This window comes from Drosophila subpulchrella, unplaced genomic scaffold (genome assembly GCF_014743375.2).
Source record: "Drosophila subpulchrella strain 33 F10 #4 breed RU33 unplaced genomic scaffold, RU_Dsub_v1.1 Primary Assembly Seq354, whole genome shotgun sequence".
Lineage (NCBI taxonomy): Eukaryota > Metazoa > Arthropoda > Insecta > Diptera > Drosophilidae > Drosophila > Drosophila subpulchrella.
This window is the reverse complement of record NW_023665577.1, coordinates 8875927-9013509: the sequence shown is the minus strand read 5'-3', so window position 1 is coordinate 9013509 and position 137583 is coordinate 8875927. Positions and strand designations below refer to the sequence as shown.

The following is a 137583-nucleotide window of genomic DNA, read 5'->3' as shown; positions in this document are numbered from 1 at the left end:
CCTAAAGATTTTGACCGATAAATTGTGTTTTAATTTTCACTGAAATACAATCTTTAAAGATGTGGGCGCCAGACCGACATAAGCGTTACTCTTAATACCAACTTTCAAGCTTTTATAGTTTTCGAGATCTCAGCAATTATGCGGAGGGGCAGACTGGCGGACAAATGGACATTGTAGCTGGATCGACTCGGCTAGTGATCCTTGTCAAGAACATATGTATATACTTAATGGAGTCCGAAACGCTTTCTCTTACCTGTTACAAACTTTTACGCGAATCTTATTATCATTATCTCATTAAGTTGGTGGAAACTGCTGCATAGTATATGAGTACAATTAAAGCTTCTTATTCATTACATAATTTTAATGAACTACAGGCTATTTACTTCAAGCGCAGGGTCAAAAAATCATTAAGCAGGCCAAAAAATCCACGCATCCCTCTCTTTAAGCCCCTACTGCAAACTGGTTCCCCAATCCACATGTATACCGTTTATAACTGGTTTGGATTTTGTAAAAGCAGGCTGCCTTGCTATATGTAACATTCCACGTTAAGCTTGATACAAAATTTTGGATCAAATGTGAAAAAAAATCGAAATATTTTTTAGACATATGTGAAATACAACAAACCTTATATGTCAAGATGTCAAGTACGTGGGGTCCATCGTTTTAAGCCCTTTAAATAAATTATGGATTACGGGTTGTTGTGTTCTTTCGATTTTTTCTTATTTCGAATTTGTCTGAGACTTTACCCCGAATTCTGTGTCATATATGACGTGGAATAGTCCCAGGCTATGTTTTAAAATGTTTCAAATTGATGTCCAAATAAATTAAACTTTTAAACTTAGACTCTATTCAAAAATGTGGTTTCTAATAATATGTATTATTAGAAAATTTAAGATCCGAAACTTAAAATTCATCTGAATTTTGTTTAAATACGGATGCCGACAGAACATGAATATTGATCTCACCACACTTTATGACAACAGGAATCTTTGCCTATCTGAATTACCTGACGCCCAAGTCACGCCAGGAGGTGCTTGATCTGCTGGTCACGGGCTTGAAGAGATTGGAGTACCGTGGCTACGACTCGACCGGAGTGGCAATCGACTCACCGGATAATAAAAACATCGTGATGGTCAAGCGAACGGGCAAAGTCAAAGTTCTTGAAGAGGCGATTCAGGAGCGTAAGTACTGACATAGACACAAAAGTATTTTTAAAAAAAATAGTTCTTAAGTTATGACATTTTTTTTAAGACTCCAAATCTTGAGTTGCTGCGACGGAATTAACTTAATTTATTATATTTATAATAATATATTAATATATAATATAGTCGTCCGATTTTGATAAAATTAAATTTAAAATAATGAGCTAATTAAAAAATGTTATTTCCAAGCGTAGGAGAAAGAAAGATATAATTAAAATAAAATTTTTTCCGATTATTCCTATGGGAGCTATAAGATATAGTTGTCCGATCCGGCTGGTTCCGACTTATATACTACCTGCAAAAGAAAGAAGTCTTTTGGGAAAGTTCAAGCCCGATAGCTTAAAAACTGAGAGACTTGCTTGCGTAGAAACGGACGGACAGTTGGACTCGGCTAGTGATCCTTATCAAGAATATATATTCATTGTAAGGTCGGAAACGCTCCCTTCTGCTTGTTAAATACATTCCGACGAATCTAGTATACCCTTTTAATCTACGAGTAACGGGTATATTAATGTGGGGGCACCTAACGACCATAGGTTTTATTCCTCGATGTTCCTCATATAAAGTTTCATACTGAAGAAGATAAGTTAATATAAAATTATTATTTACCATTTGTTCATAAATAAAAAGTAGAAAGGTTCCTTTAATTGGAGTTCAATAGCTTAAGAAAAGATTATTTCCAAATGAGAAAGTCACTCGAATTGGCTAAGCCGGAACAGTATCCTAAATGCAATACAGTAAATCGATCGAAACTGGAAACCCGAATATGCCTATTTCTAATTCTTACTAAAAATAGTGTCTGAATATAAAAAATGTTTTAAGAAAGAATGGCTTACGATAAAATACTATATACATATATTCGAAGATCTGGACTTACAGATAATAATAATTTTATAATCGTTTTTTGAAAGCTTTCTATTTCTCTCTATTTCGGTGTGCAATAGAATAAACCATATTATAAGAAAACCGTTTTTGTTTTTGTTTTTGGAATAGATTTCAGCGGAGGCGAATACAGCGAACCCGTTTTGACCCATATTGGCATCGCCCACACTCGATGGGCTACCCATGGAGTTCCATGCGAAAGGAACTCCCACCCACATCGTTCGGACGAGGGAAACGGATTCGTGGTGGTACACAACGGCATTATTACTAACTACAACGATGTGAAGACCTTTCTGTCGAAGCGTGGGTATGAGTTCGAGTCGGACACGGACACAGAGGTATTCGCCAAGCTGGTACATCACCTGTGGAAAACCCATCCCACCTACTCGTTTCGCGAGCTGGTCGAGCAGGCCATCCTTCAAGTGGAAGGCGCCTTTGCCATTGCCGTGAAGTCCAAGCATTTTCCCGGAGAGTGTGTGGCCTCGCGGCGTAGTTCACCCTTGCTGGTAGGAATCAAGACAAAGACACGCCTTGCCACGGATCACATTCCCATTCTTTACGGAAAAGGTATGTTGACCAGTGAGTCGTCAGCTTTCTCTGTACTCGCAAATGCAGTTTCTTCACCAGCCATATCCTTTGTCTTCTATCTATATGTAAATAACTGTCCGTGTGTCGGTTTGTTCCATATGGCAACCACCACATTGAACTCTCTTCCCATCCTGCCTGCTGCAACTGTGCCGCTTTTGGCGTCGATGTCGAAAAGCAGATGACAAGAAGCTAAATCCCGATCAAGGTAGTCACCTGACTAACCCGTATGCTTTTCAAATCTATAATATGGTGCAATGGGACTTTCTAAGCACTAACACAAACTTGCTTAAGATTTTTCCACTACTGTCTTTTTAACATATTCTTTGCCTATATTGGTTCCACAAATTATTAACTTAATATATTTTGTTTTATCCTCTTTCATTTGTTTAGATGCCGACTCTGGCAAACAGCAAGGTAACTACAGCATAATGTTTTTTAAGCTAATTAATGTAGCTCTTTCATGCTTGGTTTGGTCGGCTTGTTGTGCTGGGAATCCTTTTTAAGCTCTGGTTGCAATCACATGTACAATTCAAATAGAGGGCGAAAGGAATAAAGCTTCACACCATTTGAGCTCTAAGTATTTTCTGCTTTTAGTATATGTAATTAGGGAGTTTTCGGAAAAATTTTGAATTTAAAGTACACAACAACTAAATTCTTGGTAAAATGATCAAATTCTATGTATGTTCTTTTTACAATTTTTTCAAATCTGTTTATTTTGTTTTGATCTAATAGGATCTTATAAATTAGTATATGCATTCTGTGTTGTGCAGTACGGCTGCAGGGCAATGTTTCGCCCAGCCGAAGCATATTGCGGATCCAGTCCTTGCCTCTCTTTTTTTGCTTTGTTGGCCCCTTAGTACATGGCGTACCATAGTACCTTAGAATAAGAATCTATATAGAGACACCATCTTCTATGCCCGAGCATCTGCACAATCTCCATTATGTGCGAAACAGCAGCAATAGTGGTGAGGTTCAAAATGTTGTTCAAAGAGGTACTTGGCGATGAATACCGATAGTTGAAAAACAACAGAAGCAAAAGATTCATTAGGTGTGAGCACTGGACCTTGCACAAATTACAACATTTTTTTAGCCACAGCTTACCGATATGATCCTTTTTTTTTATTGTAATATTAAAATATTACCCAAAGCACTAATTCAAAAACTCACACATTAGCTTTAAGTACTTCGTAATGTACTGATATAACCCACTTGTTTTTAAAGATAAATATGCTAGTAAAATGAATTACATCAAATTGATATTTATTTCATTGAATTTATTTTTTTCATTCCACTCTTCGCCGAAATTTTTACTTTGATGCTGGAAATAACTCAATATACATTAACCCCACTCACAAACACGCTCCTGCTCTTGCTCACAACGGGTGCCATTGCAATGCGCTTTTCGGTTTCCATTGCCTTGGTGGAAACATCGGCACGGCATCAATGCCACTGCTAAAATTGACCTTGTATATGCAACTGTACATCAAATGCAACGAAACATCATACCACTCAATTATAATGCAAAATTAACTAGAAATTCGTCCGCATGGACAATCCCGTGAACTGCCAGTGCTTCCGCGATCGGAGAGCACTTCGGAATTTATGCCTTTGGAAGAGAAGGAAGTTGAATACTTCTTCGCGTCGGACGCCTCAGCAGTTATCGAACACACTAACCGGGTGATCTATTTGGAGGTAAGATTCAAGATTATTTCCCATATGCATAAATTTATTCGGACCCATTAATTTAATTTGAGTTGGCTTTTACAAATATGTAATTTTTTCAATCTCTTGATCTCTGGTGAATTGAACAATACAATTTTAAGCAGAGATATATAATGCAAACTCTTGGCTTTGCTACTTGTATATCTCCCTCGCTCACCCCGAGTGCTCCCATTACACTTGTCTTAACGGTCGTCTGACAGTCGTCGGCAGTAAAAGGGCATACTAGATTCGTCGGAAAGTATGTAACAGGCAGAAGGAAGCGTTTCCGACCCCATAAAGTATATATATTCTTGATCAGGATCACTAGCAGTCGATCTAGCCATGTCTGTCCGTCTGTCCGTCTGTCTGTCCGTCCGGATGAACGCTGAGATCACGGAAACTATAAGAGCTAGACTATTGAGATTAGGCGTGCAGATTCCTGAGCTTCTTACGCAGTGCAAGTTTGTTTCAGCAGAGTGCCACGCCCACTCTAACGCCCACAAGCCGCCCAATAAAAATAAACTGAAAAAAAAAAAAAAAATTTTAACTGAAATATATCCACAAACTTCAAAAAATCGTAAATATGAACGCGTATATCTCGGAAAATATCAAAGATAGAGAAATGGGATTTCAGATTTAGATTCCGTAGGCTTGAGCGCAGCGCAAATTTGTTACGAGAATATGCCACGCCCACTCTAACGCCCACAAACCGCCCAAGCCTGTGGCGCCCACAATTTTCATGCTAGATACAAAATTTTAACTGAAATGTATTGGTCTCGTCAATACCTATCGATTGATAAAAAAAAAATGTTGCCACGCCCACTCTTACGCCCACAACGCTGAAATCTGTCTACCGCCGGTAGGTGGCGTATTTCAATCTCGCTTTGCTGCTTGCATATCTCCATTTCCCTTTGTTCCCTTTAGCTGAGTAACGGGTATCTGATAGTCGAGGTACTCAACTATAGCGTTCTTCCTTGTTTCTTTATCATTTTGATGTTTATTGAACACTATTATAAAAAAAATTAAATACCATTTGCGCTTCTACGAAAAGCTATGTGATAAAGATGTCCGATCTACACAATTTCGACTTATTATTATCTGCAATACAAATAAGACTTTTTGACAAGATTCATACAGTTGGCGTTAAGACTAAGAGACGAATTGGTGAAAAAATATATATTCTTAGTCGTCGAAAATGCAGTTTCCCTGCTTTGCGAATGTCTGACTGAAAATAAAATACTGCCTGGAATGGTATTAAAAGTTTATATTCTTGGCCTGCGCCCTGTGTCTTGTGCCAACCATATACATATGTAAGATTTTAGCTAGCTGTTTTCACTGTTTGCATAAATACATTTTTTTAGGACGACGACGTTGCCGCAGTTCGTGATGGTACTCTGAGCATCCATCGGCTAAAGAAGAGCCTGGATGACCCACACGCACGAGAAATCACTACCTTAAAGATGGAAATCCAACAAATCATGAAAGGAAATTATGACTACTTCATGCAGAAGGAGATTTTTGAGCAGCCCGACTCCGTGGTCAACACGATGCGCGGACGAGTTCGCTTCGATGGAAACGCAATTGTACTCGGCGGCATCAAGGACTATATTCCGGAGATCAAACGCTGTCGCCGCCTGATGTTGATCGGGTGTGGAACCTCTTACCACAGTGCGGTAGCCACTAGGCAACTGCTTGAGGAGCTTACTGAGCTGCCCGTTATGGTCGAGCTGGCTTCCGACTTCCTGGATCGCAACACACCTATCTTCCGCGACGACGTCTGCTTCTTTATATCGCAGTCCGGAGAGACTGCAGACACCTTGATGGCCTTGCGTTACTGTAAGCAGCGAGGAGCGCTGATTGTGGGCATTACGAACACCGTAGGCAGCAGCATCTGCCGCGAGTCGCACTGTGGAGTACATATTAACGCCGGCCCGGAGATTGGAGTAGCATCTACTAAGGCCTACACCTCGCAGTTCATTTCCCTGGTGATGTTCGCGTTGGTTATGTCCGAGGATCGTCTTTCCCTGCAGCAGAGACGGCTGGAGATTTTACAGGCGCTGTCCAAGCTTGCGGACCAGATCCGAGCCGTTCTCAAGCTGGACTCCAAAGTTCAAGAGCTGGCCAAGGATCTTTACCAACACAAGTCGCTCCTGATAATGGGTCGTGGGTATAATTTCGCCACCTGCTTAGAAGGCGCCTTGGTAAGAAACCACCTTAGTCTTCTAAAATTCTCTTTAATCCAGTCGAAACGCTTTTCAGAAAGTCAAGGAGCTTACCTATATGCACAGTGAGGGCATCATGGCTGGTGAACTGAAGCACGGCCCATTGGCCCTCGTGGACGACTCCATGCCAGTCCTGATGATAGTACTTCGCGATCCTGTCTATGTCAAGTGCATGAACGCCTTGCAGCAGGTTACATCTCGCAAGGGCTGTCCGATTATAATCTGCGAGGAAGGAGACGAGGAGACCCAGGCATTTTCCTCCCGCCACCTAGAGATTCCACGCACCGTTGACTGTCTGCAGGGAATTCTCACCGTAATTCCAATGCAACTTCTGTCCTACCATATTGCAGTGTTACGCGGATGCGACGTTGACTGCCCCAGAAACCTAGCCAAGTCCGTTACAGTTGAATAGATCAACTGGAATTTCGGAACCTTAAGTAGTTAAGTACTACTTTGAATTTTTGTTTGATAATCTCCGCGTGTCCTCGGTAAACACATTACATACATATTAAAGCAGTTACATGTTCACATTACCATCATTATGAAACACTCCCAAGGAACACAACATTAATTAAAAAATTTATTAACTGAATTGATAATAATTTTGAGATCTCGGAAGCAATAGAAGCTAGCAAGTTGGAATTAATCATGTAGACTTTAGAGATTCTTACGCAGCGCGAGTTTAATTCAGCATGGTGCAACGCCCACTATAACGCCCACATGCCGCGGAAAACTGTGACTCCCAAAAGTTTGCCACGTCCACTCTAACGCCCACAAGCCGCCCAAATCTGTGGGGCCCACAATTTTCATGCGCTGAAATCTGTCTACCGCCCACAGAACCATATATTGAGATCAAGGGTAGGTGGCGCATATCAATCTCGCTTTGCTGCTTGCATATCTCCATTTCCCTTTGGTCCCCTTAGCTGAGTAACGGGTATCTGATAGTCGAGGTACTCGACTATAGCGTTCTTCCTTGTTAAATCAAAATCTATGCTATTTTTATCGTATCTAATTTTTTTGTTTTATTTTGTTATTATCTAGAATTAGTCTAGTTTTTTTATGTGCTAGTTCTAGTCTAAACTTAGATTCTTTAGCATAATCATCTAAGTTATATGGCGGATCTACAGTATCTACGCCATTATATTTTATTGGTTTGCTGTTCTACCAAATACCAGCTCATATGGACAATAATCGTGTGCAATAAAGGGTGTAGTGTTAAAACAGTAAGTGAAGTATGGTAAGTAACGTCCCAATCAGATTTGTTGAGTGATATGTAGGACCGGATGAATTCATAGAATGTTCCATGACTTCTTTCTACGGTTCTTACTGTCTGATAGTGGTGTGTGGTGGATGATACGTTTTCGATTTCTAAATTTTTACAAAAATTCTCTATTATTGAATTTTTATATTCTTTCCTCATGTCCGTAATGAACTTCTTCATTAAACCGGACTTCGAAATTAAATTTTCTAATATAGCTTTGGCTACAGTTTTCGCACTATTGTCTGGTATAGGTATTGTGACAAGATATTTTGTAAGGTCGCAGTACGATGCGATGCCGGCTAGGAATTCTGGAGTCTTACTTCACGCAAGCAATAGCAGTTCATTCTGAGATTGAGACGTTGGATCCCAACGATAGCGGTCGCGGAGAATTGGAGGACAGTTATGTCGAGACGAGCAGCATTAGACGCAATCAAGGCGTTTTCAATATCCGACGAAAACTATCCTAAGGCTTTGCAGCGGCTTAATGAAAGAGCTCCAACCAGTCGATAAATCAAACGCAGCTTCAAGGCTTGGTGGACAAGGCGTCTGCTATGTATGGAGCACTGGAATCACCGGCTCAAAAATTGCCCAGGACATGTTGATCTACATCACACCCGCAATAAATGGAACGAGTCGTTGGATTTCGAAAATTTGACAAGCTGAAGGGATGGTTCGAAACTGCTGGAACGCCATTGTCATTATCTTCAATCAAGCAACCCCCCATCACAAGGACCAGTCCATCCAAGCAAGCCATCTCGAAATCTGTCGTATGGACTTAAATCATCGATCGCAATCACTCAATCTGCAGCTGGCCACAAACTTTGGATGCACAACATTCAAATCGGTTTCGGTTTGAAACAGTTAAAAAATTTAGCTAATGCCTCAATTTTCTCGGCAGTGGTCATCGAATCGCTCAGTGCTCATCAAGGAGTCGTTATCGCAGCTGCCATTAAGCTCATCACACAATGTTGCATCATGACAAGGACATTCCGGCCATAGAAGCGCGTCCTGACAGCCGCGCAGACTGTCTAGTACAGCGATAACGTTTTCTCATCTGCACTCTGAACCAGGACAAATTATCCTAGCCACGGCCGTGGTTCTGGTCGAAGTCGCATCAGGAACATACAGGCCTGGCAGAGCATTGCTTGATGCATGTTCTCAGGTGAATCTTATCAACGAGGAGTTCACCCAAAAACTTCGTCTTCGTCATGAAGAATTCAACATGGGAATCCGCAGCGTTGGAGACTCATTAACTAATATAAAGCAGTTGGCCACAACAACCATCCAATCGCGTATCACAGATTGTCACTTCTCGCTGGAGTTCTGTGTCATCGGTCACATCTCGTATCAGCCAGACTCTGAGATTGACATCTCTTCTTGGAATTTGCCCACCAACACACCTTTGGCAGATGATAGATATCATGAATGGCCCTAAAGTCATTTACCATTCGCTTGCCGTTGGGCAAATAAAGCTCACACCTCACTTGCCAATACTTCAAAAAACATTGTTCGGCTGGGTCATCGCCGGTCGATGTCAACAAAAGCAGCAGCAAGTTTCGGACATTTTTATGTCAAGCACAGTCTCCATTGATAACCACTTGCAGAAGCTTTGAGAGCTGGAATCCGTCGCTGTCCCACCTGAGAGTCTACAACCGCATTACAAAATCTGTGAGGCGCTCTATACAAGCACTACAGTTCAGGATTCCCACGGTCGCATAGTAGTCAACCTTCCCCTTAAGGATGATCCCTCTCGTCTTGGAAACTCCGCTGAAGTGGCCCGTCGACGATCCTACGCAATGGAACGCCGCATGCTGAAATGCCCTGAGTTCAAATCCCAATATGTCTAATTCATGCAGGAATATCAGGCACTGGTCACATTGGTGACCAATCCAGCCCTTCACGAGTCGCATTACTATACACTCCACCAATAGTTTTGAAGCCATCGAGCACGTCTACCAAATTGCGAGTGGTTTTCGACGCTTCGTGCACAACAACTTCGCAACTGCCGCTTGATGACCTACTGCTTGTGGGTCTCACTGTGCAACCGGATCTTTATCTGCAGCTTCTCAAATTCAGACTGTTTCAATATGCCATGACAGCTGACGTGACAAAAATGTACAGGCAAGTCCTCGTCGATCAAAGCTTTCGAAAATATCAAAACATATTTTGACGAGGTTCCCCAGATGCAGAACTGCAGACGTTCCAGTTGAGTACCGTCACTTACGGAACCGCCGCTGCAACGTATCTAGCAATGCGCAGTTCACACTATTTGGCTGACAAGTAAAAGGAGGAATTCCCGACCTGCGCATCGGTTATCAAATCATCGTTACGTGGACGACCTGCTTTGCAGAGCAGACGACATACACACCTTGCAACTCATCAAACAATAAGTCATCGATGTTCTTCAAAAGGGGAACTTTCCGTTGACCAAGTGGCACTCAAGCCGCCCTGAGTTCACTGATTGCAAGCCCACGAAGAGACTCAACACATGTGAGGACAATGGTTCAAGCGCACCCGGTGTCATTTGGAATCAACTCGATGATGCGTTTCTGTTCACCTTTGCTTCAAAACAACCAACCTTGCCAGCTACAAAGAGATCCATCTTATCCATCGCATCATCACTCTTTGACCCCCTTGGCCTTTTATCACCGATAATCATCGTGGCGAAAATGATTCTTCAGGAACTGTGGATACTCAACCTTAATTGGGACGAAACGGTTCCGCAATCCCAACATGATGCATGGACCGACTACTTAGAATCCTTGAACATGTTGCCAACACTTAAAGTACCTCGGTATTGCCTGCAAAATGCCAATAGCAACATTCAACTGCATGGATTTTGCGATGCGTCCATCAGGGCATACGGATGTTGTGTGTACGTGCGAACCGAAGTACCAAGTAACATCACCGTTCGGCATCAAAGCCTGAAGTAGCCCCTGTCAAGAAACAATCGCTTCCGAAACTGAAACTGTGCGCCGCACACTTACTCGTTCAACTACTCAACAAGGTCAAAGGATTGTTCGGCGAAAGACTCATACCGTCTTACTTCTGGTCAGACTCACAAATAGTACTCCATTGGCTCCAGCAGCACTCCGTTACGCTCTCAACCATCGTAAGAAATCGCGTGTCAGAAATCTAGAGTTTTACATCTGCCGCCAAGTGGAGATTCGTGCCCACCCAAAGCAACCCAGCACTGTCACGGAAACACATATTTTTAAGCACAACTAAAAACAACTGTCTGCTGGAGTCACTCGAAATGCACAGCTCATACACCGTTTGTCTACGCATTGTCGCATGGATGTTTCGATTCATACACGTCGTTTGGAAATCATCTAAGTTCAACCCTAAGTCCTCTAAAGTTTATTTCTCTTTTCGGAGGCACCGCTACTCCGATCTTCCTGAGAGTGAGAAGCACCCACTACTACTTCCCAGCAAATCATCAAAGGCAGTTAAATATGTCCGCCACCTTCACACTCGAAACTTCCATGCCGGACAAAAGGCGTTGGCGCTACTTCGTCTGAAATTCTGGAACATGAATTTTTTCCATTACCTTTACCTTTGCGCCTGCGTCGAGGCATTTTAGCAATCCTGTACACCACCACCTGTCTTTATTGTAGGTAACCAACATGACTCTGAGGTTATGGTATGGTTAGCAATGGGTGGTTTGCTTAATGGGACTTAAATTATCGGTGACAAATTTGTAAGTGAAAGTCACTCACATTTTGGACAAAGGATACAATTGGTAATTTAGGTGTGGGTATACACATTTATTATGGTGATAGAAAATGGGATATTCACAGTGTTTTTTGGTTTAACTGTATTACGCCGGAGCGATTTCAATTACTTTCCCAATTATAGTTAGTTTGAAATCGTTTTTTGACATTCTTATACTTTGTTTTTTCTAGACATTTTATTGTAGCTAATAACTATAGTTATGGGGTGTACGGCTAGCTATTGTAGTTAAGGATACACATATTATTATAGCAAATACATTGAAAATCAGAGTGTAAGTTTTTACTTTACATGGAAAGTCGTCTAGTGATCAAGAATTTTTGATCATTCTTAACAAAAGACTATAACAGCTCGTAGAAGTTAACAACAACTAGTAACCAGCTAACTAGTAAACAACTTGTATACATTTACTAAACATATAGAAACCAGATACTAAACAGCTAGTAACCAGCTAATAACATCTAGTAAACAACTTGCATACACCCTCAGTTCCAAAAAAAAAGTTTCACTTGTGAATCACCTTGGGAATCACGTGGGACATGTCCTCTTGCACAAGTGAAGAACAAGTGATGCTCCATATAGAAAATTGTATGGGATGTCCGCATTTTCACAAGTGAAAATTCAAATGAAAATTTTTCGAAGTCCCACGGGATTTCACTTGTTCCTTATACTCATTTTTCGTATGGCCTGTCACGTGCCGGTGACACATCCCAAGTGAATCACTTGTGAAAATCAGAATTTTTCCATGAGTTTTCACTTATGAAATCACTGGCAAGTGACATGTCCCAAGTGAAATCACTTGTGAAAATCAGAAATTTTCCATCAGTTTCACTTGAGAAATCACTTGCATGTGACACGTCCCAAGTGAAATCACTTGTGAAAATCAGAATTTTTCCCATGAGTTTTCAATTATGAAAATATTGAATTTAAAGTAAATATATATTTAAATACATTTTAATTCATTTTAATTAAATGGTATTATTCAAATTTTCAACTAATGGACAATTATTGTTTCGGTTTTTTTGTAAGCTTATTTTTAACATTTGTCATCGCCGTTCTTAAACCTTTGTCCGGGTCCTCTGAATCCTTGGCCAACGCTCCTGAAAAAATATATTTTTAAAAAATTGTATTTGACATGGACATGGCTAGATCGACTCGGCTAGTGATCCTGATCAAGAATATATATACTATATGGGGTCGGAAACGCTTCCTTCTGCCTGTTACATACTTTCCGACGAATCTAGTATACCCTTTTACTCTACGAGTAACGGGTATAATACAATACGAATATTTTAAAAATGTTAATACTAATACTATTAATGTTTTAAATATTGAAATCAATTTTAACGGACTAATTTTCTATAACTACACTTAAAAATTATATTGTAATAAAAATGTATAATAAGTAAACATAACATTATAAGTAAATCCAAATTACTTAATCTTACTATAATCAAATAATTTACTTTTATAAAACAATATAAGTTGTTTAAGTTCGATACACAATAATGTTCCTAAAATATTAGGGCATTCACATGTCGCAAAAAAAAATAACGGACCGGCCGAAATTTGTCTCTGCGAGCGCGAAGTGCAGGCAGATTATAAGACAAGAAAGAGAGGGAAATATCCGAATATCTGCCTCTCTTTGTTGCACGATCGTTTTCGTGGGCAGTCTTCAACGCTGTGCCGACTGCTCTGCTGACGTCAGCAGCGGCACAGCGTTTTAGGCACAAAAAAAAAACAAATAAAGCTTTTTGCCTTGAGCCATGTCACCGCGTCCCTACTGCAGAACTAAAGGGCATCTACTAAACATATTGAAACCAGATGCTAAACAGCTAGTAACCAGCTAATAACATCTAGTAAACAACTTGTATACATCTACTAAACATATAGTAACCAGCTAATAACAACTAGTAAGCAAGTAGTAGACATCTACTAAACAGATAGTAACCATCAGCTCATAACAGTTAACAGCAGCTATTAATCAAAGTTCAAGCAGCTTAACCGCCAACATGAATCACGAAAACCAGATGAGTATTGTAATTATTATTATTCAAAATCTTAGACAATGATGCCTAACTCAAGCAAATAGTATACAAATAGAATAGAACTAGAAAAATAGTTGGCAACAAAAAACAGATATTATGAGATCACAACACCTCTATCATAAACTTGAATTAGAAATTAAATTAAATGACGCTCCTATGTTAGGTAATGATGCCTTCAAAATATGTTATAATTGAGCGACGCGCTTGCATGCTGGAGACGATAAGCGCTCAACCTACAGCAACACTCCGCTATCAGTCAGTTCACAACGAAGAGAGCTGTAAGATTTGTCACCTAGGACCACATCATCTTAGAACATGCAGCAGTCTCCAGGAAATGGACCCCAAACCACGGCGCCAAGCCATTATTCAAGAAGGAGCACGCACAAATTGTTTGTCTACAGCTCATAAGGTTGAAAACTGTGGATAACCAGCCACTTGTCGAGTCTGCCACCAACGGCATCATTCACTGTTACACCAAGGACCGACTAGCAATCCAGTGGCCGGAGCAGCAACTATTGCAGGCTACAACCACGTGGGAGGATATACTCTGCTCGCGACCGCCAAGGTATCATTACAAGAGCCAAACGGTCAACTACAAACATGTCGCGCTGTTATAGATGGTGGATCAAAGGTGAATCTTATCTCAAGGAGGATGGCAGATCTGCTATCACTTAAGGAAATGTCACCGATTGAAATATCTGGAATCGGAGGGAATATATCAACACCAATCAGATCAACACTAAAACTCTCATTAGTTACATCAGGGTTTGAAACACTTATAGAGGTATTTATTATTCCCACAGTCATTACAGACCAACCGTCAGTACCGATTAATACCGATCTTAATATTCCCGAGGGACTGCCGTTAGCAGATCCTGATTTCGGCAACCTAAACCCATTGACCTAACCTTAGGGGTTGAGGTATATTCTCGTGTACTAACCGGTGAACTTCTTGAACTAGGACCTAATAAACCTTTGGCACAGGGCACAAGGCTTGGTTAAGTAATCACAGGTTATCTCAATAAGGAAACCTCATCTGATACGGAAATCAACCCTATTCTGGTAGAAGACAAAGATGATCTTGCAGGACCGAACGCTGCTTATGAGCCAACGAAAGATAAAAATCCGATAAATAATAATCAATTTGATTAGAAGAAAACAAACGGCAAAATGAGATTTTACTCGATGAAGATGGGATTCATTTAACGAACGTAGCATTGATGGATCATAAAATAAAGGAGACTGAAGATATATGTAGCCAATCATGAACTAGCGACACTGACTCGTCCGATCGAGAATCAACCTATATATATAATGGTTCATTGCAGCTTACTGAACTTTATCTGCAAGAGAAAACCCAATTAATATAGAACCGACTTCACATCAATTTAAAACCTACAAGAAGTTTTACTTTTGTTTAACATTTCTAAACTTAATGAAGAAATATCGTAGTTTTGTTGCAGAAGGTCCACATACCATAGACGTGCCAAATGATCAAGTTCTACGAGGGCACAATTTCAGTCCACACGGTAATGTCAATTTTATCGCAAAGGGGAGTGTTAAGCAGCATCAAGAAGATGTGAAGGACCTGAATCCAAAACATGAACCGCTGCAGTTGAAGGGAAGATCCTCCTCGGACAATGATTTGTTAGGTGCTTTCTATACAATTCGGCCAAGGGTTGACCGACATCACGCCTTAATTGAGGGTACCCCTCAATGGGGGGGAGAATGTTCGTACCCAAAGGTGCTCAAAATGACCACACCCAACAAATCAAGCAGTAGCCAAGTTGGAAACAGTACCAGGCGCTCGTAGCACTCACTGCAGATGAGAATTGCTGATCAGCATATGAAATGTCTCACCAACTCACCGTCTCACCGACTCAACGGCACACTGACCCGCCAATGCAGTCAGCACATTTTGCAGTGTCAGCCGAGCCAACTACGCAAACTGCTACCATAATCATAATTCCCTGACCTACTTTAGAATATAGCTTATTTCACTAATCATTACACCAAACTTCAGCGTTCCAAGTAGTATATAAGCATGTATCAAATGAAGAATAAATCAGTTATCAACGCACCTCATAGCTCCGCGGTTCTACTTCCTACCTCTGGGAATAGAGCTCGTAATACACTATCTCAACTAGCAGCTAACCACGTTAGCTCAACCTCAGCGCAGCTCAGCATCGCCTGTGGTCCGGCATCGCAGTAACCATCGTTACCATTGCCGCGACGCGATCGTCCTACCAGCAAGGCGTCCCCGTGCCAGCGACAAGTGCTCATTACCCCCTTGTCCCGCGGTGTGACCCAGAAGTGTCTACTTCGGTTTGGCACAAACCATAATAATAATAATAATAATAATAATTTAAGCTCATCTGGAAATAACAGAAACTAAGACTTGCTTATATTATTTATAAATAAAACAAGAGAAATCGCTATAGTCGATGGTCTTGACTATTATATACCCGTTACTCGGCTTAAGAGAGTGCGAGAGGGACGGAGATATGCTTAAAGCAACTCTGTTTTTTTACAAACATACCTAGCCTATAGCGACACCTACCTATCTTCTTCTTCTAAACCGCCATCTAGCCTATAGCGCCAACTAGCCTATAGCACCCCTAGCCGCTTGGCGGCGTATTAGTGGTTTGTAATATTTATTGAATTGCAAAATATTGATAATCATTTGGCAATACCTTTTTACAAAATATTAAAAAAGAGGTCGCTAGACGGGACTCAGTATTATAGTCGTATATAGGGGTTAGAGTAAGCGTAACACCCTGCTGAAACATACTTGCTAATTCTGCGGTTATATATAGCAGTCGCCTTCGCACACTCTCCTGTCGCACTTCGTCACTACGTGGACTGCTGTCCACAGTGATTTTATTAAAGTTGTCAAAGTCGGTCTATTAGTTAATTAAATTGATTTGTTGTTTCGTTCTAAAATATTTATTTTCGGCACCCATTAAAATTTTAACGCGATCTTATATATTTACTTAAAGTAACGTATATCAGCTGCAAATGAATTGGCTTTTTTTCAATACTGTTTAGAAACTTATGTGTATATATATATACAAACATATGTACATATATATGTATTTTCAAAGCTTTTGAAAAAATCAGTAGTAAGGAACCACAGTAAACTTGTAGAAATTAACGCCTTCCGGGTTAACTCGCGTAATAAATGTATCCTTTGGCTTGAATAATCCCAAATTGTTCGTGCCGTTAAACAAGTCCTGTACAGACTTATATAAGCTACCAATGCTTTTCAAAAATAAATCCTACTTACTATTACATAATAGCCCATGCGGCTCTTCAAGCCTATTCTCTGCAAGGGTACCTCAAATGTTTGAGGACACAAGGGACATGTACCAAAGCCTCCTTGATTGACGAAGGCCACTGCAAAAGAGTTCTTTCCAAGGTCACTTACCGGAGTTACAGGCCGAACCCAAACCTAGGCGTCAAACTTTATTCAATGAACAAGTCGTATAATAATGATTACCTGAAAGTTTCGCACCGCAAGAACGAGCCTTCCAGGCTGGCCCAGCGGGTCCTGATCTATTGCTATTACATCAGGGTTCTGTAGGAGTTCTTTTATTTCCGGACGTACGGTATCCAAATCGTTGGTCATAATCAAAGGGGCAGCGATCACTGCCCATATAGCTAGCTGCAAACGGCTGGCATCGTAGCTTAATCTAAAGTTTCCCAGGACAAGCTAGAGGATGTCGATTTATAACATAAACGCTATCACAGCTTTTAGATATCACCATATCTGGATCATTCCAGCGACCAGGGCCAGAATGTGCTGTCAGAATATCCTGTTTGCTGGAGTATCGCGACATTATGTTCGTCACCGATGTAAACGAGTCTTGTATGTCAACAGCAAACCTCCAGAGATTGCAATGTTTCGCTATCAACGAGTAGTTTGGCTGAAGAAAAGTGCGGATTGGTACCCTGCACGACTTAAAACAGCAAAACAAACCTTTGACTTATAAAAAGGCCAACTGCAGGAGTACACCATGTGCCGACCGGTTTGGTTCATAGCCGCTCCAAAGGCTGGGTATCCCCAGTCTATATCTTCTTCACTAGCGTAGCAGCCGTCCATCTTGACGTAGTCAACGCCCCATTTAGCGAAGGTTTGAGCATCTAGATTAAAGTGCCCAGCAGCTCCAGGGCCACGGAACATGCATGTTTTCTCTCCCACATCATGGTAAATTCCAAACTTCAGTCCTAGGTTATGAATCTGTTCGAAAAAACAAATCAGCTCTTTTAAGGGATACGAATCGCCTACTCACGTGATTGCCGAGAGCCATCATTCCACTGGGGAATCGATCGAAGCTGGGCAGAAGCTCGTGAGTCGCTTCGTCGCGAGACGCTTCCATCCAACAGTCATCGATAATCAAGTATTGATACCCTGCAGCAGCATAGCCCTCTGATAACAAGAGGTCCGCCGTACGTCTCATAAGCGATTCACTATGATCAGAATAACACTTTAAAGAATATATTAAGGAACGCAAAAGTAATCAACCTGATGCAGTCCTTGGGGAAGCGGGCACAGTCCGTCATGCAGCGAAACCTCTCAAATGGCATCCAGCCCATCGGAGGTACGATCGCCAGCCCGTTATTCAGGCCATATACAAATCGAAGGGCATTGCAAATCACAATCAGAAGAAGAGTCATTGGCAACTGCCAGGTGTGAAACAACAATTCTAGTAAGAAACGAGAACCCGTATGAAATATGAGTGTGGGAAAGTCAACTTTATTACCAAAGGGCTGGCGAATCTAATTTAATTTAAGAGCGTGCAATACCAAACGATAAGAAAAGCATATTTAGGTTATGTACTTACGATCTGCGAAACTGCTGATGGAAGTACTCTTGTATTTTCTTTTATACATTATTGCCTGTGCCGTTAAGCATTTAGTATTTGAAGTGTAAGGCTTTTTAAAGTAAAATACAATGAAGCTATGACCAAAAATCGGTCTTGAAATGAAAAACATGTCTCGAATTCCAAATTCTAAACATTTTCAAAAAATCAGTTAATAAGAAAAGCAAAAAGATTTTTGTAAAGTTATTTTTACAGTTACTGTAAGTTTTATTTAGAGAAACTTTAGGCATCAAAAGATTATAGTTTTCAAGACTGGGAAAAAGGTTTAAAAAGTAGATTTTTACAAAAATTAAATTTTTATAAATTAAATTATTAAATTAAATGTTTTTATGTATGTAAATTAGAAGTTAAAGGCTTCCTTCTCGTCGCACGGATGCTCCGCCATCTTTCCCGCGCCATCTGTAGTCCAACTCCGAGCTGGCCAATAATGGCTGGTGATAGCTCCTCCAGCTGTCCCTTAGCGGGCGACCTTATTTCCTTCTCCCTATAGAAGCCGGCGCATCCTCTATCTCCGCTCCATCACCAGCTGCCAAGTAGCTGGTGAAGGAGGAGTCCTTAATGGAGCTCATCGGAGATCGTGCGATGTCCCATGTTTCTTCCCACTGGGATTATCTAGTGGATCTCCTCCAGCGCTTCAACTATTCTGCGGATTTGACCCGTTGTGGTACTGCTTCCTGTCGGTTAAGTCCCACAATAATGGGCAACAGCTTGGATTAGGCATCCTTTTTCATCTGCACTGACCTTTTGCCGTTTTGGGTGTTTTTCTTCCATTTTTATACCCGTTACTCGTAGAGTAAAAGGGTATACTAGATTCGTCGGAAAGTATGTAACAGGCAGAAGGAAGCGTTTCCGACCCCATAAAGTATATATATTCTTGATCAGGATCACTAGCCGATCTAGCCATGTCCGTCTGTCCGTCTGTCTGTCCGGATGAACGCTGAGATCTCGGAAACTATGAGAGCTAGGCTATTGAGATTTGGCGTGCAGATTCCTGAGCTTCTTACGCAGCGCAAGTTTGTTTCAGTATAGTGCCACGCCCACTCTAACGCCCACAAACCGCCCAAAACTGTGGCTCCTACAGTTTTCATGCTAGAGTAAAAATTTAAACTGGAATGAATTTTTCTCATCAATACCTATCGAGTGACCCAAAAAAAAGTTTGCCACGCCCACTTTTACGCCCACAAACCGCCCACAAACTTCAAAAAATCGTAAATATGAACGTGGGTATCTCCGAAACTATCAAGGATAGAGAATTGGGATCTCAGATTTAGATTCCGTAGCTTTGCACGCAGCGCAATTTTGCTACGCGAATATGCCACGCCCACTCTAACGCCCACAAACCGCCCAAACCTTTGGCGCCCACAATTTTCATACTAGATACAGAATTTTAACTGAACTGTATTGGTCTCGTCAATACCTATCGATTGATCCAAAAAAAAATTTGCCACGCCCACCCTAACGCCCATAACGCTTAAATCTGTCTACCGCCGGTAGGTGGCGCATTTCAGTCTTGCTTTGCTGCTTGCTTACCTCCATTTCCCTTTGGTCCCTTTAGCTGAGTAACGGGTATCTGATAGTCGAGGCACTCGACTATAGCATTCTTCCTTGTTTATTTTTCAAAAGTGATTGGCATTTTGAAAAACTGTTACTAATTGGGTTTTTTTTCAAAGAACTTAGTCACCGATTTCAAGCAATACTTTCGTTATCAGTATCCCTAAATAAATTCTTTCGGATTATTTTATCAGACATACATATACTTTTGTATACATTCATTCGTTTCTTTTTTTGCTTTAAATTTTGATTAAGCTGAGTAAATTTTTTCTAATTTTACTTTAACAAATGTTTGTAATATGATGAGTTTCCTATGTACATCAATCATGCCTTTTTATACCCGTTACTCGTAGAGTAAAAGGGTATACTAGATTCGTCGGAAATTATGTAACAGGCAGAAGGATGCGTTTCCGACCCCATAAAGTATGTATATTCTTGATCAGGATCACTAGCCGAGTCGATCTAGCCATGTCCGTCTGTCCGTCTGTCTGTCCGGATGAACGCTGAGATCTCGGAAACTATGAGAGCTAGGCTATTGAGATTTGGCGTGCAGATTCCTGAGCTTCTTACGCAGCGCAAGTATGTTTCAGTAGAGTGCCACATCCACTCTAACGCCCACAAATCGCCCAAAACTGTGGCTGCTACAGTTTTCATGCTAGAGTAAAAATTTAAACTGGAATGAATTTTTCTCATCAATACCTATCGAGTGACCCAAAAAAAGTTTGTCACGCCCACTTTTACGCCCACAAACCGCCCACAAACTTCAAAAAATCGTAAATATGAACGTGGGTATCTCCGAAACTATCAAGGATAGAGAATTGGGATCTCAGATTTAGATTCCGTAGCTTTGTACGCAGCGCAATTTTGCTACGCGAATATGCCACGCCCACTCTAACGCCCACAAACCGCCCAAGCCTGTGGCGCCCACAATTTTCATGCTAGATACAGAATTTTAAATATAGCATTCTTCCTTGTTTATTTTTCAAAAATGATTGGCATTTTGAAAAACTGTTACTAATTGGGTTTTTTTCAAAGAACTTAGTCACCGATTTCAAGCAAACTTTCGTTATCAGTATCCCTAAATAAATTCTTTCGGATTATTTTATCAGACATACATATACTTTTGTATACATTCATTCGTTTCTTTTTTTGCTTTAAATTTTGATTAAGCTGAGTAAATTTTTTCTAATTTTACTTTAACAAATGTTTGTAATATGATGAGTTTCCTATGTACATCAATCATGCCTTTTTATACCCGTTACTCGTAGAGTAAAAGGGTATACTAGATTCGTCGGAAATTATGTAACAGGCAGAAGGAAGCGTTTCCGACCCCATAAAGTATATATATTCTTGATCAGGATCACTAGCCGATCTAGCCATGTCCGTCTGTCCGTCTGTCTGTCCGGATGAACGCTGAGATCTCGGAAACTATGAGAGCTAGGCTATTGAGATTTGGCGTGCAGATTCCTGAGCTTCTTACGCAGCGCAAGTTTGTTTCAGTATAGTGCCACGCCCACTCTAACGCCCACAAACCGCCCAAAACTGTGGCTCCTACAGTTTTCATGCTAGAGTAAAAATTTAAACTGGAATGAATTTTTCTCATCAATACCTATCGAGTGACCCAAAAAAAGTTTGCCACGCCCACTTTTACGCCCACAAACCGCCCACAAACTTCAAAAAATCGTAAATATGAACGTGGGTATCTCCGAAACTATCAAGGATAGAGAATTGGGATCTCAGATTTAGATTCCGTAGCTTTGCACGCAGTGCAATTTTGCTACGCGAATATGCCACGCCCACTCTAACGCCCACAAACCGCCCAAACCTTAGGCGCCCACAATTTTCATACTAGATACAGAATTTTAACTGAACTGTATTGGTCTCGTCAATACCTATCGATTGACCCAAAAAAAAATTTGCCACGCCCACCCTAACGCCCATAACGCTTAAATCTGTCTACCGCCGGTAGGTGGCGCATTTCAGTCTTGCTTTGCTGCTTGCTTACCTCCATTTCCCTTTGGTCCCTTTAGCTGAGTAACGGGTATCTGATAGTCGAGGCACTCGACTATAGCATTCTTCCTTGTTTATTTTTCAAAAATGATTGGCATTTTGAAAAACTGTTACTAATTGGGTTTTTTTTCAAAGAACTTAGTCACCGATTTCAAGCAATACTTTCGTTATCAGTATCCCTAAATAAATTCTTTCGGATTATTTTATCAGACATACATATACTTTTGTATACATTCATTCGTTTCTTTTTTTGCTTTAAATTTTGATTAAGCTGAGTAAATTTTTTCTAATTTTACTTTAACAAATGTTTGTAATATGATGAGTTTCCTATGTACATCAATCATGCCTTTTTATACCCGTTACTCGTAGAGTAAAAGGGTATACTAGATTCGTCGGAAATTATGTAACAGGCAGAAGGATGCGTTTCCGACCCCATAAAGTATGTATATTCTTGATCAGGATCAATAGCCGAGTCGATCTAGCCATGTCCGTCTGTCCGTCTGTCTGTCCGGATGAACGCTGAGATCTCGGAAATATGAGAGCTAGGCTATTGAGATTTGGCGTGCAGATTCCTGAGCTTCTTACGCAGCACAAGTTTGTTTCAGTAGAGTGCCACATCCACTCTAACGCCCACAAATCGCCCAAAACTGTGGCTGCTACAGTTTTCATGCTAGAGTAAAAATTTAAACTGGAATGAATTTTTCTCATCAATACCTATCGAGTGACCCAAAAAAAGTTTGTCACGCCCACTTTTACGCCCACAAACCGCCCACAAACTTCAAAAAATCGTAAATATGAACGTGGGTATCTCCGAAACTATCAAGGATAGAGAATTGGGATCTCAGATTTAGATTCCGTAGCTTTGTACGCAGCGCAATTTTGCTACGCGAATATGCCACGCCCACTCTAACGCCCACAAACCGCCCAAGCCTGTGGCGCCCACAATTTTCATGCTAGATACAGAATTTTAACTGAACTGTATTGATCTCGTCAATACCTATCAATTGACCCAAAATAAAATTTGCCACGCCCACCCTAACGCCCATAACGCTTAAATCTGTCTACCGCCGGTAGGTGGCGCATTTCAGTCTTGCTTTGCTGCTTGCTTATCTCCATTTCCCTTTGGTCCCTTTAGCTGAGTAACGGGTATCTGATAGTCGACGCACTCGACTATAGCATTCTTCCTTGTTTATTTTTCAAAAATGATTGGCATTTTGAAAATCTGTTACTAATTGGGTTTTTTTCAAAGAACTTAGTCACCGATTTCAAGCAAACTTTCGTTATCAGTATCCCTAAATAAATTCTTTCGGATTATTTTGTCAGACATACATATACTTTTGTATACATTCATTCGTTTCTTTTTTTGCTTTAAATTTTGATTAAGCTGAGTAAATTTTTTCTAATTTTACTTTAACAAATGTTTGTAATATGATGAGTTTCCTATGTACATCAATCATGCCTTTTTATACCCGTTACTCGTAGAGTAAAAGGGTATACTAGATTCGTCGGAAATTATGTAACAGGCAGAAGGAAGCGTTTCCGACCCCATAAAGTATATATATTCTTGATCAGGATCACTAGCCGATCTAGCCATGTCCGTCTGTCCGTCTGTCTGTCCGGATGAACGCTGAGATCTCGGAAACTATGAGAGCTAGGCTATTGAGATTTGGCGTGCAGATTCCTGAGCTTCTTACGCAGCGCAAGTTTGTTTCAGTATAGTGCCACGCCCACTCTAACGCCCACAAACCGCCCAAAACTGTGGCTCCTACAGTTTTCATGCTAGAGTAAAAATTTAAACTGGAATGAATTTTTCTCATCAATACCTATCGAGTGACCCAAAAAAAAGTTTGCCACGCCCACTTTTACGCCCACAAACCGCCCACAAACTTAAAAAAATCGTAAATATGAACGTGGGTATCTCCGAAACTATCAAGGATAGAGAATTGGGATCTCAGATTTAGATTCCGTAGCTTTGCACGCAGCGCAATTTTGCTACGCGAATATGCCACGCCCACTCTAACGCCCACAAACCGCCCAAACCTTAGGCGCCCACAATTTTCATACTAGATACAGAATTTTAACTGAACTGTATTGGTCTCGTCAATACCTATCGATTGACCCAAAAAAAAATTTGCCACGCCCACCCTAACGCCCATAACGCTTAAATCTGTCTACCGCCGGTAGGTGGCGCATTTCAGTCTTGCTTTGCTGCTTGCTTACCTCCATTTCCCTTTGGTCCCTTTAGCTGAGTAACGGGTATCTGATAGTCGAGGCACTCGACTATAGCATTCTTCCTTGTTTATTTTTCAAAAATGATTGGCATTTTGAAAAACTGTTACTAATTGGGTTTTTTTTCAAAGAACTTAGTCACCGATTTCAAGCAAACTTTCGTTATCAGTATCCCTAAATAAATTCTTTCGGATTATTTTATCAGACATACATATACTTTTGTACACATTCTTTCTTTTCTTTTTTTGCTTTAAATTTTGTTTAAGCTGAGTAAATTTTTTCTAATTTTACTTTAACAAATGTTTGTAATATGATGAGTTTCCTATGTACATCAATCATGCCTTTTTATACCCGTTACTCGTAGAGTAAAAGGGTATACTAGATTCGTCGGAAATTGTGTAACAGGCAGAAGGAAGCGTTTCCGACCCCATAAAGTATATATATTCTTGATCAGGATCACTAGCCGATCTAGCCATGTCCGTCTGTCCGTCTGTCTGTCCGGATGAACGCTGAGATCTCGGAAACTATGAGAGCTAGGCTGTTGAGATTTGGCGTGCAGATTCCAGAGCTTCTTACGCAGCGCAAGTTTGTTTCAGTAGAGTGCCACGCCCACTCTAACGCCCACAAACCGCCCAAAACTGTGGCTCCTACAGTTTTCATGCTAGAGTAAAAATTTAAACTGGAATGAATTTTTCTTATCAATACCTATCGATTGACCCTAAAAAAAGTTTGCCACGCCCACTTTTACGCCCACAAACCACCCACAAACTTAAAAAAATCGTAAATATGAACGTGGGTATCTCCGAAACTATCAAGGATAGAGAATTGGGATCTCAAATTTAGATTCCGTAGTCTTGTGCGCAGCGCAAGTTTGTTACGCAAATATGCCACGCCCACTCTAACGCCCACAAACCGCCCAAGCCTGTGGCGCCCACAATTTTCATGCTAGATAAAAAATTTTAACTGAACTGTATTGGTCTCGTCAATACCTATCGATTGACCCAAAAAAAATTTCCATGCCCACTATAACGCCCATAACGCTTAAATCTGTCTACCGCCGATAGGTGGCGCATTTCAATCTCGCTTTGCTGCTTGCATATCTCCATTTCCCTTTGGTCCCTTTAGCTGAGTAACGGGTATCTGATAGTCGAGGTACTCGACTATAGCGTTCTTCCTTGTTAATTTTTGAATTCCCCACCGGTTCTGCACGAACACCGCCAAAGATTAAAATTCTTATTCTTTGGGCCGCGGCTAACGGCGTTCATCGAAAATGCACTCGCGAAATCTGGTATTTTTTCTGGTATTTCCTTAGCTCATCTGAGTACCGCGCTGAAAAACAGACCCGACGAAAACCTTTAGCCGCCTGTTTGCCTCTCGCTCACTCCTATGGTTAGCTCGCGGCTTTCGTCGATGTGAGTACTAGGCTTAAGTGTCGTAAAATTTAATTGTATACAGAGAGAAAACGGAGAACAAGAGAAAACGCTATAGTCGAGTGCCTCGACTATCAGATACCCGTTACTCAACTAAAGGGACCAAGTGGATATGCAATGCGCCATCAACCTGAAAACTATGGGCGCCACAGTTTTGGGCGGCTTGTGGGCGTTAGAGTGGGTGTGGCAAACTGACGAAACAAAATTGCGCTGCGCAGGAATCCGCATGCCTAATCACACAATTGCAGCTTTTAAAGTTTCCGAGATCAGCGTTCATACGGACAGTCGAACAGACGGACATGGCTAGATCGACTCGGCTGGTTATCCTGATGAAGAATATATACACTTTATGGGGTCGGAAACGCTTCCTTTTACCTGTTACATACTTTCCGACGAATCTAGTATACTCTTTTACGCTACGAGTAACGGGTATACAAATTGAAATACATATATGTATGTTGAAAAGCAAAATTATACATAATAACATGGGGTTAATGTCTTAGTGGATTAAACCATTCGGCGTGTAGAAGATTAACAATGTCCCTTTAGAGCCCAGTAGGTCGAAATATAACACACACTCCTACCTGCCTTAATTTGGTCGGACAAAGAGCGGGGAACAGGTACACAGGTGGCTGAGCGCAGAGAGCGACTTTCTGATCGCCGAGCCGACGACTCTTTTGCAACGAACGAAGTCCAAGTCCAAGTAGCCAGATTCATTTTCCAGTGAGACGTCGTCGTGAGACAAGCTTTAATCCGGAGCGGGCGCGATCTTTCAGTTGGTTCAGGAGTGTCGGATCAGCCCAGCTGTATTCTCTCCACGGAGCGTGCGCAGAATTATAGTGCTAAGGGGTTCGGGATCAGAGCCGCGCGCCGCCATATTTGTTTTTCAATCGCCAGTGTGTGTGTGTTTCAGCTCCGTTGCCTGAGTCTCCGGGTGTGTGTGTGAGTGCGAAAGACCATTGGGTGCATTCTCCAAGAATTCCGAATCGAGATTTTCTTGAATTTGAATAAGGCCTGCAACGGGAATTCAATTCCCAGCTCTATTGTGTGTGTGTGTGTGTATGCTGTCACCCCGCTATGTACGAGTGTGCGTGTGCCCATGTTGCTGTGAACCCGATTGAGAATGCGAACGTTGGTGTGAGTGCAAGTGGCTCTGAGTGCGCGGCGAAAAATATCCGCTTACCTAAGCCAAAAAGCTCTCTGGCAACGGTCTAAGAACGCACCTGGGTACAGACACAGTCACAGAAAACACAGCAACAGCCGCAGAAATACCTGTGGACACAAACGAGGCCAGCACACAAAGCGAAACCAGAAAGTCCACATTTTTGGACCTGCTCTCCGCCCTTCCCCTCTCTCCGCGCCGCGCACTCGAGTGGAACACCGCTCTTTAGCTACAGCTACCGCACTACGAGTTAGTAATTCCGCTACGTAGTCACAATGGGTGACTCCACGCCCATCTGTAGGTGCCGCGTGCTCTACCTGGGCAGCGCCGTGCCGCGCCAGAGCAAGGACGGTCTGCAGGGCATCCAGGAGCCGCTGCGCAGCCTCTATCCCTCGGAGGGGGCAGTGGGCGCCAAGGGAATCGACAGTTGGCTGAGCGTCTGGTCGAACGGCATTCTGCTGGAGAACGTGGACGAGAACCTTAAGCAGATCACGCGCTTCTTCCCGATTGAGTCGCTGCACTACTGCGCCGCCGTGCGGCAGGTTCTCATTCCAGAGCGTGGGAACGCCCATCCGGAGCCAAAATTCCTGCCGCTGGACTCACCCTTCGCGCGAATGCCGCGCGCCCAGCACCCACCCATCTTCGCCGCCATCTTGCGACGCACCACCGGCATCAAGGTGCTCGAGTGCCACGTCTTCATCTGCAAGCGGGAAGCGGCCGCGAACGCGCTAGTCAGGTGTTGCTTCCATGCCTACGCCGACAACTCGTACGCTCGCCAGCTGGAGACGGGCGGATCGGGCGGTAGCGTCTATGGCACCTTGAAGAGCGCTGCCGGAAGCAAGTCCAGTGCTGACGCGACCAACGGAGTCGGAAACGAAAGCGGATTCGGAGGCGGTAACCACCATCTAGCCCTTTCCAGCCAAGCTGACTGGCAGTCGCGGGCGGGCAGCACAACGACGTTGAATAGTCTGGGACGGGGCTCTAACGGCCACGCCAATGGATCAGCGATGGGCACAAATGGTGGTATCGCAGCCGAGGGTTACACATCCGTTAAAAACTGTAAGTAACCCTGCTACAGTCTTAATAAAAACCACAGTTATTTGCATAACAGGTAGACTTCGGACTATCTTGAAAACACATTTAAGCCAACTCGAAAAAAAGATTTTGCCATCAATAATTCGCGTAGTCTTGCGATGTTTTCTAAGAAAACTTAATATAAATACTTAATTTAACAATTATACTCGTTACTCGTAGAGTGAAAGGGTATACTAGATTCGTCGGAAAGTATGTAACAGGTAGAAGGAAGCGTTTCCGACCCCACGAAGTATATATATTCTTGATCAGGGTCACTAGCCGAGTCGATCTAGCCATGTCCGTCTGTCCGTATGAACGCTGAGATCTCGGAAACTATAAAAGCTAGAGTGCTGACACTTGGCTTCCAGCACAGCGCAAGTTTTTCAGCAGCGTGCCACGCCCACTCTAACGCCCACAAACGACTATAATACTAAAACGAGCCTAGCACCCATATTTTTTATATTTTTTAAAAATTTAAATGAGCGTTTTTCTTATTATAAATACCTACATGCCAACACTTATTGAAATCGGACTATTCCTTAAAAAGTTATAACCAAATATTTATCAATATTTTGCAATTCATTCGAGATTGTACATGCAAATAATATATTTTCACTAATGCGCCATCAAGCCGCTAGGAGCGCTGTAGAAGAAGAAGATAGGTGGCGCTATTGACTAGGTGTGTTAGTGAAAAAAACAGAGCCTCTTTATCTTTATCTTAACTTTATATCTCCATCCCTCTTGCACTCCCTTAAGCTAAGAAACGGGTATCTGATAGTCGAAACACTCGACTATAGCGTTATCTCTTGTTTTTTGAATTAATTGTTTAAAATAACTTATACAATTTTTCTTTTGGTACTAATCATCACTATGCTGCTTGTATATAGTATTTCTATCTCCCTCGCACTCCTCTTAGCTGAGTAACGGGTATTTGATAGTCGATGGCATCAACTACAGCGTTCTCCCTAGTTGTGGTTACACTATCAAAAAGGACAAAAAGTATGGCACTAAAATTAACTTTTCTGTGACTGATTTTCCAGAAAATGCCCCAAATATATTTTATAGCGTGTGAAACACTTTCTTCTACCAGTTACTTACTTTCCAACGGATACAATATATCTTTTTACTCTACAAGTATTAGAGTGTACCATCTATGACTTTTGGATACCCTATAATAATAAAAATTAAATGTCTTACGGCTAGCTACGTACTAATTAATAAGGCCCATGTGACCACGATTAGGTTATTAGATCTATACTGTTTTATGCATTCTTGGTTTTCACAGCCCTTCGACTTCGGGCCGTGCCACATTCGCCTTTATCCCACTCATGAACAAAACGCAAAGTCTCATCATCAACAGGTAGGCATGGTTAGTACAGAGATACCCCCAACACAGTTAACAAAAGTGAGGGGAACAATTCAAAAAAGCTGGTTCCGAGCTTAAACATTCATTAAAAACATGCAAGTGTGTTGAGTGAGTAAGTGAACCAAAATGAACACGTGAGAAAATTTCTGATTGTTTGCTAATTTTCATGTGACTGCGGTCGTGGCTTGGTGCTTTTGCTTATGGAACACGCCGATTCGCTGGAAAGTCAGTAGGGAAGTGTGAAATCGCTTCAAAACCGCGGTAGAGTGGTCAAAAAGAGAGTGTCGTTGAGAGGGTGGTCGGCGATGTGAGGGTGCTTCACTGAAACTCCGCCGAGAAGAGTTTAAACTTTTGTTAAGCAAGCTCACCTGCGGTTAATAAAAAATAAAAATTTTAAAAAACCAAACGACTTAGCCGTTTGAAATCAAAACAATTCAAAACGTACAACTGGAAAATATTAACAATGATTAAAATGCACTCTAAAGTTCGTTAAAAAGTTTGTTAAAAAGTTGTTTGTATACCCGTTAATCGTTGAGCAAATATATATTCTTCATCCGAAACACAGTCTCACTCGTGCTTGTTATCGGAAAAAAGCCCTCATACACTGAATTGATGCGAAGCTATCACTGAAAAGCCCTAGAGCTTCATTTACCTTTGGATTGCTCCTTGCACAACCGATGAGAGATTTTGTGTGGTTGGTCGTAAATACTCGTGAAAAGACCTTTTGTTGTTTTGGTCACTTACTGACTCTCAGTAGATGATCCGGAAACGGCTTTGTTGGTATCGAGCGGTCAGTAAGGCACCGGATTCGTATGTTACGGTAAAGAAAACCCGAGACTGAGAGCCTGATCGAATCGATAAATGAGGTGGTTGCTAAGACCTTGAGCGACTCAGTCTTATTTAAGATATTTTTACTGAGCAAACCGATTAGAATAATTTTGAATAAAATGTGTATTTCTATAAATTATATCAAACCAAAACACCTTTTAATGCGGTAAGGGGTCGGGACGATCGCACCTTCAACCAAAAAGTGGTTAAAAATAAAAACTTTTAGCTATAACTTTAAATTTATTGTATTATGAAAATTTAAGTAAAGGTGACGATTAGCAAATTGAATTGCCTTTTTAGCTATATATACCACTCTTCTGGTGCGCTTCGTCACTACGTGGACTACCGTCCACAGTAATTAAGCATATATGCATATATGTACACTAGACTAGTACACCTCTTTTGGTTACACCTTAAACTGTGATCACTCATAGTTTTACAGGTTGTACAGTGTGCAGTTCGAATTCAAACTCATTCAAGCCAAACCATTAATATTGCTGCTTAGGTAGGAAGAGATAGTTAACTATAAAATTATATAAATTCAATTATATTCAGTATTATAATTAAGCAATAAAATGTATAGCATTTTCATTTGTTGGCGGGTACAAGTGTATAGAACCCCTTATTTGCGCTTGTTTGAAGATCGTCTACCAGCGTGGCCAGCGCCCCACGACATTGAGGCCTCGAGGTCTTCTTCAAAGAACGGCTTTGGCTGAGGCTGCAGCCTTTTTCAAAGCACATTACGATCTTCTGAGTCCATTTTACAACTTCTTACTGCTGCCTCTGCAAAGAGGCTGGACGGCACTCGAATGGAGGAAGTAAATACTCGAGTGCAAAAACAAAAACGGGGCCCATTAACCGAAATCCACTTGCAGTTGAACGACTCCGTTGCATGCAACAACCGCATGACAGTTTGTTTTCACGGGCTGGAAATAACTTCACGATGGAATAATAGCAACGCGGAGCCCGATCGTAAAGCTATGAAATTAAGATTTGAGACTTAACTGGCATACCTCAGCATTTAATTTCCGACCTACATACCGATTTCCCTTCGAGATCTGTTTGCCGAATCGGAAGAGCTCACACTCCTTTTCCGCTGGAAATCAACGAACATATTTTTATGGCATGTGCAATTGTGCTCCGACAATAAGCTACTACGAGCAAGTTAGCATAATTACTTTAATTCAGATGCACAGACTAGCTTTCTTAGATTAAAAAAAAGATGGTTGTGGACATTTCTAATTTTCACATCTTATTAGATTTCGTATGTCGTAAAGCGACTTTCTATCTGAGTTCGCAATTCAGTTACAGAGTGTATAAACTTTTACCGGGTCGTTTTGGAATCCTTGCAAGACATCTTGTTTATTTGTGTGAGTTCTTAACTGCTGCATTAGTCAATCTTCTGACATTACGATCTGACTACCCAAATTCCAACTTGCAACTGTACCTGCGTCTCTCCAACGGAACACACCAAATCTCAAAGGCAATGATCCACAAGAGAAAACTCAATGGTCGATGCTCGACTATCGGGTATCTGATTACTCAGCTAAAGGGAGTGCTAGGGAGACGGAGATATGCAAGCAGCAATGCGACTGTTCGCGAAATTGCATACCAAGACACATAGAGTCGTTTCCCTTATTTGCTTATGTCTTTTTAATGAATGGTCCGATTTAAATATTAGAAATGTACTGATAACCAAAACAAAAATTAAAATTAATAATAACAAGAAAGGAAGTTAACTTCGGCAAGCCGAAGTTTGTATACCCTTGCAGCTATAATTATTAAATTTAAAAATACAAAAAATGATATTCCCAATAGTATAAGATAATATGTCAAAAAACACCGAAGCTATAATTTGTTTCACAGTCGTCCGATTTTGATAAAATTAAATTCAAAACTCAGAACTAATTGAAAAATGTTATTCCAAGCGTAGGAGGTTATATGTTAAAAAACACCGAAGCTATAATTTGTTTCATATTATTTTCCCACCAATTTTCCGATCGATCCCATGGCAGCTATATGATATAGTCGTCCGATTTTGATAAAATTTAATTCGAAACTCAAAACTAATTCAAAAATGTTATTTCCAAGCTTAGGAGGTTATATGCTAAAAAACACCAAAGATATAATTTTTTAAAATTTTTTTTTTTTTAGGGGTTGTAAACGATTCCTTCTACCTGCTACATATTTTTCGGCCAATCTAGGGTAATTAGATTACTCTACGAGTAACGGGTTTACAAAAACAGCGAAACAACTTCATACCCCGGTGCTGGCTTTAGTTTTTTAATCGTTTAGCATTAAATATGTTAGGTAAGGCAAGCAAATATAGAAAATGCTGGGCTGTTGCCGACTCATTTTCTACCACTCCTTTTCCTCCCGACTTGTTGGAATTCGTGTCGCACCAAACTTCAGTAAATGCCAGCGGAGTGCTTTGGCGAGCCTTGAATGCATTGTAGTTCAACTTATACTGACTGCATGGCACAGATTTTTATAGAGTCAACGGCCAAGCTTCCATCTTATCCGTCTCAATCCCCTTCCTGTTATATTTTCACGCACGCATGCGCGTCTCGCCGTCCGCGCAAAGTTAGTGAGAGTTTGAATTTTACTTTTGGTTTGATTCGCCTGATAATGACGTAAGTCCAAATATTTTTTACGGTGGTTCCGTGAAGCAGGGTACAGAAGCAGAGAAAATGTGATGCAATTAAATGTCGGTAAATGCCCAAGCATAATTAAAAAATTGTAATTGGAAATGTAATTTTACTTTCTGAAACTAATATCACTAGATAAAATTGGAGCCAGGTCAATTAAATGATCTGGAATCCGACGGACTTCCGCCGCTATTTGCACAAATTATATTCCGTGCGCTGTAAAAGTTGTTGTCTAATTTGCTAAACGGTAGAGCGAAACTGCTTGACAAAGCTTCCTGCTCAGTTATAGATGTCTTGCCGTCCAATGAGTATATTCATATACGAGTTTTTAGCTTGGAAGGCCAAAGTCTATTAAGTGTTCACAATTTGAACGCAAAAAAACTGTGTAAGGTCGACATAAAATGTACTTCACTACAGTCTAACATTTTAATGTATTTTGCATTAAGCAATTTAAAAAGTTACTGAAATGAGAGTGGTAATAGGGACTGTCCTATAATCTCTGGGTCGTGTGATAATGCGCTTGGCCCCACTTTATTGATCACCAAAAGTCTGTCGGTGCGTCTGTATGAACGCTGGAATGTCAAAAACTATAAATGCGACAAATTTTGAATTAAGCATGCCTTTTCTACATGGCCCACATTCTTAGAGATGTAAAATGGAATTTTGTTTTCTTTATCAATTCATATAAAAATGTTCATAATAAAATGTAATCGCCACTAGGTGGCGCCCTGCATTCCGCTTTCTTTACCTGAGTTACTGTTATCTTCATTGAACATTGTTCAAATACACTTCGGCAGATTAACTTTTTGAATCGTGGTAAAAAGAAAGTTGAAAAATCAAGAGATCATTTAGCTGAAAGTTAGCAGCGGAATACCTTAAATCTTGCCTTTGAATGTTGTCCATGTAAATATCTGCTCCCAAGCAAAAGTGATAGCGATTGCGCTAGCTGTCATTTTTTAAGCCAGTCAAGTCTGGGGGTCAATAGCCCGCATGCTGAGCAGGTTTCATATGTAAGCGAGTAAGAAAACAACGCCCATAAAAAGCCAGTTGGTAGAATAACAAACAAGTCCTAAAGGCACAACCAAAGAATTGCGCTTGGAAAAAAAATACGGAATGGCAAGATACAAAAGCAGACACCAAAGCTGCCACCAAAGACACTTGAAGACACTCTTCGCAAGCCAACACAGGCTGGGCCTTCAACATGGCCAAAAGAGGAAAGGGAACTAGGCTATCAGCTTTGAAGCGGTCGCGGGTTAGGTCTGGGACTGGACTAAATGGAACTCAGGCCGACTACAGGTCGGCGGTATTGCAGTATCGTGGCAGTTGCAGGTGTAGCCATGGTCACGTTATTAAGTTACTGTTATTTATTACGAAGCCGTTGTCTCCATGGCCCAATTGAGCTGTAGTGTGAGTAGTTGTTCGTCGGCTGGACCCGAGTCCAGAAGAGGCCAGTCGTACCAATTCCATCGCAGTCCCCGACCATTTAATTGAAATGCCTTTGCATTCGCAAAACCAGTGGTCTTGGCCAGTTTTCGTTCATATGAACTGATAAGACAAGCTTAGTCGATGGTCAGCATGTAAGCTATTTGTATTCAAGAGCTTTGTTAAGCTCTGGCCACCAGTTGCTCCGCTGACTCAGCAATTCGCCTTTGTCGGCAGCTCGAAAAGTGAGACAAGTGCGCAGTGGATCTTGATAGTCAGCGGAAAACATCTGTCAGCCATGAAGGTCAGGCAAAATGGATTTATGACTTCTTGCACAGCATTTTTAGATTACATTCCTTCAGACACTAAAATCAAAGTAAAACAAGGAACAACGCTATAGTCGAGTACCTCGACTATCAGATACCCGTTACTCAGCTAAAGGGACCAAAGAGAAATGGAGATATGCAAGCAACAAAGCGAGATTGAAGTGCGCCACCTACCGGCGGTATACAGATTTAAGCGTTATGGGCGTGGCAAATTTTTTTTTAGATCAATCGATGATAGGTATTGACGAGACCAATACATTTCAGTTAAAATTTCTTATCTAGCATGAAAATTGTGGGCGCCACAGGCTTGGGCGGTTTGTGGGCGTTAGAGTGGGCGTGGCATATTCGCGTGACAAACTTGCGCTGCGTACAAGGCTACGGAATCTAAATCTGAGATCCCAATTCTCTATCTTTGAAGGTTTCCAAGATATCAGCGTTCATATTCACGATTTGTTAAAGTTTGTGGGCGGTATGTGGTCGTTAAAGTGGGCGTGGCAAACTTTTCTTTAGGTCAATCGATAGGTATTGATAAGAATAATACATTTCAGTTAAAATTTTTATTCTAGCACTAAAAATTTAGGAGCCACAGTTTCGGGCGGATAGTGGGCATTAGAGTGGGCGTGGCACACTGCTGAAACAAACGTGCGCTGCGCACGAAGCCCAAGAATCTGCATGGCATATCCCAATAGCAGAGAGAAAGAAAGAGACGGAAGATCGTTTTCTCAGTGTTGAAAAGCACTGGAAGGACCGAAAATTTGCGCACGTAACAGCGCTGTAAATCTTTCTGTTTTCCCATTGGTCTACGACTAACTCTCGTATTGCGAAACCCGTATGCCTAATGTGATCTTTTGCGAATCTTCTAAGCGTGTTCCAATTTTTAACATTTAAACTTATTTTTTTTCAATTTTCAATTTAAAAGCTGAGTAACTGGTATCTGATAATTTGTTAAAATTTAAATGAGATTTTGTTCTTTTTATCAATACCCATCACATGCCAAAAATTATTGAAATCGGACCAGTCATTAAAGTCAAGAACAGCGAACATGTTTTCTTTTCGGTACTCCGAACGATCCGACTTATATTTTACCTGTAATAGAAAGAAGACTTTTTGGAAAGTTTTATTCCGAATGCTTTAAAACTGAAAGACTAGCTTGCATGGAAACGGATAAAGGGACAGACGGGCATGACTATATTGACTCGTCTAGTGATATCAGTATCACTAGACGAGTCAATATAGTCATGCCCGTCTGTCCCTTTATCCAAGCATATATATACACCATAGGTCAGAAATTTCTTCTTCACTGCGCTGCAAATTTTTGACTCAAATTATTATACCCGTATAAAAACACGTGGAAATCATTTGAACATTCATTTTAACAACTACCTATCTCTTTCAGTTTACGGCAGCAGCGCTGACCTTAACGTCACAGTCGATGATGGAGAGGCTTCGTGCAATGGCGACGAGAACCATAAGGTGTGGAGTGGATCGCAGGATCAGTTGAACAGCATTGGTCCCCAAGAAAGTCCTTATGAGCTGTTTGCGGGAAACACATCAACATTGGGGAGGCCCCTTCGGGCTCGCCAGATTAGCACACCGATCGATGTGCCGCCTCCGCCGGTGAAGGAGGAGCGCAAGACAAAGCGAGACAAGAAGGTGTCCAGGTCGAGCGGCAGCCAAAGCCTGTCCGGCACCCTCATTCGACCGAAGCCAGTACACCCGGCGGCGCTTCATCGCTCCGGCTTCCAAGGAGCGGCAGGAGCTGGCAGCATGGTCTACGGACCCGTCTCCGGACCGCAATCTGCCCGTTTCCACACGATCAGTCATCGCGGCTTTCCCCCGGGGCCGACCAGCCACCTGGCCCACCACCCACAGCCCCATCTACCACAGCACCAGGTCCATATGATGCACCACTCACACATGAGTGGACTTCCTACCATGCCGATCCCAGTGATGATGCCGCAGCAGTACGCCACCCTTCAGACGTCTCGCTCAACTAGCAAGAAAAAGAAAAAGGACAAAAAAAATGGGTCTGGTGGTGGTGGAGGAGTGCCCGTCGGCATGCCCATTGTGCCGCCCATCTACGCCTACCATCACCAACAACAGGCCATGGGCGCTCCGTCCCCCCAGTTGACCCAGTCCCAAATCGGGGAGCCACGTCCACTGGTCCATTCAAGCCGAAAGCTTGCGGCATCGATGGGCAACGGATTGGATGACTCTGGAAACTCGGGCGCGGAATCGCCATCGCCGGGCGGCACTGGCATTTACAAGGTATGCTTCCCTTGAGTTAAATTTGGTAAATGAAACAAAAGAAAACGCTACAGTCGAATTTAAAGTATGTCATGGCAACCAATAGAATGTTGTTATATGGATGAAAATTGAAATATCTTCTAAGTGCGCCACAATAAAGCGCGATCGGTTTGGTAATCCTCTCTAAGTTGTGTTCACAAAAGAATGCAAATACCAACCTACAATACCAACCAATATAACACATCAACAATACCTTTGACGATATAAAACACACGAGTAAATTGGCCAAGTAAGAGTTTAAAGACAATCAGGTCAACGTCATGGAGTGGCCTGCAAAGAGACCTAAATGTGAAGTCTTGGAAATACAAATAATATTAGTTGTTTTGCAAAGTATGTTTAAAAGTTATTCTTTTTGGGTTTTTAATTGCCTGAATGGGCACTACTATTATTTTGACCATACACAATACAAATTCGGTTATTAACTTTTGTATTTTTGCAGCGCAAAGGACACCTGAACGAGCGAGCGTTCAGCTACTCTATACGCCAGGAGCATCGTAGCCGCAGCCATGGATCGTTGGCAAGCCTGCAGTTTAATCCTCCGGACATAAAGAAGGAACGCGAGATCGCTCAAATGGTGGCTGGTCTTGACCTGAATGATGGTGAGCTACCTATGGGCCCGAACACGTTGCAGCGCAAGCAGGCCATGACAATGTCAAATGGAGGAGGACAGGGTCCGGGACCTGGTCAGAACCCTCACGCTCACCATTCTCACCCACATGCCATCTACGGCCCACTGGGATCAGCCAGCAGCTTCGGAATGCCGCGAAGATAAGATTTGATATGTCTACAACATCACTTCCGGACTGAACTGCGAACCGCGAAGTTTAAAAAAATTAGACTTACACAACTTTGAGCGATGCTGGTCAAATTAAAGAAGGGAGTGATGTAGAATGAAGAAAACCTTCTGTCATTGTTGTACACCAGATTAAAAAGACGGCAGCTGAACAGTTTAGCGACGCTCCAACTCAACATAAACGAATATGTGTGCCTTATTAGGTTTATACTAAAAGAATGTGCGCTCGCTAGTAACCATGAATCCACGAGATACCATATATTAATATACTAACCATTATAAAACATAGTGTAGACTATTATAATGCGATCGCAATGTTGTAGCAACCATTATCCGACGTAACCGATAAGACGGAGAAACACACCTTAATCGTATATTACTTGTATGCTGATTGAATATGTACAATAAATACCTACAATAAACAGTTAACTGAGTACGATCCTAGCCTAAAGCAAATGATTTCGCACGTCTAAGCCGGTACGAAGTAAGATCAGCAGATTCAGTAAGAACCAGAAACATCGATGTTTATATTTTTATCTACTTTAAATTTTTCACTTTTCACCATGCAGTGACATTACTGACACTGTTTGTGCTAAATACGCGTGTCTTTAAGCATTTTCATTACTTGTCAAATAATTTTGAAAACGTAATGCTAAATAATTAATTACCTCTCATAAAGTAATGCTTATGAAAATTAATGCATCTCTTTTGGAATATGTAATGCCAATGAAAAATCAATTCATCACTTTGAGAAAAGTAATGCTAATAGAATATAATTGCAATACTTTTCCAAAATATAATGATAATAACATAGCATTGCATTACTTTAAAAAAAATTGCCAATGGAAAAATAATTCATTACTTTCAAATTCAATAAAAACAAGAGAAAACGCTATAGTCGATGGCATAGACTATTAGATACCCGTTACTCAGCTTAAGGGAGTGCGAGAGGGATGAAGATATGCTTCCAGGAAATTAGTTTTTTCACTAGCGCCATCTAGCGCATCCTTGCGCCACCCAGTGCCACCAAGCCTATAGCACCAACTATAAAAATTCGCCAGACAGTTTCTAGTATTATGGTCGTTTGTGGGCGTTAGACAGAAGGACAGACAGACAGAAGAAACTTTTTGCACCAAAAAATTTAAGATTTCAAGACGAGGAAAAAAGTTTAAGAAGTAGATTTTCACACAAATTCATCCTTTTCATTAAGTACTGAATGGTTTAAAAAAAGTAATGTATCATTCAACAGCATTTAAATTACCTTTCCATTGATGCCAAAGTTTACAAGAAGTAAGCTCAAATTATGAGTATATTTAACTTTTATTTCGTCAAAATACTTATGCCGACCAGTGTATACCTTTGATGCAATTCTGTAGCATTAGTTGTACAAAAATTATGAGCCTTTCAAATCAGGCTTTTTTTTAAGATTTCTCGGGTTTTTTTACTTTTGAACGGAGCATCGGATTTTAACTGCAAAGGGAATTTTTCAAAAATGGTTTTGCTTATACTTTTAATAATTTTTTGGAAAATGTTTAGGTATTTGCACTCAAGCCATAATTTTCTCTTTTTCATGCAACTTTTTTCTGACTTTGTCACGTTAAAAAAGTGATTTTTATATTTTTTACGGTTTTTGAAAAATGCTTTTTGCAGTTACTATTAGATTTGATTATAAACTTTTAGCATAAAAAAATTTTAGTTTTTAGGAAGTGAAAAAAGGTTAAAAAATATTAATTTTCACAAAATTGTGGCATTTCCAATAGGAAAAGTCTTGTATCATTCAAACGGCATTTAAATGACCTTTCCATTGATGCCAAAATGTACTTGAAGTTTAAAATATGAGTATTTTTAGCTTATGCTTTGTGTAAATACCCTTCAGTTCCAAAAAAAAATATTCACTTGTGAATCACCTTGTGAATCCCGTGGGACATGTCCTCTTGCACAAGTGAAGAACAAGTGACGCTCCCCTTCAGTTCTGCAGTAGGGACGCGGTGACATGGCTCAGGGCAAAAAGCTTTTTTTGTTTTTTTTTGTGCCTAAAACGCTGTGCCGCTGTTGACGTCAGCAGAGAAGTCGGCGCAGCGTAGAAGACTGCCCACAAAAATGATCGTGCAACAAAGAGAGGCAGATATTCGGAGGTTCCCTCTCTTTGTCTTATATTCTGCCTGCACTCGGCGCTCTCAGAGACAAGTTTCGGCCGCTCCGTTATTTTTTTTTGCGTCTCTCCGTTATGTTCGGCTAGCGACTAACATTTCAGTTCCAAAAAAAAAAGTTTCACTTGTGAATCACCTTGGGAGTCACGTGGGACATGTCCTCTTGCACAAGTGAAGAACAAGTGACGCTCCATATAGAAAATTGTATGGGATGTCCGCATCTTCACAAGTGAAAATTCAAATTAAGATTTTTCGAAGTCCCACGGGATTTCACTTGTTCCTTATACTCATTTTTGGTAAGGCCTGTCACGTGCCGATGACACGTCCCAAGTGAATCAGTTGTGAAAATCAGAATTTTTCCATGAGTTTTCACTTGTGAAATCACTTGCAAGTGACACGTCCCAAGTGAAATCACTTGTGAAAATCAGAATTTTTCCATGAGTTTTCACTAATGAAAATATAGAATTTAAAATACCTACATTTTCATTTACTTTTAAATTTATTTTAATTAGATCGTATTATTCAGATATTCAGTAAGGGGACAATTATTGTTAGTATTTCTGTTTTTTTGTTTTGTTAGTTTGTTTTTCACGTTCGTCATCGCCTTTCTCAAACATCCCTTCAGTTCCAAAAAAAAAGTTTCACTTGTGAATCACCTTGGGAATCACGTGGGACATGTCCTCTTGCACAAGTGAAGAACAAGTTACGCTCCATATAGAAAATTGTATGTGATGTATGGCCTGTCACATGCCGGTGACACGTCCCAAGTGAATCACTTGTGAAAATCAGAATTTTTCCAATGAGTTTTCACTTATGAAATCATTTGCAAGTGACACGTCCCAAGTGAAATCACTTGTGAAATTCCGAATTTTTCGTATGAGTTTTCACTTATGAAAATATAGAATTCTTAGTACATACATTTGTCCGGGTCCTCGGAGTCCTTGGCCAACGCTCCTGAAAAAATTATGGGCATATGATTAAAAAATGCATTTTACTTGTTTATTTGTATATTTACATTTTAGTATTCCTTTTTGTATATTTACCTTTGCGGAATTTTTTTGGCACAAAACATTTCATCATTCACTTTCGGCTAACGGAACCCATCGAATACCTTCAAAATTTACTTACTTTAAACTAAGATCAATGCACAGCATCTTAAACTTAATGTAGGTCTTACCTGACTTTATTATATTAACTAAACGATTAAAGTAACTCTGCTGCGCACAATTAAAATGGATGCTTCCTCACTTTTTAAGCAGCAAAATAAGCACCTTTTGACCTCTAAAAGGCGCTTTTCAGCGTTTATCAGCAAATATATTTAATAATTAATTTCATGTTATTATACCCGTGGCTAGTAGAGTAAAAGGGTATATTGTATTCGGGGAAAAATATGTAATAGGTAGAAGGAAGCGCCTCCATCACTAGCCAAGTCGATCTAGCCATATCCGTCTGTCCGTGTGAACGCTGTGATCTAGGAAACTATAAGAGCTAGAGGGTTGAGATTTCAGATGTAGATTCCTTATCTTTGTAAGCAGCGCAACATGCCACTCCCTATCTTACTCCTAAAAACGCCCATAACGCTTATTCTGTCTGCCGCCTCCACAACCATATATTGAAATCGAGGGTAGGTGGCGCTTTACAAATTCGCTTTGCTGCTTGCATGACTCCATCTCCCTTTTGCTCCCTTTAGCTGAGTAACGGGTATCTGATTAACTATAGCGTTCTTCCTTGTTACCCGCCAAAAACTGTGGTTCCTACACCAAAGTTCTGCCACGCCAAAACTAACGCCCACAAACCGCCCACAAACTTCAAAAAATCGTAAATATGAACGTGGATATCTTGGAAACTATCAAGGATAGAGAATTGGGATCTCAGATTTAGATTCCGTAGCCATGTGCGCAGCGCAAGTTTGTTACGCAAATATGCCACGCCCACTCTAACGCCCACAAACCGCCCAAGCCTGTGGCGCCCACAATTTTCATGCTAGATAACAAATTTTAACTGAACTGTATTGGTTGCGTCAATACCTATCGATTGATCCAAAAAAAAATGTGTCACGCCCACTCTAACGCCCATAACGCTTAATTCTGTCTACCGCCGATAGGTGGCCCATTTCAATCTCGCTTTGCTGCTTGCATATCTCCATTTCCCTTTGGTCCCTTTAGCTGAGTAACGAGTATCTGATAGTCGAGGTACTCGTCTATAGCTTTCTTCCTTGTTTTTTGTTGATGTTACAAATGTTTTTTTTTAACTATTTTTATTGTACTCCAGCTTTAATTTAGAGTTTCTTTTCCATCTGTAGCTTTTTTATTTCATTTTCGCCGTCCATTTGCTACTGCTTAAAGGCAAGTTCCTTTTCGAATTTGGCCTTTTCCCAGTCTAACTTTCCTTATCTGCATTTCGATAAACTTCCTCTTCCCATTTTAGCTTCTTTCTCTATTTCCAATCGTGCCTGTTGCATCACTTGCATTTCTGAGACATCGGCAGCCATCGACTTAGTTTCGCTTTTTGCCGTTGTTGCCTTTCGCGAAGGGGGCTCTGACGAGGCTCTTTTGTCATTTTATAATTAGTTCTGAAGTTTGAATTTAATTTTATCAAAATCGGACGACTATATCATATAGCTGCCATAGGAACGATCGGAAAATTGGTGGGAAAATAATAAGAAATAAATTATAGCTTCGGTGTCTTTTGATATATTTTCTTATACCATTCGGAATATTACTTTTTGTATTTTTAAGAATTTCGAATTAAATTTAATAATTATAACTGCAAGGGTATACAAACTTCGGCTTACCGAAGATAACTTCCTTTCTTGTTTTGTGATCAACTCTACCAGAAACTACCATCTACCAGCATCCTTCTTGGGGCATTTTTGATGTAAACTAGTGTAATTAATGTCAAAATAATACAAAGACCGTTATATTTCTTTTTCGGAAAGATATACGGTAGTAAATTGAAATGCAACTTTATCTTAATGTCTGTAATTAGTTTTAGGTTTTCCAAAAATCGGAAAGCTCTGTACATACAACGCAAGGGTATAAAAACTTCGGCTTGCCAAAGTTAACTTAATTTCTTGTTTAAGGTAGAAATAATTGAACGTTTTAGGTTTTGGCAGGCATACTGAGTTTTTAGGGGGCTGTTAGTGGACCGGATGCAGACGGTTGCTCATCATACCACATTTATTCCCATTGAATTTAATATTTCTAGAGTGCTAAAGTCATCAGTTGGCTAATTTAATCAATCATGTCAATCAAAAGTCAAGACCCTTGGGGAAAATTTAATTTAATTTACCTGAATAGCTTGAAGCTCTCAATCCTTGGCAATCGCTGTACTGGAATATTAAGCAGCCGAGCGGGAAAGCCAGCCAGCCAATCATATAAAAAGGAAGCACCACAGTTCCCGTTCACCAGTCTGCCAACAGAAAAGTCGAGAATGGGATTCAGGAGCTGCACGCACATCCTTACTCTAGTATTGCCACTCTGGGCTTTGGCTATTTGTTTGCTTGTGGCGGTACCAGTCCCAGCCCAGACATCTAGTCTAGAAATCTCAAAACAGCAACACCGATTACAGGAATTGGGAGCGGATGCGGACCAGTCCAACGCAAACTTAGCTGAGCCATTATTCTCCCGATTCGGTGACAGACGAAACCAGAAAAATTTTGGTTTCGGGCGTAGAGTGCCTCTCATATCCCGCCCAATAATACCAATTGAAATGGACCTCTTGGTGGATAACAATGAGGATCGGACAAAAGCTAAGCGGTTTGACGACTACGGCCACATGCGGTTTGGCAAAAGGGGAGGGGATGATCAGTTTGATGACTATGGGCACATGCGATTTGGCCGGTAAGCCCAAGCCAAACATTTAGCGGAGATAAGTCATTAAGATATGTTTATTTCAATTCTGTAATCAAAAATATCGAAGTCAAGGAATACATTAGAAGATATTTATAAAGTTATACATGCTGGCATTCCAAAGTTGTTGTTGTATGTTGTATTTATTGGGGTTGTAACAAGAATATTTACGAAATAGAGTACGGCAAAAAAAAAACCATAAAGTTGCGATTTGAGGGTTGTCGCATAGGGGATGCCACCCTATAAATAGTACAAGTTTGAGAAACTTCAACTTTTAAACAAGCCAACCTCGTTTCGGTAATTGGTTATCACCATAAATATTAAAAAATCGACCGTGATTTTAAAACGCCATTGAATTAAGAAATATTTTCTCGAATTAAGAAATATTTTCTTGATTATAGAAAAAGTTTCTAAAATTTACGGAATTTCGCACTATTTTTTTTTTTTGTAAAGAAGAAGAGGAAGAATCGAATTTTTTTCTTTAACAAATGGCGAATTTTTCTTGATTTTTTTTCTTGAAATAATGGTAAATTCTTACTTAAATTTAGTAAGAAAATACCCATGTTTTAAGGGAAAAGTGACTTTTTTATACATTTTGATGGTGAAGACGTCCGGTCAATAAACAATCGTACAAAAGTACCTGGTTCGAGCCCACTCCACGGCAAGTGTACCCTTTGATTATTTATTTTTCTTTTTTTTTTTAATTTATTTAATTTTTATTCTTATTAGTTTCACTTTTCTATTTACCAAATTGTTTAAACGGTTGTTAAAAGAGTTTAGATTAGAATAAACGTTATTGGTATGCGTAAAGCTGGACCAAAAGCACCATAGCCCTCTTTAGTCATTGTATGACAAGAAGCACGCGTGGCCGAATGGTTAAGACGTCTGGCTATGGTGTGAGCAGTTTCGGGTTCGAGTTCATGCCGGGGTTGTCTGAGGTAAGGATTTTTCCATTTGTTATTTATATGTTTATAAAAAGTATTTATATAAAATAAATCTTTAATAAATTCAGGTAAATATAAAAATTTATAGACTATATTCCCATGTAAAAATTGCCATTAAAATTAGATACGGTTTTATCCATTTAAAATCCAAAATTGGTATACAAAACCAACCAAATTCCTCAAATGTAAGAAAAGGTAATCTTACATTATAAATAATTTTTTCGTATTTTAAGAAAATTTTCCTTAATTTTAAGGTTATTTACCATACATTTATGAAAAATTTGTCATTATTTCCACAAATGGCAAACCATAAATTCAAAAAATTATTTATTTAAAATAAAGGCGAGTCGCCGTTGGATGAAAATCATAGGCGATTTTCTTGATTTAACGGCGAATTTCTTGAATTAAGGTCGTTTTTTTTTGGGTGTAGCGTTCTTCCTTGTTATACCCGTTACTCGTAGAGTAAAAGGGTGTACTAGATTCGTCGGAAAGTATGTAACAGGCAGAAGGAAACGTTTCCGACCCCATAAAGTATATATATTCTTGATCAGGATCACTAGTCGAGTCGATCTATCCATGTCCGTCTATCCGTCTGTCCGTCTGTCCGTCCGTCCGGATGAACGCTGAGATCTCGGAACCTATAAAAGCTAGGCTATTGAGATTTGGCGTGCAGATTCCTGAGCTTCTTACGCAGCGCAAGTTGCAGCAGAGTGCCACGGGCACTCTAACGACCACAAACCGCCCAAAACTTTGGCTCCTATAGTTTTGATTATAGAGAAAAAATTTTAACTGAAATGTATTGTTCTCATCAATACCTATCGATTGACCCAAAAAAAGTTTGCCACGCCCACTTCATCGCCCACAAACCGCCCCCAAACTTCAAAAAATCGTAAATAAGATGATAGCTGATAGCTGAGTAACGGTTATCTGATAGTCGAGGTACTCGACTATAGCGTTCTTCCTTGTTTTTTCTTAAAAAACATTTAATTGTCCGTGTTTTTATTTATATATCGGCTTGTGCCAAACCAATTCAGGTGATAAATGTTTTAATTTACAAAAGTAATGTCATTCTTTAATCAATTAATTATTTAATTAATAAATAAAAAGCCTACATTGAGTATATCGGCTAAATTTGAAACAACATAGTGACTTTAACAACTTGGTGACTATCATAAAAAATCGAAAAAAGATCACAAAAAATATAAACGTCTACAATTTAAAATTTACCGTCTAAGGGCCGGTTTCTGGAGTGCCGGCTAACATTTTTCCGACAGGAAGGAAAATTTGTTTTGTCAAGCGTCTATGTGAGAGCTAGCACTGACAGGAGCTCAGAGGTTTCTTTTGGTTGAGACTAGAAAATTTAATCTTAATAGGCGCTGTGCAATTAGCTGTCATTTTATCGAGCCGGAAAATACTTGACAGGTAATCTGACCGTGTCAGAGTTAGCACTAACATTGACGCTCGATATAACCAAATTATCTTAGCAGGGACTTTATCTGTCCGAGAAATGTAAGCCGGCCCCTAGAAATCGACCCTAGGGCAGAATTGTGAACTTTTTTTAAGTATAAATAACTTCATAAAGCGAAACTAAAGATATGAAATAAAAACATGGAGATGCAAAAATATGTTTATAAAAAATCATTAAAACAATTTTTTGACTTTTTTTATCTAGGGGTCAAACTGTACTGGTAACTACCATTCTTCTTCTTGGGAACAACTAGTAAGCTAGTGTAAATAATACCCATCTACCCATCCAAAAATGTTTAATATCCACTATCCAAAATCTTCAATAATGTGGGCGATAGACAGACCTGAGCGTTGTTAGCGATTGTGGGCGTGCCACAAAATAAACTTGCGCTAAAAAATCTCAACTCTCTAGCTCTTATAGTTTACAAGATCGCAGCGGAGAGACGGACATGACTAGATCGACTCGGATAGTGATCTTGATCAGGAATATAAATACTTTATGAGGTCGAAAACGATTTATAGTCGGTAACGCTTTCATCTACCTGTAACATACTTTCCAAGAAACCTAATATACCCTTTTTACCATTTTTACTCGTAGAGTTAAAATGTATAAAAATTTAGTTCTATCTTACGAACATTTACAACTCAGATAAAAACGAAAAAGTTCTCTCTGTGTATGTACATTATACATATGTACATACCGTAAGTAAAAGAGCTTTAGCCCCTATATTTATCTTTCAGCACGAACATTTGAGGAACAGCTGATGTGTTTAAAAGAGCGTGACAATGAAAATGTTTTCATTATCGATGCGTTTTCTATTCTCTCAGGCTCTGTGAGAGTCACTCCATTCACTCTCACTTGGTGCTCCAACAATCGGCTCCAAAGCGACACATTCGCGGTTTGTCAGTCGGCGGAACCACTCTTCGCTTCACTGAACGCTCTTTACGATTCTGATATACACTTTTTAAAAAGGGAGTGATCTTTGAAACAGCCCCACTAAATTTGGAAGACATAAATTGCGAGATGAAGTGCCGGTATGGATGGGGTTTCCTCGGAGGTGGCGCCGGTGGCGTCAGTGGCGCAATTCTGGTCGGACTACTTTGCGGATTTTTTGTCTGCGACGTCCGTGGTGATAAGGTGGAAATAATAGAGCTTGGCAATTGGACGATAACAAATCAGAATAGATGTGAGTTCAATCGATAGGAAGCTGATTGCAAGGAGCCTTTTCGCTTCATAATTATCAATTATCAATAATCTTTAACTGTAATTGAAACTATTCTAATGTGTTTAGGAAGAGTACGTATCTCTGTGAAAGCTTTGTTATACTGATGATGATGCTTTGTATCCCTTACCTTCCTTCACAGCCCTAACCATTGCCAACCAAACGCTGCCTTCGGGAATATACAGTGCTTTTGCGCCCCAAGTGCTGGACTCGTACAACGACGTCGAACTGCGTTATCTGGCCTACGACAATTGGACCTACTCGAATCTCTTTCAATGTAAGATTCAACAACTGATTTTTTATATTTTATGCAAAAGAAAGAAAGTAAAGGAACGATATGGTTGAGTGCATGGACCATAAGATAACCGTTACTCTGTTACCCAATTTTAAAACAAGGAAGAACGAAGTCGAGTACCTCGACTATCAGATACCCGTTACTCAGCTAAAGGGACCAAAGGAAAATGGAGATATGCAAGCAGCTAAGCGAGATTGAAATGTGCCACCTACCGGCGGTAGACAGATTTAAGCGTTGTGGGCGTTAGAGTGGGCGTGGCAAAGTTTTTTTTGGATCAATCGATAGGTATTGACAAGCCCAATACATTTCAGTTAAAAATTTTTATCTAGCATGAAAATTGTGGGCGCCACAGGCTTGGGCGGTTTGTGGGCGTTAGAGTGGGCGTGGTATATTTGCGTGACAAACTTGCGCTGCGCTCAAGCCTACTGAATCTAAATCTGAAATCCCATTTCTCTATCTTTGATATTTTCCGAGATATCCGCGTTCATATTTACGATTTTTTGAAGTTTGTGGGCGGTAGAGTTGGCGTGGCACTCTGCTGAAACAAACTTGCGCTGCGTAAGAAGCTCAGGAATCTGCACGCCTAATCTCAATATCCTAGCTCCTATAGTTTCCAAGATCTCAGCGTTCATCCGGACGGACAGACAGACGGACAGACGGACATGGCTAGATCGACTCGGCTAGTGATCCTGATCAAGAATATATATACTTTATGGGGTCGGAAACGCTTCCTTCTGCCTGTTACATACTTTCCGACGAATCTAGTATACCCTTTTACTCTACGAGTAACGGGTATAAAAAGGCGACTCTCAGAAAAATTCGCCATTTTCAATAAGTGCTAAATGGGATAGAAAAGGCTTTGTATCATAGAAACGGTATTTAAATAACCTTCCATGCCAAAATGTACATGAAATAAGTTCATACTATGAGTATATTTTTCTTTTGTTTTGTCAAAATACTTATGCCCACTTTTGTAGTTTACAGCCAAAATACTCCAAGAATTTTGCCGAATAAATGAATAGGTTAAATTGAGTATATTGTAAGCTACATATCGGCAAGTTTTGAAAATGTGAAATTTTGTACAATTTAGTGACTGTAAAGCGTCTGTTGTTATCTTAAAAACTCAAACCAATTCCACAATTTTAAAGGCTAAAAACATTCACAATATTGTCTAAGGGAATAACATAAGCCTTACGTTAATCAAGTCCTCAAATTCAAATTTCATGCGCAAAACCGGTCTCAAAACAAAATCTAATTTACCATGAATTTTCTTACGATATCAACAGAAGCTTTACAGTTACCAAGTTGTTAAAGTCGTAAAGGTGTTATCAATGTTTGCTGAGTTTTAGCTCACAATCTTATTCCTTACATACTTTCCGATGAATCTGGAGTGCCCTTTTACTCTTCGATTAACGTTTATAAATATAAACAAGAGAGAACGCTATAGTCGACGTCCTCGACTATCTGATATTGGTTAATCATCTAACAAACAAGGGCCACCTCTACGATGAACGGGTTTAATTAAATACCACTGTTGATTTTAAAGGGTTATCTAATTGGTAACAAATTGGCATATTTAAATTGGTTTTGCGACTGTTATAAGAAAATGAGCTTTTGGTTGAAAACTTTCAAATCAAAATTTCACGATCTTTAAGAGGTCCTGAAAGTCCTTTAACGCCGAATTTCATAAAATCCTTTCTTCTCACAACATTTTTATTTTACGCCTCCATAACACGCTTAAACCCAATTTTGCAAAATTTTAACTCCCTTGGCTTGTACATTGGGCTGAATTAACTTGGGAATGAACTCCAATTTTAAAGCACGGATTTCAAATTTTTTTTTACGTAATAGTGAAACTATAGCGAAATTTCGCGAAATTTCCGCGAAGGTAATTTTAACGATGCGGATTTAAATTTTTTTGTACATAATATTGACACTATTGTCAATTTTAATTTTTATCTTTTTATACCCTTGCAGAGGGTACATTGATTTCAGTCAGAAGTTTGCAACGCAGTAAAGGAGACGTTTCCGACCCCCTAAAGTATATATATTCTTGATCAGTATGACTAGACGAGTCGATCTAGCCATGTCCGTCTGTCCGTCTATCCGTCCGTTTTTACGCAAACTAGTCTCTCAGTTTTAAAGCTATCGGGCTGAGACTTTCCCAAAAGTCTTATATCTTTTGCAGGTAGTATATAACTCGGAACCAGCCGGATCGGACAACTATATCTTATAGCTCCCATAGGAATAATCGAAAAATATTTTTTTTCAAAAATTATTCAAAAATCCGAAGTCACAGCACTTACACGGACAGACGGACATGGCTAGATCGACTCGGCTAGTTATGCTGATCAAGAACATGTGGGGTCAGAGACGCTTTCTTCTACCTGTTACATACTTTTCCCCAAATACAATATACCCTTTTACTCTACGAGTAACGGGTATACAAATAAACTTACCCATTACAATTTTTGTAGTCATTTTTTTTTATCTATGCGTCTAACTCTACCAGGAACTAGCATCACTCTCTTGACCCATTTTCAAAAAAATATTTTGTAAGCAGTAATTGATAAACAAAAAAACATAATTTACATTTTTACAAAATCTTCATGAAAATTTAATACGTTTAGCGTTTGGGGCGTTGCAGTGAGTGTTGCAAACTTTTTTTATGTCAATCAATAGCTATTGACGAAACCAACACTTTTCAGTTATAATTGTATTCCAGCATTTGAGCGTTACAAAGAAATAAATAGTAAGACTTAATTGTTTATTTTTTTAATAACAATCGGTACAGTCGACGTCCGTCATTACAAAGGCGGCCACATCAATCTGACATTTTACGGCATTGATACCGTGGCGGAAATCCGGCTCAACCACCAACTGCTAGGACGGACAGACAACATGTTTGTGCGCTACTCCTACGAAGTGAGCTCGTTGGTCCAAGCAGAAAACGTTCTGGAGGTTGAGATCAAATCTCCCGTACTATCTGCCTTGGCGAGAGCCCAAAATTTAAATAATTCCGTTCCGCCGGAATGCCCCAACGAGCGCTACCATGGCGAATGCCACATGAACATGTTGCGGAAGATGCAGGCCAGCTTCTCCTGGGACTGGGGTCCCGCAGCCCCCTCCGCTGGGATATGGAAAAAGGTGCAGCTAGAAATCTACGAAGTTGCCGTAATCCGCGACGTGGATGTGGACGTCAGCCTCATCAATGGCTCTTATTGGAACATGCATATTCGCTGCTACCTGGACGCAGTGGGAGAAAAGGACTTTAATGGAAGGCTTATTCTATACGCTGTGTAAGTTACCTTGCTTCGATTCTATTAAGCGCCTTACTTACGGGCATTACGAATTGCAGCGAGTTATTGGACCATCCGGTGGTCATAGACAGAAACGCATCGAATCCCATCAGTCGTTTGACGCCACTAATTGAGTTTGATCAGGCCGTGCCAATTGTGAGTACCGGTTGCTAGTTATATTGACACGAATAAGTGCACTGTCTGAATATCAGTGATATGAGCCGTATTCATTTCGCAGGAAAAAGTCGTAGCCTGGTGGCCCAATGGTTACGGTGAGCAGAAACTTTATCCGCTTCACTTCACTCTGAAGGCCTGGCTGGGCACTGAGGCGCCCGAGGTTCGTTCTAAGACCAAGTCGCACAAGTCCCTCCGAGTGGGCTTTCGCTCCCTTGAATTGGTCGAAGTTCCCGCTCCAGACGGCATAGGAAATACATTCCTTTTCCGAGTCAATGGAGTAGATATGTTTATGAAAGGTAGTAACTATATACCATCACATATCCTGCCCGAAATGCAAACGAAGGAACAGAGTAAGTCTATTTCAAAAATAAATATTTTTCACAGGGAAATCGCATAGAGATGGCACACGGCCTCCACCTAGCGGCGATTACATAAATTTCTCATAACTTTTAATGAATGATCCTATTTGTAAAATTTTTGTCATTTAGATGGGCAATGAAAAACAAAAAAAAAATACATTTATACATCTACAAAATCATTAAACAATAGACGTTTCTTTATGTATCAGAACAAAATCCCATTTACAATTTTACAAAATATTACAAAAGTTTACTAAAAATCGAAATGCTTTGTACAAACAATGCTCACACGAGAACGACCTGCAAGGGTATACAAACATCGGCCAAAAAGTGGTCGGGTACGTTAAAAAAAAAGTTGACACCACCGAAAAACAAAATATGTATATCATTTGAGGTGGAAAGATTGGTAACCAAAGACTCCAATCGAATTTAAAAAACAAATTTTATAAACCATATACCCATTTACAGCGGAATTTAATTTATAACTATTTTTCACCAATGCTGTGGCAAGGATCGTTTAAAAAGTATTTTCGCATTTTGAAACATTTTTTGAAGACTTTGCAATTGACTTCAAAATTCCGTGGGAAAAAGTTATAGCCAAAAAAAACAGTCCTTCCAATGATACCATGTGACAATGTGATGACTCTTTATTTATAGCTGCTATGTTTAACCAAGCTTTTCTTACTATATTTACCCAACTTTCGCCTTCATCTGTATTTTTGAACGCAAAAAAAATCTATTTAATTCATTTTTGTTTTCTATCCTGTGAAGTTGGCCACCTATTGAGATCCGCCAAGGAAGCGCATATGAACATGCTGCGCGTGTGGGGAGGCGGTGTTTACGAATCAGATTACTTCTACCAGCTCGCCGACAGTCTGGGCCTTCTAATTTGGCAAGATATGATGTTCGCGTGTGCCATGTACCCGGTTGGCGACGACTTCCTGTCATCAGTGCGTGAGGAGGTTCGTCAAAATGCCATACGGCTGTCGCACCATCCCAGCGTGGCAATTTTCGTAACCAACAATGAAAACGAAGCCGCATTGGTACAGAACTGGTATGGCACGCTGTTTGAAAGAGATCGCTTTGAGAGCGACTACCGGGAGCTCTACCTGGCCAATGTCATCCACGAATTAAAGCTAGTCTCGCATCGCTCTCGACCCCAGCCACTAGTCTCATCGCCCTCCAATGGCAAGGCCAGTGAAAAGGAAAACTACATTTCTAGTGACCCCCAGGACAATCACAATGGCGATGGTAAGAAGTCCCTATATTAAAAAGTGATGCTTCGAAACTGATATCATCCATAGTACATTTCTACGACTACACAAAGGACGGCTGGGACCCAGAAATTTATCCACGTCCTCGATTTGTTAGTGAGTACGGCTTTCAGAGCTTTCCAGGAACATACGCCTGGGAGCGCAGCAAGAACGGCGATGACGACCTTCTTGCTCTTATTAGACACCGCCAGCACCATCCGCTAGGAAATATTCCCGTAATCGCTTTGGTGGAGAGACACCTTCCGCTCCCCTTGCCAGAGGATGATAACTATGCCAATGCACTGATATACTTCAGCCAGATCGCTCAGGCCATGGCCACCAAGGTGGAAACGGAATTGTACCGCAGCCTGCGGGATACCCCTCACAAAACCATGGGCGCCCTTTACTGGCAGCTAAACGACGTATGGGTGGCGCCATCCTGGTCCGGCATAGATTTCTACGGCAACTGGAAGGTGAGCTGTAATTGTATTACAATTACTACGATCATGAACCATATTATTAATTTAAGACAGCAGCCGCCATCAGAGCAGATTTTGGGGTACACATCTTATCTGCCGGCCCTCTGGCAGTGCTCTGTCAACACTCTCATACTACTTATTTAAGAACGCTCCAGACTTGTTGTCTTTCCGTCCGCATGAACGTCGAGACTACGGAACACTTTTTACAAAGTGCACCTTTGTTTTAGCAGGTTCTAACATCCAAACTTGGAACTTGGAAACTTTTCCCGAAAAAGGATTTGCAATGGTCGCAAAAACTATAAGTCCAATAGATTAAATTTTTTTTTTCTACTTATAACGGGGGTTTCAATAAGATCGAAACAAGCGTTTTTCACAGTTTAAGTGCTAGAACTAAAAATCAAATTAATATTTAAGTATTCTAATAATAATTCTATTCAAAAATATCATTCTCTGTCTCCCCACTACAGATTCTTCATTACTGGGCGCGCGACTTCTTAGCGCCGATTGCCATCGTAGCTCTCTACGAAAGGTCCACGGACTCGCTAAACATCTCACTTATTTGCGATTTACCGGAGGTGGACACGGGGGAACTCAATGTCGTGGCTAATGTTCATTTGTGGTCTCAGCTGCTGCCGCGCCAATCAACCACGTGGGAGGTTACCCTTCGCCCCAATGGCGTGCACTACGACAAGGTCATTCCCATTTCTGATCTTCTAAAAGGGCAATTCACTAAAACAAACTCATTCCTGGAGTTTCAACTGCGTCGTGGCCGTGAATTGATCTCCAGGACCTACTTCTTCCCCAGCAGCATTACCGCTGCCGTCGGAATCGAAGATCCCGATCTAGAGGTAAGTAAGCCCTGCATAAGCTAGACACAGAACCTAACCTAACATCCACCTCCGCAGTACAATATCGCCTCCGTAACCTGCCTCAATACCACCGATGTCATACGCAACAGCGTAAGCATCACCATCCAAGTGAAGCGCCCAGCTGTGTTTGTGTACCTGGAGTTGCTAAAGCCGTACCGCTACACGCTGTCTGAGAACGGATTTATGCAGACCGCGCCGATGCACGTCGTCTATCTGACTTTTGACGAGCCTACATGTCACCGAAATCTACGCAAAACGGACCTACGGGTGCTAACCGTCAACGACTTTATGAGATAGACCGACACGACTTCCTTGACAACTTTAATTCAACTTTTATAAATAGCTTAACAATAATCAAATCAATAAATATAATTAGCCGTTGAGCACCAACACCCGTCGATTTGGTTCACAACTAACGCAATTATCGGTCGAAGCTGGGCATCTGAGCCCTCGGCGGCGTGTAACCCTCTGGATATGGCACCAACTGGTTATTCAGGACGCGAGCATTGCGCCAGGTCTTCACTTTGTCCTCGGCGCTGTCCGGCACTCGGACGCCTTCGATCAGCGTCACAGCGGGACCGTCCACGACGCTGTGGGTGCTCTGGCCGATGGGATTGTGGTGTGGGCTCCCGTACCCTCCAGTTTGCCCTGGACGTCGAGTGTTGTTGGGTGTGGCGACTCCTGCGCTGGCCGTCACCACCACGGAGTGCGGCATGTAGGTCACGTACTTGGTCTTCTGCGGCAATGTGTTGTAGTTGTGCTTGGTAATAAGATTTTGCGGCCTGTATCCGTGGCTCGTCCCACTGTTGGCGTAGGCTCTATTGTCCCTGTACTCATGGAGGTCGGATGCAGCAAACTCCAAGTCCCTGGGAAAGCTGACCGCCGATCCCAGCCCCAATCGCTGCATCCTTGGAAGTGTATCCACAGATTCCGTACCGAAAGATTGCCATTGGCGGTCTGCCGCCAAAGATAAGTTTTTGCGTGAGACTGAAGAGGTTGGGAACTGGACGGGGGAACGAGCGGGTTGCCAGGACACGTCTGTGGCAAACTGACGCCCCCTGCGGGATTCTCCCTGCGCGGCCTGGTATTCCTCCGCCTTACTCTGCGCCTTGGCCAGCTGCAGCTGGATAAGTTTGACTTGGCGCTGCTCCGCCTCTTCCTTGCGCTGCCGATAGGAGCCTATCTGCTGGGCCAGCTCACTTTGCTTCAGCAAAGCCGGGCTGTGTTCGAAGCTAAGCTGGCGACCACTGGACTTGCTCTTGGGTGGACTTAGAAGCCGCTTGACGTCAGCGCTTCGCACAAAGAAGGAGCCAGCAGCGTTCTCAGCTCGCGCTTTGCGGCTGTTCTTGCCGACCAAAATTTCGACATCGTCGCCCTTGCTGGACTTGACATTTACCACTCGCACATTGGAGGGATCCAGGTTACGGCCAAAGCGGAGCTCCGCCCGAATCAGGGATGGCTTTCCAGTTACGATTGGACTGCGGCCTTCGTTGAACTCCGACAGGGACACACAGCCCGCCAAGCAAGCCGTGAGAACAATAACAACATGCCATCCCAAGCGGCGTGACATTGCCATCATCTGGTAATATTCGTTAGCTGTAAAATGGGAGTGATATAGAGAATAAGCTATTGTTTGGATAATTTATTTTTAGTTTCATTGGTCGCGTTCAGCAGAACAAAAACGATAGTTCTGCTGAACGCATATGATTGCTAATCATAATGCAAAAATGCTTATATCATGATCAGTCAAAAAGGAGCGTAAAAAAAGTAAGTAACCTTTTCTTGATACATGATTTTAAAAACATTTGAATTGCATAGTGGAATTTTTCAGGTAAAATGTTTAACTTTTACGGTCAGAGAAACAAACTGAGAACTGATCCATAAGTTCCATCAGATCAGATACCCGTTACCCTCGCACTAATTGAACACCACACAAAAGCGCCACCTATCGTTCATTCCTATGGGCTGTTTATAAGATTTCACCAAATCGCCACAAAGCGTGAAACCTAGGTGCCTAGGTAAAGAGGCGATTTGCTGCACGAATATATCTCCTTTCCTCGTACTCTATCGAATTTGCTAATCATTTATTATTGCTTGATAAAAACTTTTTTAAGGATGGTTCGATGATAATAATGACCGATTACACAATTAATAGGAACAAAATATCATTTAAATATGTAACAAACATTTAAAAATGTGGGCGTTTGAGGGCTTTAGAGTGGGCATGGCACCCGGCTGAAGCAAACATTCTAGCTCAACTATGTTTATAATTAGTTAAGAGAGTAGCGAGTATCTCATATTCTTGTCTTTTGTTTTATGGTTTTTGCATGCGTTTTTCTTCGCATAAAAATATGTTCCATTTAAATAAATTAAAAATTTAATTGACTCTTTTTTTGAGTAGTGTACTAAATATAATAATTCATACCGTTCAGACCGTTAGGACCAAAGATATAGCATCGTATAACAACTACCTTTCGCTATCCAAGCATCAAATATATAACTTTAAAATGGTTTTGTGGTGGATTCCTAAACTATAAGTCCGTTTATTCGCAAGCTAGTCTCTTAGTTTTAAAGCTATCGGGATGAAACCTTCCCAATATTATAACTTTGGTGTTTTTTGACATAATAACCTCTACTCATAAGAATATCATTCTTTTAATAGTTCAGAATTTTGAATAAAATTTAAATCAAATCGGACGACTTTATCATATAGCTTCTATATGAATGATCGGATAAAAAATAATACATAGACCGTTATATTTCGTTTTCGGTAAACATACACGGTAGTAAGTTGAAATAGAACATTATCTTAAAATTTTTGTTATTAGTCTTTATTTTTCTAAAAATCGGAAAGCTCTGTATATATGTACAATGCTCCCACGGGAAACATCGGCGTGCCGAAGTAAGCTTCCTTTCTTGTTTTTTTGTAATCTGCATTTTCGGTGATATTTTGGATCACTCCTTGTGGGGCAAGGATAGTTGATTATAACATTTGATAACACTGATTTTGTTGAACTTTATATATAGTTTTCATGGTGCCAGTGGTGATTGCACCTGTTCAAGAAAACTCGATGACTTAAGATGTAGAAATACTTTTTTGTTCAAGCCGCTGCCATTTCCCCTGTAATCAAAATTTCGTTTTTACATTTGTACTTGGATACCCCGTTCTCCCGCAATCATGTCCACACTCATAGAAATTTATTTCTAAATTCGCTTTATTAAATCTACTTTTCATCCTTGGTTTTAATAAAATTCGTTCTAAAACCGGTATTGAGCTTTGGTCAACTCTAGGGTGAATTTTCTTGAACTGAAAAAGATTTTTCCGCTTTTAGGGTGGACTGTCATAAATGAAAGGTGTTTTTTTTTCTAAAATCAAGGGAACATTTTTTGGTTTCCGATCTCATTCGAAAGGTATTGACCAAACCAATATATTTCTGTTAAAGTGTTTATTCTGGCTGGAATCTCTAGAACCTACATGATTAATCCCAAAATTCTAGGTTATACACATAGCAGTTTCAGGGTTACAGGGTTAACTGAAAAATATAAGCGATACTGCGCTTAAAAGGTAATAGAATTCCGCTGGTATCGCCAAGCCACCTTTTTATACCCGTTACTCGTAGAGAAAAAGGGTGTTCTAGATTCGTCGGAAAGTAAGTAACAGGCAGAAGGAAGCGTATCCGACCCCATAAAGTATATATAGTTTTAGTCAGGATCAAATGTACTTAATATCAGTATTTCGTTCTTCGAAATTTGTACTGAAAGTCAATGGATTTTTTTGAGTTCAAAGTAAATCAATTAAAGTGCAAGTTATCAACATTTTCTGTCTGCTGTATACCTCAGGCAAAGGGTTTAAATTTATTAAAATAATTATTTTCGGTCCCTGGTTAAAATCCAGAGCGAGGTCTGGGACACAAATTTATTGTGTCGTATTTATTGTATACGTTTTAGATCACCATATACGTTTAATTATGAACATTCAGTTTGAACAAGCACACTAGGCGTAAAAGACTTCCCCGAATAAAAATCGCATTGTTTATTTTCTTTGGCCGGTAATTATTTAATGGGCATGCCTGACTGCCTATGTGAAAAACAGGTTCTTTGCCGGCACGCAGAGGTAATACCGCTCAACACCAAGTCTATGACTGCTCCAATGCAGTTCTGCTGCATTTGCGTGTTTTTGGTGGGTGCGTTGGGCTCAGAAAGCGAAACATCAATTAATAACTGCAACTTTCGTTGCTACTCTGGCATGCGGAAATCACTGAAACCTATTGGCAGTAGAGGGATTGACGCTTTTGTCTACTTTTTATACCCGTTACTCGTAGAGTAAAAGGGTATACTAGATTCGTCGGAAAGTATGTAACAGGCAGAAGGAAGCGTTTCCGACCCCATAAAGTATATATATTCTTGATCAGGATCACTAGCCGAGTCGATCTAGCCATGTCCGTCTGTCCGTCTGTCCGTCTGTCCGTCTGTCCGTCTGTCCGTCTGTCCGTCTGTCCGTCTGTCCGTCTGTCCGTATGAACGCTGAGATCTTGGAAACTATAAGAGTTACAATACTGGGATTAGGCATGCAGATTCCTGAGATTCCTGCGCAGCGCAAGTTTGTTTCAAAAGAGTGCCACGCCCACTCTAACGCCCACAAACCGCCCAAAACTGTGGCTCCTACAGTTTTGATGCTAGAACAAAAATTTTAACTGAAATGTATTGTTCTCATCAATACCTACCGACTGACCTAAAAAAAGTTTGCCACGCCCACTTTAACGCCCACAAACCGCCCACAAACTTCAAAAAATCGTAAATATGTACGCGGATATCTCGGAAAATATCAAAGATAGAGAAACGAGATTTCAGATTTAGATTCCGTAGGCTTGAGCGCAGCGCAAGTTTATTACGTGAATATGCCACGCCCACTCCAACGCCCACAAACCGCCCAAGTCTGTGGCGCCCACAATTTTCATGGTAGATAAAAAATTTAAACTGAAATGTATTGGTCTCGTCAATACCTATCGATTGATTTAAAAAAAACTTTGCCACGCCCACTCTAACGCCCACAACGCTTAAATCTGTCTACCGCCGGTAGGTGGCGCATTTGCTGCTTGCATATCTCCATTTTCCTTGGGTCCCTTTAGCTGAGTAACGGGTATCTGATAGTCGAGGTACTCGACTATAGCGTTCTTCCTTGTTTTAAGTGCATTGATTTAATCTCCAGCGGAAATTTTATATTTAAGTACATTCAGTGTGTGGCGCCATCTCTTTAAAAAATCATATCACTAGTTTGATTCAAAAAAATATAAGTTCAATTAGGATGCCATCTATAAGCCGAAAGTCTTTTTTTCGTAAATTAAAAATGTTTTCAGCTCGATTAAGATGCGGCTTGATGCACACACAGATGAAGCAACCCAGTATTTATACCCGTTACTCGTAGAGTAAAAGGGTATACTAGATTCGTCGGAAAGTATGTAACAGGCAGAAGGAAGCGTTTCCGACCCCATAAAGTATATATATTCTTGATCAGGATCACTAGCCGAGTCGATCTAGCCATGTCCGTCTGTCCGTCTGTCCGTCTGTCCGTCTGTCCGTCTGTCCGGATGAACGCTGAGATCTCGGAAACTATGAGAGCTAGGCTATTGAGATTTGGCGAGCAGATTCCTGAGCTTCTTACGCAGCGCAAGTTTGTTTCAGTAGAGTGCCACGCCCACTCTAACGCCCACAAACCGCCCAAAACTGTGGCTCCTACAGTTTTGATGTTAGATAGAAAATTTTAACTGAAATGTATTAGTCTTGTCCATACCTATCGATTGACCCAAAAAAATTTTTTCTACGCCCACTCTAACGCCCACAAACCTCCCAAGAAAAAAAGCTATGACGTCAGAGCCAGACAGTGCGAAATGTTTTTACGCGTGTATGTGTGTGTATGTAAATAGTTGCCGGCCGAACTTAGCGGCAAAGAGAAAAGCACTGCCGGCGCTCAGAGAGAGCAAAGTGCGCGGCTAACTTATTCTATTGAACAATGAATTTGTCACGCCTACCCTAACGCACACAACGCTTAAATCTGTCTTCCGCCGGTAGGTGGCGCATTTAAATCTCGCTTTGCTGCTTGCATATCTCCATTTCCCTTTGGTCCCTTTAGCTGAGTAACGGGTATCTAATAGTCGAGGTACTCGACTATAGCGTTCTCCCTTGTTTTCTTTTTGGGATGTGGAGTTTCAATCGTGATTTTAGAAACATAGTTTTTTGACAATATGACTTATTATTGACCCAAGATTGTGTTCCCCCAAACTGATTTATAAAATTTTTACGTCTATACCAATGTACAGAATTCTAGGCAGCTTTGAGATTTTTGTCCAACAACTCTGTATTTATATCCGTTACTCATAGGGCTTAGTTCTTGGTCGGGATCAGGATCAATACACGAGTCGATCTTGCCATTTACGTCCGTCCTCTTGAGTTCTGTGGGAAGATGGGACTTTAGATTCAGTGCGAGAGAAATGGAGACATGCTTAAAGCAACTCTGCTTTTTTTACTTACACACCTACCCTATAGCGCCACCTATTTTCTTCTTCTATAGCGGCCCCCAGCGGCTTGCTGACGTATTTGCTGCATGTGGCTTGCAATCTCGATTGAATTGCAACATTTTAATAATTTGTTGGTTATAACTTTAGAATGATTTCATTAATTTTTGGCATGCTGATGGCGCTAGACGGGTTTTAGTGTTATAGTCGTTTGTGGGCGTTGTACCCTTCTGAAACAAACTTGGGCCAAGTCCCAACATTCTAGTTCTTATAGTATCCGAGATCTCAGCGTTTTAAGTTTACGGCTGTTAAAGTGGGCGTGATCCTGATCAAGAATATACATATATACTTTATGGGGTCGAAAACGCTTCCTTCTACCTGTTACATACTTTCCGACGAATCTAGTATAACCTTTTATTCTACGAGTAACGGGTATAAAAATGGTTGGTATGCTTACTATTTGAATATTATATAAAATTTCATATTTGTGCATAGATTGCCGTATTCCTCAAAATACGGCCGTTAACGATAAAATACCGTAATTTTTCGTTAGATCTGCACTTTTCGTGCATTACTTTGAAAAGGTGTTTTGGCTTTCTGTTCCTCTGGTTCAGTGGTCGGCACACACATACCATCACAAGTTTGCCTTGCATTAGTGTGAGTGACACGAAGTTGGCGCGCAGCGCTCTGACGCCTGACGTTTCTCTGTTTTGCACTGAAATTCTCTGCCGCAGCAGCAAAAAAGCGCGCCGAAGCTGAGAAAAAAAGACCCGAAGACCCATGCCGAAGTCATACGAACATCTACGTTATACGTAAGCGAGCAGAGGATGGACAGAACACTTCCCTGTGCTACTAGATAGGCCGCTGCTCTGATTCATACCAACAAAATTGCTAGGGACTGGAGTTTGAAATTTCAATCGCCTTAAAAGATATGGCCATTAGAAATAAAATTGGTATTTAAAACTTTTACTCGCTATATTAGGTAAATGCGAGCCAAGCCAAAAAAACCGTAATGGGGCTTAGCTAGTTTTGATGGGTACTTTCCGACCCTAAAAATGTTGCACAGTGTAATCAATACCAAATCCCATTTATACTTTTACAAAAAGTTGAAACATTTTGGCGACAGGCCCTTTTTCCAGTTTTTAACAAACGTGTGGGGCGTAGGAACCTCTTGAATCTGCATGACTAGTCCCAACCATCAATCATCTGTCGTTACTAAGATCCCAGCATTCATACGGACGAACAGACAAGCTGCCGAAAATGGTAACATCGAAGTGATCCTGATTAAATATGACTTATGATATAATAAGCCATAACATGCCATAAATCATACTGTTCAAAGTACACTTTTACTCTTCAAGTAACGGGTATACAAATTTATTTGATTTACAGGACAGATCATTTTTTTCTATCATCGGAACCGATTTCTGTGAGCGGTCAATGGAACAATTATCTGATATTTTATATTGATAATTATTTTTATGATTGGGCGCTGACTATGATGTTACGCATGCGTCATAGCGACGCGGGCAACAATCAAATAAGCAATTAATAAAGACAAATCGGCCGACAAATAGCAAAAAGAAAAAAAATTAAGTAAATTGAAAATTGCATTTTTAATGCGAATGTGCGCACCAAAGTTCGCGACCGCGTTTAAAATTGCGACAGGGACTGGCGCAGACAATAGAGCTCTGAGTGGCTAGCCAAGAGACGGCTTGTCGACCCAAATCGCTGCGCTCTGCTCGGCAAGACTTTCACTTTCAACTCGACGCGCACGAGTGCACCAAGTGACGGTAATACCGTAGGTTGCGAACCTCACACCCGAATTGAGCCAAACAAATTTTCATTACTGTACCGAGAAGTCTTAAGAATTATGGTAAGGAAAAACGTTGCTGCTAGCATACTTCTCTTGTAATCAAATTTTAATTTTTCGTGATTTTATTAAAAACAAAGCTCTACGATTTGCCATCAAAATAAGGGAATTTAAGTAAGCGTTATGGGTTTTAAAATAGTAAAGCCCAAAACAGCTTCAAACATTGTTTGGAAAATCACCACTTAAAATGGTATAATAACTGTCAGATACCCATTACTTAGGTAAAAGATGGATTTATGCAAGCAGCAAAGCTACTTTACATTTCCTCTTAAAGAATGGTCCGATTTAAACAATTTATAGATAGGTATTGACACACAAAACAGAATCACAATTTTACAAAATCTTTAAAAATGTGGGTTCCAGACAGATTTTAGAGCTATAGGCTTTTGTGGGCGTTAGAGTTGGCGTACCAAACTTTTTTAGGTCAATCGATAGGTATTGACAAAAAAAATAGTTTCTGAGATCTCAGCGTTCATACGGACGGTCAGATAGACGGACATGACTAGTTCGACTCCGCTAGTGATCCTGATCAAGATTATACATATGTCCAGTGGGGAGCAAAGGTGAGTACAAGTTTGCAACTATTGATGGTTGGTTCGCTTAAAAAATTTATTTATATTTTAGTTTTAAATTTGATTGTGCTTAAGACGTAATTAAGAAATGTAGTTTAAAACTTTGAGGAACATAAAAAATATAAGATGCCTTCTGAAGGACTCGAACTCTCACGCCACTCAGACTGCTGGGCTACCCATTTTTAAACATTTTGGTCGATTTTTAGGCGAATCGCCCATTTGAAAAGTTGAATCAACAAATGTTGAAAGATTCCCCGCTTAATTTAGAAAAGCTAAAAGCTCCGATTAAAACAGCCAAAATTTAGATAAATAGGAAACTTTATTTTTAGAACGAATTTCATTTAAGAGCCGAAAAATGTATAAAATCTGCTAATTCATTTTAAAGTTATGGGCAGTTAAATTCCTCGCATATATGTGAAGTGCGTTCACTTAATCGGATGCAGTCGCTTTGCCGGATATATATCGATCTCTCTCACACTCCCTTTGGCTTAGTAGCGGGTATTTCATAGTCGAGGCACTTCACTTGTTTAGGCATAAAATCGAACCCACTGTAAACCGCAAGAGCTTCAAAACGAGTTTGAATTTGCCTTGCCGCAATATCTGAGGCAAAAGCCACCGTCGCTATAGTGCTTCAAGAGTATAGTGCTTCGATAAAGAGAGATTGGACTCTTTCCTCGCCGGCACTTAAGTGCAGTGACCAATACGCGGAGGCTCAAAAGTCTTTACTGTTTTGGTGCGTTGCGTCTTTTTCGGTCACTTTCGGCTATTCAGGATTACATCACTGATTCGACGAGAGATGTGGGACGATAAGAGAGCTGCGGAAACGCTGTCACATGGTCATAGGTGGTGCATAACAGCGGCAACGCGATTTGGGGTCGAGTGTTGAAATGCAACCTGCAATTATAATTTTCCTCGATTTTAATCGTCGGAAATTAGAGCCGGCCATTTAGCTGTTCGCGTGCAGCGACCGCTGCGGCTTTAAAGGATTCGCATTCCGACGTCTTTTGCATTCAAAATTAGGCACAATCAGTCGTCTCACACTTAATGACGGGCCTCTAGCATATGACGCAACTTCGATTCGAAGTGCGGCATAGAATATGTGGCTCGGCGACTGTCTTTCTTTGACTCCCCGCGCGAAGGGGAACCCATTAACTTCTTTGGGCCCATGTCAGGTGTCAATCAAGCTAAGCTTGCCTCGCAACGCGTCGTGCATTGTGAGGAGTTTGGACAACAAAGGCTGAATTTAAATAGCGAACACGCCCACAAGTGCTCCCCCAGCTGAATGCATCTGAACTTAAGTGGTCGGTGGCATTGACACAGAGAAAAATCAGATAGACCATTTATATTTTCGAACATAAAAATTTGAATAATACTATTTGATTGCCAAACAAAATATAAATAATTGCTTTGGCCAGCAAAAGTTAAACAAATCATACGGTAGTTTTAGATTAATACCTCTAATTTTGTAAGCATTTTATAATTCATTTAATATTTCATATTTTGCGGCTTTCTTTTTCAGTGCAATCCGAAGCCAGGCAGTTCAACGGTCGCTGGCTCTGCCTCTTGCTATTGACAATTGTGATTATTTCTGTTGCTACTAGATGGTGCAGTTGCTGTCGCCACTGCCATGTGCGAAATGCAAATGAAACAGTGGTTAACGAAGCTACATAGCTGCTACTTTGACTTGTAATACTTTTTACTTTACTTTTACTTTTTATGATTAACATTTTCCACCCAAAGTTGAGAAACTTAACATGCTCTTGGCCCGTTGTTCACTTATCCACATTCGTACTTTTTGCGCAGACTCTGCGCAATGAAATGAGAAATCCCAGAGATCGTAAACTGCGAAGTTGGCGCACTCGCTAAAATGATTTTTTTGTCTTCTGAGCCATCATCTTTTAATCACCTGCGTTAGTCATCGAGCCCCACCGTCCCCACAATACGGCCCCTTAGCTTTTCACCGACCTGGGTGTTGCAATTGAAAGTGAAACTCTTCTTAATTTTAGCTCCGAGTCAAAGGTTGGTGGGCCTGACAGAGTCCAGAGTCTTTGGAGGCCCACGCACGATCTGGAGTGTGAAATGTTGTCATCGTGCGGATGAGTGCGCAACTCGAGTGCGGAGTTACTTGAGTCACGGACAGCTAAACGAATTTTATTTGGGGTAGGTCGGGCAGCAGCGAAGGAAAAACTGGTTCTATGTCTGAAGAGTCTACCACTGAAGTCTCTCCTACCACCAGCTCTACAGGGGTTTCCCTGAAATTTCTCAAGAGTCTTATCGACGACCAAGGGCCTTAAGCCCACTTTCTTCCCAACATTATGATCGACGGCACTTATTCAAACACAAAAGATCAGATCAGATATAATACTCATTGATGAAACACAGTTGGCGAATAGCACTCATACGCAGCGTGTTACGCATCTGCCTTTTTCTGCGTAATAAACTCACTTTTCTTTTCTGGTAAACTCGACGTGGCTACAAACGGTTGCGAACGCTCAGCTTTTTCCGCTACACAGGATGTGATCGGAATAATGGAGCTCAAATTTAGGTTTTCTCAACGGCGGTGGCGACTTCAAAGTGCGACAGATCGCAGCGCGAACACAAATACAACTGACGGCGAATGAAAAACGCTTGCTTGCAAGTAAAAAAGCATCCAGCTGGAAAACAGCAAAAAAAAGTAAAAATTATTATGTATACATATGTTTGGAGGCCGACGGCGCAGTGGTCGTGGCAGCAGCAGCAGAGCACCAGCAAACAGCGAAGGTAAATCCGGCAATAACAACGATGCCAGCGCTAACGAACGCAGCTAGAGATACTTAACCAGCACTCGTACTCAGTCAATAGCTGGACGCCAATCCCGCCCGGTACCGCCCCATCGCGTCCCCCCAATCCGCCCGCCATCTCCACCAAACGGGCCCAAAAACGCAAAAGTCGATTCGAGGGTAAAGCCATCTCCAAGACAAGGCGAAATTGCTCTTGAAAACAGTATCTTTTGTTGAGACCGAGACTGAGTCGGCTAACAAAGCTGAGGCAGGCCAAAAAGAGGCAGCCGAAATGAGCGAACAATTGCGCAATTGCTGCCAGCGAGCCGGCGGCATCGGCAACACCAGCACTCGTTGTTATCGATGTACTATGGGACAAACGACCATTTTGCGGCCTAGTTAATAACATAAAAACAAGAACCTGGGTTGGTTGCCTTTAGGGATTTAGTTTGTTGAAGAAAGAGATGGATTTCTAAGAAACGGTTCTACTGCTTATCTCTTATTATAATTATTATTTTTCACTAGCCTATTTTTTTAAAGAACAACATAGGGTTTCTCGACCAAGCACCAGCACTTTTTCATGATTTGTATCCCTTGCAGGGGGCTTAATGATTTCATAAAGTATATATATTCTTGTTCAGAATCACTAGACGAGTCGATCTAGCCATGTCCGTCTGTCCGTCTGTCCGTCCGTTTCTACGCAAACTAGTCTCTCATTTTTTAAGCTAACGGGCTGAAACTTTCCCAAAAATCTTCTTTCTTTTGCAGGTAGTATATAAGTCGGAGCCGGATCGGACAACTATATCTTATAGCTCTTATAGGAATAATCGGAAAAAAATTAAAAAAAATTATATCTTTAGTGTTTTTCAACATATAACCTCCTGCGCTTGGAAATACCATTTTTTAATTAGATCTTAGTTTCGAATTTAATTTTATCGAAATCTGACGACTATATCATATAGCTGCCATAGGAACGATCGGAAAGGTAGTGGGAAAATAATATGAAACAAATTATAGCTTCAGTGTTTTTTGACATATTATTTTATATTGGGTGGGCAAGAAAGTCATGTCGTTTTTTTTAGTAATCGTTTTTAATCTAATTTATTTACGACTAATCGAGCACCAGGGTCACACTTTTTAGTATCGTTTTAAAGCTTATTGTCTTAGGTACTATCGACGAAAATTTGGTAATTATTCGATAACATTTGTGGAAGCTATAGCAAATTAAACATGGAGGACCAAAGTGAGCATTTTCGGCATATTTTGCTTTTTTACTTCCGAAAAGGAAAAAAAGCGGTCGAAGCTCGCGAAAAATTGTGCGAAGTGTATGGTAAAGATGCCATGAGTGATCGCCAATGTCAGCGCTGGTTTGCCAAATTCAGGCTTGGAGATTTTGGAGTTAAAGACGCCCCACGTTCTGGTCGACCATCGGCCGTTTTTGACGAACAAATTCAGGCTTTGCTGGATGAAAACCGGCGCTATTCAACGCGGGAGATGTCAGAGAAGCTCAGTGTGTCGCATACAACGGTTGAAAACCATTTGAAGAAACTTGGCTACGTAAGCAAGCTCGATGTTTGGGTTCCGCATAACTTAAAGGAAATTCACCTAACTAAGCGTATCAACATCTGCTATTCTCTGCTGCAACGGATTAAAAACGATCCTTTTTTGAAGCGGATCATTACTGGCGACGAAAAGTGGGTTGTTTACAATAATGTCCAACGAAAAAGATCATGGAGCAAGAAAGATGAGCCAGCCCAAGCCACATCAAAGGCCGATATCCATCAGAGGAAAGTTATGCTGTCTGTTTGGTGGAATTGGAAGGGTGTAGTGCACTTTGAGCTGCTGGGACGGAATGAAACCATCAATTCAGATGTGTACTGTCGCCAGCTATCCAATTTGGCGGAAAAAATTAAAGAAAAGGAGCCGGCACTAGCTAATCGCAAGGGTATAGTCTTTCACCATGACAACGCTAGGCCCCACACATCTTTGGTCACTCGGCAAAAATTAACGGAGCTGAATTGGGAAGTGCTACCACATCCACCTTATAGTCCGGACTTAGCACCTTCAGATTACCATTTGTTTCGCTCTCTTCAAAACTCTTTGAATGGTAAAAACTTTGATTCAGATGAGGCTGTCGAAAACCACTTGTCTCGATTCTTTGCTGGAAAAGACCAAAAGTGGAATTATGCAGCTGCCCGAGAGATGGTCATTAGTGGTCGAACAAAACGGCCAATACATAATTGATTAATTATAAGTCCTGATATAAATAAATCATCTTTGAAAATATTGAAAAAAAACGACATGACTTTCTTGCCAACCCAATACTATTGGGAATATCATTTTTTGTATTTTTAAGAATTTTGAATTAAATTTAATAAAAATCGGACGACTCTAACATATCAATGTCAATGTCAATGTCAATGAAACGGTCAGAGAAATAATAAAATAATTATTTATAAAAAAATGTTGGTTTGTTGATTTTGATCGTATTTATATTGTTTTTATACCCGTTACTCGTAGAGTAATAGGGTATACTAGATTCGTCGGAAAGTATGCGACAGGCAGAAGGAAGCGTTTCCGACCCCATGAAGTATATATATTTTTGATCAGGATCACTAGCCGAGTCGATCTAGCCATGTCCGTCCGTCCGTCTGTCTGTCCGTCCGGATGAACGCCGAGATCTCGGAAACTATAAGAGCTAGGCTTCTTACGCAGCGCAAGTTTGTTTCAGCAGAGTGCCACGCCCACACTAACGCCCACGAACCACCCAAAAAGTGTGGCTCCTACAGTTTTCATGCTAGAATAAAAATTTTAACTGAAATGTATTGTTCTCATCAATACCTATCGATTGACCCAAAAAAAAGTTTGCCACGCCCACTTGAACGCCCACAAAGATATCAAAGATACAGAAATGGGATTTCAGATTTAGATTCCGTAGGCTTGAGCGCAGCGCAAGTTTTTTACGCGAATATGCCACGCCCACTCTAACGCCCACAAAGCGCCCAAGCCTGTGGCGCCCACAATTTTCATGCTAGATAAAAAATTTTAACTGAAATGTATTGGTCTTGTCAATACCTATCGATTGATCCAAAAAAATCTTTGCCACGCCCACTCTAACGCCCACAACGCTTAAATCTGTCTACCGCCGGTAGGTGGCGCATTTCAATGTCGCTTTGCTGCTTGCATATCTCCATTTTCCTTTGGTCCCTTTAGCTTGTAACGGGTATCTGATAGCCGAGGTACTCGACTATAGCGTTCTTCCTTGTTTATTTTCTATTTAAGGTAGCCCGTCTGCAGGTCTTGAGACAACTTAAAAAAGGTGTAAGTATGCAGGACTCCATGCTGGCTGTAGAGATTTGTGTAACATCAAGTGGAGGAGTTCCACTGCGTTGGCGAACCTGATGTCACCCGCAACTTCGATAGCATCGAATTCACCTCAAGTATTCAAACGCAAAGCACCTGCTGACCTTGCCATCGGTCATGCTGAATAAAGCACAAATGCCGAACTTGTAGGATCTGTTTGGGCTATAGATCCAGGGCCAGTTTCAGTCAGTTCGTCAGAACTTTCTTCGATAATATTTACCGGAAAAACCACACAAATGGGGAGTGAAATATTTCAATTTCAGTGACTCCTCTGGGTTTTGCTATAATTTAGAGATATATTGCGGCGCAGGAGACAACGTTGTTCAAACCTGCTCACCAGATCTTGGTAGTTGTTCGACTCTCACGCAAAGTTCCGGATTTTATAACAACATTATCTATTTCGACAATTGTTATACTTCTTTACCGCTTTTTGTACATCTTAAATACCGGGAAATATTATCTTTGGAACTATTCGCTCGAATCGCATTCCAAATTGTAACATCCCAATGACATCGAGCTCAAGAAACAAATTCGAGGATACTCCACCGAACTTTGTGGATCTTCATCAGGAGTCGAATCGTCTTTGACGGTTTGGAAGGACAATATGGCAGTGCGATTTGCTTCGACTTACGCGGGCACACAGCCATTCCTGAATTAAACGAATTTAAAAGGTTGTTTGCTTAGAAAAAAGTACGTTGACATAGATTGCCCCAGTGTAGTCCACGAATACAACAGCAACATGGGTGGGTTTTCCCAGCAAAAAGGCTGTTTCTACGATTTTCATCACAAAAAGAACACGAACATTTTGTACAAAAATATTGTGGAGTTTCGTAAGTTTAAGTTAATTTTAAATGTTATTTCTTTGGTTTTATAAGCCTTTATTTATTTACCTTATACTAAAACATGAAAGCAACAACATTTTTGTACTGAACATTTTTTGGCCTACTTTCCCAAAGCCGCAAGGCTTAAGTCATATAAAACTCGATCGGTGAAAATTAAAAAAAAATCCCAGAACAAACCTTTACTCTTAAGACATGTATGTATTCTCTATCCTATAATAATATGCCTGAAGTCTAATGATAAATAAAAGCGAGGGAAAAATGAAGGAAAGGAAAATATTATTTAGAGTTGATACATAAAGCTAAGGCTAGACACCAGCTCCTACGCCGAAAAACACTCCGTTGTCGCCGAAGCGAAGGCAGTTGAACCGGTACTCAAAGAATTGGCTGGCCAGAACCTTAAAGACCACCGACAGACAGACCTGCATGTTGCCCTCGCCGAGGGCCCTGATGTCGTAAAGCCGCAGGCAGCTGAAGAGCGGCAGCGGCAGGAGGAGCGGTACGCAGTAGTCGGGAGGATTGCGGGCCGAGAACCCAAAGTTGGCCACTGTGCGCTGGTTCAGCTCCACGCTCAGGCGCAGACCAAGGTCCGTCTTGCTGTACTCGAGGGAGGCACAGAGCCACTGGTCGAGGGAACCGCCGAATCCCAGGGCCAGGCCCAGGCAGCATCGGCAGGCCAGCTCGGCGCAGGAGCAGGGCTGCCACAACTGCGGAAGCTCCACGACGTTCCCGTTCACTGGCAGCTGCCTAGGGCCCCGCAAAAGGGCCAAATAGCGCAGCGGATCCAGCTGCTGGCCACTGGACAGGTCATAGAGCACCAGACGCGGCCCTGCACCCTGATACGGAGACTGCAGGGGCCCAGATGAGGGGAGGAACTGTGCCTGGGACGGCACTCCTAGCGCCGCCAGCACGCAGATCAGTCCATGGAAATCGCTCAATTGCCAGCCCATGGTTTCTAAAGTTAGGGGTTTTCCGGGAGCGTGTTCTCGGGCGCAATTGTCAAAACAGTGTGATGTACATATGTGTATACTGTTTGCCAACAGTGGAATTATTCCGAAGCCCCGACCGCTTTGCTAGCCCGCCAAATGGCTCGGAAAATGGTTATTGTCTTACATTAGTAGGCGTTGGCAGAGTGCGGCAGGCTAGCCTAAAAATTGTGTCAATGCTAGATCGATGCGATCAATACAGCTGTAGAGTAGAAGCTCGGTGGAGCTAATAGCTACGTTGATAAGAGGGTATTTTGCATTTGAACGATTTCCAGGCGTTACATGTGCGACCATGTGCAAACAGTAAATTGCACACATAACCTGACCCTTCAAAGTGTGTCACAATAACCCGCACAGCTCGATTTGCGCAAACGTACGGCAATATTGGTCATCTGCAGCTGTCCGTAGTCATCATCGGTCCAATAGTTACGAAACGAGCTACAGACTTACGGTCATCCAAAAAAAAGAAATTCAATTTAACGCTTTATTAAGAGCTCCACGGATTAGATAAGGTCTAAGCGCTTTAGAAAAGGCTCATTCCATTCCATTACATAGGAAGATAACTTACTTTGTTTAACCTTCACGTAAGTTCGAACATTAAAGGTGGACCTTGAATTGGCTCAAAAACACATTTACATACAGACATGAGGTTGAAAAATATTCAAATTTTGATGCACATCTAAAAATGCGGGAGTTTACACAGCCGACTCAAAGGGCAACGACTATGTATATCAGCCTTCCAAAGATAATTTTTATAACTACCGGAAAATAGCAAGTCGCAACTTTATTTCACATGAATGGTGAGGTAGTTATAGCCGTAACTCGTAGACCAAAAGTGTATATTCGATTCGTAGAAAAGTATGTATGTATAGACCGTGTAGATACCCTGCAGTTCCACAATTGAGTATAAGCGCCCAATCATCACAAAGTCGACTGCGAGGCCCAGCCATTCAAATATCTCGACTTTTACATTTTTCGTAAATGTAAATACAACCAATTAAAATAATTGGAGTGCTCTTTAAAATACTTGTATTTCTTTAAAAAAAATATATATGTATATTAATATTATTTAAATTTGAGAGACTAGTTTGCGTAGAAACGGACGGACAGACGGACAGACGGACATGGCTAGATCGACTCGTCTAGTCATGCTGATCAAGAATATATATTCTTTATGGTGTCGGAAACGTCTCCTTTTGACTGAAATCAATATACCCTCTGCAAGGGTATAAATATATATAGACATATATATTTATTTTTTACAAAAAAAATCAAGTGACAGAAAACAATAATTTCAAAATTTGTTCTTGTTTTTATAAAATTTTTCTTATAGCTTTAGATAAAGCTGATGGTAAATCCATTAAAAATTGAAGTATAAATCGTTCCATTTTAAGCATATTATCCGAGAACCTTGTATCAGAACCAAAAAAAGATGAAGGTCTAGCTAGTTTTTATACGGGCCGAAAGTAACTATTATTTGTAAGTTTAATTTTTAAAAGACTTCTGGGATTTTTTTTTTAAATGCCAAAGATAACATTTTTTTTATTATAAATAAAACATACAAATAACGATTACTTTCGGTTCTATTTTTAAAACTAATTTTTTTTTCTAATACTATATGCAATCGCTCGGGTGGAGCCCTCGGAGCCTTTTGAAATGGCGCTGCAGAAGGCAATGCGGTGTGTGAAGAATTTGAGTATGATGCAAATAATAAAGATGGAAGTAAATAAAAAAAAATATAGAAATTAAATAAAAATATATTTGCTGCTACGCGATGAAAAGGTGCTTAACATGTCCTTTTATGCTGCTTAAACGAGCGCTAAACGTGTGCTGAACGTGTGCTCTTTTGCTGCTTAAACGAGCGCTCAACGTGTGCTGAAGGTGTGCTTTTTTTGGTGCTCGAAATAGCGCTCAAAAGGGTGCACAACAATGCGCTCAAAGCGTGCTAGTTTTTGAGCACTGATGAACCCTAGGACATGCCTATGTTAATTTAAGCACTAATTTTCATACAAATTGTGCGCTCAGTGATTAACTTTTTGCAGTGATTGAGTGCTTAGTAAGCGCTGAATAATACTGCAGGGTATGTACGTAGATCGAATATACATATATTCTTTATAGGGTCGGAAACGCTTTCTTCCACCTGTTACATACTTTCCGACGAATCCTACCTAGAGTAAAACTCTACAAGTAACGGATATATGCAATTAAGTTGGGGTAAATGCGGTACTTAGACTTAACGGCTTGCAACCGCAATTTTATATAATGAAGAAAGGGGCAAAGGCTGCAAGGGTATAAAAACGTAAATAATAGGGTTTCAGTTTTTTACTTATTTTTAATTACTACAATTTTCTATATATATAGAAGTAGAGAAGTAGAAAATGACAGTTCACTGTTGAAGTCATAGGTGCAAAGTACCGTTTGAGCTATATTTTGGTTTTGGGCTGCAAAAGGTTAAGCTGCTGTTAAGTCGTTAAAAATTCCTTAGGATCGAAAATTTATTACCTATTATTTGTAAGTTTAATTTTTAAAAGACTTCTGGGATTTTTTTTTAAATGCCAAAGATAACATTTTTTTTATTATAAATAAAACATACAAATAACGATTACTTTCGGTTCTATTTTTAAAACTAATTTTTTTTTCTAATACTATATGCAATCGCTCGGGTGGAGCCCTCGGAGCCTTTTGAAATGGCGCTGCAGAAGGCAATGCGGTGTGTGAAGAATTTGAGTATGATGCAAATAATAAAGATGGAAGTAAATAAAAAAAAATATAGAAATTAAATAAAAATATATTTGCTGCTACGCGATGAAAAGGTGCTTAACATATCCTTTTATGCTGCTTAAACGAGCGCTAAACGTGTGCTGAACGTGTGCTCTTTTGCTGCTTAAACGAGCGCTCAACGTGTGCTGAAGGTGTGCTTTTTTTGGTGCTCGAAATAGCGCTCAAAAGGGTGCACAACAATGCGCTCAAAGCGTGCTAGTTTTTGAGCACTGATGAACCCTAGGACATGCCTATGTTAATTTAAGCACTAATTTTCATACAAATTGTGCGCTCAGTGATTAACTTTTTGCAGTGATTGAGTGCTTAGTAAGCGCTGAATAATACTGCAGGGTATGTACGTAGATCGAATATACATATATTCTTTATAGGGTCGGAAACGCTTTCTTCCACCTGTTACATACTTTCCGACGAATCCTACCTAGAGTAAAACTCTACAAGTAACGGATATATGCAATTAAGTTGGGGTAAATGCGGTACTTAGACTTAACGGCTTGCAACCGCAATTTTATATAATGAAGAAAGGGGCAAAGGCTGCAAGGGTATAAAAACGTAAATAATAGGGTTTCAGTTTTTTACTTATTTTTAATTACTACAATTTTCTATATATATAGAAGTAGAGAAGTAGAAAATGACAGTTCACTGTTGAAGTCATAGGTGCAAAGTACCGTTTGAGCTATATTTTGGTTTTGGGCTGCAAAAGGTTAAGCTGCTGTTAAGTCGTTAAAAATTCCTTAGGATCGAAAATTTATTACCTTGACCACGATTTTTTTATAACTGTGAATTAATGGACAATTTTCAATTTTGCACAAGAAAAAGTCCGTATTTTGTCGACCTTTTCTGTAAATCAAAGGTGTCAAAAAAGTTTCGGATAGATATAGCTATCTGGGACAGTTTCAGGACTCGAGAAACCGGGCCCTAGTGATTTTAATACGAACGCGATACTTACTTCTTTAAAAATATAACGTTATTTTAGCCCAAAATCGGCCACATGTGCCATATAAAGAGTTTAAAGAAAATCTTTTTCTGCACGAAAACAGCCAATGATCAAATTTCTTATTTTTTCGCGATACGGCGATAATCGGAATTCACTCACGAAATCTGTTAATTTTCCTGGTATTTCCATAGCCCATAGAGGATTCTTGTACACATAGAAAATCGCTGAAGCAAAAACAGCTGATCGGCATAAACAAAGGGAAACCGAAGAGGGCGGACATGCAAATTTTTTCTGAAAATGAAATGGATTACAACGCAAAACTAAATACAACTTCAAAGCTATGATGTGGAAAGTATTCAGCGGCCAATGATTTCCTCATTGCTATTAGCAAACAGTTGAAGTATGACAGTCCCATATAGTAAAAATTGAATAGAAACTATTATGGGCTTTTAAAGTTTGAGAGGAGGGCCATTTATGTAAGCCTTCGCAAAATTAATTCACTAACATAAAAATGGTCAACATGCTGTCAGCCCTTAAGGTTAAATATTTTAATGCAGTTAACAGCATAAACATTCCACAAGCCCATAAAGGGTACGCTACGAGAATTTTCACAAATTCTATCTGTTTTGAACCTTTCAAGAATTTACAACACCCATCTCGCATACGATTTCTTTACTATATCCTATTTATAAGCAATTATTTTGGCAAATTCTGGGAGATGTGTGTTCAAATGGCTTAATTTTCAGAGAACATGTTGTGGTGAAACAGTTGCCAGGTCTTGTCGAGAATTGCATAGGCTGGAGATGAAAGCAAACCAATTTATCTGTTCACGATAATATCATTGGCCGAGTTCCTTCTGTTGGAAAGCTCCTTGGTACTGCACCAACAACCATTTCCTAACGAAAGAGCAATTGCAGTACGAGAGCATTTCGTTCTTTAAAAAACCCCGAATCGCCAAGTTCAGAAAACATTAAAAAAAAATACTGAATTAAAATACTGAAATACTACAAATAACGCCCCAGTTTCCGCCGAAGCGGGGTTGTTGCGATATCCCAACATAGTGCGACAAGGCTTAATTATCCAAAATATAAGACCTCAAAATAATGTTTGAGTAGATTCGATAAATAATTTCAGATTTCAATAATTTGTAGCTGGTTTTGCAACAGCGGCAGCCAGTGAGAGCATGGTCCAATAACTTTTTTGCTGATGTTGTCACTCCATACCGATAAAAGTGACGCATAAGTATCGATAGAGCGCCAGCATTGCGGAAAAGTTATCGGAGTTAACTGAGTCCGCTCACTCCTTCAATGGAACCTGCACCACCGCAGCCCTGCACATTCTTTTTATTTTGTTTTCAGCCATATCCAAAAATGTTGTAGTTCTGTAAATAGGGGCCAGAAAGTACAAGGCAAATAGTTTGCGACCAAATATAACCTACTTGCGTTGTCCACCAGCAAAATGGGCGAGTTCTTTAAATCGCTCAACTTCAACTATTTCTCCTCCAGCGATGGAGCTCCATCTGCCAACGGGGCTGTAGGAGGCGGAGCAGCAGGTGCCCTCGGGGGCAGACTGGACAACGACTTCGTGGGCCAGGTCGTCGAGGTGGCTGGCCATAGACTGCGCATCAAGTGTGTTATCGCGGAAGGTGAGAGGCGTGGGCGGAAAAAATCAATAGGATGCGTAGCCAGCAGCCACCACTTGTGAAAAGTGAAGACAGAACCAACCACTTGGCTGTGCTTTGTTTACGCTTTCTGATTTCGTGTTGAGCTGTTCCGTCTCGCCTTTCTTAGTCAACTTCCTCATTTTGGCCAATTACTCGGTTACCCAGCAACCCGTCGGGTTTCTGGACCTATGAGTCATACCTCTCCAAAGTGATCGGTTTTCACAAACAAGTTCTTATATAAGAACGGCACTCGATCCATGCGATGGTTACCAACTCTAAACTCTGGCAGAGAGCAGAAACATACAGAAAACACGTACATACATACATAGATAGCGGGTTATAAGCTAGCAACTCCCATTTTTCTCGTGCCCACTGCAATTAGCATTTAAGCAGGCCCTTATCATCGCTGTGTTATCAACATCCTCTCTCGCTCTCACCCCTTTTGTAGGCGGATACGCCTTTGTGTACGTCGCCCAAGATTTGCAAACTGGAACAGAGTACGCCCTCAAGCGTCTGCTCGGGGCTGATCAGCAGTCATGCACTGCCATTATCAACGAGATCGGGATCCACAAGCAGGTCTCGGGCCACGGAAACATTGTCGCCTTTATAGGCTCCAGTTATACTGCGCCGTCATCGCAACACGGGGCACAGTACCTGCTACTCACAGAACTGTGCAAAGGTAAGCGCGACCTTGGTCTCCAATCTGCCTATTATTCAGAGCGCTTTCATAAAAATTTTTGTATGCTTTGCAGGTGGGTCCTTGGTGGACTGCTTTAAAACAAACAATGCCACCATCGAACCGTCTTTGGTGCTGCGCATCTTTTACCACATGTCGCGGGCCGTGGCCTGCCTGCATTCACAGTCGCCGCCGATCGCCCATCGAGACATAAAGGTGAGAGTGCTACAAAAACTCAACTACCTCCGTAATCATGTCCGATTCCGTTGCAGATCGAGAATTTTTTAATTGGTAACGACAAACAGATCAAGTTGTGTGACTTCGGCTCTGCCACAAAGGAGGTGCTCTCACCTACGTTTGAGTGGAGCGCCAACCAGCGAAGCATGCTAGAAGATCAGCTTAACACCGTGACAACCCCAATGTACCGGGCTCCCGAGATGCTCGATACTTGGTCCAATAACCCAATCGGTCCCAAGGCGGACATCTGGGCTCTTAGCTGCATTCTCTACTTCTTGTGCTACCGCAGACATCCCTTTGAAGATGGCGGCAAACTACGAATCATCAACGCCAATTATATACTTCCTCCGGATCCTAAGTACCAATGTTTCCGCGACATCATAAGGGGCTGTTTCAAAGTGAATCCGGTCGAGCGCCTGGACATTGACATGGTGCTCGAACGCCTGGCAGCCATCGCGGAGACAAATAACTGGTCGCTGAAAGGGTCCTTAGACCTGCATGGAGTTCCTATCGAATCCTTACCGGCTGAAAGTCCCGCTCGAAAAAATTCTGTTCATTCGGAGTTTTACACCGAATCGTCTAGTACGACTCCTCATGCAGCGTCCCCCGCCACAATCGCTTCCTCCTCCAGTAATGGACACGGGAGACTGCTGTCGTCGCTGCGTGGTGGCGCTGGAACGTTGTTTAAAAACATAAAGGATACATCCACCAAAGTGATGCAGACAATGCAGCAATCAATCGCCCGCAACGATCTCGACATCAGCCACATCACCTCTCGGATCCTGGCTATGCCCTGCCCATCTGAGGGATTTGAGTCGGCGTACAAGACGAATAACATCGAAGACGTTCGTTTATCTCTGGAGAGTCGATTTGATCCAAACAAAATAAGCATTTACAACTTTGGCCAACATACAGTGCCGCGACTACCACCACCCGTGCGGACAGTTGAGGCAGGTTTCGTTTATGGGTGCGCACAGGCTCATGCTCCCAATCTGCAGGTATGTAAAGGGGAAAAATAATTTTGATTTTTGCTAACTAAAAATGTATTTCATCATGTAATTATTTACTTATCAGGAGTGTAAATGTTGTGTGTCTCTTATTTTTTTAAGAATGCTTACATGCAAAATCGTTTCGATATCTGCAGTAGTTCTCAGGATATAGCAGTCGGCTGGGAATACAATGACATTTTGTATTTTATTTGGGTGCGTAATTTGTGTAATACTCTAGAAGAAGGACTCACCAATACATTTCAGTTAAAAATTTTTATCTAGCATGAAAATTGTGAGCGCCACAGGTTTGGGCGGTTTGTGGGCGTCAGAGTGGGCGGGGCATATTCGCGTAACAAACTTGCGCTGCGTACAAGGCTACGGAATCTAAATCTGAGATCCCAGTTCTTTGTCTTTGATAGTTTCCGAGATATCCACGTTCATATTTACGATTTTTTGAAGTTTGTGGGCGTTAAAGTGGGCGTGGGAAACTTTTTTTTTGGGTCAATCGATAGATGTTGATGAGAACAATTCCTTTCAGTTAAATTTGTTACTCTAGCATCAAAACTGTAGGAGCCACAGTTTTGGGCGGTTTGTGGGCGTAAAAGTGGGCGTGGCACGCTGTTGAAATAAACTTGCGCTGCGTAAGAAGCTTAGGAATATGAATGACAAATCTCAATAGCCTAGCTCTTAAAGTTTCCGAGATCTCAGCGTTCATCCGGACAGACAGACAGACGGACGGACGGACAGACGGACTCGGCTAGTGATCCTGACCAAGAATATATATACTTTATGGGGTCGGTAACGCTTCCTTCTGCCTGTTAAATACTTTCCGACGAATCTAGTATACCCTTTTACTCTACGAGTAACGGGTATAAATAGGTAAAAAATCGGAATAAAAAAACTTTTGTAGTAGAAAGACGTACATAGTATTTCAAAATACCTTTCTAATAAAATATATCACAAGCCTGTAAAAAAGGTCGTTCTGAACAGGTAAATGGGGCCATTTTTTTTATTAATAACTTTCAAAAGAGACTTTTTACTACAATGTGTCGTATGTCAAAAGTTGAGGAATCTCAAGGGCTTTACACCTTAAAATTTAATTTGTAATCGTTATTGCCATTTTTGAGGAAACTTACAAAAAAGCTGAAAAACCGTAATACAAAAAACGTTTGCCCATAATTTTTAAACGGTGATATTTAGACAAATCATGCGCTACAGACCAGCCCAGCCGCTGGCAAGTTCTGAAATTTTTATAATTCGGTACAGATAATACAAAAACAAATATTTATATTTTTCAGAACACATTTATTTTTTGTAGAAAATATTTTGATTTTTTAGGGTAAAAAACACTTTGGGCTTAAGGTACTTATTTTTAGAAAAGGTGATGCCAAACAATTTGGTTTTTTCGTTAGACTTTCTAATTTTCAGGAAATAATTTCTAGTTATAAGTTCTTGTTTCTAGGGCGATTCTTGTTTATGATAACCATTTCCTATACTTACATAAGTTATGTTTTCTTGATTTGAGGAAAATTTTCTTAACTTTTGAAGGAATTTCCCTGTATTTAGAAAAAAGACATTTTGATGGCGATTTTCAAAAATGTAGGGTAAATTTTATTTTGAGTGTGTTGCTGGTATCTTTTATAAACATATGTACATTGTACATATATTAATCCGGCTTTATGCTATCTTCCATTCCTAACGATGATACTTTTATTTTAGGGTCTGTTTACCGTAGCAGCAGACATGTACAATTTTCTTAACGCGGATCCAAAATCGATTGTGATCGTGCAGACAGGAGACTCGGGTGGGTGCACTGCCGCCACCGTCATCTGCGCGTTACTCATGTATGCAGATTTGCTGCAGGAGCCGGAAGACGCTGTGCAGGTTTTCGCCGTTAAGCGCCACACCATTAACCTGCGCCCCTCTGAGTTCCGCTACCTGTACTACTTTGGTGACATCCTTCGGCCTACTCCCCTGCTGCCACACTACAAGAACACAAATCTGGTGTCGCTTTGTTGCCAGCCCGTTCCCAGAATGACCAAGGTACGCGACGGCTGTCGAATTTACATGGAAGTATACTGTAACGAGACCTTGTTGCTAAGCACACTGCAGGACTATGAAAAAATGGGGTAAGATTAGCTCGAACCGCAGCGATATTAATATCTTAATACATACGTCCCTTTTTGGGTTGCCAGATTTCATAAAGCTGGCCCGGGAAAAATAGTGCTGCCGATCAATTTAACCGTCTGTGGTGATGTGACTGTTGTGCTGTACCACGCCCGAAAGGGAATGGTGCGACCACAAGGCCTAAAAATATGTCAGCTTCAAATAAACACGGGGTTTATTCCCGAACCAGAAACGCTAATTACGTTTACGAGCCAAGACCTGGACGACCTGCCAGATCCCGAGCAAGTGACCGCAAACTTCAGCGTATCGCTCTCGCTGACTGTGACTGACTCCGAAATCCTTCCCAGCCGTAAGCCGCCATGGATACCAGCCAAGCCCATGCGATCGCCAGCCGCTTTGTTCAGCTCGGACCTGGAGTTCGCAGAAATGCTGGACAATTTCGGTAAGTTTTTGTGCTTTTTGCGTTTGCGCATTGTAGTGAACATGTTGCCGTGCTCTAGTTACCAAGCCCACGCGTCCATCCTCACCGCTGGGGCCTCGGAAGAGCGATCACTCGAGCTCTCCGCTCGTGTTGCCCGATGTCACAGAGATTGCCCACGAACCTCCGACGACTGTGCCAGAGCCCTCTCCGCCTATCGACCTGCTGAACCTAAACCAGCAGCCTAATGACGCACCAGCAGCGGATCCTTTAACCAGCGCCAAGCCCAGCACAGATGCCAGCTTTGACTTGTTAGGAGCCTTTGGCGATGATGACTCAACGGGCATAGGCTCAGCGCCCATTCCCGACATACTTCCACCACCGTCACTTCAGCACCCGCTGCCGAAAATCAGCACTGACCCTTTCGACATTTTTGGCTCTGAAGACCAAGGCTATGCGCCCAGCCTAAAGAAATCGGGCGGGCCAGAGCTGCCACCTTTTGTTGGCTCCTTACCAACTTTTGTTAATAAGCCAGCGGTGGCTAAAACTGATCGCTCACCAACCCAGCCGCCCAAGGCATCTTCAGATCCCTTTGCTGACATCGCCAACTTGGCTTCAGGACTCAACATAAACTTTAACCGGAGCACTCTGAGTGGAAAGTCTCCTGTTGGCAGCAGTCCCCTCGCGACGCAATTCTCTAGCCCCACTCACCGGCCGTCCACATCCTCGAGACCCCAAGAAACCTTCATCCAGACACTTCCACAACAGCAGAGTCAGCCTATGGGGTCTGTCAGATCACCGCCGCAACCACAGTCGGTACCTGCTCAATCGCGACCAGACTACAGTCGGGTCCACTTCGATTCACAGAAGCCAGTGCAGCAAGGTGGTGCTGGTGAAACCAAGAGCTCCGATATATTTGCAGACATTCTAGGCCAACAAGGCTACTCCTTCGGCAGCAAAATGAGCCAAGGTCCGCGGTCCATCAATGAAATGCGCAAGGAAGATTTGGTTAAGGATATGGACCCCAAAAAAGTTCGGATTATGGAATGGGTAAGGCAGGACGAAAGATGGATAAGAACTGCGTTTTAATTTCCTAATTTCAGACCGATGGTAAAAAAAACAACATCCGTGCGCTTCTGTGCTCTATGCACACAGTGCTGTGGGACAACGCAAAGTGGCAGCCCTGCCAGATGTCCACCATGGTGACCCCGGTTGAGGTCAAGAAGGCATACCGTCGCGCCTGCCTAGCAGTGCATCCTGACAAGGTAGGTGCCATTTGTTGAAAATAAATTTTATTTTTTATTTTTGTGTTTTAATTCTAGCACAATGGGACAGAGAACGAGGAGATTGCCAAGCTCATTTTTATGGAACTGAACAATGCATGGACAGATTTCGAAAACGATGCCACGCAGCAAAATATGTTCAATGCGTAAAACGCGTGTTACACCTATATATTTAAAGCAGTTAGCCCTAATTATAGTACTGTCAGCGGAACGTAGTGTAAATTCATGTAAGACTATAAGCTTTAATCTGTAACGTTAAATTATTGGCCAGTGCCACCAACTGCGCAGGCAACTTAGGAGACCCTTATTAACCCCTTTGAAATTCTCAACACTTGAAGACAATGAACTTAATTTGTATACAAGCAAAGCCAATCCCCACATTCCTATTGCATCTAATAGCCGTTCACTACGTATAAAATCGAAGTAATCACCCTTGGCGATTATCCACTAAAATGACCCGGAAATTGCACGCCTTATCCATCATCTCATAGAATTCGATATGTTGTATATAACATATATATATATACACTTTATTCGCTACAATTAGATTATGTACGAGATATCCTGAACCCAATTATTGCCTTTGTGCAAATAAACTATAAATTGATGTAAACTCAAAGTATAGTTTATTTAACTGTTTCGAGTATAAAATGTAAAACGAGTAGACAAAATAGGTTTTACTTCTTAAAAGTCCAACTGTACATAAATTATATTGAAAGTTATCTAAAAGCAAGATTACGTTTCAGCATTTAGTGTCTATAAAAATAAATTTCCCATACGATTCCTTGTGAAATGCCTAAATGTAAAAGTATAATGGATAGAGTATAACTAATCTATTTTAATTGACAGTCGTTCTTAACGGGCTTGCCGGCCACAAAGACTTCTAAAATATTGCGATCATCGCCAGTGTAAATGAACTTTTCTACCAGCTCGTCGACATTCAGCCTTCGCACGGGATTTTCTACGACGCTTATGTCCACTAACAGGGCATCAAACTCCTTCCCTAATGCAAAGTTTCCAGTCAAATGATCCAGGGAAAGCGCCTTGGCGCCGCCTAAAGTTGCCAAATAAATCGCCTGCTTATATTTCAGCGGAACGTAGTTGGGATCTTGTGCTTTCGCCTCCCCCGTTCCGCGTATGTTCTGTTTTTTGAAGAAGTCAAGGTGCTTCGACACGTCCAACGCTCGCAAAAGGGCGTACTGAATTGAAACGGAGTTTCCACCCGATACGTCTGTGCCAAGGCCGACGGTCACGCCATTGTTAACAAGCCGCTGGACGTCGCACAGTCCCGAGCTGAGCATTGTGTTAGATGCAGGACAATGTGCCACCGAGGAACCGCGAGTCCTAAAAAGCGCGACCTCGTCGTCCTCGAGGTGCACGCCATGCGCCATTACCGTCTGCAAGAGAAGGATAAGGAGAGTTCCCAAACTAAAGCTAAGACGACGTCACCTTATTCGTCAGCAGTCCAGCCTCGTCGTAAGCCTTGGCGTAACTAGATTTAAAGATCCCCTTTACCATCTCGATCTCTGCTAGATTTTCGCTGATGTGGCTCTGGACGTGAAGATCGAATCGCTTTGCTATACAGCCCAGTTCCTTTAGCAGTTCCTTGCTGCAACTGAGAGCGAAGCGGGGAGTGATTGTGGGTAGCACCAGGGAACTGCCAAGCTTCCGCATCTCCTCCACGAACGCCAAAGTAGCACTGGCCGACTCCTCTGCAGTCTCCCTATACAGAACAAAGTAGCTAAGTTTACCAGTCCAAATCCATCACGCCGGTACTCACACGTAGAAGTCGGGGCTGTTGCAGTTGGAGCAAACCTTGCCAACGAGCGCCCGCTGGCCTTGGCGCACCGCCTCCCGCGCCAGGATCAGCGTCGACTCCAGGTGGTTCGTGGCGAAATAGGAAGCCAGGGTGGTTCCACAGCGCAGCGTTGCGTGCTGGGTTATCACATAGTCATTATCAGAAAATAGAAATCGACCGCGGGGGGTGTGTGATAAGAAACGAGGCTGCTCCCAAGTTTACTGCTACATATGTACTTACGACAACGCTTTGGTAAACCTGTTGGGCGTATTGTTGGTCGGAAAACTTTGCCTCCAGCGGGAAGGTGTACGTGTTCAGCCAGTCCAGAAGGGGCATGTCGAGTCCCAGGCCCACTTGTGCGAACTGCGGGGCGTGTATATGGCAATCGACGAAGCCAGGCATGATGAACTGGCAATCCGTCAGCCTAACCTCCTGCAAATCCTTGGCCCGGACCGGGTTGCTGGATACCCATCCCTGGTAGTCATGGCCAATTCCTATTATCTAGGTGCAAGACATTTTTACGATTCTGTTTTATTATGGGCAAGTCAATGTGAACCTTTCCGCAGTCGTCTATCACCAAAAATCCCTTTTCGAATGACTCGAATTCACTGAAAGACTTCGTGTGCACAATAGTTCCAAAGAAAACAGTTGACATCGCAAAGCTTTTACTATCAGCGCGTCGTCTAAACTTGTTCCCAGGCTGACTTTGAAGTAAGCAATGATTTCGAACTACATATATGTATGTTAGTGTAGCCAGAGGAAAAATTGACTTTACCCCCCATAAAAAATTTTAAATTTTAATAAATTGAAGTTAAAAATTTAAAATATTTGAAAATCAAATTATGTATCATGGTAGAGCATTGCTGAATATATATTATTAAAGACTAGTACTCAGATCGACTAAGAGTTTCACTAGTAGAAAAATCTTATTCTTTGTAGTGTGACCGAAATTTACACAATGCATGCGGCTGGGTCTTACTGTCGAGAAACTAGGTTTATTAATTTTAAAAAGAAGAGTCTGGTGGTGCACAAAGAAATTAAATTGAAAATAAATGGAATGTTCAGCGAATGTTTTAATTCATGTAAATTAGTATTATAAAGATTCCTTCTCGTCCCACGGATGTTTCGCCATCTTTCCCGCGCCATCTGCAGTCCACCCCCGAGTCCCAATAGGCATATTGGACGATGAGGAAGTAGGAGCCGGATTGGGAACGGGGTTGTTCCGCCTGATACTGCAGGAAGTCGACCAGCATTCTGACAATGGCTTCTCCAGGTGCCCCTTAAAGGCCGCTCTTTTTTTGCCCCCTTTTCCCTCCTCCCTATAGAAGCCAGCTCGTCCGCCATCACCGCTTTAGCTGCAGCTGGTGGAATGGCCTTTTTTTCCAGAAAAAAATTTCTTGATAAAAGGACCTTTTTCTTCGTTTTTAGGGCGAGTCTAGTTTTTGGTAACCATTTCCTATATTTAAGTAACGCTTTCTTGATTTATGAAAAATTTTATTTACATTAGAAATAATTTACTTGTATTTAACTAAGTTTTATTTTAGTGTTCATATAGGCTTTCCACTCAGATATTTGCCTAGTAAGCTGCTTTATTACACCAAATGGGAATTTCCCTATGAAAATTCTCCAACACACAAAGAAAACATATGACGTTAAAGGGCAAACCCGACAATGTTAATAAATTCACGTCCGAGTGAAAACTAAAAAAACAAATCTGCATAGTTTTCGGCGCATTTTTTTTACACTGTGGACCGTGACAACATATACGATGTCAGTTAACGTTAATACAACCTCAATTCCGTAGCATACAGCAGTACAGGGACCAACCTTCAGACTAAGGCCAATATGAATTAACTTATTATAGAACTACCTAAGAAAAAAAAATATATTTTTTTAATTATTTAATTTACTTGCTGACACCAAACACTGGAAATCGCACCTAGAAATATATCTTATCATTTTCTCTGTCCGTCTGTCCGAATGAGCACTGTGATCTATAAAAGCTACAATACTGGAATTAGGCATGCAGATTCCTGAGATTCCCAAGGTTTTTTGGTCAGTGTGCCACGCCCACTCTAACGCCTACAACGCTCAAACCTATTCTGTGCGCCAGAAATAATAATTTTAATGTAAACTATCTTACTTGGATACTCGGCGAAAGAGTGGTAATATTGTCGAAATATGTATGAGGATAAATCTTGGACACGATGTGCTTTGATCTCAAGGTGCTACTGTGCACTTTAAAAATAAAAAAGTGATAGCCTGGTTGATATGAAACGTACCATTTATGATAAATGATTTTGTCCCGTTATAATTGTTTTTATTGGTTTATATTAAAAAAAGGTTTAAAGCGGAACCGTTGTAGAACATTTTATTTTTTCACTGCCCCCATCCTGCTGGCGTCCTGACTAGGGTAGGGTACTTGGCCAGGCGGTTGAGGAACCGATATGGAGTCAAGACTCACACTCGAGCTAGAAGCCGCTGTGGTACTACCATTGCCGTAAGGCGCTGCGTAGGTCGGCTGGCTGTACATCTGGTATGCTGATGCCGGAACCAAGTTGGATGGCAGCTGGTGCAGCTTCATGCCGGCGGGCATGACGTTGATCTGCTCTTGTCGCAGATTAAAGTAGTCGTTTGGCTTCGCACTGGGCGGCGGAATGCCAGCCACGTCGAAGCGCCGGTCTGTCTTTGCGACGGCGCTCTGTTTCGCCTGGGAGTGGGCCCACTTAATGCTCACCTTACGGCCTTGGATCACCAGTTTGTTAAAAGTTCGCTCGGCGGCCAGCTCGGCGGCGTTCCTTTTGGTGTACTGCACAAAAGCGCACTGCTGGCGTGGCACCAGGGCAATGGATCGGATTTCGCCGAACTGGTAGAACTGATCGCGCAGCTCTGGCTCAGTAATCTCCTCAGGAAGGTTTCCCACGTACAGAGTAGTGATATTTCGATCCTCCGGCGGCTCGAGAGTGGGGAGCGAGGCTGCCCGCTTCATTATCTTTTCGGCCACTGGGTCGTTGCGTCCGTAGTACCTGTCCTTGATGTTCTGCTCGCACAGCGGATCGTCGGGCTCGTTGGGCTTGTCGTGGCGGTAGGGACACTCCTCCCCTCGCTTGCACTCACCCTTCACCCAGAAAGAGCATATGTGTGGTCTGTTTCGCTTGTAGTACGGTGCGGTGCGCGCTAGCTTGGACAGCATCTCGTTGGCGGCGAGAGATCGGCCGACTGCCCCGGCTGCCTCTGTGCCATCACCGTCTTGCAACTGGGCGTCTATGTTTTGGATGTAGTACTCCTTGTTCACGTCGCTCTGCGGCATATTGTCTGCTACTTTAAGGGCCGCGTCGCGCACCTGAATGGGTAACCCGTACTCCAGATCCAAAAGGCATGTCTGGCACACGTTCTTTAGGCGCGCACATGTTTGGCAAATCTCCGTCTTTTTGAAGCGCATCCGGGCGCCAGGACACCATCGAAATATGGTGAACGGGCGTGTGCAGATTTTGCATTCCTTGCCGAAGCGCTCCTTGATCATCCGCACGTATGGATTGTCGCCCAGGCAAGTCTGACACAGAATGGGAAACTCGGCGTCCTCCCAATTTTGCCGGTTGTAGGTGTTCGTGGTTTTCGACATTGACATGATGACGGCAGTTTTGTTTTTAAGCTAAGTCCAAAAAATGCTCACTTTTTTTTCTAAAATGGTGATTGTTGTCGAATAATATATGTACAATGTACATACATATGTAGCAACACCAATATATCGAGTCAAAAGCAGTGTCTTAGCTCAAGACATCGATAGCATTTGGTAACACGAATAGAGCCACACTATTTACTATACATATACGCGTCAGCAATTTTGGAATAACCTAATGAAACGGACAATTTCAAACTAGTAAATATTATTTGTAAAATAAATCGATGATACAAAAATTATTTGAGTGGCATGAATAAAAATACTTTTATAACTACCGCTTTTACCAACCCGCTTGAAAATGCAACAGCGAAAATGTTGTTGCAAGCTGTTCACATGGTCCGCCGCTGTTGCAAAAGCAGCTCTAAGAAGTAAACATTTAATTATTAAACATGGCCACAAAATTCTTCTTATTTCCACCCCAAATATTTGCTACAACTCCACCCTAATTTTGCCCTTTGTTGTGTCTATTGTTTTATATTATTCTATATTTGGTATCTATTAAAATTATATAATAATAACAAATAAAAAAACAGTTTCCACGTTTTGTCGTTTAAAAGGTGCTTTTGAGCACTGTACATTTGTGTTTAAACATAAAAGTACCTTTGTTTTTAAATACAATTTTAATATTAAAGGTCAGGCTTATCTTTAATAAGAAGAACATGAGGCAGAAAGAATAGGATAATAGGGTATTCAGAGAGAGAGGATTTCTGCTTTAAGTCTAGTACTCAGATAGGCTAATAGTTTCACTAGTCTAAAAATCATATTCTTTGTAGTGTGAACGAAGTTTTCAAAGTTCACCCGCAATGCATGTAGCATGGTCTTACTGTCAAGCAGCTGGGCTTGTTGTCAAACGGAAAACTAATCAATTGAGCAATTTAAAAAAGAAGAGTCTGATGGTGCACCAAAAAATTAAAATAAAAATAAATGAAATTTTCAACGAATGTTTTTATTTATGTAAATTTGTAGTTTAAAGCTTCCTTCTCGTCCCACGGATGCTTCGCCATCTTTCCCGCGCCATCTGTAGTCCAGCTCCGAGCTGGCCAATAATGGCTGGTGATGGCTTTTCCAGCTGTCCCTTCGCGGGCGACCTTATTTCCTCCTCCCTATAGAAGCCGGCGCATCCTCTATCTTCGCTCCATCACCAGCTGCCAAGTAGGTAGAAACCGTTTTGGTATTGCTTCCTGTCGGTCTAGTCCCACAATAATGGTCAACAGCTGGATTAGGCGTCTTTTTTCATCTGCACTGACCTCCTTTAGTCGTTTTGGGTGTTTTTCTTCCATTTTTTATTTTAAATTCCCCACCGCTTCTGCACGAACACCGCCAAAGATTAAATTTCTTATTTTTTGGGCCGCGGCTAACGGTGTTCATCGAAAATTCACTCGCTAAATGTGGTATTTTTTCTGGTATTTCCTTAGCTCATCTGAGTACCGCGCTGAGAAACAGACAGACATTCACATTGCAAAGAGACCAATTTTTCGACTAGTGAAACTCTTAGCCGATCCCTGGTATATACCATAACTTTAATGAATATTAGTTATTATTTCAATATTGCACATGTTCTGAGACTTCTTAGCAATAACTATCGCAGTGGAACTACTATATAATAACGGCTATCGGCGTATATTTTAAAGTATTTTTATATGGCTGTATATTATAAAACGGTCGCACCCCACGCACCGTGTCTTGTATTTGTTTACAAGTAGGCGCAAACTAGAGCAAATTGGCCGACATGGCTCAGGCTAAGCGCTACCGAAGGTCCTCAAAGTCCTCCGATGACGGAGACCAGGACAACGAGGAGTACGTGCCGTACGTGCCCGTGAAGGAGCGTAAGAAGCAGCACATGATGAAGCTGGGTCGAATCGTCCAATTGGCCGCGGAGACGTCGCAGCCAAAGTCCTCGAGCGAGAACGAGAACGAGGATGACTCCCAGGGGGCGCACGATGCAGAGACCTGGGGTCGCAAGTACAACATTAGTCTGCTGGACCAGCACACGGAGCTAAAGAAGATTGCGGAGGCCAAAAAGCTTAGCGCCGTGGAAAAACAGTTGCGCGAGGAAGAGAAGATCATGGAGAGCATCGCCCAGCAGAAGGCGCTTATGGGAGTGGCCGAGTTGGCCAAGGGCATTCAGTACCAGGAGCCCATCAAGACCTCCTGGCGTCCGCCTCGCTATATTCGGGTCACGTCGGAGGATGAGCGCCAAGCCGTGCGACAGCAGTTGAGAATCCTTGTGGAGGGCGAAAACCCAAGCCCACCTATCCGCAGTTTTCGGGAAATGAAGTTTCCCAAAGGAATTCTAAACGGCCTGGCTGCTAAGGGTATAAAGACCCCGACTCCGATCCAGGTCCAAGGTCTGCCTACTGTGCTGGCGGGCCGCGACCTTATTGGTATTGCCTTTACCGGCTCTGGAAAGACTCTTGTCTTCGTGTTGCCCGTCATTATGTTTTCCCTGGAACAAGAGTACAGCCTGCCCTTCGAAAAGAATGAGGGCCCCTATGGGCTAATCATCTGCCCGTCCCGCGAGCTGGCCAAGCAAACGCATGAGATCATACAACACTACAGCAAACATCTTCAGGCGTGTGGCATGCCTGAAGTACGTTCCTGCCTTGCAATGGGCGGGCTACCGGTCACTGAGGCTCTGGACGTGATTTCGCGTGGAGTACACATTGTTGTAGCGACACCCGGACGTCTCATGGACATGCTGGACAAAAAGATCCTTACGCTGGACATGTGCCGCTACCTGTGCATGGACGAGGCTGACCGTATGATTGACATGGGTTTTGAGGAAGACGTTCGCACGATATTCTCCTTCTTTAAGGGACAGCGCCAGACGCTGCTGTTCTCGGCCACCATGCCAAAAAAGATCCAGAACTTTGCCCGCTCCGCCCTCGTGAAGCCAGTCACTATCAATGTTGGTCGCGCAGGTGCCGCGTCTATGAACGTCACTCAACAAGTTGAGTACGTAAAGCAAGAGGCCAAGGTAGTTTATTTGCTGGACTGCCTGCAAAAGACTGCACCGCCCGTTCTAATTTTTGCGGAGAAAAAACAGGACGTGGACTGCATACATGAGTACCTGCTACTGAAAGGTGTGGAGGCGGTGGCCATACACGGCGGAAAGGATCAAGAGGAACGGTCAAGGGCCGTAGATGCTTACCGCGTCGGCAAAAAAGATGTGCTGGTAGCTACCGACGTGGCCTCGAAGGGTCTGGACTTCCCCAACGTGCAGCACGTCATCAACTACGACATGCCGGACGATATCGAAAACTATGTACATCGTATTGGCCGCACAGGGCGCTCCAACACCAAGGGTTTAGCCACCACGATGATTAACAAGATCACCGAGCAGTCTGTACTGCTCGACTTGAAGCACCTGCTCATCGAAGGCAAGCAGGAGGTGCCTGACTTTTTGGACGAGCTGGCGCCGGAGGCCGAGCACCAGCATTTGGACCTGGGCGATTCCCATGGCTGCACCTATTGTGGCGGTCTGGGCCATCGCATCACAGAGTGCCCGAAGCTGGAGGCCGTTCAGAACAAGCAGGCTTCAAATATAGGACGTCGCGACTATTTGTCAAATACTGCTGCGGATTACTAAACCATTGCCGGCACCTAATTGTAAGAAAACTACGACGCGGGAATAAATAGATCAGTATACACTCGAACATACATTATTTAAACGTCGGGGAATTTTTCAGATTTGTTTTCACTTTGTTTTGAGTTAAGTTACTTATCGCACATAGCTTTGCTTATCAATCATCACAAAAAATTAAGAGAGAGAGATCGTGTCAAGCCGTAAAAGCAACTCGGGCTTGAGCAAAATGTTATAAATACAAAGACGAGCTTTGACTTTCGTTTAGTGTCTGGTGCACAGCTTTTTTCGTCAGATCGCAGCTTATTTGTCTATCGCTCCGGGATCGTCTTGAATCGCGCAGATCATATAGACATACAAGTAAGTGTTTGTCCTACAGAATTCGAGTTTTATCATTAATAAGTGAAGAAAAACTAATATTTCAAGAAATTTTAAGAAAATGTAAAAGTGAGGACTACAAACAAGTCAAATTCAGTATGAATGAGAGCTGATTACATAAAGCAGAATGCAATCATTAATAAACAACAATCTTCAATGTTATCATTTTGCTGACCTCATTTCGTTAAATTGAATGTTGATTTGTCTTATCAATTGTTGTAGAAAATATGACAGGACATGAGGGCAAAACCAATGATTCTAATGGAAAAAAATAATTTTAAGTGTTAAAGTTCAAATTTACAAGTGATGAAGGCCTCCATGCCGACAGACTTTCAGCTGATTATGAGTTGTGATTATTGGGCTAGCTGATATCTACTTGGCAAAATATATTTTTAGACAATTAATATTCAAAACATGTTCAAAGTATGCGTACGGCCTGCAGAAAATATGTAAACTCAAACAAAATGAGTCCCAAAATATCAAAACATGTTCATATGTACATATATGCACGTACATTGTACGTCGTAGATTTTTATGTACTCGAGTCTGAATTTGAGCAAATTTTACACATTGTTTTATTTGCAAATTTAGCATGTAGACATTTCTAAGTCCGCGAAAGTGTAAATTATGTTTTCTAAAAACCCTATCAAAGGTACATATCGAACACTTTTGCTCGGCACCAAAAATGACCTTCATATTGTCTCATAGACTGTAGTTAAAGCAGCGTTTATTCTTTTATTTTGGTCTCGACCCACTTGTAAGGAAGGGCTAAATGGGCTGGCCGCTTGACATAAGCAATTTTATACCAACCCAGCTGAGCCATGCCGCAAAACTAAGTATGTACGTACATATGTATTTGAATGACACAATGCGAAAGCATGCGTGCTGGTTTTTCATCAATCTTATAGTCTGATCAAACACATGTATGTACATTTTTGTATGTCCCAATGTTTTGATTCGAAATGCGGAATTTTAATTCATTTTCAATAATAAATGTAAGTTTATAAATCCCTTGGCTAGGCTAGGCAAACCCGATTGAATTAGTGTTAATAACAGTATCTTCATCTTTTTAAATATTTGTTTATAGGGGTTGAAGAAAATCAAATACCCGCTCTTGCGGGCTATTACACATATATACGTACATACACATATATCAAAGCATGAACATCTCTCAGCCATATCATATATACAAAATCTTGATTCCTTAGCTCTTTGCTAATTTAAACGTTCTCTTAATTCCAGTATACACACTCTCAGAGCTGGAATCAGCTAAGACAATTGTCTCTGTTTGAGCTGGAAACAAACGCGGCGATAAAATATATATACGTATACGCTATAAGCAACTTGTTTACTTATCGCAACAATAAACAAAGCTCCCGGGGATCTCACAACTCTCGGAGGCGGAACTTGAAATGGCAGCTCCAGGCGCCGCCAGCATGGCAGTCGTCTCTAGGTAATGCAAGCGAACAGTTCGGTATCCAGAAAGCTGCGGTTGAGATAAATATACAAAGATTCCCCAGATTTAACAAGTGTAATCATAATACAACGAACTTTCCAAAATATTTCATTTGAACTTGAGTAAGTGCGTAAAAAGTGCTATAGAATGAGTCATAACATTTTCAGGTTCGCCTGCAACGAATGCGACCACTTTGGTGTGTCTATTATTTTATGACCTTTAATGGGCATGAATCACATTTAAACAGACTTTTGTTCGCTTAGGGGGAAATTTGAGTTTTTAAACTTATAGAGAGCAAATATCAGTTTCTAAAGGATTTGCTTGCTAAACCTGTAAGACTATTAGGCTTGTCCATTTCCTTTTAAATTGTAGAATAAAATAGTTATGGAAAAACAATATAAAGCTATAGGCATGTACATCTGTTTGTATAAAAGTTAATCTTGTTACTTTTGCTTGCAGTGTTTTTTTTTTGTATTTTAGGACGCCTAAAATTTTTTTTTTTTAAAGGAGGCTGATGCCCATGAGGGGAGAAGAATACCCCGATTGGGCCACAAACATCTTAATTTTGAATATTCCTATGGGAAATGTAGTGCATAAACGTGGTAGGCATAAGAAATAAGATTTGGGAAGATTGATGTCAATAGCTCTTACACTGCCCGAAAAGTCTTAAATTTTTGCAAGTTATATCTGATCGTTTCTATGGGAGCTATAAAATATAGACGTCCGATTGGGGGCTGTTTAGGACGACTGTGAAAGATCGCTGGCGTTTAAACTGAGCTCGCAAACGGTATTGAAACAGACAGAAGGAAGGACACGGCTCGATTGACTAGGCTTGTGATCTTTTCAAAAATATAATAGTATAATAGTACCCAATATTTTAATAAATAGGGCCGTCCGAAAAATCCATATATAAACAAATATTCTTTGCTCTTAATATCTGCCTTTTTCAGCCTACTTCTGTTGGCAGCCCTCTCGTCCAGTCTCTGCTCGGCCGGAACGCTCAACGCCCGTCCTGCCTTCCCCGTGCAAACAGGACAGATACAGCCTAGCGCCCAGAACAGCAAGCAGCCCGGCAGACGCGTCATGAACCCGGCATTCGCCAACGCCGGCCGCACTCCTGGCCTTGAGATCTGGCGCATCGAGGTGAGTCATATTTCGGAGTCGAATTTCACTCTGCCCTAGTTCGAAGCAGAGTATAAATAGCTGGCGCGTGCTAACAACGCTTGGGAAGAGTTCACAGCCCGCTCATGCAGTGGCGCCCAGAAGGCTGGGAAAAAAAAAGGAAAGCAGATGTTCCCTTCTATTCACTGAATTCACTCAGTGTGGCTGCCATGTGTTCTTTAATGTATTACTTCTTTCCGTTCTATACGCAAAGTGTATACATGGAAGAAATGTTTGTTTCTCTTTTGTTAATTAACTCGAAAATGTGTTATGTTCGAATTGGCATGCTTTTGTTTATAACAAATATATCACGGGATTCGCAATTAAAATTGTAAGCAAAATGTTTGGAAATCAACTTTTAAATATGCTCTACCTTTATTTGTTTGACTTTCCAGAATTTTGAGCCGGTTGCCTATCCAAAAAATAACTTTGGCAAATTCTACACTGGAGATTCGTTTATAGTTCTAAACGTAAGTATATTAAGCTCGTCCACCTAAAATAAAAATTTCCCCAAGGCCCTTACCATACCTTAATTATTTTAAATTATTTATTTGTTTTAAAAGGTTAAAAAAAGTTGCTCTACACTTTTTATACCAGTTAATCTTGAAGTAAAAAAGTATATTATATTTGGGGAAAGTGGGTAACGGGTAAAAGGAAGCCCTTCCGACCCTATATTCTTGTTCTGGACCTCTAGCCAAGTCGGGTCGTGAGAACTCTGTTATCTCAGAAACTATAAGAGTTTAGATTTCGTATTTAGATTCCTGAGCTTCTGATTAAACGCAAGTTTGTTATTCAAATGCGCTGCGCATGAATCTCAGGAATCTGCATGCCTAGTCCCAGTATTGTAGCTTTAATAGTTTCCGAGATCTCAGCGTTCATACGGACAGACGGACATTAAAAATTGTATAGCCAAGTAACAGTCAATTCTTTGCAAATTCTATTCAAGTAAAAGTCAATACTTCGCAAATTTGATCGAGATAGCACACCTCATGCAGAAAATCAGCTGTTTTCACTAATACGCCACCAAGCCACTAGGGGCGCTATAGGCTAGTTGGAATTATTGGCTAGGTGGCGCTAGCGACAAGCAAGCATATCTCCATCCCTCTGGTACTCTTTTTAGCTGAGTATTGAGTATTTGATAATCGATGGCATCTACTAAACCGTTCTCTCTTTTTTGTATGCATATGGTAAGGAGCGCCCCTATCGGACGTCTATATGCTATAGCTCCCATTGGAATATTTAGAAAAAAATTTCAAAACTAAGCTAATTGGGTTTTTTTATCTACTTTGAGCATCCGCTTCATTTTTTTTAGTAATTTCGGTAAAGTCTTCAGGGGTATTAAAACTTTGGCTTGGCGAAGTGAGCTTCCGTTCTTGTCCTCCACGAGTAACGGCTATAAATATTTTTAAAAACTTCTAGTCTAGTATATCTAAAAACGTGTAAAATTTAACTCTGTTTCTCTTAACCGTTGTTAATATAAACTAATTTAAACTTTGACTACATTGTTCAAGATTCTTACCTAACAAATTAAGAATATAAATTTTAAAATTGGTTATCCTTATTTAGACAATTGAAAACAAGAAAGACAAAAAACTGTCATGGGATGTGCACTTTTGGCTGGGATCAGAAACATCTACCGACGAGGCCGGAGCTGCAGCTATTCTCACCGTCCAGTTGGATGACTTGCTGAACGGCGGTCCAGTCCAACATCGCGAAGTGCAGGACCACGAGTCACAGCTGTTTCTCGGGTACTTCAAGAACGGTAAGACTTGCCATATTGCCATTCACATCCTATAAAACAGGACATTGTTGCAGGCATTCGCTACGAGCAGGGCGGCGTCGGAACTGGCTTCAAACACGTGCAGACCAATAGCCAGGGAGAAAAGCGCCTCTTTCAGGTCAAGGGCAAGCGCAACGTGCGCGTCCGACAGGTGAACCTATCCGTGTCGTCGATGAACAAGGGCGATTGCTTTATTTTGGATGCCGGCAGCGATATATATGTCTACGTGGGTTCCCTTGCCAAGCGCGTGGAGAAGCTGAAGGCTATCAGCGCTGCGAACCAAATCCGGGACCAGGATCACAATGGTCGAGCCCGTGTGCAGATCATCGACGACTTCAGCACTGATTCCGACAAGCAACAGTTCTTCGACGTGCTAGGATCGGGCTCTGCTGATCAGGTGCCCGAGGAGTCAACCGCAGAAGAGGACGGTGCGTTCGAAAGGACAGACGCTGCAGCGGTATCCCTCTACAAGATTAGCGATGCCAGTGGCAAACTAAAAGTGGAAACAATTGGTCAAAAACCACTCACTCAGGCTATGCTGGACACTCATGAATGCTTTATCCTGGACACTGGCTCTGGAATCTTCGTGTGGGTCGGAAAGGGTGCCACGCAGACGGAGAAGACGAACGCTATGAGCAAGGCGCAGGATTTCCTAAGCAGCAAGAAGTATCCGGCCTGGACCCAAATCCACCGCATTGTAGAGGGCGCCGAGTCCGCTCCATTTAAGCAATACTTTGCCACTTGGCGTGATGTCGGAATGGCTCATACTCGTCTCATTCGGTCGGCCTTAGATATCGGTTCTGATGAATCGCTTGATTTGGACGAAATCGACGCTGTAATGACTCAACTAAAAAAGAGCGGTGGTCGTGCCATCGGCTTTATGCCTGATCACGGACAAAACAGCATTGAAACCATTACCCAGTACGTTGCTAAGTCTGGTTCCGATGAGGTTCAGGCCAACACCATCTCCTTTGATGAAAACCTTTCGCTTCTTGGATTTGGTTCATACGTTCTCACATACAACTACGAGGCTAACAACGGAGACAAAGGACTTGTCACTTATGTGTGGCAGGGAGTTAACGCTCCCGCTGCCGCTAGGAAGCGTGCCTTCGAGGAGGGTCTCGCTCGGGCTGAGTCCAAGAAAGGTCTTCTTGTGCTGGCAAACCAGGACCACGAGCCGCGCCACTTCTACAAGATCTTTAAGGGAAAGTTGCTGACATCTTACACTGCTCTGCCGGTAACGGCACAACTGTTCCGCATACGCGGCACCGTCGAAACCGATATCCATGCTAGCGAGGTACCTGCCGACAGTTCATCGTTGGCATCGGGTGACGCGTTCGCCCTTCTTTCCGGAAAAAGCCACAAGATCTACGTATGGTACGGCTTGGGCGCATCTGCATTCGAGAAGAAAGCAGCCCTAGATCGCTTCTCGACCTACTGGGACGACGTCGAGATTGAACAGGTGGAGGAGGGTGCGGAGCCAGAGGAGTTCTGGGATGAGTTAAACGGCGAGGGCCAGTACGATCGCAGCCTGGGAGATCTCGGAGCACCACTGCTGGAGTCTCGCCTGTTTCACTGCCGTGTGAGCTCTGGTGGACTTCTGAGGGTTGAGGAAGTGGCAAGGTACGAGCAGGAGGATTTGGACTCTGATGACGTCATGCTGCTGGACGCTGGCGACGAAATTTACCTGTGGGTTGGGTCTGGCGCGTCTGTCGATGAAAATGAAAGGATTCTAGACATGGCTAAGGTTATTTACAATATATCTTACAATATAAAATCGCTAAAAAAATCGTTCTTAATCCACAGCATTATATTCGATTGGAGCCCACTGCTCGCTCCATCAACACGGTGAGCATCATCCGCGTCCCTCAAGGCAAGGAACCGAATGGTTTTAAGCGCATGTTCCCGGCCTGGGACGACCTTTACTGGAAGGTAGGTCATACAAAGATGGACCACTCAACAAATATAAAAGTTATTTAAAATTGATCATAGTTTAAGTGAGGGTTTTTCGAGTGCCGACTAAAATTTTTCTAATGACTGAAGTCATGGCTAAGAAAATTTGGCTTTCTCGAGCGTCAATGAGAGACTGGGACTCAGACTCTCTGTAAAGTAATTTTTGGCTCGATAAAATGACAGCTGATTTCACAAAACTTACTAAAACGAAATTTTCTAATTCCGAGCATAAACATAATCAAAGCAAGCCCCGTGATTTCGCTTAACAGCTCAAATTGTCTTTAACATCACTCTTAGAAGTGTTACAGAAATCTCTTGCAACCAAATATCCCCAGTTGGTTAGACGAGTTAGAACTGAAACTCGAGAAACCGTCCCATAATTACGTAATCAAACCTACTAAAAACTATCGCCAGTAAGTGTTTACTAAAACATTTAACTTTCATATGTACAATTTAGAGGTATTTTAACAATATTTTTATGACAATTTGCAGAACCTGCTTACCTATGAAGATGTAAAGCGCCATGTTATGGATGCCAACAACGAAGTTTAGCGCCACAGGTTAAAGTCTCGCCAAAGTGAACCAAAAATTTTTTTGTTTTTGCCTTTTTAAATCGTATGTCTTTTGTAATTTTATGATAAATTAAACATCTTTAAAATGAAGCTACAATTACTTTCTTTATTTATTTTATTATAATACTGAACTATTTATAATTGAATTACAGTTTATCGCAACGGTTGTCAGCTTTAAACGCAGTCTAACAGTTTAACATTGTACGACAGCGGTTGTCTCCCATACTCAAATAACTATCACTGTAGACGGCAGTCCACGTAGTGACGAAGCGATGAAATGAATATCTGAAGGGATGGTCCGATCATTACGAGTGATACACCAATCAAAAGGTATCGCCATGACAAAATTGGCCGTATATCAAGACTTTAAAATAGTAATTGGTTTGGGAGAAAAAGCTGTGAAAGTGTAACAGTAAAATTAAGAAAATTTGATCTGTTTGGCCATATCTCGCCCAGTTTACTAGGCTAGAGGTATTCCTATTAAAAATACGCGTCGAATGACACCTCATTTGTTGAAATCCGATGCTCAAAAGTTATATGCAAAACAAGACTTTGGGGGACTTTTCAAAATGATTTGTTTGTCAGCCTGTCCCAAAACGTTTGTTGTAGGATCCTGGAAATTTGAGGTGATGCTAAACAGCTTAATAAAATAAACTTTTGCCGAAGTGGCACATTTTTTCCGACAGGAGTTACTTCCGCGAATTTTTATACCCTTTACTCGTAGAGTAAAAGGGTATACTAGATTCGTCGGAAAGTATGTAACAGGCAGAAGGAAGCGTTTCCGACAACATAAAGTATATATATTCTTGATCAGGATCACTAGCCGAGTCGATCTAGCCATGACCGTCTGTCCGTATGAACGCTGAGATCTCGGAAACTATAAGAGCTGCAATACTGGGATTAGACATGCAGATTTCTGAGATTCCTGCGCAGCGCAAGTTTGTTTCAGCAGAGTGCCACGCCCACTCTAACGCCCACAATCGCCGTCTATCTGTAGGTGGCGCATTTAAATCTCGCTTTGCAGCTTGCATATCTCCATTTCCCGTTGGTCCCTTAAGCTGAGTACCCGGTATGTGATAGTCGAGGTACTCGACTATAGCGTTCTCCCTTGTTTTATTCTTTGTTTTACATTGTATGTTGCGGGGGCTAGAAAGAATTCCCATATCTACATGGTGATGGCTTAGACCATTTCATTTTAAGATGGGAGGACTTATCTGGAAAAGTTTATTCAAGATACTTAGCGGAGGAGCCAGTTAAACATTCTAGCTTCCTTTTTGGTTTGTCTATCGTCAAATATTATCAAATGGTAAACAGGGTTTTTTGGAACTAGGTGTTTTACATCGGACCAAAATTTCAATAGTTCAGTTGGATGTTGGATTAGGTATTACTGTGTAACACGCACTGACATGTCAAGTCCACACAGTAAGTTCAATCCAGTCTAGGTAGGAAGAAACTCGGGTGTACACTGATGGATAACTACTGCGGCAAAACACACCGTAAGAGGTAACGCCTATTAGGTGATAGTGTATTCTGTGCCGTCGACGGCGTCCCGGCAGATTCAGTTGCAGCGGCCCCCCCGAATCTCCCTGACAGGTGTCTCTGTTAAGGATATAGTCCTGGGCACAGATTTGGCTTTCCAGAACTCCGTCGGGTGTCTCCGCCAGTGATGGTAGCTCGTTATTGCACTCAGCGTTTGGTACTATGGTCAGGTTAAGATTGGTCAGTTGGTTCGTCATGGCCTTGGCGAAGCTCGTGGCCCCATATCCCATTGCAAAGGCAATCGACGTAGGTAGCTCTGGAAAGACCCACAAACGTATTGGTCTGACATATTCCGTTAGTCTATGAGAAACGCGTTAAAATTTAAGCGGCCAATAAGACTATTTTGAGGGGCACTCACTCTAGATCCCTTTCAAGCTTCAGCAGTGCTATGTCATCGTAGTACATCTCCTTATTGTAATTGGGGTGCGTGAATATATTCTTTATCCGAACCAGTTGGGCCTCCATTGAACGCTCCTCGACGACTAGGTTAAGGTCTCCAACGCGCACCCACTTGGGGGCCGTCCTAATAAAAAAGCGCAGTCACAGGATTTGGGGTCAGGGGCTTAACTAGAATGCTCACCTATATATATAAGTACAATGGGCGGCGGTAAGCACGAAGTTCTCGCTTATCAGGCTGCCGCCACATTTGTACTCGACTCGACCTGTGTCGGCCTCGAAGCCTACGGCTGCCTGCGAAAACAGATTCGACGGGTTTGGGTTAGGCCGTCAACAGTGGCACGTACCATTATCCGTACCATATGGGGGTATTCACCGGGCCTGGCTAGTACTCGACCATCGAACTCTGCGTCATTGGCATCAGCGGCCACCGCAGTGTCGTTGGGAAAGATGCGCTCTACGTACTCGGAGTATTCTTGGGGACAAACTCAGGCAATGACTCACAGAGGCACAGGTCGAATAACTTACTCTGCTCACAGATGCGGCGTCGCTTGTTTACATTATTTTTAAAGCCCCCTGGGGGCGGTGGAAAGGGCTGGCCTGGCCTTGGAGGCGGGGTGCGCTGCCTGGGCTTTGGCAGGGGCAAGATCGCCACATGGTCAAACTGAAAGTCGGCTATGCGAAACCACATCTTTTCCCTTGGCTGGCCTGACCCAGCATCCGGGAAGATTATGTCGCGGTCATCAGGAATGGGAATCGCTGCTCTTGCGAGAGGGGAAGCTCGGCCTGGCGGCGGTGGAAGGGGTGGTGGGCCCTGGCAGTGAGTGGAGGTCAAGCAGCAGAGAGCCAAAATTGATATCAAGCACTGACACACAGTACGATCCATCTCGAAGGCTCTTCGAACGCGCCGAGTGTCGGGAGCAGACTAAAGCTTTTCTCGTTCGGTAAACCCCAAGTAGCAAGCTTTATCAGCTGAGGTTTACAAATCTCAAAAATTAACGATTTATTTTCGGGGAGCATTAAATGTTAGTCCCTAGGCTGGCTGGGTTAATAGTTCTGGCCGTCAGCGGTTTGTGCACATAGGTGGTTCCTCCGAACCTTTCGTATTGCGCTATGATCTGCCGCTGAATTTTCTCCAAGTCCTGGTCATTTTTGTAGGACAGAATGGATACGGTAGGATCGTTGCCTGGCAAAGGAGCCTGAGCTGCTACTCCTATTGCCAGCAGAACGAACAACATTAACACCTGAAAGCACAGTACGGAAATTAAAAACTTTTCTTCCTTTAAGTAAAACAAACTTACGCTGATTGTGTTCATTCTATCGCAAACGTCAAAAGAATGAATATCGCGCCTGAAGCACACGGGTTTTTTATACATAACACACAATCATCTACTCGTACACCCAAAGAAAAGGTAAACACGTTTGTATTTCAATGTTTTGTGTTTCTTTTATTATGGTTATCTAATGTCCAATCTTTAAAACTAAACATTAAATATTAAAAAATATTTGAATAACATTCAACAAGAATTAAACATGAGCATATATTGACCGAGTTAAAGTCAAACATCGGTGATTTTTTATTGGCTAATCTAAAAAATCTTTTATTGAACTGAGGTGTTGATATTTATAAATAACTAATAATAAAGTTATAAATAACAAAGCACAAGTAAAACTGAGGACTAACAGCAATTTTTGGATACCCTTCTTATAAAAAAAAGCTCGTCGCAGTGTAAAAATATTTAATTTATAGTGTTAATAAGTATTAACTATAAACGTGTTTTTTACGCTGCAGTCGACATTGTGATAATTTCCTATACGGAACTTAAATCACTTATTTATTAACAAGTTTAAAAGAGCTTACTTGTCGTTCAAGTTATTTAAAAATCCACTTTTGATTATATTAAATTTACAAAGGAAATGTGATAAGTTTAATGCATGGAGCGATCACTGTACATTAAGTTATATAGTAAACCTGTTTTCTTTTTATTTGTCTAAGACGGTAAGCCACTGCTGACGCTTAGCCAAAAATAGCTCTTTTTCGAGAAATTGCTGTAGGACAGCTTTTACCTCGTACCTATCCGTATTTTATGAATACGAATGGTTTTTAAGCCGTTGCTAAGGGTATTACAATTGTTTGCAGGATTGCCCAACGCAATGAAGGAGACTGAAAATAAGAATTTTTTATATATGTTAATAGTAATTTCACTTCTTTGCAGGCACTCCTTTGCAGTAGCTGTCGATGCTTTGAATTTATAAATTGTTAATGATGTAAGTATTTCTAATTAAAGAAATCCTAAGTTTAAATTAATCACATACATTCACTAGTCGGCATAAGCATTTTGTCGAAACAAAAGTAAACAAGAGAAAACGCCATAGTCGAGTGCCTCGACTATCAGATACCCGTTACTCATCTGAAGGGACCAAGTGGAGATGGAGATATGCAAGCACCAAAAATATTTTGAACAAAATTGGAGGTACATATGTTTTTTTTAATTATTTTAAGACGTGGGAAAGAATATAAAACAAATAAAATACGAAATAACAAAACGAAACCCAAAAACTAAGGACCATAGAATCAGCAAATATATAATTATATAAAATAAAACATAGAAACAAAATAAAAAAATCAAAAAACCATAAGAAAACATTTAATAACGTCTGTCAGTCTCGTCAATACCTATCGATTGACCCAAAAAAAATATATACATTCGATTGGGTATTTGTAAAATTTATGTGGTGTATTAACTAATACCGTGCAAGCATTTTCTATCGCGGAAGCCATTAATTAGTAACTTCTAGAAGTTACTACACCGAATGCTTCCTAGCATTAAAAGCCTTTTTATTATTAGCAAAATGTACAATAATGTAATACAAATCTAACAGTACACTTAAAAAAATGTCTACATCAGTTCTGAGCTTACCCTTCAAAATGTACGTCACTATACCCTGCGAGGTACTGATGGAAATATGATGGCGCCACATTCATAAGACGCAATAAAGTAAAACACAATGTACCAAAAACTGTTGCTAAAGATCCAACTAATACGTGTATATATTTATCTGACTTGGTTTTCCACAAATCTTTCCTCTGACAATGCTGATACACAAATAAATTAAATAGGTTTCTTAATTTTTTCTCCACCTTTTTAGTCAAAAATATCTCACGAACCAATTCTGCGAATTCTTATAAATTCTATATATATTCTTGATCAGGATCACTAGGCGAGCCGATCTAGCCAAACTATAAAACCTAGAAAGTTGGGACTAAGGATGTAGATTTTAGATCTTCAGTATACCTTTTTAATCTACGAGAGACTCCCTCCTCTCGAAAAGTTATCCCGCTCCCAAAAGTTTACCTAAGTCCACCCCTGGATGATAATAAATGCAGATCGTTTCATTCAAGTTCGGACAAGAGTGTTTGGATTTCTATGCATACAAATTACTTTCTTTCTATTGGCCAAGCTTTGTCATTCGAACCGAAGCTTTACCTATTAATATTTCATTAAATGCAGCGTTCAACGTTGACAATGGCGTATGAAGATTATTTAAATATGCTGGTCGCCGAGTTAGATAATATGCGGACCATTCGAATCAATGCATCTTCGCATATGGACTGTGATTTGGCAACTGCCTAATCTGGTATGTTACATATTCAATGTTGCCAAGAAAATAATAATAAATTCAACCATTTATGGTAGCGCCTAAAAATATTTTCTTTCTTTGAGAAAAACGAAATCAAGTTGGTCAGATATAAAAACATAGATATTGGGCAGACAGCGTATCAGTCAACCTTTGCAGCTCAGGCAGTTCAAAGTCAAAATGCAGCAGCTTGTCGTTCTAATGGTAAGAAATTGGATATAAGCAAAAAACTCGCACGCAGTTGTAACGCATGATATTATCCTTACAGTGCCTGGTGGCCCTCACAGCAGCAGTGCCTCAGGGATACAAGTACCAGCCCCAGGTGCCTGTCCTTCCCATCGGCAACCTTCGTCCGCAGACACCCGTGTCGGCAAGTGGAATATATGCAGGTGCCCCCGTATCAACTCAGATCAATGTCCATGGCCAGCAAGCACCCATTCAAGCTGTGCAGACCATCGCTCCTGCTTCTGTTCCTGCTCCATTACCAATCGGCCTGCCACAGCAGCCTGCCATTAGTTCACTGCCCCAGCAAAACCTGATCAGTACTGTGGGGCAGCAGCAGCCTCAGCAGATCGCCTACCAGCAGCAGCCGCAGCCCCAGCAGATCGTCTACCAGCAGCAGCCGCAGCAAATCCTTAACTCCCAGTACGTCCAACGACCTGCGATCGTGACGAAGGACATCTATATCCACTCCGCTCCCGAGGACACTGAGGAGCTTCGGCAAGACGAGCCACAGCTGGAGAATGTCCCCATCCGCAAGAACTACCGCATTGTTTTCATCAAGGCGCCGACCCAAAACCTAAAGTACACAGCCGCCGCACTAAAGCGGGCCCAGTCCAGCAACGAGGAGAAGACCGTCATCTATGTGCTCTCCAAGAAGCCTGATCTTACAGAGATCCAGCAGCAGTTGCAGGTCACTCAGTCCGAAGCCAAGGTGCACAAGCCTGAGGTCTATTTCATCAAGTACAAGACCCAGGAAGAGGCCCAGCGCGCCCAGCAGGAGATCCAGGCCCAGTACGATGCGCTGGGCGGTGCCACTCATATCTCGGACGAGGGCGTGGCCCCCATCACCAGCGTTTCGAGTGGTTCCCTCAACCTGCAGAGCTTTGGGCCCCAGCAGTCCCAGGTGCCCACTGTTATCCAGCCCCAAGCGCAAACAATTGTTCAGTTGCCGGCTTTAAGCCAGGGCATCCAGCTGCAGAGCTCCTTTGTGCAACAGTCTACCGCATCGTTTGCACCCTCGGCTCCTTCCAGGAAGTATGTGCCAGCTAAGGCTTTCAAATGAGTCTTACCTACTCCACATACTATCGCTTTCATTTTTGCTTTTATTCACCATACTGTAGCTCATTTTAATTTATTTCAAATGCGAAAGTCAAGTAAAATAAAGAAACATATTTAGTGAAACTCAAAAGTCTTCAGAGTGGTCGTACGTAAAATAAAATATTTCGAAAATTCAAATGTTATATGTAATGCTGTGATCACAAAAAATGTAATGGGGAGAAATTCATATTGATTTGGCTTAATTTATTTTTTTTCATTTGAATTTATTTTGATTTTTATTTACTTTGCATTGCACTTGTTATGTAAAAGTATATAATTTCTTACTTTTATTTTGTTAAGATTATAGAAAAGATTACACAGACCTGCTAATCAGTTAGCAGCTGCCCCAATATTCAAGTTTTTATGTTGCTTAATCTTTGTTATGTAAGACAAACCATATGATAATTTATGCGACCGGTTTCTCCGCTGCTCCTGGTTGTTATCGATCATTGGACTAATGAGTGTGGTAATATGGGCCAAAGTAGTTTTAAAATATTTGTTATCAAAACGCGTTTTCCTCTTGCTCCAATCTCATTTATTTGAAAATGGCTAACGTTTTAGTCGATCATTGGACTAATGAGTGTGGTGTAATGTGGCCAAAGTTGTTTTAAAATATTTGTTATCAAAACGCGTTTTCCTCTTGCTCCAATCTCATTTATTTGAAAATGGCTAACGTTTTATATTATTATCATCGGAGTGTGCCAATAATCCACTTTTCTTAACAAAACACAAGTATATACAAAAGTTGACTTCTTAAAAGTACGACAGTTCATCTGCCTAAGTACGCAGATTGGCGGGCAAGTAGTTGTTCCCCAAAGCCCCTGAAATCTTTCCGGTAGAAACTGCACTGGTGCCCTGGTGGTCCAGAACGCCAATCACTGACGTAACAGGTGCGACACCCTCGTCGGATACCTGAGAGGTGCCTCCAAGCTGGTCATATTGAGCTGAAAGAAGATCGAATCATCGTTAGTGATGCGGCTGATTTTGATGAATAACCCTAAACAATGGAATCGAACAATATGTTCGACAAATCCGGCTCCGTCAGCTAAGCTATGTCATATTGGGGTTTCGAAAGATAGCTCTATGGAGCCCACAAATATTCGAGCAATAAAAGACACGCATAATGGTGAGTTGTTCGATTTGATTGATGTGGGTGCTGCTTACCTTGAATTGTGCGTTGCGCATGCGCAGCTTCCTCCTGGGTCTTGTACTTTATGAAGAACACCTCTGGCTTGCTGGGTTGCTTGGGTGCGATTTCCTCGATGGCCGCCTGCAGGTCAAGCGGGTCGGGCTTCTTGGTCAGCACGTAGATGATGGTCTTCTCCTCCACAGGAGCTTGCTTGATGCGCAGTGCCGTCTTGGTGGCGCTTGGCGTCGGTGTCTTGATGAACACGATGCGGTAATGTTTGCGCGCCGGTGCCGGCGGAAGGTTGGGCTGAGGATAGCGGTCCTCCGGCTCTTCTGCGGGTGGCACATGTACATAAATATCCTTGGAGACGAGATGCTGCTGCTGCTGCTGCTGCGGCTGATATGACTGGGGCAACGCATTGTATGCTAAATTTCCGACAAGCTGCGTTGGCTGCTGTTGGTAAGCAGAATCCTGGTTTTGATGGGGGAACGTGGAGTAAGGTGCGGTGACCTCTCCTCCGGATAGGACCTGCTGCACCTTTGGAGCCTGCAGCGCCTGCTGCAGAAGCGAATGCTCCGCAAGGTTAGCAAACTGTGGATGTGGTTGACCTACTTGCCCCTGCGACTGCACCTTTTGCTGGGCCTGGTAGTTGTATCCTTGGGGAATCGCCGTTGCAAGGCCTAGGAGACATGACACCTATAAAAAGACTTCATTACTCTATTCAGATTGGGCAGACGTCCGAGAGCTTACAATGAAGAAATGCATTTCCCTTGGCAATCAAAATTCAACTAAATGCTAATCAATGGACGCCCAGACTTATATGCCGCTGAGTCGAAGATGTCGCTTACGAAAAAGTTGAGATGATGAGACAAAAAGTTTAAATGAAACTGAAACCACAAATGCGACTCAAACCGCATGAAAATGTGAAAGAAGACCGACCAGTAAGCGATGGATTTTTATAAAGTAGCTTACGTTTTTAAGTTACCGAAAACCCTAAAGCTTTCGAGCTGTAACCGCTCTGCAAAGCACTGCGTCACATCACAAACTTGGAGTTTAACTGAAGTCCACGTTAGTAGAGTCGTCTAGCCGGAAGTCATATGGAATACATAGATACATATGAACAAATGTTAAGAGACCTCACGGTAAAATTTTGTTGACCCATCCATTTCGCTGGCCTTTGTCGTGTTCATGATGGTCGATATATTTATTTGTTGATGACCAGTCAAATTTGACGAGTATGTGCGGAGCAAAATTTTAAATCGCAACGTGCATTAATCACACGATAGTCTCATTAGGAATGGCGTCAGCATGTGGATTTATAGTTATGGCTTTATGAATTTTATAAATAACTTTAATTTCCGATGACCCAATTATTAAATCTGTTGACTCATTCGCAGAGAAAGCAGATTTAATTTGACTAAACATGGTTGCATAATTATAATTAAAGTTAGAAAAAATTGTACATTTTGATATAGGTTTAAGACTCCTCTTTTTTAAGGCAATTTTCTGCCGCAGACAAGTCTTGATGCTTTTATCAATACCCATTGTTGTCTTGCTATGTGAATGATGCTGATGTTTTGATATATGACTGAAGACTTATCAAAACATAAAAGTTTTGCGTGCGTTTCATCCCCGATCTGTTACGAGTGCGCAAATGCTGCGATATCGCAATTGTAGCCTATAGATTATGCAATCTAGCCGTTCGTGTGTGAACTGTCGGGGCGTAACAAAGGGCAAATTGTGGATCAGAAACTCCTGCCGGTTTCTCTAACTGTATAATTTCCTACGGAGTTACGCAAGTTGGCTTAATCTTTGGATAGAGCACAAAATGTTATTTGTTTACAACTGTTCCCCGTTGATATTTCGAATTCCATTAATTTCTCTTCCATGCCTTTTTGTGTGTTGGAAATTAACATGCTTAAAACTTATGGCGCCAACTTTGGACCACGGAGATATACACTCAAAGATTCAATTAAATAATTAAGACTATAGAAAGCCTTAGACAGGTAACTAATACATTGGCTCAGATTGCTTGATAATGGAAGGCCAATGGTCTTATTTGATAAAAACAAAAATTAGCGCTAATCGAGTGCCTCGACTGTCATATTCTCGTTACTCAGCGAACTCATCGAATATAATGTACAATCAGAATAAAACTTTTTTTATCCATTAGCGACTGGCAATTTTTATAAGTAAAATATTTTCTAAGATTTTTGGATAGCCTTTTCTAGAAAACATTAAAACTTTTTCTTAAATGTTTAATAAAAAAATTTAAAATTAAGAAATATTTTCTTGAAATACGATAAAAAAGTTTTTATTTAAATTTTTGTTTCTTTTATACCCGTTACTCGTAGGACATGGCTACTTCAACTATGCTAGTGATTCTGATCAAGAATATCAGTGTGGACGACTGCTATATAATGCTATATATAGCCGCAGAATAAACAAGAAAAAACGCAATCGACTATCAAATACTCGTTACTCAGCTAAAGAGAGTGGGAGAGTGATGGAGATATGATTGCTTATAGCTAGATCTACCTAACGCCACCTAGCCCATAACACCAACTAGTCCATAGCGCCCCTAGCGGCTTGGTTAAACATTGAAAAAAGTGAGTTATTCAAATCATGCGTAGCTCAGAACATCGAAAAAGTTTGTGTTAAAAATTAAAGTTACCAAGTTACCAGAACATCAAAACTCAGCGACTACGAAAATTAACGACAGCATCGGCTACAACAAGCATCGACAACGGCGGCATCGCTTATAACATTGAAGATTCAGCAGCGACGAAAACAGCAGCAACAAATTATATATATAGCTTAAACAAGGAAGAACGCTATTGTAGTGTACCTCGACTATCAGATACCCGTTACTCAGCTAAAGGGACCAAAGGGAAATGGAGATATGCAAGCAGCAAAGCGAGATTGAAATGCGCCACCTACCGGCGGTAGACAGATTTAAGCGTTATCGGCGTTAGAGCGGGCGTATCAATCGATAGCTATTGACGAGACCAATACAATTCAGTTAACAATTTGTATCTAGCATGAAAATTGTGGGCGCCACAGGTTTGGGCGGCTTGTGGGCGTTAGAGTGGGCATATTCGCGTAACAAAGTTGCGCTGCGTTTTAGGCTAAGAAATCTAAATCTGAGATCCCAATTCTCTATCTTTTATAGTTTCCGAGATATCCACGTTCATACCTACGATTTTTTGGAGTTTGTGGGCGTTAAAGTGGGCGTGGCAAACTTTTTTTTTGATCAATCGATAGGTATTGATAAAAGCAATACATTTCAGTTAAAATTTTTATTCCAACATCAAAACTTTATCAGCCACAGTTTTCGTCGGTTTGTGGGCGTCAGAGTGGGCGTTGCACCCTGCTCAGAAATCTGCACGCCAAATCTCAATAGCCTAGCTCTTATAGTTTCCGAGATTTCAGCGTTCATCCGGACGGACGGACAGACGGATGGAGGGACATGGCTAGATCGACTCGGCTAGTGATTCTGATCAAGAATATATACACTTTATGGGGTCGGAAAAGCTTCCTTCTGCCTGTTACATACTTTCCGACGAATCTAGTATACCCTTTTACTCTACGAGTAACGGGTATAAAAAGAATATTTTAGTAATGCTCAAAGAAGGATGATGGTTGTTCCTGGTAGAGATCACAAAAAAGAAAACAAAAATATTTTTTAAGAAAACGTTTTTTAACAAATTTTCACAACACTGCCTAAACTCCTTACGTTGGTCAGTACTGAAATTTAAATTGTAGGCGCAAAGCTATTACCGGCCTAACAATGCAAAGATGTAAACAATAAAATTAAATCTAATTTAACATGGAATTTGTCCAAAAATTTAAATGAGATTTTGTTCTTATTATCAATACCCATCTATATGCCAAAAACCGGTCCAGTCATTGAAAAAATATTACCAAATACCATTTGCAGCAAATTAGCTGTTTTCACTAGTATGCCACCAATACGCTAGGGCGCTGTAGGCTAAGTGGCGCTATAGGCTAGGTGACTCTATAGCCTAGGCGGCGCTATAGGCTAGGTTTGATAGTGAAAAAATCAGATTTGCTTGAAGCCTATCTCCATCCCTCTCGCATTTCTTTTAGCTGAGTAACGGATATCTAATAGTCGAGGCTATCGACTGTAGAGTTTTCTCTTAATTATACCCGTTACTCGTAGAGTAAAAGGGTATACTAGATTCGTCGGAAAGTATGTAACAGGCAAAAGGAAGCGTTTCGGACCCCATAAAGTATATATATTCTTGATCTGTCCGTCTGTCTGTCCGTAGCCTTATACACAGCGCAAGTTTGTTACGCGAATATGCCACGCCCACTCTAACACCCACAAACTGCCCACAATTTGCATGCAACATTAAAAATATTAACTGAAATGTATTAGTCTCGTTAATACCTATCGATTGATCCAAAAAAAGTTTGCCACGCCCACTCTAACGCCCACAAACCGCCTAAGCCTGAGGCGCCCACAATTTTCATGCTAGAAAATGTTTAACTGAAATGTATTAGTCTCGACAATACCTGTCGGCTGACCCAAAAAAAAAGTTTGCCACGTCCACTCTAACGCCCATAACACTTAAATCTCTCTACCGCCAACATAACCATATATTGAGATCGGGGGTAGGTGGCGTATTTCAATCTCGCTTTGCTGCTTGCTTATCTAAATTTCCTTTTGGTCCTTTTAGCTGAGCAACGGGTATCTGGTAGTCGAGGTACTCGACAGACAGACAGGCAGACAGACAGACAGACAGACAGACAGGCAGACAGGCAGACAGGCAGACATCGTCAATATGATTCTTTTTAATCGCCAGTAGTATAAACAATTTAAACAATTTACCTTTCATTGAGTATAAACGGATGGCCTTTTTGTATCGTCTTGGATATTATTTTACAACTGTAATTTTTACCGAGTATATGTAGGGAGTACCCAGTGCAGCCAAAAAAACGTTTTCAAAACAATTACTCCAAATCATTTCATCATTTTCCTCACAATGTCTACGGGGAAAGGGAAGACATAGGATCTGGTATCTTCGTTGCAGATGGAGTTCAGGGTTTGTAGGTATCGCAGTTGCAAGGCAATGGGGTTGGTCTCCATAATGTCTGCGGCCTCCTTCAGCGCCTTTACTGCATCTCTCTCTCCCTGGGCGGCGGCCACCTTGGCCTTCGCCTCCCTCATCGCCTCCTGCTCCACAGCCAAGGCGCGCTTCAGTTGATCCGGCATGAAGATCTCTTTGCTGGCGAATAAAAGCATTAGGGTGGGTCGGCTTAAGTTCCTAAAAACCATATGGGGGACGTAATACTTAAATAATTGTAAACTATGTTGACAAACAGCCTTATGGCCTAAAATGAAACATATTATATTAGCCAACCCAATCTCGGAAAAAATCGTTTTGCTGCTCGCATATCTCCAACTTCCTTGTGCTCCCTTTAGTTAAGTAACGGGTATCTGATAGTCGAGGGACTCAAGTGTTGCTTTCTTACTTGTTATGCTTACAATTATATTATATCTGTGCTAGCTACTGTGATATTTGTCCAAAAAATAACTGTATTTTTCAAACGTGTTTGGGGGTTTGTATATCCTTTAAAGATTACGTTCCCTGCATACGACTATCGATTTTTTAGGACCCATGAAAATCGATACGCACACACACATAATGAGAATGATTATTGAATCTTTCAGGAAAGAAAAGGAAATACTTACATCTCCACACGCTCCACGCGTACTCCCCATGGCTCTGTGGAGTTGTACAATATACCTTCGATCTGATTGGACAGGTACTCCTTGGACGAAAGCAAATCCATTAGCTTGTGGGTGCCGGCCACGTTCCGCAGCGTGGTCATGGCCAGCTTCTCTGTAGCCTCCTCCGGGTCGTATACTTGCAGCATCGCATCAAAAGGGCTCTTGATGCTATAGTACACCACTCCGTCAATGCTTATAGTCACCATGTCGCGTGTAAGGATTTCCTGTCTATCCAGATCAAATGATCTGGTGCGTATGTCTACAACAAATATGTCATCTAAGCAGGGAACGACAAAGATGACGCCTGGCCCCCTTGGAGGTTTGGGCCGAAGACGACCCAGGCGCAGGATCACAGCTCGCTCATACTCCGACATTACCCTGAGACAGCAGAAAATTGAAAACGGCAACCCAAGCACTATCAGAATCATCGAAAGCACAAACAAGGTTTTCTCCGCACACGACGGGGGAACACTTTCACCTATTTCAATGTCGAGCAGGATCTGTAGTCTTTGGGAGTTCGTATAGGGGAAGCTGAAGCTTACTTGTTTTTACATTACGCTGCGGCAATATGGATTCATCGTGAAATACGTTTACAGAGGAGCTCTGAGCCAACAGCGCCGGATCAGGTGTCGTCGGTTTTGTATTCATTACAGTAGATTTTTCAGGTTATTTAAGATGACGGTGTTGTCGACTACGACGGCTTGTAAATGATTTCTGACACTTTCAACATGTTAGACAAATAACACAAAAATGGTTACTGGCACATTGGGAAAATAGTCAGATAAAAACAGCTTTTCTTATCGGCTTGCTTCGTCGAAAGACTTGAAACTTGGAAATGATTGACGCCGTTCAGCAGAACAACTTGATACCTGATCACCGATGGAATTCTTACGATAGTTCTGCTGAACGCACATGATTACTAATCATGATTCAAAAATTCTAGCTTCTTGATCAGTAAAAAAGGAGCGTCAAATGTTTTATTTTTTTAACTTCGTTATGTTTCATGAGCGTTCAGCAGAACAAACTTGATCACAGCTTACTGATGGATCAGTTATAATGTTGTTCTGCTAAACGCAGCCAATTAAAGTCCTGTTTATACCCGTTACTCGTAGAGTAAAAGGGTATACTAGATTCGTCGGAAAGTATGTAACAGGCAGAAGGAAGCGTTTCCGGCCCCATAAAGAATACATATTCTCGATCAAGATCACTAGCCGAGTCGATCTAGCCATGTCCGTCTGTCCGTCTGTTCGTCTGTCCGTCTGTCTGTCTGTCCGTCCGGATGAACGCTGAGATCTCGGAAACTATGAGAGCTAGGCTTCTTACGCAGCGCAAGTTTGTTTCAGTAGAGTGCCACGCCCACTCTAACGCCCACAAACCGCCCACAAACTTCAAAAAATCGTAAGTATGAACGCGGATATCTCGGAAACTATATATAGAGAATTGGGATTTCAGATTTAGATTCCGTAGCCTTGTACGCAGCGCAAGTTTGTTATTCGAATATGCCACGCCCACTCTAACGCCCACAAACCGCCTAAGCCTGTGGCGCCCACAATTTTCATGCTAGATAAAAAATTTTAACTGAAATGTATTGGTCTCGTCAATACCTATCGATTGATCCAAAAAATGTTGCCACGCCCACCCTAACGCCCATAACGCTTAAGTCTGTCTACCGCCGGTAGGTGGCGCATTTCAATCTCGCTTTGCTGCTTGCATATCTCCATTTCCCTTTGGTCCCTTTAGCTGAGTAACGGGTATCTGATAGTCGAGGTACTCGACTATAGCGTTCTTCCTTGTTTTTGGATTAAAAACCCTATGTTACCTTTTAAGCTATGAGCCACTGTATATATACACTTAGCCTTGCCGAAGCTTGCTTATTTTCTTGTTTTTATTACTTTTAGCTAACTTTTCCTTAAACAAGAAAATGTACCTTAATTTCATTCAGATTTGGTTATATGAGTGTACGGCGATTGAATTTGTAGTATTGTAGCACAGTTGGAGAAGTATTTATTGGATGTTAAAATGCAGAAAATGGTCTGTTCCAATGACTACAGTCATTAACATTAATCCGTGTTTCTATAAAATTCTCGTATTATAAATTAAACTTATGAGATTTAACAAAAATTTAATAGTCAGTATACCTATTTACGCAGATCGCTATAACCCAATTGCATTGATGGCAGAATAAATATTAAAAATACTAAAAATCAATTGAGTACACAGTTTAAAATTAAATTCAACAGCGATATTATTTTATTAATAACAATAACATTTTCACAGAGGACTGTAAAGTTTCTTTTGGGGGAATAACGCTCAACGGTTAGAAATTGGGTGGCAGGTATGCACTGCCCGTGTGCGATCCGGCAGAAGCGGAGGAGATCTGGCCGGCTCCTGTGCCGCCCACAGCGGATCCGGCATCTACGTGGCCGTCGCTGCCTCCCAGGGCTCCAATAACAGAGGTGACGGGGGCCACTCCCTCATCGGTCAGCTGGCTGCTACCACCCAGGGCGTCGTACTGGGCCTGGATCTGCTGCTGTGCGTGGGCGGCTTCCTCGTTGGTCTTGTACTTGATGAAGAAGACCTCCGGCTTGCTAGTGGAGCTAGCCTGTTCCACAACCTCGGCATTCAGGTCGCTCTCGCCCTTCTTGCTCAGCACGTAAATGACGGTCTTCTCCTCGTTGGCGGCGGGACTGATCTTAATGGTCTTCTTGTTGTTGCGCTGGGGCGACTTTATAAACACCACGTTGTAGTTACGCTTGGGGACGCCGACGGTAATGTGACGCTCCTTGTAGTCCTCGGCCTCCTCCGGGGCGGAGTGGATGAAGAAGCGCTTGGACACGATGGCTTGCTGCTGCTGAACCTGTTGTACCTGCTGTTGCTGGTGATGGTGAGCCTGCACGGCCTGCTGCTGGTAGATGGGTTGCGCCTGGACCGGCCCCACCTGAGCAGCTCCCTGGAAGAAGGAGCCGCCCCCACTGGTTGTGCTGATGCCACCGAAGGCGGACGGGCCAGGATTGTAGTTGTAGCCCTGAGGGGCGGCCAACGCTACGGCGAACATACACAGGACCTATTAAGCAACAGGAGAAGATTAGTCCAGTAATTAGCCTACTTCCCCCCTTGAATCGCCTTACAATGAATCCACGCATTTCTGGGCTTTGTTGAGCTGTTTGAGTGGGAATGGGAGGATTGAGGTTTGACTTCCTTAGCGGCTCGTAGTGAACTGTATGACTTCTGAGGTTTTCGTGGGGCTTTTATACGTAACAGGTATTGCCAACTCCGACGCTGGCACTCGAAAGTTAATGGATGAAGTTCAACAAATATCCGAGGCAGAGCCACGGACAGAGTTACGGTCCGCATTAAAGGTGCCAAAAAGAGCGCGCAGCCCTCCATTTGTTGCATGTTCATTGTATTTGTTTTAGTTTGCTTCGTCTTCTGCGCTTCTTCGCCATTCACCTTCGAGCCCCTTCGCATCCCTCATTTAATGGCGAGACTTGCTGTAGTTGCTGAATACATGGCCAATTAGCGTGGTTCCCCCAGCAAAGTCTTTGTTGCGGCGCTTAATTGTTAGCCCCGATACTCCGATCATTACGTTAGGAGTCTGCGTTTAGATTTTGGCCAGTGACCACCGCTGCATAGTGCGCCGATTAAATGGTATTAAGGGCGTAATTGCGTAAGCACTTAATTAGTACTAGTTCAGCGAAAAGCTAGATGTCGTAGCCCTCCCCTGCTATTTCTCATTGATATTCTTAGCTTCGTTGGCCTGGACAGAGCAATTTGTATCGCTGCCTCTCATGCTCAAAGAAGTTCACAGCCTCCACTTTGAGCCACCGCTGATGTGCGTTGTCAAGCTTAATTAATGACCCGCCAAGCGTAATATTTGACCGGGTCTTCCAAATCGATCGTTGCTTCACCGGTTGCAACAAAATTCATTAATCATGTCTAGCGGTTAGCCTTTACTTTCTTGGGGATAAGTACCCCTTTGATTATGTTTTTAAAGCGGTTTGTTCAATGTGATGTCCCCTTTTGAAGACTCGCCGTTGGTGCAATGGGTAGTTTACATGAATGAATTAACTCGAGTCTCCCCAGTCCAACCCTCAGTTTTTGAGATACCCTAATGAACATGCCATGTTCAGTCTTCATTTAAGCATTTCTGCTGAAGTCAAAATTGATTTCGGAGCTGATATTGCAAGAGCTTTTGCTTTGGCCGCCTAACACAGCAAGCGAAAATCAAAGATTTTTAATTCAGCCTAACAAGCAGCAAAGCGAGATTGAAATGCGCCACCTACCGGTGGTAGACAGATTTAAGCGTTATGGGCGTTAGAGTGGACGTGGCCAATTTTTTTTTGGATCAATCGATAGGTATTGGACGAGAGCAATACATTTCAGTTTATTCTAGCATAAAAACTGTAGGAGCCACAGTTTTGGGCGGTTTGTGGGCGTTAGAGTGGGCGTGGCACTCTGCTGATACAAACTTGCGCTGCGTAAGAAGCTCAGGAATCTGCACGCCAAATCTCAATAGCCTAGCTCTCATAGTTTCCGAGATCTCAGCGTTCATCCGGACAGACGGACATGGCTAGATCGGCTCGGCTAGTGATCCTGATCAAGAATATATACACTTTATGGGTTCGGAAATGCTGCCTTCTACCTTTTACATACTTTCCGACGAATGTAGTATACAATTTTACTCTACGAGTTAAGATATTACATTAATCTATTTTTGTGTAGAAGTTTCACCTTAATTATTTAAAAAAGTTTTAAGTTATTCAAATTGTATAATCTTGCCGAGAACGATTATATAATATTATATCAAGTGCTTAAACCATCAGATACCCGTTGCTAAGGTCAAAGGGTAAGAGGGAGATGCAGATATGACTAACTAACTAAAGTAGGCCTAGACAAGGACACAAAAACACCCAGCAGTTCTTTAGACTACTTTGTATTGTTATACAAATTTCACAAGCCTTTTTATAATTATATCCAATAATTTCGTAGGTTTAAATACAATGGTATTGCCGCTAATGATAGGCAATTTCCATCAAAAGCTGAGGATGTAACAATTATTTTGTCAACAAATCGTTTTTACATCGGCAATCAGGGTAATTAGTCCAGGATTTGTAAAGTAGCGTTGGCAAAACAAATAATTAATTAATCAAAACCGTAATTATAATGTTTCAAAGGTCTATATAACATGTGTAGCCAGCGAATCCTTTGACACTCTAAAAAGTGGGGTCATGGCTAGACATTTTCAACTGCAGGAAAACTGCCTGCGGGCAATGGGGCATAGTGATAACGTAGACAGTACCAAAAACCGAGCATTCAGCTTGAAGCATATTAGCTCACTGCTTTTTGTTATATCGGCGCAGTATCCATTGATATCTTATGTCGTTTACAACCGTAATGACATGGAAAAAGTCACAGCATGTCTGAGTGTAGTGCTTACCAATATGCTTACAGTTATTAAAATTACTACGTTTCTGGTAAACAGGCTGGAGTTTTGGAAAATGATTCGTCTCTTCAGGAAAATGCACGAGCAGTGTAAATAAACTCGTTATAATTAACGTATAATTTTTGTAACCAAACGTAAAATTTTAACAGCAAATCAAAGTAAGGGATCGCACTACGTAGACGAAGCTAATAAACTAGCATCCTTTCTAGGAAGGGCATATTGCCTGTCCTGCGGCCTAACAGGCCTTTATTTTATGCTGGGACCCATTGTAAAAATCGTCGGTAACAGTTGGCGAAACACAACTTATGCCAGGGAGCTGCCTATGCCAATGAAGTAAAATTGAATTAAGATTCCTTCAAAATTGTTGGTGATTCTCTTCTTCTAGGTTCCCCTTTAACGATCTGGAAAGTCCTGGATACGAAGTTTGTTTTTTATATACTGTTCTGGTTACTATCGTCGTTGTCGCCTATGCCTCGGCCGTTGACGGTTTATTTATTTCATTCGCCATTAATCTGCGAGCTCATTTTCAGACTTTGCATTGGAAAATCGCAAGCGAAGAGTTTGGGCTATCCGAAAATGAGTCCCACTCGAGACTGAAATCAATTGTAGACTATCATGTACTACTGCTTTCTTTGTCCAGAAAATTACGATCGATATACACACCAACCGTATTCGGACAGTTTGTCATAACATCGTTGCAGGTTGGCGTTATAATATATCAACTAGTGACGGTATGTAAAAAGATTACTTAGAATACGATCCCTTAAGAAAGGGTGTACTATCTTATTAAGAAAATGGACTCCGTTATGGACCTTTTGTTGTATGCGTCGTTTTTCGGCTCTATTATGCTGCAATTATTTATTTATTGCTATGGCGGCGAAATCATCAAAGCTGAGGTGAGATTAGGAAAAAATGTTTTATTTAATGTTTGCCTGCCCTAACTGTTTTTTAGAGCCTGCAGACTGATATTGCTGTCCGGCTCTCCCCTTGGTACTTAGCTTCTCCGAATACTCGAAGATCCTTGTCGTTGATCATTCTACAGTCCCAAAGGGAAGTGCTAATTAGGGCTGGCTTCTTTGTTGCATCTCTGGCGAATTTTGTTGGGGTAACACCATTACATTTTACATAAATATTGTTGTTACCGTGTCCATTTTTTTTGCAGATTTGCCGAACAGCTTTATCGTTGATTACGTTAATAAAATCAATTGAGTAATTCTTAAAGTATGTTTAAAAAAACTTAAATTTAATTACAATGGTCCTTAGTGGCGTATCCAGAATATTTTTTGTTGCATACGTTCTGAATATCACATTTCCTTTCACTTTAATGGATGGGATTTATCCCCTAATTGGTAATCCCATTTATAAACAGAGAAAACTATCTAAGAACATTGTTCTTGAATTGAGAACATTGTTCTTGAATTGAGAACATTCGTTCTTGAATTGAGAACATTGTTCTTGAATTGAGAACATGTTTCTTAAAAACCGTGTAAATTGAGTTTATTTAACAACTTTTTGATAAGTATACACTAAGAACTGAACTAATAGTTTATTTGTACATACTATGTACTTAAATACCGCCAATTAAACTTGATTCGAGCAAAATAAAAACATTTTCAACTTAAAAATGTCGTTATATTTTTAAGAACATTTTCAATTCAGATGAGAACGTCAGAATTTTCTCTGTGTACATGTGACGTCCGAAAGAGTTTAACTTTGTGGGCGTGGTACATCGGGGTAACAAACTTGCGCTACGCAAAATAGAAAAAATTTAAAATTAGATAAAAGGCTTCGACCGTACCAGCGAAATTTTTTTATCATTATCGTTGTATCTATTTTTAAGTTAACATTGTTAAATAACGCTGCTTTGATTAGCTAAGAAAACAAGAATTCCCGCTACCAGCTGTTTTTAAACTTTCCCGCAATCACACTTAAAACAAGAAGTCTAGTGAAGTCTAGTGTCTCGACTATCAGATACCCGATACTCAGGTAACATGATAATTCGCAAAAAATGTTATTAGGCACACGGGTTTTGCTATACGAGAGTTAGTCGTAGACTAATGGGAAAACAGAAAGATTTACAGCGCTGTAAAGTTTTTGCCCGTCGATTTAACGTGAACTGATTTTCGGTCCTTTTACTGCCTTATAATGCCTTGCAGAACTGGCTAAAGGAGCTTCCGCATGCGCATGTGAATGGCTCCTACAGTTTTGATGCTAGAATAAAAATTTTAGCTGGAATGTATTGTTCTCATCAATTAATTGCTATCGATTGACCAAACAAAAGATGGCCACGCCCACTCTAACGCCCATAACGCTTTAATCTGTCTACCGCCGGTAGCTGGCGCATTTCAGGAATCTGCACGCCAAATCTCAATAGCTCTCATAGTTTCCGAGATCTCAGCGTTCATCCGGACAGATGGACAGATGGACAGACGGACATGGCTAGATCGACTCGGCTAGTGATCCTGATCAAGAATATATATACTTTATGGGTTCAAAAACGCTTCCTTCTGCCTGTTACATACTTTCCGACGAATCTAGTATACCCTTTTACTCTACGAGTAACGGGTACAAACAGGGAAGAACGCTAGAGTCGAGTGCCTCGACTATCAGATACCCGTTACTCAGCTAAAGGCACCAAAAGATTTTAAAGATATACAAGCAGCAAAGCGAGATTGTGATGCCTACCCGCGATCTCAATATATGGTTATGTGGGCGGCACACAGATTCATGTGTTATGGACGGTAGAGTGGGCTTGAAAGCCTTTTTTTAGGTCAATCGATAGGTATTGACGAAACAAATACATTTCAGCTTAAACAAGGAAGAACGCTATAGTCGAGTACCTCGACTATGAGATACCCGTTACTCAGCTAAAGGGACCAAAGGAAAATGGAGATATGCAAGCAGCAAAGCGAGATTGAAATGCGCCACCTACCGGCGGTAGACAGATTTAAGCGTTGTGGGCGTTAGAGTGGGCGTAGCAAAGTTTTTTTTTGAATCAATCGATAGGTATTGACAAGACCAATACATTTCAGTTAAAATTTTTTATCTAGCATGGAAATTGTGGGCGCCACAGGCTTGGGCGGTTTGTGGGCGTTAGAGTGGGCGTGGCATATTCGCGTGACAAATTTGCGCTGCGCTCAAGCCTACGGAATCTAAATCTGAAATCCCATTTACTTATCTTTGATATTTTCCGAGATATCCGCGTTCATATTTACGATTTTTTGAAGTTTGTGGGCGGTTTGTGGGCGTAAAAGTGGGCGTGGCAAACTTTTTTTGGGTCAATCGATAGGTATTGATGAGAATAATACATTTCAGTTAAAATTTTTATTCTAGCATGAAAACTGCAGGAGCCACAGTTTTGGGCGGTTTGTGGGCGTTAGAGTGGGCGTGGCACTCTGCTGAAACAAACTTGCGCTGCGTAAGAAGCTCAGGAATCTGCACGCCTAATCTCAATAGCCTAGCTCTTGTAGTTTCCAAGATCTCAGCGTTCATCCGGACGGACAGACAGACGGACAGACGGACAGACGGACAGACGGACAGACGGACATGGCTAGATCGACTCGGCTAGTGATCCTGATCAAGAATATATATACTTTATGGGGTCGGAAACGCTTCCTTCTGCCTGTTACATACTTTCCGACGAATCTAGTATACCCTTTTACTCTACGAGTAACGGGTATAAAAATTCTAATGATTTCTTGTCAATGCTTAGAAATTTTTATTCCAGTCAAATTTTTTTCTTTTTATACCCTTGCAGAGGGTATATTGATTTCAGTCAGAAGTTTGCAACGCATTGAAGGAGACGTTTCCGACCCCATAAAGTATATATATTCTTGATCAGCATGACTAGACGAGTCGATCTAGCCATGTCCGTCTGTCCGTCTGTCCGTCCGTTTCTACGCAAACTAGACCCTCAGTTTTAAAGCTATCAGAACGAAACTTTCCCAAAAGTCTTATATCTTTTGCAGGTAGTATATACGTCGGAACCAGCCGGATCGGACAACTATATCTTATAGCTCCCATAGGAATAATCGGAAAAAAAATTTAAAAAAATATATCTTTGGTGTTTTTTGGCATATAACCTCCCAAACTTGGAAATAACATTTTTAAATTAGTTTTGAATTTTGAATTAAATTTTATCGAAATCGGACTACTATATCATATAGCTGCCATAGGAACGATCCGAAAATTGGTGGAAAAATATTATGAAACAAATTATAGCTTTGGTGTTTTTCAACATATAACCTCCAACGCATGGAAATAACATTTTTTTATTAGTTCTGAGTTTCGAATTTAGTTTTATCAAAATCGGACGACTATATCGTATAGCTGCCATAGGAACGTTTGAAAAATTTGTAGGAAAATAATATGAAACAAGTTATAGCTTCGGTGTTTTTTAACATATAACCTCCTACGCTTGGAAATAACATTTTTTAATTAGTTCTGAGCTTCGAATTTAATTTTATCAAAATCGGACGACTATATCATATAGCTGCCATAGGAACGATCGGAAAATTGGTAGGAAAATAATATGAAACAAATTATAGCTTCGGTGTTTTTGACATACTATCTTATACTATTGGGAATATCATTTTTTGTGTTTTTAAATTTAATAATTATAGCTTCCTTTCTTGTTTTTTTTTTACTTTTGTGTTATGTACGCAGAGTGATAATCAATAGTCCCCAGTGGTCGACCTTATTCCCAATACTCGAGTTCATTTCTTATCTTAGAATGCAAATGTGACAAGTACACGTGTATAGACAATGAAAGGCCTATCATTAATCTCTGACAACAACAAATTATATTATAAGACTAAACGATCAGTGACCACAAAGCTGAAACATTTCGAAGCTTTATAGAGTTCCTATAAATATGCAGCTTGCCAATGCTAGCTACGAAGCAATTGTCAGTCATATGTCGGAGCTGCATTAATAAAAATGCCAAACAGTAAGTTGTACCGGGAACAGGGGTCTTAACGTTTTATAGACCCATTATTGCATCTTCGCAGAGCTTACAATCGCCCTTCTGCAACTTTCTGTGGGCAGGGAAGTTGCTTTAAACGTGCGCCGGGCAGCTGACAGCGTCAGGAAGCTGAAGGTGGATAACCCGCGGCTGCAGCTGGCCATTCTGCCGGAGAGCTTCAATGCGCCCTACGGGCAGGAGTACTTCCCTAAAGTTGCTGAGGAGGTGCCAAAAGGCCCGACCTGTCAGTCGCTGTCGCAGCTCGCCAGCGAGCTGAGCATCTATATAATCGGCGGCAGTATCGTCGAGCGCGAGGGCGACAAGCTGTACAACACATGCACCGTGTGGGCGCCCGATGGAACCCTCATAGGCAGGCATCGCAAGGTATGCTGTAAAATAATATGGAACAGTCACAGAATGACCTGGCATTAACAGATCCACCTTTTCACCATGAGCATTGAACCCGCCAATTTTGGAGGCGTGGAGTTCGACGAAGCTGCTATCCTGTCGGCGGGATCAGAGCCAACCGTGGTACAGATTGGGCAGCAGAAGATTGGCATTGGTATCTGTCACGACAAGCGCTTTGAGGAGCTGGCGAGGATATACCGCAACATGGGTGAGCTAATACGCCGACTGTTGTTACCTGGTTTCCAATAAATATTTCTCCTAGGTTGCACCATGCTGGTCTACCCGTCCGCATTCTGCATCTGCCAGGGACCAATGCATTGGGAGCTCCTACAACGAGCCAGGGCGACCGACAACCAGCTTTTCGTGGTAACTTGCTCGCCTGCCCGCGACAACATGTCGGGCTATGTGGCCTACGGGCACTCGATGGTCGTGAACCCTTGGGCCCAAGTACAACGCGAGGCTGGCGAGGGCTGTGAGTTCATTGTGGAGGAGATCGGTGAGTGCTCTACCATAATCAGGGATCTTTGCAGGTCTGACTGCTCTCGCTTCCGCTCCCTCTCCCGTAGATTTTGACATGGTCGACCAAGTGCGTCGTCAAATCCCCATCTTCAAACAGCGGCGCACTGATGTCTACGCTAAGGCCACATTTGATTTGTAATGTTCTCAACAATTCAAAAGCCCAATATATGTAAGGCAAATAAAGCAATCTAGAAGCAGTGGGAGAGAAGTTTTCTGATAGGGCTTGACATGCTTATCGCTTCGGAAACATACTTAGACATAAGCAGTCACTTAATTGAAACAAGAGAAAAAGCTGACTTCGGCAAGCCGATGTTTGTTTTCTCTTTCTGCTAAAACCATTTCATGCATTTAACCATATACCAGAAACTGTATAAGCCATATATATACCTATAAAGGTGGCAGATTTGTTTTATCAGTAGTAGTATCAGAGACAGTAAACCACAGTTATTTGTAATTTTTATTTGATACTATGAAAGTATGTTTTGTACTTTTTTAACGAAATTAACCGCAAGTTCTAAAAAGCCAATTATAATGTATTTCAAAAAAGCAACCGCAAATGCTTCGGAACAGGACGAACCAATGTTGACTATTATAACAAATTTCTACGCCTTACCCATGGATTTAGTTTAGTTTCATTTAAGAAGCGGTTTCGTAGAAGAGGATCCAAACAACATTTTAAAATGTGAACATGCGTCCCTAACATCAGCTTATCAAACTAATAGTATGAACATATCGAATATTAAAAAAAAATTAATTTATACTTCTTCTGGAAGTATGTTTGTACTTTTGTAATTCTAATGGTCAAGTATGCCATATTCACTTTTGGTTCCTCTTAATCTTAGAATTCGAGGAAAATTTTTTTTTAAAGAATTCGCTTCTAAACTGACTGACTATTTTGTTCAGAAACAACAAAACTAAGTCTGTATTTTTTTAATTCAAAAATTTATTTTATTTTATCTTATTATATATTATATATTATATATATTTATCTTATTTACTGCATTGTCAACTTTTAAATAAAATGAGAGCACCCATTGCAAGGGTATAATTAAATAGAGCTTCAATAAAAAGAAACGCACCGTGGTTTCGTCACAGCTCAAAAATTAAACAAAATTAATATTTTTTAAATTTGAAACATATATGTAGCTTCCGATGTACTAATCAAAAGTGTTATATACTTAATGCTGTATCTTAATCTAGAGAAATAGCAGCATTGCTGTAACTTAAGTAGGATTTTTACCTTTAGAAAAATTTATATTTTTGTTTGTTGTTCCTAACATTTAAAAATTTGTCATACAAATTATATAAATACCTTTTTAATAAAAATGATCTTGATCTTGATTGATTTAAATGATTTTATTAACTAAAAAAAATGTTCTAGTTTAAGGATAGCAATCTCTTCTTGGCTAAGTTGAAACTAACTTTACAAAATAGGAGTACAAGTTTATGAATGGATTAAAGCAAGCCCCATTTATATTTACTAGATTTGGAGCAACCACTGTGCAATAAAATCCGGCTTCCGTCGAGGGGTCCGTAAGGCCTGAAACAAAAGCTTTGCTCCCAGTGGCTCTGAACAAGCGATTCAGACAAAGCACAACCAGATCTGGTCGATGGCAACCTCAAATATAGCGTTTGGCGCATCGGTAGCCCTATTTCTGTTGTTGTGGGCTGGCGCAGGACATTGTCAGGTTGGCTACGTGCGTCACTTGTCGGAACTGCGGATCAAGGAGCTTAAGGACTTAGCGGTTCGTATGCAAAACTCAATTAACCCCGACAAGTATGCCTGCGAGAGTTACTTTGACTACGTCTGTAGCCGCAATCGTCCGCTCTTCTCGATCATGGGTATGTTAACATGGTGTGTCTTAAGATAGTGCCTAATGCAAATACCCAATCTTAGGACACATGCCGCAGATGAGCGATCTTATGCAGTTGCTGACTGAGCTCCAAAATGACCCAGAGCAGTTTGAGGCAAAGCAAAAGATGATGGACTTTTTTATCTCCTGTAACTCACAGCACGCATTGGAAGACTGCTATCGTGAAACCTTTGAGTACTTCAAGCCGCTTTTCGGGTACATTGTTACAAAAAACCTCCTCAATGGAGGATCCCATGAGTTGGACGACTTTCTGGGCATTTTAGACCGCTTCGTTGCCAGAATGCAAAAAGAAAGAGAGTCAAATCCCGTTCTCGGTAAACTGGCAACGTACAAGCAGAAGTTCAAGACGCCGCGCATCTACTTCCATGCCAGAGACCTAAGCCAGGAATATAGGGACGTGCGCATCTATCGGGAGAGCTACGAGCATAACATCCGCAACCTTGAGCTGCACCGAAAACAGAATTCGACCTACGAGCTGGGGGTTCAGCGAACAATGCTGGATTGGAGCATGTACCTCTTTCAGAGCCGGAACAAGCCCATGTCTTACTACTACTCCACATTCACCGTGCACTTGTACATGATGGTTTTTAACAGCCGGGAGCGTCAGCGCGATTTTACGCGATTTCGCGAAGAAGTAGAGTGTCTGAGGCTGCCGCAATTTGTCAATGTACTGGACGAGGCCAGAATGCTGGCCGTGATCTACTTAAAAAGTTTCCGGGCCGCCTGGATAGACTACAGCGCCTGGACCAACGCGCCACCACAAAACAATGGGATTTACGATCAAGAGAACGGTATCCTTCAGAAATACCACCTTGACAATAAGCGCATCTTTTTTACACTCTATGCCCAGAACTTCTGTGAGTTTGGCAAGGATCTGGCCGAGCACGTCTTCTTTCTGGGCCTCAAGCAGAATAAAGACTTCTTTGACATATACTCATGTGGTTTCCAAACGGAAAACTCTATGACGTGTGTTTAATTGATCGAACTTTGTATTACAATAATCTCTACATATATATGATTTTAAGATATAATATATAAAGTAATTCATAAAAAATTGTATATATACCACGGGACGAAGCGGACAAGGAAAGTGTGCGATGGCGACTACTATTTATCAAGCGAAAACACCTTTTAACGAGGTAAAAGGTCGTGACGATTGCACATTCAACATACAAAACTACTGATATCAAATTTTGTGTCGAACAATTATTATACATTCGCCTAAATAAATACACTTCCGTACATTTTTTCATTCGGCACGATTCGGCAAAATATTCAAGCTTTTTGCCGACACTCGCATTTTCTATTGCAGAGTGCGGAATATGCAAACTTAAGAAATTGATAAACAATAAGTGTAGGGTTTTACCAAAAGTGGTAGAACTAAAGATTCTTAAATTGGCCTGCTTAACACCACTTTAATAATTCGAAGACCTTAAAATAGTGTTTGGATACGCACAAAAAAAGTACAGTGCTCGGGCAGCGTTAGTTGTTCTGAACTGGTAAATTTGTCCATATTTGTAGATTTATAACATTCAAACGTGTCCTATTAAAACAGTGTGTTGTAAGTGAAAAGTTAGAGAATCTCAAGGGCTATACAGTCAACAGTCTAAACTTAAATCGGAATAAACAAAAACTTTTGTATGTTTTCCAACTTTTTCAACTTTGACGAATTTTAGCTTCTAAACTAATGAATGGATCTCTATGATGTGTATAAGAAAGTTAAAAGGGCATTCTATTACCTGTAAAATGAGTCTTTGGTGACCGAATTCGGTTTATCAGAACTCGAGTTAGAAAATAAAAAAGTGCGAAAAACGTTTTTTACACTTTAAAAAAATTGGTACCATAGAAAAAATTTTAAGCGCCCTTTTCTTAATCAGGGAGATGTACCTTACCGGAAAACAACGGTTTCCTTGAAGGCGTATTTTATCAATTTTTTTTTTAAACTGGTGTCATCAGCTATATAAATAAGAACATTTGTGCTCACACGGTTTTCAAGAACGAATGTTCTCAATTCAAGCACATTGTTCTTGATTTTTCCTCTCTGTGTACATTTATTTTCAAGTTGGTTAGCTGAGTATCGGGTGTCTGATAGTCGAGACATCCGGCGTTTTCTCTTGGTTTTAATGGCGATTGCTTAAAACCTTCGTTAGAGCTTCCATTTTATTTTCACCATCACCACTGAAACTTCTTTTGTGTAAGTTGTTACTGCATTGCCGCCCTTGTCATCGCGTCTGCGGTCGCGGCAGACTTTTCCAGCCTAAACTTTTGCACCTTGTCAAAGTAATCCTTTACCTCCTGCCTGCGATAAAGTTTTGCCAAGTCGGTGCAGGATTTGCCCACGGCATCCAAAGCCGCCAGGTCTGCGCCGTGTGTAACAAGAACTTTGATGAGCTCCATGCTAGCGTCCATGACCACTGCAACCGTAAATCCCGTTAATGCCCTACTTGAGCAGTTTCCCTCTCAGCTTTTTGAAGTCTTACCTGCTCGCATAAGAAGGGTCCAGCCACAGATGTCCCTGGCCTCCGCGTTCGCCCCCGCCTCGAGGGCAAATTCAAGCATTTCCAACTGATTGGCATCGACGGCGCAGTGAGCAGGGGTCATGCCATTGCTGTCCCTCGCCTCCAGGTGCGCCTTCTTGTTCAGCAAAATGCGCGCGGATGGCAAGTGACCGTGATAGAAAGCCAGCTGTAAGAGTATCAATTACTACCCTAACTGTTTGCGATTAAAGCTTCGAGCGTTTACCAACATGAAGCGGTGTTCGGCCAGTTCCTGGATATCCTAGATGAACGCTGCAGCCGGCCGATAGCAGCACGTCAATAATGCACATCTCTCCCTGAATAATTGCATTGGCAAGGGGCAGCAATCCGTTCGGAGCGGGGTATTCTATTAGGCTCGGACGTCGCCGTAGCATACGTTTAACCAGAAATTGCTGGCCTTTTCTGATGGCTCGGTTTAAGCAATTGGTTGATGGCAGTGCTGCCGCCGTGCACGCCTAAAATTTTAGATAATACAATTATTACTGACATAAGTATGAGGAATAATGTATATAATTACAATTATATCTGGCGAGATGGCCAAGGCCACATAGCGGCTTCCGTCTTCCGAAACTTTCAAGGCTTTAATGCGCAGTCGATATCCGAAGTTTTCTTCCATATTAGTAACCTCTACGGGAGAGCGGGTACTCCACTCAACCTGAAGCCAGCCAAGGCGTTTGTGAAACTTCTCTACGCTGTAGACCGATGCATCTATTAATAACGGCCAATCAAGTTCCACACTGTTCACTTTGGCATTAAAAATTCTCGACTCAAAATTAGGCCAAGGAAGTTCAGGTTCCCCTTGAGCCGATTTATTGGCAAGCCTTTCACCACTTTGTTTGTGATTGCTGTCGGACATGGTGACAGTCAGACAACCCTATAGGTATTGGCCATATTCTAACCATTTTTCTCCAAACATAAGCATGGCCGCCATGGTTACCGATGTTAATTGGATAAGCGATAACCCGCAACAACATTGTAACAAGTCCTCTGTTTTGTTCTATCCAGAGAAAAACAAGAGAGAGCGCTATAGTATTTGCCATCGACTATCAAACACCCGTTACTCAACTAAGGGAGTGCAACGGAGGTGGAGATATTTAAGCAGCAAAGCGATTGTAACCAAGATTGCACATGTATTTGCCTATAACTTTTAAATGAATGGCCAGATATAAACAATTTTTGGCATGAAATAATAAAAACAAACTCGAATTGACATTTTTACAAAATATTAAAAAATGTGAGTACTAGACGGGTTTATCGTTATGGGCGTTGGAGTGGGAGTAGCGCAGTGCTGAAATAAACTTGCGCTGTGCAAGAAGCTAAAGAATCTCGATGCCAAGTTTCAACTTTCTAGCTTTTATAGTTTCAATGGGGAGAAAAGACAGAAGGACATGTCTAGATCGACTTCGCTAGTGATGCTGAAGAATATATATACTTTTTGGGGTCGGAAACGCTTCCTTCTGCTTGTTACATATTTTCCGACGAATCAGTTTACCTTTTTACTTTATATATGGACAGATGCACGTGCTTTTCATTGTCGTAAGAACGTGCGTGTGAGAAGCTAAAAAATGCATAAGTGAAATTTATATGTATATCGAGAGTTTATTTAATTTCACTTTTCACTTCACATTTTTTTGCTCTCAGTCTGCAGTTGATCTGGATGCTTTGGCTGCTGCATACGATAGGTGTGTCTTGAACAATAGCCTGTGGTCGATCTCCAAGGTACTTGATTGAGGCATTTGTTTCTACTGGAGTTGATCCGACTCGTATTGTTGCCTTCTCCACAGTCTTCCTGCTGCTTATGAGCACTGCCTCCTCAGTGCATCCTTCGGGTAGTACCTGCCTTAGGATCCCGTCGTACATGACGTTCCATAGTATCGGGCCAAGGACTGAGCCTTGAGGTACTCCTCCTGTCACCTGTTACTCATGCTCTCCGACGTCAGAGGAGTATGTGAGCACTCTGTCCTTGAAGTAGTCCGCTACGAGGTCGATCAGGTAGTCCGAGATTCCCATGCGATAAATAAAGTGCTTGCAGGACAAGGTTCCAGTTCGCAGAGTTAAAGGCATTCTTGACGTCCAGGGTGCAGACGAGGCAGTACTCTTTTAAGCCACCTTGCCACCTTTCTCCTTCGATGGCGTTAGGAGCCAATTGGGTGACCGCTTGGATCGCGTCAATGGTGCTTCTTTTTCTCCGGAAGCCAAACTGGTGGTCCGATAACGCTCTAAATTGGTCGAGTTCTTTTTCGAGGTGGGTACAGATTATGCGCTCGAATATCTTCCCCGTTGTATTTAGCATAAATAGGGGTCTGTATGAGGATGCGTCGTCGTTCAACTTGCCCGGTTTAGGGATAGGCACCAACCTTTACGCTTCCAACCTATGGGGAAGGTTCGTTGGGTGAGACACGTGTTGTACATCTCCGTTTGCCACCAATGTGTGCAGTGCAGCATTGAGAATGCCATCGGGGCCAGGGGATTTTTTGATTATGGTTTTCCTTAGCGCAGCCAGGAATTCGGCTTCGCTGGTAAAAACAGTATCGCCTTCCCCGGTAGCTTGCCAAGTAAGGGGCGGCTGGGCGGGGAACATGGTGGACACTATTTGGCCAAGCTGTAAGAGGTCGGTAGGGGTCGGCTGTCTGTTGAGCTTACCCATGGCCATCCTGTATGCTGACCCGAATGGTTCTGCATCCGCCGCTTCGCACAGCTGTCCTGCGTATGCCTCGGTAGGCTCGGTTTTGACCAGCTTGAGAAGGTCTGCGTACGATCCTTCGCTGCATTTGATGAGGATAGCGTCAGAGCGCTAATTCCTGAGCTTCGCTGTGCGGCTCAAGTGATCTTCGCTTTCCCCAATACTCGCTGCAGTCTCGTGGGACTTCTTGGTTTTGCGTCTCACCTGCTGCCAGGACAGGTTTCTCGGCGGGACCCTGCCTGGGTTCCCCGCGCCAGTATGCGTTCTCTCTATGCCCTCTTGCCTTGCGTTGGTGTTGTCTGCTGGGTTGCGCTGGCGGTCGGACCCCTGGCCCGGGATTCGTCCAGCATTGCACTGATCTCGCTTTGCAGCTTCTTTATTGCATGCATTGAGTCGATCGTGGCCTGTGTGACATGGCGGACGACCTTCTTGTTGTTGCTCCTTGTGTCTGTGAATTTCACGATCATTTCGTCGAGCATCTTGCCCAGCTCATCGGTAAGAGCTGCGGCGTTTTTCTGCACCCGCTGATTCTTTTGGGCACCATCGATCGCCTCTTCAGGGGTGGTTGGTTCCCGACTTCTCTTCGGGGTGGTTTGCTCATCCTCTTTACTGCCGAAGTTGAACATTGGTCCGGTCACTTTGGGAGGCGCTGACACTGGGTGGGCATCGGGAGTCTGCTCCATCCGCGTTGGCGACCGCTGCACCTTCTGTTTCATCATCTGAAACTTCTTAAGCAGCCCTTCTTCTGCCCTGGCAACTGCGAGAGCCTGGGTCGCGGTGGGGTTGGAAATTGGCCGGTAACTTGGCTTTTTGCTCATCTACCTCTGTAGGCAGTGGCGAAGGTGGTTAGGTTGGACTTAAGGATTTAAGATTTGTCTTTTTTATTTTTTTAATTTCCCGGGCAACTGACTTCGTAGAAGCTTCCGCTTAGCCGCTGTAGAGCTCAGCGGGGAAAGCTCGCTGTTAAGCTCGCTGTTAAAATCGACGCTGTCCAGCACTGCGATCAGCTGATCGATGTTGTTTGCTTGTGCCGGAAGACCGCGCGTGTGCGGCTTGTGGATGCTGTGAGCAGCAGCAGCTCCAGCGCTCTGGGGTGGAGCTTTGCTGTGTGGGTGCGGGAGAGTGAGGATCCCCCCTTCTGTCAACCAAGCTTGGCCACCCTTTGCAAGCGTAGCAGTGTGGTTTGTCGGCTAGGTAGAACCTTCCTGTCGCGTCTGTGGTACGTACCTGCAACCTGAGGTGTCCCGCACTAATCAAACGCACTTTTAGGTTTTCCCAGTCGTAAATGACAGCATTCCAGCATGCGTTCTTTCATTATGAAATGGCATCAAAAAGGTGTTCCGGAAGTGATGAGTCTGTCCATTCTTTTTACACGGGTGCGGGACAAAAAAGAATGCACCCGTTGCATGCTTCTGGGAGCATATATCTGGAATGCACCTGGAAGTAACAAACTAAACACATTCTGGGTGTACTCTTTTTTAATGCACCTGGAAGTAACATACTAAACACCTTCTGGGTGTATTCTTTTTTAATGCACCTGGAAGCAACATACTGAACACATTCTGGGTGTATTCTTTTTTAATGCACCTGGAAGCAACATACTAAACACATTCTGGGTGTACTCTTTTTTAATGCACCCAGAAGCATTCAAAAATCAAATATCTGGAAGTTTTCCCCAGGAATACATACATAAGACTGGATTTCAATTTCATATTTTTATTTATTTATTTTTATTCAGAGTCAGAATCGTACGGTTCGGCTCCTGGCTCCGGGTGGGCCTTCTTTAATGCGCTTTTCCCCTTATATATTTTATTTTTTTGGCGCATAAAGGTCAACCGGACGTCTTTTATATATTCCAATAAGGAATATCCTTCCCGTTTTTGTAATTCTGCAAAGATAAAAACACATTTAAAATTATTAGCTTTGGTTAATATTTATAATATAATATATTATTTCTAATATTGGCTACTGTTTATTACAAAGTAAACGTCACCAAGTTTTTAATCATAAAAATGGACGTACCTTGCAGGACTGAATTTAAGTTGTGGAAATTGGCGAGTCCATATTTATGTTTGGACCCACTGTAGTTTAGTTGTAAAATCACATCCGGGCTTAAAATTTGGTCCAAGTTTTTAATTAAGTTGTTACCCAAAATGGATTTAAGGAGCGGTACCTGAAATAAAAATATAAGAATTACTAGAAAATATGAATAACAACTTTCATTAAGATTCGGAAATAATACAAAATTATATATTTCTTAAATCCAAAGTATACAACGCAATGTAGGAGAAGATTCCAGCCCCATAAAATTATCTTCTCCTACATTGCGTTGTATACTAATTTGATGTATGTACATATGTGTGTACATATTTATGTACATTGTAAATTGCAGCTTGCACATGTTTATGTACATATGCTAATTTGATATATGATGTCTGCACATATGTACATATGTACATTGTAAATTGCAGCTTGCACGTGTTTATGTATGTTAATTGTATTTCCGCACAACTTATTTATTATTTATTGAAAATAATTTGGTATTTATTGCATTTATGCTTAATATTGTTTTAACTTCGCACTTATATATATGTATATGTATTTATGTAATTGCATTCTAAATACATAAGTATGTGCAATCACATTTAAGTTTTTAGTAAATTTGTTTAATTTCTCACTTCACTAACTACACTTTACTTACCTGGGAAAAGAATAATTTAAGGTTGGTTGGTAAAAAATTTGGTAATTTTGTAATAACACTTGTGGCTGAACTTTTCTCTTTCAAATGAAATCTGCAAGAGGCGAGAAAAACCGCGCGCTTCCTTGCATGTTCCCTTTTGTCTTTTTCGTTTGCTTTTCAAGAGTACCGTTTGTTTGGCCTATGCTTGCTTCTATTACAGTGGCGGGAAAAAATCTAGCATCGAGGCTACGTACAGCAAGCATATTAAAATATATATAACAGCAAACTTTACATTATTGTAAATCTAAAATTTTTTTTGTCGTAAAACAAAATTGGAAATTAAAAATATTTACCAGCAATTTTTGTTGTATATGTAATTACGTAAATAAATTTTATTTTACGAAACTAGAGGTGCTAAGAATTCTTGACAGTTTCATATGTGTACAGAAAACATACATTCGGTTTTACCGAAAAAGACGATTGTAAAAATATGGGCATCGGCAACCTTCGGGTTTGAGTTTGGTTTTTTACATTCCCACTAAAATACACCTGGATGCACTATATTGAAATACACCCAGATGGCACCCAAAAGACTGACCCCAGCACGCACATTTGCTAGGTAAATTTGCATACGTGCTGTTTTGCGTAAAAAAGATACGACCCAGAACTATGTTTTTTTAAAACACGTTCCCCAACTTACGACTGGGTTAACATGATTTACTAGGACCAAAAACTCGATATATTGGCGATCGATGTTCAGGTCAACTTAACTGGGTGAGTGTCAGCCCTGCCTGTATCACGCGTAACTATGTGTGAATGACTATTACTGCGTTTATGCGATGGCCATTTCACGCTTTCGTTTCATGAAATGGGCTGATTTGTGTGTGCATAAACACTGTTTCATGAATTCGACAACACACGAAAGTTGACTATGAATTCAACCTCAAAGCGTGAAATGGTGACAATTAAACACCGGTAACTCTATATAATTATCGGAGTTGCCAGATCGATATAAATACATAAATACACCTTACATTTAGCAAATTATTTGTTCATTCAGTGCCAATGGAAACTACTTTTCATCTTATATTTTGACGGTAAAAAAAATGTTGTACTGGCCTGAACACACTTTATCTTTAATAATAGCAAGATTATTTCATGCGAATCGAAAAAATAATCGGTGTAATAATCGCTAACACCTTTTTTCACCGGTCCGGCATCTCTGTCAGCTGAGATTGATAAAATGCATGAATTCGGCCGTGTCGCATAAACAGGAGCAAATTTTGTTCAAGCTCTTAAGAAATCATGAAACCCTTAGCATAAACATGTGTGTCTTGATGTAGCGAAAATTTAGTTAGTTTCACTAGCGCATTTGTAATATCTCACACGCACATTCATTCGTATGTATAAACATTTACAGTGTTTTTGCCCTCGGCATAGACTCAAACACGTACACACAAATGTAAAAATTGTCCCCTTTTTTTTTTAGAAAAAATGACAGAGTCTGAAAACGAAGAACTATTAAGTTTCTTGACCAATCAGGACCTACCAATGTCCTGTTACGACTGTCTTATTGGTAAATATACAACAAATATAGTGTATTGATTTACAATTTTGGTTTTCAGATTGTGGTTTTACTTTCCAAAGGCTCAAATACATAAATGACAGCGACTTGCTGCATATATTTCCAAAAAGATAGCACTGCGGGATTCGGGCCGAGTTCAGGTCAAAATTAAAAAAATGGGAAGAAGATATTGTAAGTATTAGTAATGCACTGCTTAATTATATAAAATTATTTTTTTTCTTTAAGGATGATGAAAAACCTGCGGCATCGACTCCTGTTCCGGCCTGTTCCAATACGGTTTTAAGTTGCCATAGGGTTGTGTACTTATATAAATTTAGGGGACCTTAACCTTTTTTCATATGTTCATATTAATTTGTTCTTATTTTTTAATATTGTTTTGCTTTAAGTAGTATGTCCAATCTATACTTCAGTCGTTCGACATTGGAGCTAAACTATTGAAAGAATTTTACAAATCGAAAAGCCTTACCAATCATAGCAGAAGCAAGATATTAACTATTATTGCCGAAAGCTTTTATGAAGGATCTCTAAAAAAATAAAAGGCTCCAAATGTTCACGAAATTGAGAGACTGGCGGACCAAATTGTTGTAATATTTCCGACTGAAGAAAAGGAATTATATTTTCTAAGCAGAAAAGCATGCGGTCGTTAAAACCCGTGGGGTTTACTATACAATACTGACTGTGAGGAGCTGCAAACAATTAAACTCACAAGTTCATGTGCCTTCGATTCAAGAATCGATTAATAGTAGCGTTATTGAAATAAGCTCTATTAACAATATGCAGGAGGAGCAGGAACGGAAAAAGCGCAGGTCTGAGATAGACAACACTTTAGTACAACCCTATATGGTGGTGGTTGATGAAAACGATGGCGAAGATCAAGAGTTTTTTGTTTTCTATGGTAGTTATCGACTTAAGTTTCATTCCTTTGTAGGGGCTTTAGATACCCTATTTAAAATTTTTCATGTTTTTAATTTAATGTATTCAGAAGAATCTTATTGGGTTTGGAGTTTTATACAACACTACTTTTTTGATATAAATTGTACAGGAGACAAAAAGAGTCATTCAGTGATAAATTTTATGCATTACCTTAAAAAAACCCTTTAAAAACAAAAATACGAATTTCATTCAGACTTTTGAAAATTCTGTACAATTTTTAGGATTTAAGAATTCATTAATTTTTTATACTTACTTTTTTTATTATTTCTCATAAACATACTTATTACATAACAAAACAAACACATTTAAAAAGATCAAAATGGAATGCTTTAAATGCTTTAAATACTTTAATGAAAATATTTGTTACTGTTCACACCTGAAAGTTTTTTACGGTATAATGGAAATAGATAAGTTTAAGTGCACTCAAAAAGAACCCAAGTGTTTTAAGGAATTTTTAAGTTTTAAAAAATGTAAGGAACATATTAAAAACCACACACAAAGAAATAAAAATGTATTAAAAAAATCAGTTCCCGCTTATAATTTGGAAACTTCATGTACAGTTTCAAAACAATGTATTGTTTTTGATGACGAAAATGATAAGCAAAATTTGTCCGATGACCATAATTTTCCGATCGAAGATAATGTAAATATCGACGAATCAACTTTTTTAATGTTTCAATCACAAATTACTTCAATTTGTCAAAACATTTTACTTGAGTTACATTCCACAAAATCAAAAAAAGATGTACTCATCATTCAGGAAAAAATTCGAGCTGTAACAACGACTATAGCTAATGCTCTAAGACCTGTATTTTTAAAAAGTGTAAAAAGTGTGTTGAAAACTTTCTTTCTTTTTGTTCCAAACCTTTTCAAAATATTGGCACTGGTATAGACTGTTTAAAAACCTTTTAAGCAACAGTACCTTTGCGAAGCCCATTACTTTTAACGTCAATAACGAAATAACAGAAGTTATTAAGAACAATAGACCTACGTTAGATGAGGCTAAGGTAAAAGGATTCAATATGCCTATTAAATTCCAAATCAAGACTTTCTTCCTCGCGTGCTTGACCAAACTTTAGACAAGCCTGTGTCTAAAAACACGAAGATGTCGCGCGGCGCTCTGAAGCCTGACGTTTCTCTGCTTTGCACTGAGAACCGCTGCCGCAGCAGCAAAAAAGCGCGCCGAAGCTGAGAAAAAAAAGACCCGAAGACCTATGCCGAAGTCACACGAACATCTACGTTATACGTGAGCGAGCAGCAGATGGGCAGAACACTTCCCTATGCTCACTTAATAGGCCGCTGCCGACCGCTGTTATACACCTTTATTGACCATTTGGAACTCAAGAATTCGCAGTAAAGAAGTCGCGGTCAGACATCTTGTGGATTTTTCCAGGAAAAAATGGACGGCATCACTTCGCTTTGTAAATGATTCATACCACTATTAACCACCATCTGACCATCTGGACCACAAGAATATGCAATTTAAACAAGATTTTCGTTAAAAGTCTTTTAACTCGTATAAAATATCAAGCACGCACTAAACATACACATTTTACTCGATCTTCCTAAATTTTTTACAATGTTCATTATTTTATTGTAAAAAAGCCATCTTTATTTTTACAGCAAACGTCGTAACTTTTAAAATCGATTTCATGAGTCCCATTGCCGATCACAAAGAAATCGCGTTCCATCGAGGATAATTTTGCTCCATTGAGGGCTGTTACCAAAGTTACATAGAACAAAAAAATGTTGGCCCGTAGATTTCTGATTG

The 137583-nt window shown here is 41.4% G+C and overlaps 22 protein-coding genes across 33 annotated transcripts in view; 11 read left to right on the top strand and 11 right to left on the bottom strand.

Moving 5' to 3' along the window:
• LOC119560551 (glutamine--fructose-6-phosphate aminotransferase [isomerizing] 2) overlaps window positions 1-7194 on the top strand; it is a 13409-nt gene extending 6215 nt beyond the window's left edge. The window contains exons 3-9 of one of the 6 annotated variants that reach the window (XM_037874061.1): window positions 984-1181; window positions 2196-2651; window positions 2851-2877; window positions 3063-3086; window positions 4243-4364; window positions 5735-6574; window positions 6633-7194. In XM_037874061.1, the coding sequence (XP_037729989.1) occupies window positions 984-1181; window positions 2196-2651; window positions 2851-2877; window positions 3063-3086; window positions 4243-4364; window positions 5735-6574; window positions 6633-7007 (2042 nt within the window). In that variant the 3' untranslated portion in view covers window positions 7008-7194. Of the gene's footprint in view, window positions 1-983; window positions 1182-2195; window positions 2652-2847; window positions 2878-3062; window positions 3087-4206; window positions 4365-5734; window positions 6575-6632 lie in introns of all 6 variants that reach the window. The other 5 variants (XM_037874058.1, XM_037874060.1, XM_037874057.1 and 2 more) reach the window with 5 other exon arrangements.
• A 5441-nt stretch (window positions 7195-12635) lies between these two features.
• LOC119560021 (alpha-N-acetylgalactosaminidase-like) lies at window positions 12636-26493 on the bottom strand. 4 transcript variants are annotated; one of them, XM_037873310.1, is made up of 8 exons: window positions 26324-26492; window positions 18162-18342; window positions 17929-18106; window positions 17616-17876; window positions 17401-17562; window positions 17136-17348; window positions 16923-17087; window positions 12636-12688 (listed from the first exon to the last, which is right to left on the bottom strand). In XM_037873310.1, the coding sequence occupies exons 1-8, from the start codon at window positions 26454-26456 to the stop codon at window positions 12647-12649; spliced, it is 1335 nt and encodes a 444-aa protein (XP_037729238.1). In that variant the 5' UTR covers window positions 26457-26492; the 3' UTR covers window positions 12636-12646. The 4 variants fall into 4 exon arrangements, with proteins under 4 accessions (XP_037729238.1, XP_037729240.1, XP_037729237.1 ...); XM_037873309.1 differs by lacking the exon at window positions 12636-12688 and adding an exon at window positions 16574-16869 and having other exon boundaries at window positions 26324-26491; XM_037873311.1 differs by lacking the exons at window positions 12636-12688; window positions 26324-26492 and adding exons at window positions 16577-16869; window positions 18481-18575.
• On the top strand, window positions 26472-38104 carry LOC119560020. Its single transcript, XM_037873308.1, has 3 exons — window positions 26472-27960; window positions 35962-36833; window positions 37312-38104. Exons 1-3 carry the CDS (start codon window positions 27177-27179, stop codon window positions 37642-37644), a joined length of 1989 nt encoding a protein of 662 aa, XP_037729236.1. The 5' UTR covers window positions 26472-27176; the 3' UTR covers window positions 37645-38104.
• Window positions 38105-43231: 5127 nt separating this feature from the next.
• LOC119560476 (drosulfakinins) lies at window positions 43232-43783 on the top strand. Its single transcript, XM_037873936.1, has one exon. It carries the CDS (start codon window positions 43248-43250, stop codon window positions 43659-43661), a length of 414 nt encoding a protein of 137 aa, XP_037729864.1. The 5' UTR covers window positions 43232-43247; the 3' UTR covers window positions 43662-43783.
• Window positions 43784-46979: 3196 nt separating this feature from the next.
• On the top strand, window positions 46980-54423 carry LOC119560474 (beta-mannosidase). Its single transcript, XM_037873934.1, has 9 exons — window positions 46980-47264; window positions 47443-47577; window positions 50390-50894; window positions 50954-51050; window positions 51133-51421; window positions 52202-52681; window positions 52735-53156; window positions 53630-54010; window positions 54068-54423. The coding sequence occupies exons 1-9, from the start codon at window positions 47102-47104 to the stop codon at window positions 54326-54328; spliced, it is 2733 nt and encodes a 910-aa protein (XP_037729862.1). The 5' UTR covers window positions 46980-47101; the 3' UTR covers window positions 54329-54423.
• LOC119560475 lies at window positions 54348-65600 on the bottom strand. The gene is made up of 2 exons (XM_037873935.1): window positions 65434-65600; window positions 54348-55627 (listed from the first exon to the last, which is right to left on the bottom strand). Exon 2 carries the CDS (start codon window positions 55608-55610, stop codon window positions 54453-54455), a length of 1158 nt encoding a protein of 385 aa, XP_037729863.1. The 5' UTR covers window positions 55611-55627; window positions 65434-65600; the 3' UTR covers window positions 54348-54452.
• A 4584-nt stretch (window positions 65601-70184) lies between these two features.
• Window positions 70185-70899, bottom strand: LOC119560775. Its single transcript, XM_037874400.1, has one exon. It carries the CDS (start codon window positions 70897-70899, stop codon window positions 70258-70260), a length of 642 nt encoding a protein of 213 aa, XP_037730328.1. The 3' UTR covers window positions 70185-70257.
• Window positions 70900-75971: 5072 nt separating this feature from the next.
• LOC119561117 (cyclin-G-associated kinase) lies at window positions 75972-82836 on the top strand. Its single transcript, XM_037875038.1, has 9 exons — window positions 75972-76295; window positions 76762-76992; window positions 77066-77205; window positions 77262-78224; window positions 79935-80344; window positions 80411-80784; window positions 80843-81810; window positions 81864-82025; window positions 82083-82836. Exons 1-9 carry the CDS (start codon window positions 76109-76111, stop codon window positions 82191-82193), a joined length of 3546 nt encoding a protein of 1181 aa, XP_037730966.1. The 5' UTR covers window positions 75972-76108; the 3' UTR covers window positions 82194-82836.
• On the bottom strand, window positions 82653-85970 carry LOC119561118 (guanine deaminase). Its single transcript, XM_037875039.1, has 5 exons — window positions 84398-85970; window positions 84082-84342; window positions 83824-83978; window positions 83493-83766; window positions 82653-83440 (listed from the first exon to the last, which is right to left on the bottom strand). Exons 1-5 carry the CDS (start codon window positions 84494-84496, stop codon window positions 82877-82879), a joined length of 1353 nt encoding a protein of 450 aa, XP_037730967.1. The 5' UTR covers window positions 84497-85970; the 3' UTR covers window positions 82653-82876.
• A 140-nt stretch (window positions 85971-86110) lies between these two features.
• Window positions 86111-87666, bottom strand: LOC119561119 (pre-mRNA-splicing factor RBM22). Its single transcript, XM_037875040.1, has one exon. The coding sequence runs from the start codon at window positions 87467-87469 to the stop codon at window positions 86213-86215; it is 1257 nt and encodes a 418-aa protein (XP_037730968.1). The 5' UTR covers window positions 87470-87666; the 3' UTR covers window positions 86111-86212.
• A 1520-nt stretch (window positions 87667-89186) lies between these two features.
• LOC119559849 (ATP-dependent RNA helicase abstrakt) lies at window positions 89187-91179 on the top strand. Its single transcript, XM_037872954.1, has one exon. The coding sequence runs from the start codon at window positions 89253-89255 to the stop codon at window positions 91110-91112; it is 1860 nt and encodes a 619-aa protein (XP_037728882.1). The 5' UTR covers window positions 89187-89252; the 3' UTR covers window positions 91113-91179.
• A 137-nt stretch (window positions 91180-91316) lies between these two features.
• Window positions 91317-98503, top strand: LOC119559848 (gelsolin). Of its 2 annotated transcripts, XM_037872952.1 has the most exons (8): window positions 91317-91466; window positions 92727-92937; window positions 93891-94083; window positions 94497-94571; window positions 95668-95863; window positions 95917-97628; window positions 97688-97813; window positions 98327-98503. In XM_037872952.1, exons 2-8 carry the CDS (start codon window positions 92897-92899, stop codon window positions 98384-98386), a joined length of 2403 nt encoding a protein of 800 aa, XP_037728880.1. In that variant the 5' UTR covers window positions 91317-91466; window positions 92727-92896; the 3' UTR covers window positions 98387-98503. The 2 variants fall into 2 exon arrangements, with proteins under 2 accessions (XP_037728880.1, XP_037728881.1); XM_037872953.1 differs by lacking the exon at window positions 91317-91466 and having other exon boundaries at window positions 92931-93062.
• Window positions 98504-99523: 1020 nt separating this feature from the next.
• On the bottom strand, window positions 99524-101286 carry LOC119560117 (serine protease snake). Of its 2 annotated transcripts, none has more exons than XM_037873464.1 (5): window positions 100870-101280; window positions 100701-100816; window positions 100526-100635; window positions 100304-100468; window positions 99524-100245 (listed from the first exon to the last, which is right to left on the bottom strand). In XM_037873464.1, exons 1-5 carry the CDS (start codon window positions 101225-101227, stop codon window positions 99816-99818), a joined length of 1179 nt encoding a protein of 392 aa, XP_037729392.1. In that variant the 5' UTR covers window positions 101228-101280; the 3' UTR covers window positions 99524-99815. The 2 variants fall into 2 exon arrangements, with proteins under 2 accessions (XP_037729392.1, XP_037729395.1); XM_037873467.1 differs by having other exon boundaries at window positions 99985-100201; window positions 100870-101286.
• Window positions 101287-101316: 30 nt separating this feature from the next.
• Window positions 101317-101675, bottom strand: LOC119560118. The gene is made up of 2 exons (XM_037873468.1): window positions 101643-101675; window positions 101317-101585 (listed from the first exon to the last, which is right to left on the bottom strand). Exons 1-2 carry the CDS (start codon window positions 101655-101657, stop codon window positions 101361-101363), a joined length of 240 nt encoding a protein of 79 aa, XP_037729396.1. The 5' UTR covers window positions 101658-101675; the 3' UTR covers window positions 101317-101360.
• A 2205-nt stretch (window positions 101676-103880) lies between these two features.
• Window positions 103881-105384, top strand: LOC119560404 (nuclear transcription factor Y subunit beta). The gene is made up of 3 exons (XM_037873837.1): window positions 103881-103980; window positions 104040-104184; window positions 104249-105384. The coding sequence occupies exons 2-3, from the start codon at window positions 104161-104163 to the stop codon at window positions 105263-105265; spliced, it is 1041 nt and encodes a 346-aa protein (XP_037729765.1). The 5' UTR covers window positions 103881-103980; window positions 104040-104160; the 3' UTR covers window positions 105266-105384.
• A 554-nt stretch (window positions 105385-105938) lies between these two features.
• On the bottom strand, window positions 105939-107430 carry LOC119560165 (mediator of RNA polymerase II transcription subunit 15). The gene is made up of 3 exons (XM_037873524.1): window positions 107180-107430; window positions 106465-107125; window positions 105939-106244 (listed from the first exon to the last, which is right to left on the bottom strand). Exons 1-3 carry the CDS (start codon window positions 107192-107194, stop codon window positions 106078-106080), a joined length of 843 nt encoding a protein of 280 aa, XP_037729452.1. The 5' UTR covers window positions 107195-107430; the 3' UTR covers window positions 105939-106077.
• A 3799-nt stretch (window positions 107431-111229) lies between these two features.
• Window positions 111230-112947, bottom strand: LOC119560164 (stomatin-4). 2 transcript variants are annotated; one of them, XM_037873522.1, is made up of 3 exons: window positions 112730-112943; window positions 112149-112665; window positions 111230-111681 (listed from the first exon to the last, which is right to left on the bottom strand). In XM_037873522.1, the coding sequence occupies exons 1-3, from the start codon at window positions 112833-112835 to the stop codon at window positions 111417-111419; spliced, it is 888 nt and encodes a 295-aa protein (XP_037729450.1). In that variant the 5' UTR covers window positions 112836-112943; the 3' UTR covers window positions 111230-111416. The 2 variants fall into 2 exon arrangements, with proteins under 2 accessions (XP_037729450.1, XP_037729451.1); XM_037873523.1 differs by lacking the exon at window positions 111230-111681 and adding an exon at window positions 111946-112054 and having other exon boundaries at window positions 112730-112947.
• A 1467-nt stretch (window positions 112948-114414) lies between these two features.
• On the bottom strand, window positions 114415-115456 carry LOC119560471. Its single transcript, XM_037873931.1, has 2 exons — window positions 115316-115456; window positions 114415-115251 (listed from the first exon to the last, which is right to left on the bottom strand). The coding sequence occupies exons 1-2, from the start codon at window positions 115328-115330 to the stop codon at window positions 114505-114507; spliced, it is 762 nt and encodes a 253-aa protein (XP_037729859.1). The 5' UTR covers window positions 115331-115456; the 3' UTR covers window positions 114415-114504.
• Window positions 115457-117415: 1959 nt separating this feature from the next.
• Window positions 117416-118843, top strand: LOC119560640 (odorant receptor 82a). The gene is given in 6 exon segments (XM_037874192.1): window positions 117416-117731; window positions 117780-117963; window positions 118016-118361; window positions 118422-118526; window positions 118583-118735; window positions 118793-118843. Coding segments are annotated over 6 exon segments (1155 nt in total).
• A 3586-nt stretch (window positions 118844-122429) lies between these two features.
• On the top strand, window positions 122430-123720 carry LOC119560936 (omega-amidase NIT2-like). Its single transcript, XM_037874672.1, has 5 exons — window positions 122430-122578; window positions 122640-122977; window positions 123029-123209; window positions 123264-123497; window positions 123568-123720. The coding sequence occupies exons 1-5, from the start codon at window positions 122569-122571 to the stop codon at window positions 123657-123659; spliced, it is 855 nt and encodes a 284-aa protein (XP_037730600.1). The 5' UTR covers window positions 122430-122568; the 3' UTR covers window positions 123660-123720.
• Window positions 123721-125079: 1359 nt separating this feature from the next.
• LOC119560935 lies at window positions 125080-126638 on the top strand. The gene is made up of 2 exons (XM_037874671.1): window positions 125080-125362; window positions 125418-126638. Exons 1-2 carry the CDS (start codon window positions 125131-125133, stop codon window positions 126368-126370), a joined length of 1185 nt encoding a protein of 394 aa, XP_037730599.1. The 5' UTR covers window positions 125080-125130; the 3' UTR covers window positions 126371-126638.
• A 958-nt stretch (window positions 126639-127596) lies between these two features.
• Window positions 127597-128889, bottom strand: LOC119560715 (ankyrin repeat and protein kinase domain-containing protein 1). Its single transcript, XM_037874326.1, has 4 exons — window positions 128449-128889; window positions 128141-128386; window positions 127875-128079; window positions 127597-127808 (listed from the first exon to the last, which is right to left on the bottom strand). Exons 1-4 carry the CDS (start codon window positions 128785-128787, stop codon window positions 127597-127599), a joined length of 1002 nt encoding a protein of 333 aa, XP_037730254.1. The 5' UTR covers window positions 128788-128889.
• Between the last annotated feature and the right edge of the window lie 8694 nt (window positions 128890-137583).

Bases quoted from the DNA above. Each gene is read 5' to 3' on its own strand.
- LOC119560165 (XM_037873524.1), bottom strand. The intron at 106,245-106,464 runs GTAAGCAGCACC...ATCTTCTTTCAG, and splicing joins TGCGCAACGCACAATTCAAG to CTCAATATGACCAGCTTGGA.
- LOC119560935 (XM_037874671.1), top strand. From the start codon at position 125,131: ATGGCAACCTCAAATATAGCGTTTGGCGCATCGGTAGCCCTATTTCTG. The intron at 125,363-125,417 runs GTATGTTAACAT...ACCCAATCTTAG, and splicing joins TCCGCTCTTCTCGATCATGG to GACACATGCCGCAGATGAGC.
- LOC119560936 (XM_037874672.1), top strand. The intron at 123,210-123,263 runs GTGAGCTAATAC...TATTTCTCCTAG, and splicing joins GAGGATATACCGCAACATGG to GTTGCACCATGCTGGTCTAC. The intron at 123,498-123,567 runs GTGAGTGCTCTA...CCTCTCCCGTAG, and splicing joins GTTCATTGTGGAGGAGATCG to ATTTTGACATGGTCGACCAA.
- LOC119560775 (XM_037874400.1), bottom strand. From the start codon at position 70,899: ATGGGCTGGCAATTGAGCGATTTCCATGGACTGATCTGCGTGCTGGCG.
- LOC119561119 (XM_037875040.1), bottom strand. From the start codon at position 87,469: ATGTCAATGTCGAAAACCACGAACACCTACAACCGGCAAAATTGGGAG.
- LOC119560021 (XM_037873309.1), bottom strand. From the start codon at position 26,456: ATGAATCTGGCTACTTGGACTTGGACTTCGTTCGTTGCAAAAGAGTCG. The intron at 17,877-17,928 runs GTGAGTAGGCGA...TTTTTCGAACAG, and splicing joins TGATGGCTCTCGGCAATCAC to ATTCATAACCTAGGACTGAA. The intron at 17,563-17,615 runs GTTTGTTTTGCT...ACTTTTCTTCAG, and splicing joins GGCCTTTTTATAAGTCAAAG to CCAAACTACTCGTTGATAGC.
- LOC119560404 (XM_037873837.1), top strand. From the start codon at position 104,161: ATGCAGCAGCTTGTCGTTCTAATG. The intron at 104,185-104,248 runs GTAAGAAATTGG...TTATCCTTACAG, and splicing joins AGCAGCTTGTCGTTCTAATG to TGCCTGGTGGCCCTCACAGC.
- LOC119560164 (XM_037873522.1), bottom strand. From the start codon at position 112,835: ATGAATACAAAACCGACGACACCTGATCCGGCGCTGTTGGCTCAGAGC. The intron at 112,666-112,729 runs GTAAGCTTCAGC...ACATTGAAATAG, and splicing joins GCAGCGTAATGTAAAAACAA to GTGAAAGTGTTCCCCCGTCG. The intron at 111,682-112,148 runs GTAAGTATTTCC...TTTATTCGCCAG, and splicing joins CGCGTGGAGCGTGTGGAGAT to CAAAGAGATCTTCATGCCGG.
- LOC119560715 (XM_037874326.1), bottom strand. From the start codon at position 128,787: ATGTCCGACAGCAATCACAAACAAAGTGGTGAAAGGCTTGCCAATAAA. The intron at 128,387-128,448 runs GTAATTATATAC...CTAAAATTTTAG, and splicing joins CCATCTCGCCAGATATAATT to GCGTGCACGGCGGCAGCACT. The intron at 128,080-128,140 runs GTTGGTAAACGC...ATACTCTTACAG, and splicing joins CTGGCCGAACACCGCTTCAT to CTGGCTTTCTATCACGGTCA.
- LOC119560476 (XM_037873936.1), top strand. From the start codon at position 43,248: ATGGGATTCAGGAGCTGCACGCACATCCTTACTCTAGTATTGCCACTC.
- LOC119560020 (XM_037873308.1), top strand. From the start codon at position 27,177: ATGGGTGACTCCACGCCCATCTGTAGGTGCCGCGTGCTCTACCTGGGC. The intron at 27,961-35,961 runs GTAAGTAACCCT...TATCTCTTTCAG, and splicing joins TTACACATCCGTTAAAAACT to TTTACGGCAGCAGCGCTGAC. The intron at 36,834-37,311 runs GTATGCTTCCCT...GTATTTTTGCAG, and splicing joins GCGGCACTGGCATTTACAAG to CGCAAAGGACACCTGAACGA.
- LOC119560117 (XM_037873464.1), bottom strand. From the start codon at position 101,227: ATGGATCGTACTGTGTGTCAGTGCTTGATATCAATTTTGGCTCTCTGC. The intron at 100,636-100,700 runs GTACGGATAATG...CTGTTTTCGCAG, and splicing joins CCGGTGAATACCCCCATATG to GCAGCCGTAGGCTTCGAGGC. The intron at 100,246-100,303 runs GTGAGTGCCCCT...CGTTTCTCATAG, and splicing joins AAGCTTGAAAGGGATCTAGA to ACTAACGGAATATGTCAGAC.
- LOC119559849 (XM_037872954.1), top strand. From the start codon at position 89,253: ATGGCTCAGGCTAAGCGCTACCGAAGGTCCTCAAAGTCCTCCGATGAC.
- LOC119561118 (XM_037875039.1), bottom strand. From the start codon at position 84,496: ATGTCAACTGTTTTCTTTGGAACTATTGTGCACACGAAGTCTTTCAGT. The intron at 84,343-84,397 runs GTTCACATTGAC...TCTTGCACCTAG, and splicing joins TGATAGACGACTGCGGAAAG to ATAATAGGAATTGGCCATGA. The intron at 83,441-83,492 runs GTGACGTCGTCT...CTTCTCTTGCAG, and splicing joins CTGGACTGCTGACGAATAAG to ACGGTAATGGCGCATGGCGT.
- LOC119560474 (XM_037873934.1), top strand. From the start codon at position 47,102: ATGAAGTGCCGGTATGGATGGGGTTTCCTCGGAGGTGGCGCCGGTGGC. The intron at 47,578-50,389 runs GTAAGATTCAAC...CAATCGGTACAG, and splicing joins CTACTCGAATCTCTTTCAAT to TCGACGTCCGTCATTACAAA. The intron at 54,011-54,067 runs GTAAGTAAGCCC...CCACCTCCGCAG, and splicing joins TCGAAGATCCCGATCTAGAG to TACAATATCGCCTCCGTAAC.
- LOC119560475 (XM_037873935.1), bottom strand. From the start codon at position 55,610: ATGATGGCAATGTCACGCCGCTTGGGATGGCATGTTGTTATTGTTCTC.
- LOC119559848 (XM_037872952.1), top strand. From the start codon at position 92,897: ATGGCAGCTCCAGGCGCCGCCAGCATGGCAGTCGTCTCTAG. The intron at 95,864-95,916 runs GTAAGACTTGCC...ACATTGTTGCAG, and splicing joins TCTCGGGTACTTCAAGAACG to GCATTCGCTACGAGCAGGGC. The intron at 97,814-98,326 runs GTAGGTCATACA...GACAATTTGCAG, and splicing joins GGGACGACCTTTACTGGAAG to AACCTGCTTACCTATGAAGA.
- LOC119561117 (XM_037875038.1), top strand. From the start codon at position 76,109: ATGGGCGAGTTCTTTAAATCGCTCAACTTCAACTATTTCTCCTCCAGC. The intron at 76,993-77,065 runs GTAAGCGCGACC...TATGCTTTGCAG, and splicing joins ACTCACAGAACTGTGCAAAG to GTGGGTCCTTGGTGGACTGC. The intron at 82,026-82,082 runs GTAGGTGCCATT...TTTTAATTCTAG, and splicing joins TAGCAGTGCATCCTGACAAG to CACAATGGGACAGAGAACGA.